The 144,179-nt window shown below is 40.6% G+C and overlaps 3 protein-coding genes, 1 long non-coding RNA gene and 1 other non-coding gene across 11 annotated transcripts in view; 4 read left to right on the plus strand and 1 right to left on the minus strand.

Annotated features, from left to right (window-relative positions):
• dennd2b (DENN domain containing 2B) overlaps nt 1–3,831 on the plus strand; it is a 51,569-nt gene extending 47,738 nt beyond the window's left edge. For all 4 annotated transcript variants that reach the window (XM_058628849.1, XM_058628848.1, XM_058628845.1 and 1 more), the window contains 4 exons: nt 1–100; nt 2,427–2,666; nt 2,817–2,903; nt 3,382–3,831. The exon at nt 1–100 is cut by the window's left edge and continues 12 nt beyond it. In XM_058628849.1, the coding sequence (XP_058484832.1) occupies nt 1–100; nt 2,427–2,666; nt 2,817–2,903; nt 3,382–3,416 (462 nt within the window). In that variant the 3' untranslated portion in view covers nt 3,417–3,831. The remainder of the gene's footprint in view (nt 101–2,426; nt 2,667–2,816; nt 2,904–3,381) is intronic.
• trnae-uuc (transfer RNA glutamic acid (anticodon UUC)) lies at nt 1,429–1,500 on the plus strand. Its single transcript has one exon. It is a non-coding gene; the product is annotated as a tRNA-Glu (tRNA).
• Nucleotides 3,832–27,017: 23,186 nt separating the features above from the next.
• Nucleotides 27,018–43,412, plus strand: trim66 (tripartite motif containing 66). Its single transcript, XM_058629948.1, has 18 exons — nt 27,018–28,727; nt 29,335–29,545; nt 32,004–32,133; nt 32,428–32,544; nt 32,712–32,826; nt 33,096–33,242; nt 33,488–33,605; nt 33,956–34,713; nt 35,808–36,020; nt 36,644–36,648; nt 36,696–36,901; nt 36,999–37,080; nt 37,161–37,341; nt 37,565–38,478; nt 38,557–38,680; nt 38,784–38,858; nt 40,913–41,065; nt 41,156–43,412. The coding sequence occupies exons 1-18, from the start codon at nt 28,719–28,721 to the stop codon at nt 41,390–41,392; spliced, it is 3,795 nt and encodes a 1,264-aa protein (XP_058485931.1). The 5' UTR covers nt 27,018–28,718; the 3' UTR covers nt 41,393–43,412.
• A 2,856-nt stretch (nt 43,413–46,268) lies between these two features.
• LOC131459866 (uncharacterized) lies at nt 46,269–47,793 on the minus strand. Its single transcript, XR_009240293.1, has 3 exons — nt 46,700–47,793; nt 46,500–46,611; nt 46,269–46,407 (listed from the first exon to the last, which is right to left on the minus strand). It is a non-coding gene; the product is annotated as an uncharacterized LOC131459866 (long non-coding RNA).
• Nucleotides 47,794–53,018: 5,225 nt separating this feature from the next.
• stk33 (serine/threonine kinase 33) lies at nt 53,019–70,906 on the plus strand. 4 transcript variants are annotated; one of them, XM_058628639.1, is made up of 16 exons: nt 55,115–55,241; nt 60,339–60,477; nt 61,744–61,860; nt 62,362–62,475; nt 62,868–62,972; nt 63,624–63,762; nt 64,313–64,398; nt 65,025–65,112; nt 66,056–66,131; nt 66,473–66,585; nt 66,666–66,751; nt 66,825–66,897; nt 68,356–68,519; nt 68,942–69,013; nt 69,286–69,427; nt 70,257–70,906. In XM_058628639.1, the coding sequence occupies exons 3-16, from the start codon at nt 61,744–61,746 to the stop codon at nt 70,328–70,330; spliced, it is 1,449 nt and encodes a 482-aa protein (XP_058484622.1). In that variant the 5' UTR covers nt 55,115–55,241; nt 60,339–60,477; the 3' UTR covers nt 70,331–70,906. The 4 variants fall into 4 exon arrangements, with proteins under 4 accessions (XP_058484623.1, XP_058484622.1, XP_058484620.1 ...); XM_058628640.1 differs by lacking the exons at nt 55,115–55,241; nt 60,339–60,477 and adding an exon at nt 53,019–53,132; XM_058628637.1 differs by lacking the exon at nt 60,339–60,477 and having other exon boundaries at nt 55,134–55,241.
• Nucleotides 70,907–144,179: the final 73,273 nt, after the last annotated feature.

Raw genomic sequence — 144,179 nt, forward strand, 5'->3', positions numbered from 1 at the left:
GCCTCGCTGTTGCCGCGGAAACTTCAAGCGGCTCTTGAGCAAGCTCTGGAGCAGAGGAATGACATCATCAATCAGGACTCTGACAGCGAGTCCGATGAAGGTAAAAAAAAAGAAGTGACGAATCAGACAGATGTGGTGGAAGTGACGTCATCAGAACAAGTTTATTCCATGTTCCTGTGAAACTCGCTGGGAAACCAAAGTCTCACGCGCTTCCAACCATGACTCACACAGACGTGTGCGATCATTTTGATAGTAGTGATGACCACAGCGATGATTCAGGGTTTCTGATGATGACAGGTGGGAGTTAAGCTAACGCGTGTGTAATCTACACCACAGACAGTCGGGGGGTGACACAAGCGTTGAAAGGTTCTACAATTATCAGCAGACAAACATGATAACAGTCAAACTCACAACCTTCAAGGTCCAGTCAGGGTTTTAGTGACACCTAATGGTGAGACTGCAGATTGTAACAAACCCCCTCCCCTTTCCCCAAGTGTGTCAGTGAACTACAGTATGTTGGCATTCACATACCACAAAGCATGATGGGTTTTTTTTTCTTTGCTTAGCAAAGCTTTATATGGAAGAGGATTAGGGCCACACAGGAAAAAAAATATTTGAGTTCTGACTTTAAACTCAGAATTCTCAATTAATTCTGACTTTTAACTCAGTATTCTCACTTAATTCTGACTTTAAACTCAGAATTCTGACTTTAAACTCAGAAATCTGACTATATTCTTAGGATTCTGACTTTAAACTCAGAATTCTGACTTAATTCTGACTTTTAACTCAGAATTCTGACTTTAAACTCAGAAATCTTTCTGACTTAATTCTGACTTTAAACTCAGAATTCTGACTTAATTCTGACATTAAACTCAGAATTCTGACTTAATTCTGACGTTAAACTCAGAATTCTGACTTAATTTTTACTTTAAACTCAGAATTCTGACTTAATTTTTACTTTAAACTCATAATTCTGACTTTATTCTCAGAGTTCTGACTTAATTCTGACTTTAAAGTCAGAATTCTGAGTTTAAAGTCAGAATTAATTGAGAATTCTGAGTTTAAAGTCAGAATTAATTGAGAATTCTGAGTTGAAAGTCAGAATTCTGAGAATAAAGTCAGAATTAAGTCAGAATTCTGAGAATAAAGTCAGAATTAAGTCAGAATTCTGAGAATAAAGTCAGAACTGAAATATTTTTTCCTGTGTGGCCCTAATCCTCTTCCGTAGCTTTAAGATGCAACACACATACACACACACGCTCTGGATCGATCGGGCTGCTGAAGAAACACGACGGCTTCTGTAAAACAAGGCCTATGAAAACAGAACTATTGTGTTTAGTGGTCATACTCATACACTGGCACATGTAGCACATGAGTATGGTTTCCCTCATAAATTTTGTGAATTGGACCTATAGGTTAGGGTGTGTCTCCCATATGGTCTAGCGGTTAGGATTCCTGGTTTTCACCCAGGCGGCCCGGGTTCGACTCCCGGTATGGGAAAAGAGTTTTTTTATGAATGTTTATCTCCAAGGAAACAGTCGTAGTGAGTAAATCTGAAGTCCTCACACTGTTTTAGATGAAAGTAAAGATGAAGTCTCGTCTTTAGCCGTGGAGCTCCGATCTCGGTCAGATTTTCCAGCAGCTCTGGTGGATTTACATACCACAGGCACACTGACGACCACATGATTATTATTATTCTTTTTTTTTATCATTTCTTATTTTGTGGTCGGTTTTATTGACGTGGATTTGACCAAGACTTATGAGATATGTCCCCAAATATCCACACAGCGGGCGATGTTTTTGTTGTTGTGAGCATTCGGCCAAACCATGGATTCTACTTCAATATGACTCTCTGATAATGTGCTCTAGTCATTTATGGTTTTATTTCTGGACAAAAGGAAAAACAGATAATTATCAATTAAACAAGAGATGCACCCAATTGAATTCTACTTCTACTAAAGTGTGCATTATTTTAAGCATATATTGCACTTTTCATCACCAATCCCATAGAGAAAATGAGCATTTTCTGCTTTGCACGATCACAGGAGCTGCTGGTTTATTGCTGCCCTGCGTGGTTAGTTTGTGTCACTGTGGTAAATCTTCACAGAGGATTGCAAACATAGACGTCACAAGAAAACACGTGTGAATAATTGACCGATGGAGAGGAAGCAGTAGATTAACAACTCCCTTTGTGCCGTGATGTAAAATTGCTTTGGATTGTGGAGGGAGAAGTTAAAAAAACTTAAGTTTCCAGCTAGAAAAAGGCTGTTAAATGATGGGAAAATGTATTTCCCTGCTGACAACCATGTTATCATTGAGAGAAATGATCCTGTCTCATGTCTCAGTACCTCAAACAACCACACTTCAAACTCATCCCTGTAAATACAGATGTAGGTAATGAGAATACCTCTCCTCTGCGTCTCCAGAGTATAACTCCTTGAACAGCCTGGTGTCCGAGGCCTTCATCCGCTTCTTCCTGGAGACCGTCGGCCATTACTCCCTGTTTATCACTCAGAATGAGCGCGGAGAGCGGATTCTCCAAAGGGAGGCCTTCCGCAAGTCGGTGGCGTCCAAAAGCATCCGCCGTTTCCTCGGCGTCTTCATGGAGTCGCAGATGTTTGCCGGGTTCGTTCAGGATCGAGAGCTGAGGAAAACGCGGGCCAAAGGTAGACGGTTGTTCCACGAGTGTCACGCCTTCTTTCTTCCTCCTTCAAAGTCACTTTATACTTTATTCCTGCTTGCTCTGTAGCAGAAGATGATGTGCTAACACTGACCCCCAGTGGCGGGAAGTTGACATGAACGTGTTTTCTCTGCAGGTCTGTTTGAGCAGAGGGTGGACCAGTATCTGGAGGAGCTGCCAGACACGGAGCAAAGTGGAGTCAACAAGTTCCTGAAAGGCCTCGGTGAGTTCTGCCACGGATGCACAACACTGGGCTGAATGTGCGAGACAATGTATTATGGACTGTAAGCTACAGTTTCCCTGTGTTCACCTTAAATCTCCGTTCAATGTTACATAGAAAACATTACATTTGTGATTCAATATGCAACATTCATGGAAACCTGAAGAGAAAGAGCGGATGTAACATCAACATTAATATTCAAAGTGTGACCTTAAATGTGACCACTACAGCATTTGATTTGTTTTGGCACTTTTTACAAGCGCTCAAAGATGCTTTACATAAATATGAAAGCAATAAAAGCAACAGATTAAACCCCAAAATACAAATATACAACTGTCATTAAAGGTTATTCTGAAGTCGTTTTATCCTCACGTTTTCTTCATTTGTATCTGCTGTATAATAATCTGAATGAAATGTATCTTCTCAGCTCTTGAACGTTTCATTTTCCATGTTTTAATTCACTTGTTTTGACTCCTTTCAGGGAACAAAATGAAGTTTCTCCACAAAAAGAACTGAGGCCAACTCTTCTTCCTCGAGCCTCTGCGTCGTCGCGACGATTCGCAACCTTTGTAAACATGTACATATCATTCTACTGTAAGCTGGCTGCGATGCTCTCCCTTGTATGTTTATAGTATTCTATGAGATAGTGATAGCAGGACGGTACACGGCCGCTGAGCTGTAGAGTAACCACTGTTGTTGTGAGGAGTGTTTTCAGAGTGTATGTTATTGATATGGGCATAGATGTACAGTTCGTATGTATTCGTATGTCTCTCTTTTTTTTTTGTATTTGCATTCATTCACATCAGCCTCTGTTTAAGGAGTGTAAGACCTATTTCGAAAACTGTACATGGCACCAAGACAATGAAGAAAATGATTGTAACTCTTCATAGAGTCTCCTGCAATATTGTATTAAATGTGCTAGTTAAAAATGTCCGCGTGTGCGGTGTTGAATTCACAACGTGGTTTCCACTCATTTCCCAAAATAAACGTGTGATATCTTACCTGTACGTCACATTAACCCAGGAACAGTCCGGATGAACACGTTAATCTCCCTAGAAACAAAGTCCAGCAGCGTATAGATACAATTTTACCTGATGACATTAAACCGTTGGTCTCGCAGCAGCGACCTCACGCCGTTACTAACCTAATTACACGTGAGCACGTCACTCTGGTGGCTGTCACCGACACACTGCTGTTAGCTCTCGAAGACCTCCAGTCTTCGGTGTTAATTCCTGACGCTATATTACTTTTCCTCGCCTTGTGTCCTTTATAGCAATCGAGGGAGACGTTTGATGTAAAATACCTGCGGCTGCACAAGCACAAGCACAACCTGTGGGGGGGGGGGGGGGGGTACTACTAGTAATAATAATAATAATGATGATAATAATAACAATAATGTCTGTGTTGCTACATGAATATTTTTTTCTTTCTTAATTTACTGGATATATTAATGACGTTTTAAAAAAACAAACAAACAATACAATTGCACATAATATCCAGCAGTGATTTATTATTAAATGTAATGAATGTACTCATATACTGAAGTGCTTATATATATATATGTATATATATATATATATATATATATATATATATATATATATATAAATGTATATAACTTTAAAAACTAAAGTACATTTTTACTCAAGTTAAAGTAAAAAAGTACCTTACTGAGAGTACAAGTTACTTAGTTACTTTTTTAAATCAAGAATCAAAACAGGAGACATAAATTGTTTTTAATTAAAGGCAAACCTTTACAAATGAAAGTACTGACAATAAATAAATATAATAAAATTATAATAAAAGGTGTAAACACATAATGAATCTGTCAGAATGGGTCAAAGGTCACAAATTCTTTAACTTTAATTAACCTTAATTAACACCAATTCACTGCCAAAATGTTGTGATTTATTTATTTATTATTCTATTTTATTTTATTTTTTTAGTTTAGAGAACAATAAATCATTTTTACCCAGTAACAGATGTGATTTAAGATTTAAAAATGAGTACACAAAAGAAACTGCTAAATTACAATAACATGCAACACATATAATATGCTATTATTTCAAGGCTAAGATTAACAGTGATAATGATGAAATGCTGCTGGACAAGTATTGATAAACATTTCTAATACATAATTTTACATAAAAGGGGGGATTTTTCACTCTATTTCATTATGATTTGTGATGATTTAATGAAATATTTCAACATATTATTGAAGCGTAGTATAGTATGTGGTTCCGTCATTCCTCTGCACTTGGCAGGGATGATTTATATTCGTGCTACCGCTTTGAGAAACGTCATTAGTGTTGTTTGCATGAGAGCGAGCACAAAATCTCACGATTCACTGCGAGACTTGGTGTCTCCCAAAAATTTTTTTGGCAGGATCAAAGAGCGACATCCGATGGGGAGGACGGACGCTCGTGGATGAACTGATCAAGGTAAAAAATGAACAGAGAGAGAGAAAGAGAGAGATTTTGAAGAGATAAAGTCAGTTTGTTTGTTCAGAGACGTAGAAATCTGCTGCTGCTGCTGCCGCACCTGACAGCACTGACACAGAAGTTAAGTTGCTCGTCACTGTCTCGTTTCCATCATCGGACAGAAATCATCTCACGCGCACGCACACACAAATGTTTACCTGACGCATGTTTGCGTTTATTCTGCGCACAAACTCAGTACGAAGACGCTGCGTTCGCCACATCATCGTCCGCGTGCATGACTTTGCGCCGTGGGCTGCGATCTTGCACTGTTGTGTTGTGGATTGCACCATGATGCCATCATGATAGGGGCGTAATCTCATGCGCACTTTGTAAAAAGCACAGTATCATCATCATCATCATCAACAGCAACATCAGTGTGAATGATGATGATGATGATGATGGAGGTGAAGCTGCAGAAGCAGAGGCAGGAGCTGCGCTGCAGTTCTACTGACATGATTCTAATGAAGACGCGTTAATAAAGTGTTGTTAGTCATTTATCACACAGTCGTGTCACAGTATATCTTTATTTGTCACTGTGAAACAAACAAAGTCAGAATAGATTTGGACTCGGAATCAGAATTCAATGGCAAGGTTTGCATTTGCTTTGGTGTCAAATAAAAAAAAAGTTATGCATAGCCAACTTAAAAGAAAAACTTCAACACTAAAATGCTCATTTTCTCTATAGGATTTGGTGACGAATAGTGAATGGTGTACAAACCGTAATGAGATTAAGTGGCAAAGACAAACAAACACACAAATGACACTAAAGTAATGAGAACCAAAACTAAACCTCTCCTTTTGCAAACACAATGTTAATAATCTCTTTATCCATAAGTAGAAAACCCCAACTTTGAGTAGTTCTTTGTCTCTTTAACCTTGTTTGTGTTTTTTAAACCCGATGACTTTCATTGTCAGGTGTTGGCTTGGGGATGAATAAATAAGGCAGGCATTTTAGAGACATTTTCTTTTTTTAGTAAACCCTTTTTGTAACCTTATATCTGCCTTATTAAAGTTACTTTATGTGTTGTAATTTGGGATTTATGAATAAAACTAAGACATTACCATATAAATGGATGAATCAGGGCGGGATTTAAGAAACACTCATCTAAACGCCACCCACTGATCTGATAGAAATGTGACAAAAAAGCCATAGTATAGTATGTCGTCCAAAATCAGTCAAAAACTTCATAGTATAGTATGTTGTCCAAAATCGGTCAAAAAAATCATAGTATAGTATGTCGTTGAAAATCGGTCAAAAACATCATAGTATAGTATGTCGTCCAAAATCGGTCAAAAACGTCATAGTATAGTATGTCGTCCAAAATGGGTCAAAAAAGTCATAATATAGTATGTCGTCCAAAATTGGTCAAAAAAGTCATAGTATAGTATGTCGTTGAAAATCGGTCAAAAACATCATAGTATAGTATGTCGTATAAAATTGGTCAAAAACGTCATAGTATAGTATGTCGTCCAAAATTGGTCAAAAAAGTCATAGTTAGTATGTTGTCCTAAATCGGTCAAAAAAGTCATAGTATAGTATGTCGTTCTAAATCAGTCAAAAAAGTCATAGTATAGTATGTCGTCCGAAATCAGTCAAAAAGGTCATAGTATAGTATGTCGTCCAAAATCGGTAAAAAACGTAATAGTATAGTATGTCGTCCAAAATCATCAATAAACGTCATAGTATAGTATGTCGTCCTAAATCGGTCAAAAAAGTCATAGTATAGTATGTCGTCCTAAATCAGTCAAAAAAGTCATAGTATAGTTTGTTGTCCAAAATCGGTAAAAAACGTCATAGTATAGTATGTCGTCCAAAATCGGTCAAAAACGTCATAGTATAGTATGTTGTTGAAAATCGGTCAAAAACATCATAGTATAGTATGTCGTCCAAAATTGGTCAAAAAAGTCATAGTATAGTATGTCGTCCAAAATCAGTCAAAAACGTCATAGTATAGTATGTCGTCCAAAATCGGTCAAAAACGTCATAGTATAGTATGTCGTTGAAAATCGGTCAAAAACATCATAGTATAGTATGTCGTATAAAATTGGTCAAAAACGTCATAGTATAGTATGTCGTCCAAAATCGGTATAAAACATCATAGTATAGTATGTCGTCCAAAATCAGTCAAAAAAGTCATACTATAGTATGTCGTCCAAAATCGGTCAAAAAAGTCATAGTATAGTATGTCGTCCAAAATCAGTCAAAAAAGTCATACTATAGTAAGTCATCCAAAATCGGTCAAAAATGTCATAGTATAGTATGTCGTCCAAAAACAGTCAAAAACGTCATAGTATAGTATGTCGTCCAAAATCGGTCAAAAAAGTCATAGTATAGTATGTCGTCCAAAATCAGTCAAAAAAGTCATAGTATTGTATGTCGTCCAAAATCGGTCAAAAAAGTCATAGTATAGTATGTCGTCCAAAATCGGTAAAAAACATCATAGTATAGTATGTCGTCCAAAATCAGTCAAAAAAGTCATAGTATAGTTGGTCGTCCAAAATCAGTCAAAAACGTCATAGTATAGTATATCCTCCAAAATCAGTTAAAAACGTCATAGTATAGTATGTCGTCCAAAATCGGTCAAAAAAGTCAAAGTATAGTATGTCGTCCAAAATCAGTCAGAAAAGTCATAGTATAGTATGATGTCCAAAATCAGTCAAAAACGTCATAGTATAGTATGTCGTCCAAAATCAGTTAAAAACGTCATAGTATAGTATGTCGTCCAATATCGGTCGAAAACGTCATAGTATAGTATGTCGTCCAAAATCGGTCAAAAATGTCATAGTATAGTATGTCGTCCAAAATCGGTCAAAAAAGGCATAGTATAGTATGTCGTCCAAAATCGGTCAAAAACGTCATAGTATAGTATGTCGTCCAAAATCGGTCAAAAAAGTCATAGTATAGTATGTCGTCCAAAATCGGTCCAAAACGTCATATTATAGTATGTCGTCCAAAATCGGTCAAAAAAGTCATAGTATAGTACGTCGTCCAAAATCAGTCAAAAAAGTCATACTATAGTATGTCGTCCAAAATCACCCAAAAAAGTCATAGTATAGTACGTCGTCCAAAATCGGTCAAAAACGTCATAGTATAGTATGTCGTCCAAAATCACCCAAAAAAGTCATAGTATAGTATGTCGTCCTAAATCGGTCAAAAAAGTCATAGTATAGTATGTCGTCCGAAATCAGTCAAAAAGGTCATAGTATAGTATGTCGTCCAAAATCGGTCCAAAACGTCATAGTATAGTATGTAGTCCAAAATCAGTCAAAAAAGTCATAGTATAGTATGTCGTCCTAAATTGATCAAAACAGTCATAGGATATCATGTCTTCCAAAATCTGTCAAAAAAGCCATAGTATAGCATGTCGTCCAAAATCGGTCACAAAAGTCATAGAATAGCATGTCGTCCAAAATCGGTCAAAAAAGTCATAGTATAGTATGTCGTCCAAAATCGGTCAAAAAAGTCATACTATAGTATGTCGTCCAAAATCAGTCAAAAAAGTCATAGTATAGTCTTATGCCGTCCAAAATCAGTCAAAAAAGTCATAGTATAGTCTTATGCCGTCCAAAAAAGTAATATCATAATATGTTCTCCAAAGTGACTCCAACAGACCTCAGAATTGCAGAGGCACTTGATCCAACCAGGGGTTGAACCTGGGTCTTCTGAGTGAAAGGTAAGAGGGTTAACCACTACACCAACCTAGTGAGATCTCCTTGTTGAATGTTGTCCTAAATGACCCAAAAACATCATAGTATAGTTCATCTTCAAAAATCAGTCACAAAAGTCATAGTATAGTATGTCGTCCAAAATCAGTTAAAAACGTCATAGTATAGTATGTCTTCCAATATCGGTCAAAAACGTCATAGTATAGTATGTCGTCCAAAATCGGTCAAAACGTCATAGTATAGTATGTCGTCCAAAATCGGTCAAAAAAGTCATAGTATAGTATGTCGTCCAAAATCAGTCAGAAAAGTCATAGTATAGTATGTCGTCCAAAATCAGTTAAAAACGTCATAGTATAGTATGTCTTCCAATATCGGTCAAAAACGTCATAATATAGTATGTCGTCCAAAATCGGTCAAAAATGTCATAGTATAGTATGTCTTCCAATATCGGTCAAAAACGTCATAGTATAGTATGTCGTCCAAAATCGGTCAAAAATGTCATAGTATAGTATGTCGTCCAAAATCGGTCAAAAAAGTCATACTATAGTATGTCGTCCAAAATCGGTCAAAAACATCATAGTATAGTATGTCGTCCAAAATCGGTCAAAAATGTCATAGTATAGTATGTCGTCCAAAATCGGTCAAAAAAGTCATACTATAGTATGTCGTCCAAAATCGGTCAAAAACATCATAGTATAGTATGTCGTCCAAAATCAGTCAAAAAAGTCATAGTATAGTACGTTGTCCAAAATCAGTCAAAAAAGTCATAGTATAGTATGTCGTCCAAAATCGGTCAAAAAAGGCATAGAATAGTATGTCGTCCAAAATCAGTCAAAAAAGTCATACTATAGTATATCGTCCAAAATAGGTAAAAAACGTCATAGTATAGTATGTCGTCCAAAATCGGTCAAAAAAGTCATAGTATAGTATGTCGTCCAAAATCGGTCCAAAACATCATAGTATAGTATGTCGTCCAAAAACGGTCAAAAAAGTCATAGTATAGTATGTCGTCCAAAATCAGTTAAAAACGTCATAGTATAGTATGTCGTCCAATATCGGTCGAAAACGTCATAGTATAGTATGTCGTCCAAAATCAGTCAGAAAAGTCATAGTATAGTATGATGTCCAAAATCAGTCAAAAACGTCATAGTATAATATGTCGTCCAAAATCAGTTAAAAACGTCATAGTATAGTATGTCGTCCAATATCGGTCGAAAACGTCATAGTATAGTATGTCGTCCAAAATCGGTCAAAAATGTCATAGTATAGTATGTCGTCCAAAATCGGTCAAAAAAGGCATAGTATAGTATGTCGTCCAAAATCGGTCAAAAACGTCATAGTATAGTATGTCGTCCAAAATCGGTCAAAAAAGTCATAGTATAGTATGTCGTCCAAAATCGGTCCAAAACGTCATATTATAGTATGTCGTCCAAAATCGGTCAAAAAAGTCATAGTATAGTACGTCGTCCAAAATCAGTCAAAAAAGTCATACTATAGTATGTCGTCCAAAATCACCCAAAAAAGTCATAGTATAGTATGTCGTCCTAAATCGGTCAAAAAAGTCATAGTATAGTATGTCGTCCGAAATCAGTCAAAAAGGTCATAGTATAGTATGTCGTCCAAAATCGGTCCAAAACGTCATAGTATAGTATGTCGTCCAAAATCGGTCAAAAACGTCATAGTATAGTATGTCGTCCAAAATCAGTCAGAAAAGTCATAGTATAGTATGTTGTCCAAAATCAGTCAAAAACGTCATAGTATAGTATGTCGTCCAAAATCAGTTAAAAACGTCATAGTATAGTATGTCTTCCAATATCGGTCAAAAACGTCATAGTATAGTATGTCGTCCAAAATCGGTCAAAAAAGGCATAGAATAGTATGTCGTCCAAAATCGGTAAAAAACATCATAGTATAGTATGTTGTCCAAAATCAGTCAAAAAAGTCATACTATAGTATATCGTCCAAAATAGGTAAAAAACGTCATAGTATAGTATGTCGTCCAAAATCGGTCAAAAAAGTCATAGTATAGTATGTCGTCCAAAATCGGTCCAAAACATCATAGTATAGTATGTCGTCCAAAATCGGTCAAAAAAGTCATAGTATAGTATGTCGTCCAAAATCAGTTAAAAACGTCATAGTATAGTATGTCGTCCAATATCGGTCGAAAACGTCATAGTATAGTATGTCGTCCAAAATCGGTCAAAAATGTCATAGTATAGTATGTCGTCCAAAATCGGTCAAAAAAGGCATAGTATAGTATGTCGTCCGAAATCAGTCAAAAAGGTCATAGTATAGTATGTCGTCCAAAATCGGTCCAAAACGTCATAGTATAGTATGTAGTCCAAAATCAGTCAAAAAAGTCATAGTGTAGTATGTCGTCCTGAATTGATCAAAACAGTCATAGGATATCATGTCTTCCAAAATCTGTCAAAAAAGCCATAGTATAGCATGTCGTCCAAAATCGGTCACAAAAGTCATAGAATAGCATGTCGTCCAAAATCGGTCACAAAAGTCATAGTATAGTATGTCGTCCAAAATCGGTCAAAAATGTCATAGTATAGTATGTCGTCCAAAATCGGTCAAAACGTCATAGTATAGTATGTCGTCCAAAATCGGTCAAAAAAGTCATAGTATAGTATGTCGTCCAAAATCAGTCAGAAAAGTCATAGTATAGTATGTTGTCCAAAATCAGTCAAAAACGTCATAGTATAGTATGTCGTCCAAAATCGGTCAAAAACGTCATAGTATAGTATGTCGTCCAAAATCAGTCAAAAATGTCATAGTATAGTACGTTGTCCAAAATCAGTCAAAAAAGTCATACTATAGTATGTCGTCCAAAATCGGTAAAAAACGTCATAGTATAGTATGTCGTCCAAAATCGGTCAAAACGTCATAGTATAGTATGTCGTCCAAAATCGGTCAAAAAAGTCATAGTATAGTATGTCGTCCAAAATCGGTCAAAAACGTCATAGTATGTCGTCCAAAATCGGTCAAAAACGTCATAGTATAGTATGTCGTCCAAAATTAGTCAAAAAAGTCATAGTATAATATGTCGTCCAAAATCGGTAAAAAACATCATAGTATAGTATGTCGTCCAAAATCAGTCAAAAAAGTCATACTATAGTATGTCGTCCAAAATCGGTCAAAAAAGTCATAGTATAGTATGTCGTCAAAAATCGGTCAAAAACGTCATAGTATAGTATGTCGTCCAAAATCGGTCCAAAACGTCATAGTATAGTATGTCGTCCAAAATCGGTCAAAAAAGTCATAGTATAGTATGTCGTCCAAAATCACCCAAAAAAGTCATAGTATAGTATGTCGTCCAAAATCAGTCAAAAAAGTCATACTATAGTATGTCGTCCAAAATCGGTCAAAAACGTCATAGTATAGCATGTCGTCCAAAATCGGTCAAAAACGTCATAGTATAGTATGTCGTCCAAAATCAGTCAAAAAAGTCATACTATAGTATGTCGTCCAAAATCGGTCAAAAAAGTCATAGTATAGTATGTCGTCCAAAATCAGTCAAAAAAGTCATACTATAGTATGTCGTCCAAAATTAGTCAAAAAAGTCATAGTATAGTATGTCGTCCAAAATCGGTAAAAAACATCATAGTATAGTATGTCGTCCAAAATCAGTCAAAAAAGTCATACTATAGTATGTCGTCCAAAATCGGTCAAAAAAGTCATAGTATAGTATGTCGTCAAAAATCGGTCAAAAACGTCATAGTATAGTATGTCGTCCAAAATCGGTCCAAAACGTCATAGTATAGTATGTCGTCCAAAATCGGTCAAAAAAGTCATAGTATAGTATGTCGTCCAAAATTAGTCAAAAAAGTCATAGTATAATATGTCGTCCAAAATCGGTAAAAAACATCATAGTATAGTATGTCGTCCAAAATCAGTCAAAAAAGTCATACTATAGTATGTCGTCCAAAATCGGTCAAAAAAGTCATAGTATAGTATGTCGTCAAAAATCGGTCAAAAACGTCATAGTATAGTATGTCGTCCAAAATCGGTCCAAAACGTCATAGTATAGTATGTCGTCCAAAATCGGTCAAAAAAGTCATAGTATAGTATGTCGTCCAAAATCACCCAAAAAAGTCATAGTATAGTATGTCGTCCAAAATCAGTCAAAAAAGTCATACTATAGTATGTCGTCCAAAATTAGTCAAAAAAGTCATAGTATAGTATGTCGTCCAAAATCGGTAAAAACATCATAGTATAGTATGTCGTCCAAAATCAGTCAAAAAAGTCATACTATAGTATGTCGTCCAAAATCGGTCAAAAAAGTCATAGTATAGTATGTCGTCAAAAATCGGTCAAAAACGTCATAGTATAGTATGTCGTCCAAAATCGGTCCAAAACGTCATAGTATAGTATGTCGTCCAAAATCGGTCAAAAAAGTCATAGTATAGTATGTCGTCCAAAATCACCCAAAAAAGTCATAGTATAGTATGTCGTCCAAAATCAGTCAAAAAAGTCATACTATAGTAAGTCGTCCAAAATCGGTCAAAAACGTCATAGTATAGCATGTCGTCCAAAATCGGTCAAAAACGTCATAGTATAGTATGTCGTCCAAAATCAGTCAAAAAAGTCATACTATAGTATGTCGTCCAAAATCGGTCAAAAAAGTCATAGTATAGAATGTCGTCCAAAATCGGTCAAAAAAGTCATAGTATAGTATGTCGTCCAAAATCAGTCAAAAAAGTCATACTATAGTATGTCGTCCAAAATCGGTCAAAAAAGTCATAGTATAGTATGTCGTCCAAAATCGGTCAAAAACGTCATAGTATAGTATGTCGTCCAAAATCAGTCAAAAAAGTCATACTATAGTATGTCGTCCAAAAACAGTCAAAAACGTCATAGTATAGTATGTCCTCCAAAATCAGTTAAAAACGTCATAGTATTGTATGTCGTCCAAAATCGGTCAAAAAAGTCATAGTATAGTATGTCGTCCGAAATCACCCAAAAAAGTCATAGTATAGTATGTCGTCCTAAATCGGTCAAAAAAGTCATAGTATAGTATGTCGTCCGAAATCAGTCAAAAAGGTCATAGTATAGTATGTCGTCCAAAATCGGTCCAAAACGTCATAGTATAGTATGTAGTCCAAAATCAGTCAAAAAAGTCATAGTATAGTATGTCGTCCTAAATTGATCAAAACAGTCATAGGATATCATGTCTTCCAAAATCTGTCAAAAAAGCCATAGTATAGCATGTCGTCCAAAATCGGTCACAAAAGTCATAGAATAGCATGTCGTCCAAAATTGGTCAAAAAAGTCATAGTATAGTATGTCGTCCAAAATCGGTCAAAAAAGTCATAGTATATGTATGTCGTCCGAAATCAGTCAAAAAGGTCATAGTATAGTATGTCGTCCAAAATCGGTCCAAAACGTCATAGTATAGTATGTAGTCCAAAATCAGTCAAAAAAGTCATAGTATAGTATGTCGTCCTAAATTGATCAAAACAGTCATAGGATATCATGTCTTCCAAAATCTGTCAAAAAAGCCATAGTATAGCATGTCGTCCAAAATCGGTCACAAAAGTCATAGAATAGCATGTCGTCCAAAATCGGTCAAAAAAGTCATAGTATAGTATGTCGTCCAAAATCGGTCAAAAAAGTCATACTATAGTATGTCGTCCAAAATCAGTCAAAAAAGTCATAGTATAGTCTTATGCCGTCCAAAATCAGTCAAAAAAGTCATAGTATAGTCTTATGCCGTCCAAAAAAGTAATATCATAATATGTTCTCCAAAGTGACTCCAACAGACCTCAGAATTGCAGAGGCACTTGTTCCAACCAGGGGTTGAACCTGGGTCTTCTGAGTGAAAGGTAAGAGGGTTAACCACTACACCAACCTAGTGAAATCTCCTTGTTGAATGTTGTCCTAAATGACCCAAAAACATCATAGTATAGTTCATCTTCAAAAATCGGTCACAAAAGTCATAGTATAGTATGTCGTCCAAAATCGGTCAAAAACGTCATAGTATAGTATGTCGTCCAAAATCGGTCAAAAACGTCATAGTATGTCGTCCAAAATCGGTCAAAAACGTCATAGTATAGTATGTCGTCCAAAATTAGTCAAAAAAGTCATAGTATAGTATGTCGTCCAAAATCGGTAAAAAACATCATAGTATAGTATGTCGTCCAAAATCAGTCAAAAAAGTCATACTATAGTATGTCGTCCAAAATCGGTAAAAAACATCATAGTATAGTATGTCGTCCAAAATCAGTCAAAAAAGTCATACTATAGTATGTCGTCCAAAATCGGTCAAAAAAGTCATAGTATAGTATGTCCTCAAAAATCGGTCAAAAACGTCATAGTATAGTATGTCGTCCAAAATCGGTCCAAAACGTCATAGTATAGTATGTCGTCCAAAATCGGTCAAAAAAGTCATAGTATAGTATGTCGTCCAAAATCACCCAAAAAAGTCATAGTATAGTATGTCGTCCAAAATCAGTCAAAAAAGTCATACTATAGTATGTCGTCCAAAATCGGTCAAAAACGTCATAGTATAGCATGTCGTCCAAAATCGGTCAAAAACGTCATAGTATAGTATGTCGTCCAAAATCGGTCAAAAAAGTCATACTATAGTATGTCGTCCAAAATCGGTCAAAAAAGTCATAGTATAGTATGTCGTCCAAAATCGGTCAAAAAAGTCATAGTATAGTATGTCGTCCAAAATCAGTCAAAAAAGTCATACTATAGTATGTCGTCCAAAATCGGTCAAAAAAGTCATAGTATAGTATGTCGTCCAAAATCGGTCAAAAACGTCATAGTATAGTATGTCGTCCAAAATCAGTAAAAAACATTATAGTATAGTATGTCGTCCAAAATCGTCAAAAAAGTCATACTATAGTATGTCGTCCAAAATCGGTCAAAAACGTCATAGTATAGTATGTCGTCAAAAATCGGTCAAAAAAGTCATAGTATAGTATGTCGTCCAAAATCACCCAAAAAAGTCAAACTATAGTATGTCGTCCAAAATCAGTCAGAAAAGTCATAGTATAGTATGTTGTCCAAAATCAGTCAGAAAAGTCATAGTATAGTATGTCGTCCAAAATCAGTCAAAAACGTCATAGTATAGTATGTCGTCAAAAATCGGTCAAAAAAGTCATAGTATAGTATGTCGTCCAAAATCAGTCAAAAACGTCATAGTATAGTATGTCGTCAAAAATCGGTCAAAAAAGTCATAGTATAGTATGTCGTCCGAAATCACCCAAAAAAGTCAAACTATAGTATGTCGTCCAAAATCAGTCAGAAAAGTCATAGTATAGTATGTCGTCCAAAATCAGTCAGAAAAGTCATAGTATAGTATGTCGTCCAAAATCAGTCAAAAACGTCATAGTATAGTATGTCGTCCAAAATCAGTCCAAAATGTCATAGTATAGTATGTCGTCCAAAATCAGTCAGAAAAGTCATAGTATAGTATGTCGTCCAAAATCAGTCAGAAAAGTCATAGTATAGTATGTCGTCCAAAATCAGTCAAAAAACGTCATAGTATAGTATGTCGTCCAAAATCGGTCAAAAAAGTCATAGTATAGTATGTCGTCCAAAATCGGTCAAATAAGTCATAGTATAGTATGTCGTCCAAAATCAGTCAAAAAAGTCATACTATAGTATGTCGTCCAAAATCGGTCAAAAAAGTCATAGTATAGTATGTCGTCCAAAATCGGTCAAAAACGTCATAGTATAGTATGTCGTCCAAAATCAGTAAAAAACATTATAGTATAGTATGTCGTCCAAAATCGTCAAAAAAGTCATACTATAGTATGTCGTCCAAAATCGGTCAAAAACGTCATAGTATAGTATGTCGTCAAAAATCGGTCAAAAAAGTCATAGTATAGTATGTCGTCCAAAATCACCCAAAAAAGTCAAACTATAGTATGTCGTCCAAAATCAGTCAGAAAAGTCATAGTATAGTATGTCGTCCAAAATCAGTCAGAAAAGTCATAGTATAGTATGTCGTCCAAAATCAGTCAAAAAAGTCATACTATAGTATGTCGTCCAAAATCGGTCAAAAACGTCATAGTATAGTATGTCGTCAAAAATCGGTCAAAAAAGTCATAGTATAGTATGTCGTCCAAAATCACCCAAAAAAGTCAAACTATAGTATGTCGTCCAAAATCAGTCAAAAAAGTCATACTATAGTATGTCGTCCAAAATCGGTCAAAAAAGTCATAGTATAGTATGTCGTCCAAAATCAGTCAAAAAAGTCATACTATAGTATGTCGTCCAAAATCGGTCAAAAAAGTCATAGTATAGTATGTCGTCCAAAATCGGTCAAAAACGTCATAGTATAGTATGTCGTCCAGAATCAGTAAAAAACATTATAGTATAGTATGTCGTCCAAAATCGTCAAAAAAGTCATACTATAGTATGTCGTCCAAAATCGGTCAAAAACGTCATAGTATAGTATGTCGTCAAAAATCGGTCAAAAAAGTCATAGTATAGTATGTCGTCCAAAATCACCCAAAAAAGTCAAACTATAGTATGTCGTCCAAAATCAGTCAGAAAAGTCATAGTATAGTATGTCGTCCAAAATCAGTCAGAAAAGTCATAGTATAGTATGTCTTCCAAAATCAGTCAAAAACGTCATAGTATAGTATGTCGTCCAAAATCAGTCCAAAATGTCATAGTATAGTATGTCGTCCAAAATCAGTCAGAAAAGTCATAGTATAGTATGTCGTCCAAAATCAGTCAGAAAAGTCATAGTATAGTATGTCGTCCAAAATCAGTCAAAAAACGTCATAGTATAGTATGTCGTCCAATATCGGTCAAAAACGTCATAGTATAGTATGTCGTCCAAAATCGGTCAAAAATGTCATAGTATAGTATGTCGTCCAAAATCGGTCCAAAACGTCACAGTATAGTATGTCGTCCAAAATCGGTCAAAAAAGTCATAGTATAGTATGTCGTCCAAAATCACCCAAAAAAGTCATAGTATAGTATGTCGTCCAAAATCAGTCAAAAAAGTCATAGTATAGTATGTCGTCCAAAATCGGTCAAAAACGTCATAGTATAGTATGTCGTCCAAAATTAGTCAAAAAAGTCATAGTATAGTATGTCGTCCAAAATCGGTCAAAAACTCAAAGTATAGTATGTCGTCAAAAATCGGTCAAAAAAGTCATAGTATAGTATGTCGTCCAAAGTCAACCAAAAAAGTCATAGTATAGTATGTCGTCCAAAATCAGTCAGAAAAGTCATAGTATAGTATGTCGTCCAAAATTGGTAAAAAACATCATAGTATAGTATGTCGTCCAAAATCAGTTAAAAACGTCATAGTATAGCATGTCGTCCAAAATCAGTCAAAAACGTCATAGTATAGTATGTCGTCCAAAATCGGTCCAAAACGTCATAGTATAGTATGTCGTCCAAAATCAGTCAAAAAAGTCATACTATAGTATGTCGTCCAAAATCGGTCAAAAACGTCATAGTATAGCATGTCGTCCAAAATCGGTCAAAAACGTCATAGTATAGTATGTCGTCCAAAATCAGTCAAAAAAGTCATAGTATAGTATGTCGTCCAAAATCGGTCAAAAAAGTCATACTATAGTATGTCGTCCAAAATCGGTCAAAAAAGTCATACTATAGTATGTCGTCCAAAATCGGTCAAAAAAGTCATAGTATAGTATGTCGTCCAAAATCGTCAAAAAAGTCATACTATAGTATGTCGTCCAAAATCGGTCAAAAACGTCATAGTATAGTATGTCGTCAAAAATCGGTCAAAAAAGTCATAGTATAGTATGTCGTCCAAAATCAGTCAGAAAAGTCATAGTATAGTATGTCGTCCAAAATCAGTCAAAAACGTCATAGTATAGTATGTCGTCCAAAATCAGTCCAAAATGTCATAGTATAGTATGTCGTCCAAAATCAGTCAGAAAAGTCATAGTATAGTATGTCGTCCAAAATCAGTCAGAAAAGTCATAGTATAGTATGTCGTCCAAAATCAGTCAAAAAACGTCATAGTATAGTATGTCGTCCAAAATCAGTCAAAAACGTCATAGTATAGTATGTCGTCCAAAATCAGTCAGAAAAGTCATAGTATAGTATGTCGTCCAAAATCAGTCAAAAAAGTCATACTATAGTATGTCGTCCAAAATCGGTCAAAAACGTCATAGTATAGTATGTCGTCAAAAATCGGTCAAAAAAGTCATAGTATAGTATGTCGTCCAAAATCACCCAAAAAAGTCAAACTATAGTATGTCGTCCAAAATCAGTCAAAAAAGTCATACTATAGTATGTCGTCCAAAATCGGTCAAAAAAGTCATAGTATAGTATGTCGTCCAAAATCAGTCAAAAAAGTCATACTATAGTATGTCGTCCAAAATCGGTCAAAAAAGTCATAGTATAGTATGTCGTCCAAAATCGGTCAAAAACGTCATAGTATAGTATGTCGTCCAGAATCAGTAAAAAACATTATAGTATAGTATGTCGTCCAAAATCGTCAAAAAAGTCATACTATAGTATGTCGTCCAAAATCGGTCAAAAACGTCATAGTATAGTATGTCGTCAAAAATCGGTCAAAAAAGTCATAGTATAGTATGTCGTCCAAAATCACCCAAAAAAGTCAAACTATAGTATGTCGTCCAAAATCAGTCAGAAAAGTCATAGTATAGTATGTCGTCCAAAATCAGTCAGAAAAGTCATAGTATAGTATGTCGTCCAAAATCAGTCAAAAACGTCATAGTATAGTATGTCGTCCAAAATCAGTCCAAAATGTCATAGTATAGTATGTCGTCCAAAATCAGTCAGAAAAGTCATAGTATAGTATGTCGTCCAAAATCAGTCAGAAAAGTCATAGTATAGTATGTCGTCCAAAATCAGTCAAAAAACGTCATAGTATAGTATGTCGTCCAATATCGGTCAAAAACGTCATAGTATAGTATGTCGTCCAAAATCGGTCAAAAATGTCATAGTATAGTATGTCGTCCAAAATCGGTCCAAAACGTCACAGTATAGTATGTCGTCCAAAATCGGTCAAAAAAGTCATAGTATAGTATGTCGTCCAAAATCACCCAAAAAAGTCATAGTATAGTATGTCGTCCAAAATCAGTCAAAAAAGTCATAGTATAGTATGTCGTCCAAAATCGGTCAAAAACGTCATAGTATAGTATGTCGTCCAAAATTAGTCAAAAAAGTCATAGTATAGTATGTCGTCCAAAATCGGTCAAAAACTCAAAGTATAGTATGTCGTCAAAAATCGGTCAAAAAAGTCATAGTATAGTATGTCGTCCAAAGTCAACCAAAAAAGTCATAGTATAGTATGTCGTCCAAAATCAGTCAGAAAAGTCATAGTATAGTATGTCGTCCAAAATTGGTAAAAAACATCATAGTATAGTATGTCGTCCAAAATCAGTTAAAAACGTCATAGTATAGCATGTCGTCCAAAATCAGTCAAAAACGTCATAGTATAGTATGTCGTCCAAAATCGGTCCAAAACGTCATAGTATAGTATGTCGTCCAAAATCAGTCAAAAAAGTCATACTATAGTATGTCGTCCAAAATCGGTCAAAAACGTCATAGTATAGCATGTCGTCCAAAATCGGTCAAAAACGTCATAGTATAGTATGTCGTCCAAAATCAGTCAAAAAAGTCATAGTATAGTATGTCGTCCAAAATCGGTCAAAAAAGTCATACTATAGTATGTCGTCCAAAATCGGTCAAAAAAGTCATACTATAGTATGTCGTCCAAAATCGGTCAAAAAAGTCATAGTATAGTATGTCGTCCAAAATCGTCAAAAAAGTCATACTATAGTATGTCGTCCAAAATCGGTCAAAAACGTCATAGTATAGTATGTCGTCAAAAATCGGTCAAAAAAGTCATAGTATAGTATGTCGTCCAAAATCAGTCAGAAAAGTCATAGTATAGTATGTCGTCCAAAATCAGTCAAAAACGTCATAGTATAGTATGTCGTCCAAAATCAGTCCAAAATGTCATAGTATAGTATGTCGTCCAAAATCAGTCAGAAAAGTCATAGTATAGTATGTCGTCCAAAATCAGTCAGAAAAGTCATAGTATAGTATGTCGTCCAAAATCAGTCAAAAAACGTCATAGTATAGTATGTCGTCCAAAATCAGTCAAAAACGTCATAGTATAGTATGTCGTCCAAAATCGGTCAAAAATGTCATAGTATAGTATGTCGTCCAAAATCGGTCCAAAACGTCACAGTATAGTATGTCGTCCAAAATCGGTCAAAAAAGTCATAGTATAGTATGTCGTCCAAAATCACCCAAAAAAGTCAAACTATAGTATGTCGTCCAAAATCAGTCAAAAAAGTCATAGTATAGTATGTCGTCCAAAATCGGTCAAAAACGTCATAGTATGTCGTCCAAAATCGGTCAAAAACGTCATAGTATAGTATGTCGTCCAAAATTAGTCAAAAAAGTCATACTATAGTATGTCGTCCAAAATCGGTCAAAAAAGTCATAGTATAGTATGTCGTCCAAAATCAGTCAAAAAAGTCATACTATAGTATGTCGTCCAAAATCGGTCAAAAACGTCATAGTATAGTATGTCGTCCAAAATCAGTAAAAAACATTATAGTATAGTATGTCCTCCAAAATCGTCAAAAAAGTCATACTATAGTATGTCGTCCAAAATCGGTCAAAAACGTCATAGTATAGTATGTCGTCAAAAATCGGTCAAAAAAGTCATAGTATAGTATGTCGTCCAAAATCACCCAAAAAAGTCAAACTATAGTATGTCGTCCAAAATCAGTCAGAAAAGTCATAGTATAGTATGTCGTCCAAAATCAGTCAGAAAAGTCATAGTATAGTATGTCGTCCAAAATCAGTCAAAAACGTCATAGTATAGTATGTCGTCCAAAATCAGTCCAAAATGTCATAGTATAGTATGTCGTCCAAAATCAGTCAGAAAAGTCATAGTATAGTATGTCGTCCAAAATCAGTCAGAAAAGTCATAGTATAGTATGTCGTCCAAAATCAGTCAAAAAACGTCATAGTATAGTATGTCGTCCAATATCGGTCAAAAACGTCATAGTATAGTATGTCGTCCAAAATCAGTAAAAAACATCATAGTATAGTATGTCGTCCAAAATCGTCAAAAAAGTCATAGTATAGTATGTCGTCCAAAATCACCCAAAAAGTCATAGTATAGTTGGTCGTCCAAAATCAGTCAAAAACGTCATAGTAAAGTATGTCGTCCAAAATCGGTAAAAAACATCATAGTATAGTATGACGTCCAAAATCAGTCAAAAAAGTCATACTATAGTATGTCATCCAAAATCGGTCAAAAAAGTCATAGTATAGTTGGTCGTCCAAAATCAGTCAAAAACGTCATAGTATAGTATGTCCTCCAAAATCAGTTTAAAACGTCATAGTATAGTATGTCGTCCAAAATCGGTCAAAAAAGTCATAGTATAGTATGTCGTCCAAAATCGGTAAAAAACATCATAGTATAGTATGTCGTCCAAAATCAGTCAAAAAAGTCATACTATAGTATGTCGTCCAAAATCGGTCAAAAAAGTCATAGTATAGTATGTCGTCCAAAATCGGTCAAAAAAGTCATAGTATAGTATGTCGTCCAAAATCAGTCAAAAAAGTCATACTATAGTATGTCGTCCAAAATCGGTCAAAAACGTCATAGTATAGTATGTCGTCCAAAAACAGTCAAAAACGTCGTAGTATAGTATGTCGTCCAAAATCGGTCAAAAACGTCATAGTATAGTATGTCGTCCAAAATCACCCAAAAAAATCATAGTATAGTATGTCGTCCAAAATCAGTCAAAAAAATCATAGTATAGTATGTCGTCCAAAATCAGTCAAAAACGTCATAGTATAGTATGTCGTCCAAAATCAGTCAAAAAAGTCATAGTATAGTATGTCGTCCAAAATCAGTCAAAAAAGTCATACTATAGTATGTCGTCCAAAATCGGTAAAAAACATCATAGTATAGTATGTCGTCCAAAATCAGTCAAAAAAGTCATAGTATAGTATGTCGTCCAAAATCAGTCAAAAAAGTCATAGTATAGTATGTCGTCCAAAATCAGTCAAAAAAGTCATACTATAGTATGTCGTCCAAAATCGGTCAAAAACGTCAAAGTATAGTATGTCGTCAAAAATCGGTCAAAAAAGTCATAGTATAGTATGTCGTCCAAAATCACCCAAAAAAGTCATAGTATAGTATGTCGTCCAAAATCAGTCAGAAAAGTCATAGTATAGTATGTCGTCCAAAATTGGTAAAAAACATCATATAGCATGTCGTCCAAAATCAGTTAAAAACGTCATAGTATAGCATGTCATCCAAAATCAGTCAAAAACGTCATAGTATAGTATGTCGTCCAAAATCGGTCCAAAACGTCATAGTATAGTATGTCGTCCAAAATCGGTCCAAAACGTCATAGTATAGCATGTCGTCCAAAATCACCCAAAAAGTCATAGTATAGTTGGTCGTCCAAAATCAGTCAAAAACGTCATAGTATAGTATGTCGTCCAAAATCGGTCAAAAAAGTCATAGTATAGTATGTCGTCCAAAATCGGTAAAAAACATCATAGTATAGTATGTCGTCCAAAATCGGTCCAAAACGTCATAGTGTAGTATGTCGTCCAAAATCGGTCCAAAACGTCATAGTATAGTATGTCGTCCAAAATCAGTCAAAAACGTCATAGTATAGTATGTCCTCCAAAATCAGTTTAAAACGTCATAGTATAGTATGTCGTCCAAAATCGGTCAAAAAAGTCATAGTATAGTATGTCGTCCAAAATCGGTAAAAAACATCATAGTATAGTATGTCGTCCAAAATCAGTCAAAAAAGTCATACTATAGTATGTCGTCCAAAATCGGTCAAAAAAGTCATAGTATAGTATGTCGTCCAAAATCGGTAAAAAACATCATAGTATAGTATGTCGTCAAAATCAGTCAAAAAAGTCATAGTATAGTATGTCGTCCAAAATCAGTCAAAAAAGTCATAGTATAGTATGTCGTCCAAAATCAGTCAAAAAAGTCATACTATAGTATGTTGTCCAAAATCGGTCAAAAACGTCAAAGTATAGTATGTCTTCAAAAATCGGTCAAAAAAGTCATAGTATAGTATGTCGTCCAAAATCACCCAAAAAAGTCATAGTATAGTATGTCGTCCAAAATCAGTCAGAAAAGTCATAGTATAGTATGTCGTCCAAAATTGGTAAAAAACATCATAGTATAGTATGTCGTCCAAAATTGGTAAAAAACATCATAGTATAGTATGTCGTCCAAAATCAGTTAAAAACGTCATAGTATAGCATGTCGTCCAAAATCAGTCAAAAACGTCATAGTATAGTATGTCGTCCAAAATCGGTCCAAAACGTCATAGTATAGTATGTCGTCCAAAATCGGTCCAAAACGTCATAGTATAGCATGTCGTCCAAAATCAGTCAAAAACGTCATAGTATAGTATGTCGTCCAAAATTGGTCCAAAACGTCATAGTATAGTATGTCGTCCAAAATCGGTCCAAAACGTCATAGTATAGTATGTCGTCCAAAATCAGTCAAAAACGTCATAGTATAGTATGTCCTCCAAAATCTGTTTAAAACGTCATAGTATAGTATGTCGTCCAAAATCGGTCAAAAAAGTCATAGTATAGTATGTCGTCCAAAATCGGTAAAAAACATCATAGTATAGTATGTCGTCCAAAATCAGTCAAAAAAGTCATACTATAGTATGTCGTCCAAAATCGGTCAAAAAAGTCATAGTATAGTATGTCGTCCAAAATCGGTCAAAAAAGTCATAGTATAGTATGTCGTCCAAAATCAGTCAAAAAAGTCATAGTATAGTATGTCGTCCAAAATCAGTCAAAAAAGTCATACTATAGTATGTCGTCCAAAATCGGTCAAAAACGTCAAAGTATAGTATGTCGTCAAAAATCGGTCAAAAAAGTCATAGTATAGTATGTCGTCCAAAATCACCCAAAAAAGTCATAGTATAGTATGTCGTCCAAAATCAGTCAGAAAAGTCATAGTATAGCATGTCGTCCAAAATCAGTCAAAAACGTCATAGTATAGTATGTCGTCCAAAATCAGTCAGAAAAGTCATAGTATAGCATGTCGTCCAAAATCAGTCAAAAACGTCATAGTATAGTATGTCGTCCAAAATCAGTTAAAAACGTCATAGTATAGCATGTCGTCCAAAATCAGTCAAAAACGTCATAGTATAGTATGTCGTCCAAAATCGGTCCAAAACGTCATAGTATAGTATGTCGTCCAAAATCGGTCCAAAACGTCATAGTATAGCATGTCGTCCAAAATCAGTCAAAAACGTCATAGTATAGTATGTCGTCCAAAATCGGTCCAAAACGTCATAGTATAGTATGTCGTCCAAAATCGGTCCAAAACGTCATAGTATAGTATGTCGTCCAAAATCGGTCCAAAACGTCATAGTATAGTATGTCGTCCAAAATCGGTCCAAAACGTCATAGTATAGTATGTAGTCCAAAATCAGTCAAAAAAGTCATAGTATAGTATGTCGTCCTAAATTGATCAAAACAGTCATAGGATATCATGTCTTCCAAAATCAGTCAAAAAAGTCATAGTATAGTATGTCGTCCTAAATTGATCAAAACAGTCATAGGATATCATGTCTTCCAAAATCTGTCAAAAAAGCCATAGTATAGCATGTCGTCCAAAATCGGTCACAAAAGTCATAGAATAGCATGTCGTCCAAAATCGGTCAAAAAAGTCATAGTATAGTATGTCGTCCAAAATCGGTCAAAAAAGTCATACTATAGTATGTCGTCCAAAATCAGTCAAAAAAGTCATAGTATAGTCTTATGCCGTCCAAAATCAGTCAAAAAAGTCATAGTATAGTCTTATGCCGTCCAAAAAAGTAATATCATAATATGTTCTCCAAAGTGACTCCAACAGACCTCAGAATTGCAGAGGCACTTGTTCCAACCAGGGGTTGAACCTGGGTCTTCTGAGTGAAAGGTAAGAGGGTTAACCACTACACCAACCTAGTGAAATCTCCTTTTGAATGTTGTCCTAAATGACCCAAAAACATCATAGTATAGTTCATCTTCAAAAATCGGTCACAAAAGTCATAGTATAGTATGTCGTCCAAAATCGGTCAAAAACGTCATAGTATAGTATGTCGTCCAAAATCGGTCAAAAACGTCATAGTATAGTATGTCGTCCAAAATCGGTCAAAAACGTCATAGTATGTCGTCCAAAATCGGTCAAAAACGTCATAGTATAGTATGTCGTCCAAAATTAGTCAAAAAAGTCATAGTATAGTATGTCGTCCAAAATCGGTAAAAAACATCATAGTATAGTATGTCGTCCAAAATCAGTCAAAAAAGTCATACTATAGTATGTCGTCCAAAATCGGTAAAAAACATCATAGTATAGTATGTCGTCCAAAATCAGTCAAAAAAGTCATACTATAGTATGTCGTCCAAAATCAGTCAAAAACGTCATAGTATAGTATGTCGTCCAAAATCAGTTAAAAACGTCATAGTATAGCATGTCGTCCAAAATCAGTCAAAAACGTCATAGTATAGTATGTCGTCCAAAATCGGTCCAAAACGTCATAGTATAGTATGTCGTCCAAAATCGGTCCAAAACGTCATAGTATAGCATGTCGTCCAAAATCAGTCAAAAACGTCATAGTATAGTATGTCGTCCAAAATCGGTCCAAAACGTCATAGTATAGTATGTCGTCCAAAATCGGTCCAAAACGTCATAGTATAGTATGTCGTCCAAAATCGGTCCAAAACGTCATAGTATAGTATGTCGTCCAAAATCAGTCAAAAACGTCATAGTATAGTATGTCGTCCAAAATTTCACCTCATCATAGGATCTGGAGTCACAAGCTCAAGCATACAAGTCTTACTCTTATAACAGAAGCTACTTTTACAGAGCTGCATAAAAACACTTCCTTGGTGTTTTTAAGTTCTGCTTTTGGTGTAAAGCTTGAAAAGTGTGTGAACTTCGTTGTAAGATTAGAACTTATAACCTCAGAGATACCTCAGAGTCATCTTCTGGTGGACTGAGATACAGCATGATATGCTATGACTGGGCTGCCCCAACGAACTTCACCACAGATGGGATTTGAAACCACAATTCCTGGCGTAGGAAGCCAGTTTTAGTCAGTTTAGTCAGTTAAGTGTTAATGAAATATTAATAGACTAATTAACTATTTCTATAATTGATTATTTGGTTTGTGGACAAATGAAGACATTTCAGTGTGGTTTGGGAAACATTGCCTGACATTTTCCGGCCATTTCCTGTCAATAATTAATTAATTAAATAGAAAATAAACGAACGATCTGTCGATTATGATGATAGTTGTGAGGAAAAGATGTATTTGCATTTCGTAAACAGGGCAAGTTAAGATGTCCGTTGTTGTTGGATTTGAAATCTATCTGTTCCCAGTGAAACGTCGTTGTAACTTGGTTAGAGATAATCTTGCTTTTACTGAGGTCTCATCGCCACAGCGTTAAAAGATGCTGCACAGGGGACACTTTCAAGGGACACGTCACTGCACAGGTTTCTATTATTGTGACATCTCTCGAGATGGCATGCCTATCTAGTGCCAGCTTTCCTTAGCAGGGCAGAGCGGCTGCCAGGAGAGGAGAGGAGATTTCAGATAACTGCTGGAGGAAGGAGGGGCTGTGCTGGGAAAAGCAAGTGCGCAGTTGGAAAATGCTACAGAGGCGGGAGGGTGTATGACGACTGACTAATTGTGTTTCAAATTGGGTCTTTGAGTGCACAGTGGGGAATGGGATTGCACTGAGCTCCCCGCTGAAGCACCCAAGGATGAGAAAGTTGTCGGATTTGTAGGTCAGGCTGCAGGGGTTGTCGTTAGGCAGATTCGCTCACAGCTCCACACATCACATCAGTTTGATTGTGATGGTGAGTGTGTGTGTGTGTTTTAAGTGAACAGCACCTCAGTTTTCATTAAACATTAAACATTCTTTCTCTTCTTTTTCTCTGTTTATACTGGAATCTCTTCTGGCCGTGCAGTAAATGTTGTGTTAAAATATTAATTGATTTCACAGTCTAAGACAGAGCTGTAGGAGTATCCTCATCCCATCTGGAGCTCATCAGAGCCTGACCCGGTTTTCGGCTGTGCTACGATAGCGCGTGGCTCCACTGGGACCTGGCCCCACCTCGAGCTGACAAAGAGAAGAAGGCCACAGCCGACCCATCCAACCCCAATCTGACACAACCAGAGCCTTACATCACCTATTCCTGCCTCACACTGCCTGATCCAAAAACCTCAAAGTTGCTTACAGTACAACTCCTCCTTCCTTCCGTCCTTCCTTCCTTATAGTAGGTTATTTAGTCTACCTTCTTCCATTTTGGAAAGGGCTTCCGGGTATATTGTGCCCTACAAAAAAAATAATTATCTTATCTCCCTAATTCCCAATTATTATGCACAGGCTTAAAAAAAAAAGAGGATTAGATCATGTTGCCGTTTTGTTAGCTGCACATGTGGATGTGACGCCCGTCCTCTGCTGCAGTGAGCACGGCCCTGCACATGGATGAAGTGGAGGAGGAAAGAGCACGCCGAGGCTGTCATGTAAGCTGTCTCCTCTGGGGCCACCGCGCGGTGTGCACTGCTTCCTGCTGCCTGAGGTAGAAGCGTCAGTGTTTCTGCTGCTGAGGCGTCAGACTCTCGTCCTCCTCTCTGTCCCCGTGAGAAGGCAGCAGCTCCACTCACGCAGCACTGAAATGGAGAAGGTAAGGTGCTTCATCATTTACTGTGGTTTCCTAGATTTATGTCGCTTCTTTCCTGACACAGCCAGAGACTTTGTGTATCACTCTCTGTGTTGACTGCTGAGCCTGTGACTTTAGGCCTTGTTGGCATGCTTTATGCTGCTCTATTTCCAAACCCTGCAGTAATGTTAGATGTTAGAATTGGTCCTGAGGTGACACTGAGGTGCTGTTCATTGTTTCTAAATTGGCAGCGAGGGTCAACTGCAGAGGCTCAGTTTCCCTCACAGGGATTAAATAAGTAAGACTAAGGTTCACTGTGCTCCATCTCTCTAGACTCAGAAACAAAATCAGACCGAAAAAGAAGTTTCTTTCTTTTATTTTCCTTTAATTATAGTCTAAATGTTTATTTTAACAGATTTTGGTCACTTGTTAATATTCCCCCAAAGAGTAAAGAGAAGTTTCAAATCAGATCATTAAGGTTTAAGTTTTGCCCGTGAGTGAAATTTGAAGTTAATTTTGTTTTTTTAACATTTAACAGCAGTTTGCAGTGTGTATATATCAGTATATACTGAAGTGTTTGCAGCCTCACCTCAGTGTTCTGCATTTTAAACATTGGATTTGTCTGCGTCAGATCTGCTCAGAGTGCGCCGAGCCAACGCTTGCACAGAGTCTGTGTACGCTCTGCAACAAGTGGTTATGTTACCAGTGCACAGACGTGCATCAGCACCAGAGGCCTGCAGCCGCCCCTCCGTACGCAGACCTGCACCAGCAGAGGCCCGGCGCTGCCCCGTGTCCCGAGCAGCACCAGAGAGGCTCCGGTTCGATGCCGCCGACTGGACAAGGCAAGAAAAAAAAGACACTTTTAAGGCCCAGGATGACACGGCCTGCGTCTCTCTGCGTCATCAGATACCTGTTTGGGCTTCTTTGTTTGTTAATTATGTCTCAGTAGGAGCCATCATCATGAATAATGCATGCAAGTGGCGACGGATGATTGCAGTTTCTGGAGATCCCTGTGTTTTATTAGATTCCTTTTTTTGTAACACGTGGCCCAGATCTTGAAAGGCTCACTCAATTTCATTTTTTGCTAATATTAGTGCGCTGCTATTTAAAGAGCCCGGAATGTGTCTGCTGGGGTTCGTTTGGCAGCTTTTATATATAACTTTGTCATATCATAACAAGCCGATCCTTGACATCTTCACTGTGATGTGGGACTGCTGCTGTTTGGGCTTGTTGTGCTCGTGAGAAAAAGGGGTGTAACGGCGCTGACAGTCAGGATGTGGTCAGTCGAATGGGGTTTTGACGATGGGGCCGATGCTCAGCTCGCGACCACAGAGAACGTGTGAAGATGTGCAGAGTGCAGGAGGAGGAGGGGGAGGGGGAGGAGGAGGTTAGCTGAGGTGAGCCGGACAGCACACAACAGCAGAGCTGTGCTCATCGGTGTCAACCAGCAACCAGCTATTGTTAGATCAAAGTTCTGTGAGTCTGTGACCCACTTAAAGATAAAAGTGAGATATTTTTGTGCTTGTGTTTGTGACAGCTCTGAAATATTGTTTTAGGCCAACATTAGATTATATAAATGATTTCTTCTATTCAAATACAATCAGAAAATAGTGCAATTATGTTTGCAGTAGTAGATCAATTAAGAACTATAGGAATCTGGTTCTCTTAAAGGTACAGTTTGTCAGTCAATCAGCATTGTTTCTGTTTTTACATTTTAATCTCTTATTTTTAAGGTTAATATGCCTGTAAGTATTTTGTTAAGGTCATTTTGCTATTGTCTGTTATTAACATGTATACTATTTAACTCTAATTTGTGTTCTTGTTTTTAAGTACACATGTGAATAAGCTACTGGAGGCCTTGATTTCCCCTTTGGGATGAATCAAATATCTTATCCATCTCTATCTATTGTAAAGACATGGTGGTCTTTCATGGCTGACCTGCCTCCTGATATTATATATATATATATATATATATATATATATATATATATATATATATCATATATAATTTATTAATGGGTAATGAAAAATACATTGAAACAATAGCATTTCTAAAAAATATAATGTAATGCAATACAATACAATACAATACAATATAATATAATATAATATAATATAATATAATATAATATAATATAATATAATATAATATAATATAATATAATCATTTGGAACAAAATGGCTCATTTGTACTATTTATTGTTGTTGATTTGGTTTGTTTATCTGTGACACTATCTATTTATTTTGTATCTATATATAATTAAATAACTTTTCTTACTTATTAAATTAAATTAAATTAAATTAAATTAAATTAAATTAAATTAAATTAAATCAAATTAAATCATATCATATATTATATCATATTATATTATGTTATATTATGTTATATTATATTATGTTATGTTATGTTATGTTATGTTATGTTATATTATATTATATTATATTATATTATATTATGTTATATTATACTATATTATATTATATTATGTTATATTATGTTATGTTATGTTATGTTATGTTATGTTATATTATATTATATTATATTATGTTATGTTATGTTATATTATATTATATTATGTTATGTTATGTTATATTATATTATATTATATTATATTATGTTATGTTATGTTATGTTATATTATATTATATTATACTATATTATATTATATTATGTTATGTTATATTATGTTATGTTATGTTATGTTATGTTATGTTATATTATATTATATTATATTATATTATATTATGTTATGTTATGTTATGTTATGTTATATTATATTATATTATATTATATTATATTATATTATATTATGTAAGGTTATATTATATTATATATTAGGGAGGATTATTTTTTTCTTCCACCTGATACAATATCACTGTTTAATGATAATAAATAACAATTGTTTAACTTCAGTAACCAGCTTTTGAAACAATGTCCTGTCAAAATGTAATGTCTGACATTAGTATGTAATCATTTTTGAAAAAATGTTAGTTTTAGTGACAAAAATGCCTAATTTGTAATAATTAGGAAATGACTAAATAATAATTGACCAATACTGTTGTTTAAAAAAAAAAACATACTTTCACTGTACAGTACATATGAACATGAAAATATGATTTGACTTTCAATGATTGTGGTTAAAAACAATCAGGGCCTTGTGGTTGTTTAAATGCACTGCTGACCCTCTCCTCTACCTTGGAACTGCTTATTGAGTGTTGCTATTTCTCCCCTGTCTCTCTCTCTCTCTCTCTGTGTCTCTGTCTCTGTCTCACCCTCCTCCCTCGCTCTGTCTCGCTCAGGCCCAGGGTCGTATCCTTGCTCCCTCCTAATGTGCCACTCTCACAGACAGGAGCCCTTGGAGCTGTTTTGTGAGTCATGTGACCTTCTGTGCTGCAGCAGCTGTCACCTGTCCTCCCACAAAAACCACAGGTTAGTCCTCAGATGCACAGCACAAGGACACTGCAGGGAGGCCCAGTGAAAAACTTCGCTCTTTAACTGCCTTGTCACTTGTTTCATTAGCATACTCTACCCTTGGCCGGCCTCATCTACATTAAGAATGAATATGCTTTTGTTTTGTGTGATGTTGCAGCAGAGTTGCTGCGTCTAAGGTCGTCGGTATGATGTTGTGATCACCGGGAGAAAACACAGTTTAATTCCGGCGTTGTGCACGAGTGGCGGAGTTTTTGTGTCAGGCGCTGTGATCATGTCATGTCATGTGTCCAGAGTGGTGCCGATCGGGAAGGCTCTGCAGGATCAGCAGTGGCTGCTTGAGAGTCTGACGGTGCAGGTGGATGAGAGGAGGTCTGCGGTGGAGAACAATGCGAAAGAGATAGAGGGCAGGTTGGTTCTGAGGCAGCTTCTGCCTCGACTGGTCAAAAATTCAGCAGCATCAAATATAGCACGCTGATGCATAAATTCATGTCTGAAGTGCTGCTTTCTTATTCCCAATTTGAGATTTTTTCTTCCTCTTCTACCACGACTGATCCATTTCTTTTATGTCGCCGCAGACTTCACGGCGTGAAGATCGCTCACAGGAAGGCAGAGAACCAGATTAAAATGGCAAAGATGATTATGATGAACGAGCTTAACAAACGAGCCAACCTATTAATAGAGCAACTGGAGGTAATTACTTTCTCTTTCTTTCTTTCTTTCTCTCTTTCCTTCTTATCATTCAGCCAGCCGCAAAGCCACATGCAATGAATCTAAAGGTGCCATGATGCAATCAGCGCAGCGAGCAGGGAAACGCGGGGCCCTAGTAATATTACACTATCAGAAGAACTGAATCTCCCCGATAAAAGGAGTTATGGATGAGTTTAAGCCACCGCCCGGTCGTGGCGCTCTACCCGTGCCTGTAATTGCACAAAACATTGCAGGTATTTTTATCTTCATAGAAAATCTCCGAGGACTTCCAGCAGCGTCTGGACGACCAGCTGCAGGGGGCGATAGAGACGTGCGGCCAGCTGGACCACGTTCAGAAGTTCATCACCTGGGCTACGACCCACCATCGCAGAGGCCCGGTGCTCTTCAGCAGGGCTCTGGTATGCCGACGGGACACACACACACACACACACAGTCAACCACTTATAAATATGCATTTCTTTCATTTGATAAACTTTATTTATCAAATGAAAGTTATACAAATATATCAATAACACAATTATACAAGCAACAACAACACAGTCGTACAAAAGAGCATCAGGCAAATTTAAGTGAGTGATTTTTCTGGTGTCCTCTGTCTGCATATCGTGCATTAAGTAAATAAATGGTATTATTCTCGCTGCAGATTTCCCTCCAGATGCAGCACCTGCTCGAGCCTCCTCTCCACTCAGACTCTTGGAGTCCGGTCAAGATCAAATTCAACTGGGACGCAAGTTACTGGATGAAGCAGATCTCCACTTTGGGTGAAATGACTCTCACAAAAGCAAAAAGTTCTTTGTTAGAGTATTTTTATAACGTAAATAAATACAGGAACAAGCCACTAATACGATGTTAATGTCGTAGAATGATGTAGAATTCATTTTAGTTCATACGACAAGATTATTCTTTTACTTTTTGTTACAAGAGGAAAAGCTAGACACATGATCTATTCATTATTTATAAATGTAAACGTCAGCTTTTAAATGACGTACTGTATAGATTTTTAGCATTTTTATTACACAGAGAAATCATTACCGTCTATTTAATGATTCCTAATTGTGTATTTAAGCACGACATAAACAGAATGGTGCTCTGACTGTGAGTTCTTCTTCAGGCCAGCTGACTGCTGAAGGAGGGAACTGCACTTTTCCTCCGGCTCTGTCCTGCTCCAGTATCCTGAGGCCTCAGCCCATCACCTGCTCGGCGCTGCCGCCTGTGTTCCACAGACGAGAGCCGGGCTGTGGGTACCAGGCCTGCTGCGAGCCACAGAGGTGCTGCCTGCACGCCGTTTCCTCGCAGCAAGATCTTTCCAGTCTGGACAAAAACCAAGCAGAGGCCGCGCTCTATAACTCCAGCTGTGTTCAGCCTTCTCTCTTCTCTGCACCCCTGCACCAGAGCCAGCAGCTCCAGAGGTGCTGGGAGACAGAGGGCTCCTCACACTGTCCTCCACCTACATCACCCGTCCCATTCAACTGCAGTCGAGGATCTGCGTCCCAGCCACAGGCTCCTGACTCCCACTCCCACTCAAAATCTTATCCTTCCTATCACCACCACCACAGAGAGATTCTTCCAGAGCAAAGTGCAGACTGTGGCAGGCCAGCGCAGTATCAGGGGAAGCTGAGCTGCACAGCTGCTGCAGACAGAGGTGTGGTGGCCGAAGAGAGCTGGGAGGAGAGCTGCACACTGGAGGAGGCCGGTGGTCGCACGGAGCAGGAGGACGAGGACCTGCAGCAGGTCAGGGAGGAGCAGAGTCCAGCCCAGCAGCAGCAGCAGCAGCAGCAGCAGCGCTGTGTCACACCTGCAGCAGAGCTGAGGAAAGAACACCAGACGCCCAGACCTGCACTGACACTGAGTGACCAAAGGCATGGCAGGGTGAGAGCTTGTGCCTTATTCTTAGGTGAAGAAAAAGTGATAAAAACACTTATATGAACAAACTAAAGGAAAGTAAATTCAGTTTCATTAGTTTCAGTAATTAATATCCATAAAAAAAACACCCTAAACTAATTCCAAAGAAAAACTGTTTATTTTAATGCCAGAATGATCACGTCCCACATTTGACAGCCTGCCTGAGAACAGATGGTGCAGCAGTGAACTGCTCCCACACGACGACGGGAAAACAAAGAGCCGCTCCCACAAATAAAGGATGTGGGAATCCAGGAGAGCACTCTTCATCAGAGTCACTCCTCTTGATGCCAGCGGGTTGAGCAGCCACATAATCCCCCCCCCTCATCTCAGGATGCACAATTACAAGCGCAGCGACATATATTATTGTAACATTTTAAAGTCACAGCAGCATAAAACCGCTTGGGTGCAATCACTCGTGGACTTAACCCGTCATTAATGAGTCACTTGGGGAAAAGTAGGAGTTTGAGATAAATTCCTACACCTCTTATTTTTCCCTTTGAATCCTGTACGTGGGTCAGGTAAGTGTTTTAATCGCGTGATCCTGAGGAACACGTGCTCAGTGTCAGCTTGGCCTGAATATTTATGACGGCACCCTGGAAAATTGTACTTGGTGTTCAATTCCGCCTCCATTAGCCGAAGACACAGCTGAGGCGTTTAAAGGAGATTTTCTGGACGCTTGCATTGGTTAGATTCCAATATGAGAGAGAGAGAGTGATGTGCAGCACGGACTTAATCAAAGGGGCCACACTGTACCTCTAAAGATTCATTTACATATGATAATTGGTGCTGCAACCAAACCTCTCATTCTCTGTTTAATACGTGCGGCACATATGCAGCTGTGTGTGTGTGTGGGGGCCAGCGTTGTTTTAAATCAGTCACAGAATGAGCTCTGAGTGATGTTTTTGTTCATGTGTGTGTGTGTCTACACGCCTGTGTGACCACACATCCCACTCCCTGTCTCTCCTTCCATGAACAGGTGCATCTGTGAATGCACTCCAGCTTGAAACCCTAACCCTGATTTGTTACGCGTGTGTGTGTGTGTGTGTGTGTGTGTGTGACAGAGATCCACATCCCTGGAGGTGTCGGTGACAGCACACGACGGTGCGTCTGATGTGCAGAGCAGCAGCAGCAGCAGCAGGCTCAGCCCGAGTTCGGCGTGCGCGAGGAGGAAGAGACGTTCCCAGAGCATCCCGGCAGAACTGGCAGCCGCCTCCGCCAGCCCCTGCACCGAGAGACCCGCAGGATGCAGCCTAGCGGCAGGAGCCGCAAACAAGGTATAATCACACATGTGGAGGAGGTGAGATGTGCACTTTCTGTGTCACGATAAACATTTTTGAACCAGCCAATAAGAGGATTAAAAACTGATTTTGCAAATTGGGGTTTTAGACTTTCTTACAGAGAGAAAACACCTGAAATATTATTTTACACCAGTGAATAAACATTATATCGATATATATTATTATACAGGGTGTCCCCAGGGTTAAAAGTTGATAAATCAATTTTGGGAAAATGAAGGCCCTTAAAAAGTATTAAAATGTCTTAATCGCGATTTCATGAGGTGTTAAATTCGGTTAAATTCGAAATATTTCCGAAATTGCACGAAATAAATTCCAAAATCTTCAGAGTTTGCAGACTCAGGGAGGCTTTTTTGCATGGTTGTGGTCTGTAGAGTTAATTGCAAGCTAAAACTGTTTTGTAACTGAACTATGTGTTGCTGATTACAGTTATTATCCTGTTATAGCAGACGGAGATGCTCAGCTGTCCTGGAATTGCACATTTCTAAATTTCATCAGTGCAAGAACATCACGTCACACCTATTTCTTTAATGTCATATCATCGTATGAAAAAATAAGCACCACGATAGCTTCATGGACCTCGGATTAATTTGTTTTCTCAGTGTCAGTAAAATTGATTTTGCACATCAGTGTTTGTTCACAGAGCTAATGGAGCTCCAGAGGGAGAATCACCAAAACATTGTGGTCACGCTTTACTATGAAGGTGTTTGTGTTTACTATGTTTCGTTGTCAGTTAGTCACTGTCGATCCCAGACAGAGGAGAGCATCTGACGGGGTGCTCTGTGTCGTCAAGGAGACGGCATCCGTCGTGTCCGCCAAAGTCCACAGGTCTCCTCTGCTGTGTTATAAGACAGAGCCAGGTGGGCGGGAAAATACGACTTCACTAAAAAACAAAAGTGAACAAAATTTGAAGCGTTTGGGAACCTCATCTTTCTCCCCCTCCCCCCCCCCCCGCAGATTACTCGTTCACTTATCTAAATGAAGAGATCAATTGCGAGGTCAAGGAGAAGTGCAGGATGTCGAGGAACAGTCACGGCAGGTGAGTTCATCGCAGTCACTTTAAAGATTATGTGCACGCACAGATCAGGATAGTAAGTAACAATAATGTACTTGGAACAGAAACTCTCAGAAGGACTCACTGAGGCCCAGAGTGCCGGTGGTTTGCTTAGAGCGTCTGAAAATCCTCGTCTCGCAGCTTCCCCCGCACGGACGACGACAGAGCGACCCTTTACCTGCCAGCGCGATGGAGAGGAGCGAAACTCTGCCACAGCAGAAAACCTGGCAGGGCGTGAAGCCTCGAGTATGTTTCCTTTCTTTTTAATACTGCAAAATATGTCATCGTGAGCTTAGGAATGAATGGGCAACATTTTCTTCCAAGCAACGTGAATTTCCTGGAATGCACAACTACGATTTAACTTAATCCTCTTAAAACAGCCCGGTGTTATTTCATTACAATAAAAAGTGCTGTCGTCTAGGATTTACAAATGTGACAGTTTTGTTTTTTCTCCTCTCCTTAAACACAGAAGATATCTGGAGGCTCTGAGACCAGGAGGAACCCCCAGTCACTCACGGCGCCGCTGTACGCAGCCGAGCGCCAAACTCAGACTCCATCCACCGCGCTGTCGCCCAACACTGACTTTGACACTCGAGGGAGATTCATCCCCTGTAGAGCAGGAGCCTCCATGGACCCTAAATACGCACCACAGAGTTACTCTGCGCTGGATATAGACTCTGATTCTACTCTTAGGTCGTTCTCAGAGAACACAGCGGTTTCTGGGCCTGATCCAGAACCACGCGTAGACTCAGACTCGTCGCCGGAGTCTGACCCAAATGCAGAGTCCTCATCTGAGGCTGAACTTGAATGTGTGGCTGAGGAGAAATCAGTGGCTGCCGGTGAGATGGGGCTCTGCAGTGAGACTGATATTGCAGGGGATTCGGAGCCAAGTCTGGAATATGAGGAAGACCCGGAATCAGATGCAGAAGTGGGGTCAGAGGATGATCAGGGACTGAACGCTGATGCAGAATCAGGCGATGCTGAATCCGAGTCTGACATTCAGCTCGAGTATGACCCCAGTTTTCCGGCTGAGACTTACTCTGACGTCGCGCCTGATCGGCCTCCGGACTACCAGGGCTCTGTGGAGTCTGAGCTCGACGTGGAATCCGAACCCGACGTGACGACCGACGACCCACAGCCGCTTCGCTCCGACCTGGAAGAGGAATCCCATATTGGACGCAGTCCGAGGCCGCTCCTGATCGCGAACCCTGCACCTCAGAGGGGGACAGAGGACATTCAGGACGACGAGCAGGACAACGCAGAGATGGAGAGCGAAGACTTCTGTGCTGTGTGTCTGATCGGCGGCGACTTGCTGTGCTGTGACCGCTGTCCCAAAGTCTTCCATCTTTCCTGCCATGTCCCGTCTCTGCTGAGCTTCCCCTCGTAAGCAACCCGCTTTGTTTCACTTTTATCTCTCACCTCTGTTTATTTAGCACTAACACTGTTTCCTGTCCTGCTCAGCGGTGACTGGGTGTGCAGCCTGTGCAGAGACGCTCTGCAGCCGGAGGTTGAGTACGACTGTGAGAACGAGAGGACATCTGGAGAAGAGAACCTGGCACGTGGACTGTCTGCATGTGACCAGAGAGTAGGTTGTTTTAAAGCTTCCTTTACTGTAAAGTTATTTATCTTTATTGGTGGTTTGGATGGTTTTGGACTTGTTTTTTCAATGCCTCTTTGACTCTTTGTAGAAATGTGAGCGGCTGACTCTTCTGATCCTCAGTAACATCCTGAGTGCGCCCTTCCATGAGCCCGTCAGTCCACTCGTGAGTCATTACTCTTCTCTTAAAGTTACAAGGAAATCAAACTCATGTCCATGTCTTTTTATTTTGATATTACAGCAGCACGAGTAGAGCTTTAGTCACATTTTGTCTCTCATGCTGCCGCCGCAGAGACGCACACACGTCGACATGCACACAAACACACTGTCAGCAGACACTTCTGTAAAATAAGACGTGTTAAAAAAGCATTTTTGTCCCCGTGAACACAAGTGACGTCTGTGTGATACTTTCATTGTCTACTTCTGTCACATGTGCCACAAACACAGCACATTCTGCTCCTGTTTCAATGGAAAAGAGCATTATCTTTCTTTTCTCAACAGTTTAATTGCGTGATATTTGCAGGACTGACGGATGTGTGGCTTCGTACCAAAGAGTTGTGGTATTTAGTTGAGTATTTAAAGGCATGTTTTATGATTTTCAAGTAAAACACAGCAGAAGCTCCACAACAGCTGAGCAGGAGACTCACACACTGCACACGTATCCATTGTGAAACTGGCCTTAGTTAAACACTCATATTTGTAATAACAGGTCAATTATTTTCAGTCCTACGCACAGAACTGTCACATGCTTTGGTGAAACACTCATAAAAACACCACTTGATAACACTTCTCAAAGTCTCCTTTAACATTTAACATTTTTTGGTCTGTGAGGAACAAAGTTTTAAAAAAAAAGAAAAGAAAATGATGGATTTTGGTGGAGATCCAGATATGGATTTGAAGAAGAATTATTAAACATTGTAAGATGTGGGAGTGAATTCACACTGTGGGAAACGGAGCGTCCTTGTGGAGGTGTGTACTTTCTTGTGAGTTTAAATGGGGGACGAAGGATTCGCTGATTTAGAGTTTACTTCATTTTGGAATGGAATGTTGATAAGTGGAAGATGAATTTGTCACAGTGAGGCACAATAATACAATCCACTGAGCATATGTGTCTGCGCGTTAAAAGGGAAAAGGATTTGATGTGGAATAGGTTTGAAGGAGCTACAGTGGCATTTAGCTTAGCATTACTAGAATAGGGGTCGTATTTTTGAAAAATTGTGCTTCGCAACCTCAGTTTCCCCTGAGTTGAGAAATATCTTCATTCTTTTCTTTGTTACGTGCCCACCAGTGACACTTGGTTAGCTGTTAGCGTAACTGTTAGCAAAGACGGCGGACACTGTTTACATTCTGGGAATGAGGTTCCGTCCCCCAGTGACACTTGGTTAGCTGTTAGCGTAACTGTTAGCAAAGACGGCGGACACTGTTTACATTCTGGGAATGAGGTTCTGTCCCCCAGTGACACTTGGTAAGCTGTTAGCGTAACTGTTAGCAAAGATAGCGGACACTGTTTACATTCTGGGAATGAGGTTCCGTCCCCCAGTGACACTTGGTGAGCTGTTAGCGTAACTGTTAGCAAAGATAGCGGACACTGTTTACATTCTGGGAATGAGGTTCCGTCCCCCAGTGACACTTGGTTAGCTGTTAGCGTAACTGTTAGCAAAGATAGCGGACACCGTTTACATTCTGGGAATGAGGTTCCGTCCCCCAGTGACACTTGGTTAGCTGTTAGCGTAACTGTTAGCAAAGACGGCGGACACTGTTTACATTCTGGGAATGAGGTTCCGTCCCCCAGTGACACTTGGTGCTGTTAGCGTAACTGTTAGCAAAGATAGCGGACACTGTTTACATTCTGGGAATGAGGTTCCGTCCACCCAGTGACACTTGGTTAGCTGTTAGCGTAACTGTTAGCAAAGATAGCGGACACTGTTTACATTCTGGGAATGAGGTTCCGTCCCCCAGTGACACTTGGTTAGCTGTTAGCGTTGTTAGCAAAGACAGTTTTTACATTACCAGAATGTAAACAGTGTCCGCCGTCTTTGCTAACAGTTACGCTAACAGCTAACCAAGTGTCACTGGTGGGCACGTAACAAAGAAAAGAATGAAGATATTTCTCAACTCAAAATTTTTCAAAATATTCTAGTGATACAAAGCTAACTGCAAAGCTAAATGAACAAAGCTCGGTGAAGTATAGTATATGTCACTGCTTTTTCTGTCACGCAGGCTCGACATTATTACCAGATCATCAAGAGGCCGATGGACCTGTCTGTGATCAGAACCAAACTCCAGAAGAGAAGTTCTCGACATTACAGCTCACCCGATCAGTTTGTCGCCGACTTCTATCTCATGTTCCGCAACTGTGCAAAGTTCAATTACGTAAGTTTGAAAAGCGAACATCTTATTCGTGTACAGCGTTCATCTGTAAATGTAACGTAACGTAAACGCTGTCTGTGTCTCCGATCACAGCCGGACTCTGAGGTGGCCCAGGCAGGACGCAGCCTCGTGGCGTTCTTCGCTGCCAGGCTGAAAGACGTCTTCCCGGACAGAGTTTTCCCCGCGGCTGAGGCGGATTCTGACAGCGACGAGTACGACGAAGCCTACAGGGCGGCGGAGAGCGGCTTCCCCTGGCCTGAGCGGAGGGAGCAGAGCCACAGGAAGAGGAAACGGAGAAACTCTCTCAAGTCGAGGAGACATCACTTCTAAGCGGAGGTGAATTGGATGCAGCTACAAACAAAATTCATGCCTGAATGTATTGAAACAATACTTCTTCCTCTTATTCTTCTACTTCTTATTCCACTGTTTTTTTGCCTGTTAACTAGTTCCACACTCGTGAACATAGACAGATAGCTCAGTTAGGGCATTATTCAGTCCATTTAGAACCTAAACTACCAGAACGTAGAAAAATGTGTCTAGTTTCATACACTGGAACTACCAAAGCACAGTGACTTACTGAATATGAACTGTGAACCATCCAGCTTCAATAAAACCTGACCTCTCCAACTCCAATCGTAAAACTGCCGTCTCTCAGGCACTTTTGACTCTTTGAATCTTCACAAAAACCTACATCAGGGTCTTTCAGCAAAGCCTTGTGACAGTCACGGTGAAGAATGTCAGCAATACAAAAACTAAGGTCTTTGCTTTACAATGAGCAGTTCGGAAGGTGCTTCAGTGGTGCTCTCTGTGTGACACATGCAGCTGATTCAGATCAGCAGATTAGACTGCTCACAGGTAAACACACCAACACAGTGACAGCGAATATTCAGCTCATTTAGGACGTCATAGTGTTTAAATCCATCCTTCAGGATGGCTGTATGTGAAAATACGTGTAACACAGTGAGTTAGCGTCTTCCTCTGCAAAAGCGTTGTTCACAGCGCGAGATTTCATTTTTGCGATTACCGCGACAGCCCCTAATGGATGTATTCAGATTTGTGGATATATTTCCTTCTTTCGGTCCCTCGTTTTGCACAAATTTTCTTCTTTCTCAACATTCAGACACTCTGTTAGAAAGTTGAACTTCAACGCAGCGTGCCAGATTGGCTTCAGCTCGGGCAGACGGCAGCAATACCACTGTCATTTCTTCAGAAATTGCCTTTTCTCTCGATGATATCATTGTAGACTTAAACCGATCAGAGGAGCGGAGAATGTTAAAGTTAAGATTATATAATAAAGGAGATATATTTGGAGAAATATCAGTTTGTTGAGTTGCTTCTGCTCAAAACGACGTGGTGTTACGATATCATGTCGCATCATGAACATTGATCATTTGAAATTAGGTTTGACGGCACAGTTTACAATCAGACCTCCTGTCGTTTCTGTATAATGTACAAAGAAGATGTCGTGGTTGGATGTTCATTAATCTCACTTTGCGTCATTGTTACTATTATTAAAAATGGTACTTTATTAAGCACTTTGGAATAAGTAAATTTAGTATTAAATTGTAAAGATGAGTAAGTGCACAGAAGTTTATTTCACAGTATTTGTCACTTTATTTGTGAAATAATTGCAGGTGATCGTCATAGGCCTGATTAACGACTCAACTATGTGTCTTAGTGGCTTTGTTTTGAAAAGCAGCAGTGAATCATGTTTTATTTGGAACGTGAAAGAAGGAACTTATGGAAGACCATTTCAGAAAAAAAAGAGGTAAAAATTAGCCTTGATAATAAAAATATCCTCAAAGTCGAAATTATGAGATAAAAAAGTCATAATTTCGACTTACTTTGAGGATATTTTTATTAACAAGGCTAAGTTTTACCTCTTTTTTTTTTTCCTGCCGGAAACAGGCTTCCATAAGAACTAGTGTTCTGCACAACAGGGCATTTTTTTTTTCTTGTCTGAGGGATCACTGCAATATCTCGTGTTAAAATGTGTGTATACTGTTGTTCTTCTCTATTAAATAAATATCTCAGGCCGAATAAGAGTATAAGGTATTAATTTTATGTATTTAAAAACATTTTTTCATTGTAAAGGAAATCTGTAGTTTTGTAAAAACACACACATTTCTGTTTTTAAATATGCTTTTCTTGTCTCTTGCTGCTTAATCTAGAATTTACTTGGCTTTTTCACACATGCATTTGTTATCCGTGTCTTCTTCAATCAATTCCAAGACTATATACAGTATATAGATGCTGATATTGACATCTGTATTAGGGGAGATTGATACACTTTACTTCTAAATCTGGTTTTAATTCTTTTTTTTTTTTTTTTACTGTAACAGTCACCAGTAAATGCACATGTATTATCAATACAATGTATTTAAGAGAGAAAAAAAGCTTCCTTTACTGTCATTACAGTAGAAGATACAGCAGGTGTTAATGTGTGCCCTGTTTTGGTCAGAGGGGCGTATTTGCTCTATTTTATTTCTGAATAAGGTTTGTGACCTTTCAGTCGATAGACATTACAGGATAATAATAATGAGACACTTGTGTGACCTTTGGGAAGAAATGAAAAGGGCAGAGTGAGTGAACAGAGAGAGAGAAAAGATCTGAGCAGAGAAACCGTGTGTGAAATTAAAGTTTAAAGTTCTCTCTAAAGCCGAGTGTGGAGGAGAGGGGAAGTTGAAATTTGTGTCACGCTGAGGTTATGTTTTGCCGACTATCTGCATAATCCCACTCAAATTACACCATATTTCTGTTTGTTTTCACTGTTTAAATCACCTTTGTTGTGGGATATTCATATGTTAATTGAAAAAGGGTCAACGATATGCACTTTTTCCAGCCACTTAGGGCGGATGACTGTAATAGAACCAGAGCAGACAGAGGGGTATACTATTTCAAACCTCTCTACCTCTGGCCTAAATGAATCAGCTCGTTTGCCCCCTCTGAGCAATGATGCGCCACAGTAATTATAGTAATTATTGTTTTGACTGAACTGCCACAGCGCTGTGTCCAATTATTCCTTATTTACTGTGTTCTAATTCACCCGTTCAGCAGTCAACATTTGATTCATAACAATCATGAAAAACATTGGTTCCTTTTTTTTTTCCAGACTTTCTTCATCTTTCTATACAGTAAATTATTAGTGTCTTTTGTTTAATTGTATGATTTGCTTTGACTAAAATCATCCTGTAGCTGAGAACACACTTTTACCCTGGGATGGATGCTAGAGTTAAACTTTGCAAGATTAAACTACAACGACAGAGTAAAGAATGAGAAGTAGAAATCCGTGTGAAGCTGCTGCTGTGGAGCATCTGTCGTTAAGTTGAGATGATGCACAGTGTTTTCTGCTCCATCTCAACACCGGCGTTTCCTGTGTAGTGGTGTATGGCGTCAGTGCCCCTGCGTGTTCTGCCTACGCTTGACTGGAAAGCGTCCTGCGGCAGATCAGAGAGCACTGAGAGAAAAGCTGTAAAGGGTGAGTGACCACGGTCTTCTGGGAACGAAGCCGAGCCGAGGGATTTGCTTTGATGAGTTAATGAGTGCCATCCTGAGATGAATGAGTGTACAGCAGGGCCTGTCACGATGAAGACCAGTGTGGTATGCAAGTTAATGTCCAACATGCTGGAATGAAAATATGCTCGCATTAACTGCAACTTCATTCTGACTCAATACACATCAGATTTGATGGTTTACGTTCATATTTACACGGGTCCTGTGTCTTCTGAAACATGTGTGAACTCTCTCTTGTTGGCGGATGTCTGATAGGATCAGAAAATCGAATCTGACGAAAAACAACCCTGAAAAATAAAGATAAACAGAAAAAATGAACCCGAGTCACTTCAGTTTGATAATGTGAACATAATCTGAAAAGTCCCTACTCATGCAGGAGCACATGGAGTTAATCCTTGGAACACAGAGCACTTTTCCATTACTAGGTTTAAACGTGCAGTATATAAAAATTCATTTTCACCAACTATATAAACACACCTTAGGAAAAAGTAGTAAAACTGTTTATAAACACATTGAATTTGTGAAATTTGTAAATACAGTCACGGTTCAAAGTTCATTTGGCTCGTTTTTATGAACAAAAAGAAGAAGAAAACCGCTCTATTTTATGACTTCTGCACAATTATCCTATTTAATTATCATTAAAACCCAATTCATTTTGGGGGCAGAAGACATTTGAGAATATCATTTCCAGGTTTGAATCGAAAAAATCGAAAAAAATAATTGACTGGTGAATTGATTAGAAAAAAAAAAAAAAATCAGCCCCCTTTCTCCACAAAAGCATCATCACACAAGCAAAATGTCGGTCACCTCTTCTTCCTGTCGAATTCATGATGCACTGGATGCTGAGACTGGAAGAATCGTCTCCTCGCCCCTCGTCCTTGTCCTAAGCCTGATCTTTACTTTTGGGAAACATCTTGTACATCTGTGCCTCACACTTTGGTGTTTTATTTAACTGCTGAATATTTTCCTGCACTAATGTGTGGAGCGTTATCTGGCTGTGATTCATCACATCACCTACCTGACACTGAGACTGTTAGAAATATTAGCATTGCATGTGTGGCTGCTCATTTTGCTGCTGGTGTTAATGGTAATGCAACACAGTTCAAATAACTATTTGAATAGCACTTTTCAAAACAACTCTACAAAGTGCTTTCCATAGTAGAAAAATAAAACCTTTAAGCATAAAATGGAAAGAATTAGAAGATAAAATGAAACGCCAGATGAAATAAAAGAGTAAAAATACATCTGTAGTTAAAAGAAGGCATTTTAAAGCAAAGTAGTCTAATGATTAGTGGCATATTTTTATGCATTAGCCATATTTAGTGTTAGTGGCTAGAAGTAAGGAAGTTGTGAGATGGGGGCAAGTAGCAGCATCACCATCCACTGTAACGTTCCCTGCTTTAGAGTCCAATTTATTATATTCCCTTTAAAACCTTGTACAAATCCATATAGGGTTTGAGTTTTCTGGTTAAGATCAACCGAACACTTGGAGCAGTGTCAAAAGGTGCCAAGTCTACAGTAAAAGATCAGTGCAATTCGGTTTAAAAGAATTCCACATCTTTAAGTTCAAAGTACTAACTTGTCAAAATAACACTCATCACAGAATCACTGAAAAAAATACAAGTCAACCATAAAGTTAAGAACAAAAGTTTTACTTGATGTAAAGAAGGAAATAAATGTCACATTTGTCATGTGTGGTTGTGGGTCAGTGGGGACGGGGGGGGGTTAAAGTCCATTTAAAAAAATCAAAAAAATCTCAGTGACCATGTCCTGTTGGGCAGAGTGGCGTAGCAGCCATTGAGGCATGTGTACAGTTTGGCAAGGTCCAACATCTAACAAAAAAAAGAAAAGAAATAAGAGTCAGCACACTTTAGTATTAAGTAAATATGGATTAAACATATCAAGAACCATCTGAAGAACATACCTGAAGACATCCCGTGGAAAAGGTCGGTTCATCATGGGCGAGGTCCTCGTCGTAGAAGAGTCGGTTCATCTTGGAGTCCTCTGATCCAGGAATGTGCTGCAGCCTTCAATCTCTTCAAAACAAGGAACAATTTGATAAGTCACAAGACAAAAAAAAAAAAAAAAAGTAGTTAATAAATGACAAATCTTCAGGTAGCTCACCTGGTCAAGTGTGACAGGTCCTCACATCCAGTCCGAGCTCACCGTTGGATGCCCTCCCTAACTTAAACCTGCCTTTCCTGTCCTACACTGACAGTTACAAGCAATCTTCACCAGCCATTTGGGATGATGCTAACCCCAATGTCTTGGTTTGCTGCATGAAAAACTGTAAATCTCACAGTTGCCCAGACAAACGTTCCTTCTGATTCTGTAGCCTCGCCACAAAAAGGTCTTCTGCTAAAACCCTTATTTTGCTAAGCATGAAATCAAATCCACTTTCCCGTCCTCAGATCTCATTTTCTCTCCCTGCAGCCTTTCAACAACCATTGCTGTTGTAACATCTGCAAGAGGCGGCAGTTTCACAATTCAGAGCTTCTCGTGCGTTTAGCAAGACGTGGCACCAGAGTATTGACAAAGCAGACGCCTGAAAATGCTTGACTCCAATTTAAACAAATGCTTCACCATCTACAAAGTGATGTGATTTACACTACAAACCTGTCCATTCCAATCCTTTGTTTCGGAGGAAGATAAAAGCATATCATGACAGGCCGAGTCACAAAATCAGATGGATCCTTGTCTGATTTTGGAAACGGCACAGTCATGGTATGCCACTCAGTCAGGATCCGTGGCCAGATTTCCTCACACAAAGAGAAGAAGGGGAAGGACGAAATGCCTTACCATGTTACGAGTCGACTCAATTTACCTTGTTCTCTGTTGTGTGAAGAAGACCCAGCTCATAAAATCTTGACTGATTTAAAAATTGAGCAATTAAATAACTCAAACATGGATGCTGTTGGGTCATGCAGAGAGCTTGCGATCTTTTGCATGGTTTCCCAAACATTTAGAGGTCAGGTTACTGACCCCAACAATGTTAAATTCAATGACTTTTTGTCCTAAACTGATGAACCATTTGGGTAAATTAGATCAAGCATTTAAAGGTGTTTACATTGTTAGTAGTCCAATGACACTTCTTACCCAAACACATGAAGACGCAGTGAATCAGGATACGGCTACCTTTAGCAGATGCAACAGCAGCAGTGGGTGGTGGAAGTCTGCAGGGAGAAAACAATTGATATGGAGACAAGTTGGAGGAATCATTTAATGCAAAGCTCAATAAGAGTCAAATCGGAGAGAAACTTTAGGGCAAGTCTACAAAAATCAGAGGAGGAACTTCGCCAACACATCTAAGAGATAGAAGTTTCTAATGCAACCAATCGAGACATTGGGCTTAAGCATCTTCCTAAAGACTCTACAAGCTGCCTAAATTGTGAAATTTGAAAGAAAGTCATGGGTAATAACGGACTACAGACACTTGTTTGCTGAAATAGCTAGTGTATGGTGAGTTAACTCTATGCTCTATCAATAAAGCCATAAAGTCCTATCATTTCAACCAGCTGCCAGCTTCGCAAATAAGAGGCAAAAGACCACTTGTGTTTACATGTTTACATGATCACTGTTAACCACAAAGCTCAAGTCAATCCAAGAAAAAATCAAATAACGAATAATAAATGAAAAAGCTGCAGCTGCTCACTCCTGCCACAACAGTCTTTAACATGAAGCCAACTTCTGTCTGAATTCAGCCCACAGAATAAAAGTTTTATTTCAAGTCATCGTATCGAAAGATAAAAAGTTCGAACATTTGGCGCAACTTTCACTTAAATAATCCGAGTTGTCTCTCTGCCAGGTTTGTGTCCTCCTAAAGAAAAGAAACGCGCTCTAATCCTGAAACCTACAATCTCATTTATGAAAGAAACGATGCAGGATAGCCCTGCATCCCTAAGGCGAGTAACGCAGAGTTTTGCAGGGGAAGATAAAAATCCCCTGCTGGGAGGCCTCCCAACATGACGCGCAAAAACACTATGAACACAAAAAGGTTCAACTCCTTTAGAGGGAAATAAACTTGGCAGAGTGAGACAAGTCAGCATGAATATTGAATGTGATTTCACTTAGTGACTACAAAGGCTGATGACAGTGTGCTAAGTTTAAGACTTAAATGGATATCAAAAGTGTGCCAACAAATGCCAGATTTAAAGTATATCATAACATTATCCATGGGCTGAATAACACCTGCAATCTAATGTGACTAAACTTGCATAGAAATCAAAGGTTTAGCTTCATAATCAAATCAGGAACCAGTTGAGAATAAAGGAAGACCTGGTGTAGAACTTTAGACAAGCTACAGTAAACTTTGACGCATTTACTACACGATTCATCAGCTTCCACGTTCGTCAACAGTCCAAGATGCAACTATGATAACTGAGATTCAAGACCACAATTACATTTTTAAATTAAAGCCATTTCAAAATAAGGTACCAGAATTTCCTGGAGAAATCAGACGCCTCAAACTAATCGACTTTAAAATCATCCATTTAAGTTGAGACTAAAAAAGTGACTAAATACAACACACAGGACAGACTGACAGAGACCAGACAGCATGAGAGACAGAGAGACACAGGACAGACCAGAGAGAGAGAGAGAGAGAGAGAGAGAGAGAGAGAGAGAGAGAGAGAGAGAGAGAGAGAGAGAGAGACAGAGACAGAGACAGATGCCATGACGACAGTCTTGGCATGTGTCAGTGTGTAAAGGCCTTTGCACTCAGTAACGCAAAAAATAAATTATTGTAATGCCATTGTGTCGGGCATTGTAAATGTTTAGATGCAAATTAACTTTATAAATTGAGTGGACACGATTTACCCACAAAGACCATGTGGCAAAGGCCTTTAATACTTACCTGAAAGGTAAAAATGTTACCTGTTTTTGAAGGAATTTGAATTTGCTTGTCGTCTAAATGGTGTGCGTCTTGTCAGTCTTTCAGCATAAATTGTGTTCATCTTTCTGGTGCAGTAAAGTCTACTGGAGTGTTAGTCTTGGTCCAAAGGTCAGATCAACGTCAGTCCAAGTCAGTCATCACACACACACACACACACACACACACACACACACACACACACACACACACACACACACACACACACACACACACACACACACACACACACACACACACACACACACACACACACACACACACACACACACACACACACACACAACCAGGAAAACGTAGTAGGAAAAACAGATCAGAAATGATAGACTGGCATAAACACCAAGAACTAGTACAGTCATGACACAGTGGCCATGAAGAATGAAGATTCAGGTCAGAGCAGGTATAGTAATGGCACGGCGGCCAAGCAAGAAAGATAACCTGCACTTACCATTTGAAATTTTACCTGAACTAAAACTAAAACACAATCTAATTAGGATGGACATGCAGGGATGTCGGTGCTCCTCTTGACTGATGCTAGAAGAAAAGTACAGGTTAGTTCACTTACTGTGCATGGACGCGGAAGGCACCCATGTTTGTCTATGTAAAAGGACTATACGCGCAAGGCCACACATACAAGAACACAAGTAGCTCACGAAGGCGCGGGCACAGTTAGCGATCATGGCCTACTTGCATTAAGGGACGTATGGCCATACTAAGGCAATGGCACAGCTGCCATCCAAAGCCAGGTATCTTTAACTTTAACGTTCTAGGGCTAATGGTAGATTAATGGCCACGATGGAAAAGACAAAAACAAAAAAAAAGGCACAGCGGCCAAGAAGTCTAAGCCTTGAGACTCAACGTTACCTTTATTCCTACCATCTAGCTTTAACTGTACATTTAAACCTCATTTAAGATCTGGTCCTCCAACATCACTATATTTTAGTCCAAGTTGATTATTTTTTTTCCTTTTAGAAGTGAGGAACGGCACGAGGAGGGCCAGGACAGATCGACACGGCGGCCGGAAGAGCGATGGCCCGCGGCCTGCGTAACAGTTGAAAAAGAAAAAGTGGTTAAGAGTACAGTGGCAAGAACACGCCTCCATAGAGAGGCGTGTTCTTACCATTGCATGTAAATTCGGTAGTTAGCTGTGGGCAGCCAGACTAGCAAAGTCAGTTGCCGACACCTAAGTAACTTCACGTTCCAAAAAACACAACACACAAGTTTTCTTTTGTTTATTCCCCTACTCTGCAAACCCTAGCACACATGGAGGGCAAGAAGGTAGCCCCCCCCCCCCAGAGAAGAAATAAGAAAATATGGACTCACCCTTTGTAGACGGACCTAAAAAGGAAATGTTAGTGCATTATAACTTATCAAGCATCTAAGCCCTTCAAGACACCAGATCTACTTTAATGTGAACTGCTGAACATAATCATATTCTCACACCATCTTAACTATTCAATCCAGGCATCTGTGTCACACACAACACATTCATTCAGAAAGAGAGAATCTCAAACACTCCATCAGTCACCTCATTCTTTCAAATCACTCGCTCAGCAGTTCCACAAAAATATAACCAACAAGGACCAGATTTACAGACCACTCAATAAAAGTGGTCAGGAACATACAAAACCAACCTGTGGCAGATGCTCCATGTACAACCCTCAGCTATTTGACAGATGGAAAGCAGGAGAATAGAAGGAACGTGGCCATGTTGGACAATCCAGAGAGATGTAGGCACAGCGGCCAAGAAAGAGTGGGGACACAGCGGCCACCCAGAATTAAACCATCACACCTACTATTTGACGACCTTCATGAAGATCAGTCTGTGGGAAAAAACAAACAAAACAATGTTTGAGTCCAGTCTCCAGCCCCGACAATGTTCAAGTTCTATTCTAACAGTGAAACAAAGAAATTAACATCATCACAATTGATGTAGAATAAAGTTGATTAAGATTTAAGGAATGCCTTAGTATAGAAATGTCATTAACACATACAGCCACACTCTTTAAAAGCACAAAAAAACTTATTATACATGTGTGATTAAATTAATATGATATATTGCCATCAGTTAAATAGATTAAATTATCTCTAAAAGGTGTCACTCACCTTTTTTGACAGCCTCAGGATTTTGTATATGGCGGTCCGACCAGGTCTCCGTGAGCAGGAAGCAGGTTGTTCCTTTAAAAGAAAAAAAAGTTTGTATTTTAATGACTACGTTAAAAGTTAAGAATTATAAAAGACATGTATAACCCTGAATCTGTTTTTAAACATTTAACATAAAAAAACAAATAAGTCCTTGCAGTGAAAAACTCAATAGTAATGACTATGAGTGGAACAGTGAGTTAACATAGCACAGCAGCCATTTTAACTTGTTTTGTCTATTTTGATAATGGATTGGTTTGAGTTTGAGTTTTTTTTTGTTTAGTGTGAATATTTCCTCATTTCTTTGCTCTATTTAAGCAATCATTGAAACCAAATACTTTAAGAATATAACTGAATTTAGAAACAGTGAACCACATTTAACATTTTATGGACCAAACAAGAAAATAAATTAACAAAACTTTAATAAAATAAAGAAAAGTTTGGGATCATTTTTGATCTTATATCACCAAATAAGGTATAATGCAGTTCATGGCCGACATTCTATGTTTCCATTATTTAATTTGATTTTTCATTTTTAAATGGGTCTCAAATGTACAATTACTTGTAGCCTGCCATAGTGGAAAAATACTATTCTAAATAAATAAAAACCTATGAACACAAATAACCTGTCTACTTCTGTGAATAAACATTACTCCAATGCCAAACTATTACCTGGACACTGGAGTAAAACACTTTCTGAGTACAAATACCATGATCATTTGTAAAGTAGGAAGGATCTCTTACCCTGTTATGGTCATTTAGTAGAGTTTAATTAATTAAACTGCAGGCTACTAATTTAATTAAACCCTGAACCAACATTCAACCTTTCATATCATTTGGATTTATTATTTGGCTTAATCTGGGATGTTTTACAGTATGAATTAACAAAACACTTGAATGACCACGCAGTCTTTTCTAAACTGTTATTGCTGACATTGCTGTCAGTGCTTGGGAGGTTGTTATGGCGTCAGTTGTCCACCAGATGTCACCGTCACTGAAGCGTTGAATCTTTTTCGACACAATTGTTAGGAAAGCCTCAGAGCTTCATAAGGCTTCATAAGGCTTCACTTGCCCACTTCACCACCACCACCATTAAGAGAACTTGACAAAAGTTACTCACCATTCTGGACGGGCCACCAATCTGGACCAGGTCGAACACGCCATCTTGGAGCGCCTTGCTGCGTTTTTACACAGGAGCTGATGCACGCGACCACCTGTTCGGCGTGTGACGTCACGCCGCGGTAGTTTTCTTTTGTTTTCACTACTTTGTTTTAAAGTTCCCTCCTTCTTTTTTGAGGTTTTAGGGCGGTTGGTGCATTAGCGTCACAAGTTCCCTCCTCCCGGAACAGTTTCAGTAGTTAAGCAGCGACACTTCGTCTTTTTTTTTTTTCGTTCCACGGCTCGTGCGGCGTCTCTTCAAAGTGACATCACGGAACTGTTGGCTGGATGAAGATTAAATAAGAAGAGGAGGAGGAGGTCAACCCCGGTCATCAGCTGACTGAAAAACACCTGCGTGAAGACGAGCAGGTGTGTTGTGTGTCATCAATCAATCAATCAGTCCCCTCTTTAAGCCTTCTTCTTCTTCTTCTTCTTTTCTGAGGTTTTCTGGCGGTTAGTAAACAACGATTTGGTCATTACCGCCACCATGTGGTATGGAGTGTGGATCGAAATGTTGCTCTAACTCAGTGGTTCTCTATTATTTTCTGTCATGCCCCCCCCAGAGGACAGAAATGTTTTCAAGCCCCGAATTGAAATACTATTGATCATTTTTTATTTATTTATCTGTATAACCCCCCCCCCCCCCACACACACACACTTCAACGCCCCACTATTTAAGAAGTACTGATCTAACTGAACTATTACTTAAAAGTAAAAATAATAAAATAAATAATAATTATATATATCTATATATACAGATATACATACTACAAAACACAAAAAACAACAACCTATATATGCATACACATACATACACCTATTCATACACACACACATCCTATATCCTCCCAATAAACTTTGTGGTTTTAAGGAACTGAAGTAATATCGTGTAACACTCACTTACAGTGATCACATCTGTCTGTGTTGTGTTTATTGATGAGAAATAACGTGTTGTTCAATCCTCTATGGCCAAATCTGATCCTTCAGCACTTTCCTTCAGGCCCTTGCAACTTTCCCCCAACTATGATGAGATTTAAAGCGGTCGCAGAGACCTCAGTGAAGTGTGTTGTGTCCTGCGCTACATTAACTGCCCGGGCTTCTCTGAATCCATTTCCTGGCGTGCATGAATAGTCGTGTCATATCATGTAATGGAGAATCTTAAGCACCGTGCAGGCCGCAGACTTTACTGTGGCTCCATGTCCACGGTCAAACTCATTAATAACGTCTTTGGTAAAAGGAGGAAGTCTGCCTGATGGAGGAAATCAGCGGTGACTAAATATTATTATGTTACTCTTTGTCTGGACTCTCCAGGCTTTTTGATTTGGTTAACCAGTGCGGACAAATGTATTCTAAACATTTTACAATGCCAGGTGAATGGGAACAGGAAATGTCAGTGTCCTTCCGAAGGATGGAGAAAAATGACAGCTTCACTTCTTTCACTACAAAGATATTCATTTCAGCCAACAAATAAATAAATATTGTACGGTGTAAAAGGAAGACGTATGTTCAGGTGACCTCTGTTTATCTTTTATTTCATCATCATAACTCACCAGCTATGATTTGTGGTCATTTACTAACAGCACGAGTTAAGATCATGTCATGATTAGTCAGGTTTTTAGCTCATTCGCAGAAAATGTATTCAAAACTGAAAAATATTATCATTTAATTATCATATAAACTGTTGAACAGTTCATGGTTTCTGCTCAAATAGAAGAATTTGCTGGGATTTTCAATTAAAATGACTGTAATTTATTTAAAATACAAAAACATATTAGAGTTATAACTCTATCTTTTTTTCTTTAATATGTTATATCTTTTAAACAGAACCAGTGTATCTCTATCTTTATTTTTAATTGATTTGATTTAGTTATTTTTTGCTTATATATATATATATACATATTAATGTATATATATATATATATATATATAGATAGATAGATAGATAGATATATATATTTATATCTATATAGATATAGATATATATATATCTATATCTATATAGATATAGATATATATCATTAATTTAGCTGTGAAATGTTTTCAAATGTTTAAATATTTGGTAAATAAACATCAATATTTCAATAAAAACACTCGACACTAACACCTCCGGCCACTAGATGGAGCCAAAAACTAATGATTACAGGTTACCGCTGAGCAGCAACTGTTTCCCGTGTGTCTTATAAACTACACTCACACTGAAAAAATAAGTCAAGTTGGTATTTTGGCTAAAGTTCTGCACTAGAAGCGTATATTTGATAAAAAAACGCAAGGTTTTCGTGTTATATCAGGACACACATGAGCCAACAGGGGGCGTGATGTGTCCCTGAACGACGAGAAGCTGTGTCAATCATTAGAGTTTTGTCCTTCTTCGCTTCCCTTACTGCCTCACTCGCTCATTCACTCAGTCACTCGGTGAAAAAGTTTTGTTACAGTGTTACAGCCGCGTCATGCAGCATGAAAACGACCTGTTCTGAGAAGGTGAGAAGCCTTTATTTAACCTCTGTAACACCAGCGTCGTCTCTCTGTTCCACAACGAGAGTTGTTTTTTTTTTGTGTGTGTGAAACAACAAACATTTTATGCCACCGTATGTGCCGTTGCCATGGCAACGCGTTCCGCTGTGAATGGATGTTACCTCAAATTAATGTCGCTCTCTGGGCTTTGTGCGCCCATCTCATGTTTTAATTAGAGCCAGTTAATGTATTGTCGACAACAGAATGTGTTGTTTTACAGTAGCTGCCTCCTCTTTGTGTGTGTGTGTGTGTGTGTGTGTGGGGCAAATTGTCTTTATATTTTTGTCCAATTAAGAACCCACGTGGTTGAGATGATTAAAATGTTAGATTTGTCCAAATTAGATAAATGATGAATGGTTTATAATAGAAGTGTGTGTGTGTGTGTGTTCTGATATGAATGTGCTGACTTCTCTTGTCATTGAAATGAATTTTCTTCTTGTTTCTGCCATGGCCCACACTTTTTTTTCCTCCCCCTTTTTTTTTTTTTTTTAAAGAGATGTTTGCCCTCCCAGCTTTGCAGAGCTGAGCCCAGAGAGGGCAGAGATTAGCTCAAACCAGGATTAAACCAATGAGAAAATTTGAATTTGTTGGCCCTTATCTCATAGCAACATGTGGAGTGCTCAGAGCAAATAACAGAATTTGATCTCTTCTGCTTCCTTTTGGCAAGACATGTTTTCTTGCTCCAGACACTTATCAAACATGACCACTGAAGACGGGGAGGAATTCTTGCAAATGATTTGTTTACAGGGACACTACATGTGTTGCTTGTTTGTGCTTGTGTGTAGGAACAGGAACTCTGAGCACTTCCTCCTTCTCCCTCTCAGCCCCACATAGACCTTCAGCTGTGTGTGTGTGTCATGTGCTTTAATGGCTTAATTAGATTTAGACCACAAGCTTTGATAATCTCTCTGTTTGGGTTCACCTCATAACTTGGTGAAGTAGACTGGCTCTATATTTGCATTCTAAACATGTAATTTCTTGCCTCATCAGGTAATGCAATTCCATGCTTCATTAGGGCCGTGAAGTTTATCATTTGTCATCAAAGCCAAGCTGTCAATAAATGATTAAGTTTCACATGAGGAAAATGTGATATTTGGGCTCGAGCCAAAAGGATACCACTGAACATTTTAATTGCAGTCGGTGAGATTTTTGTTTTAATTTGATTTCCTGTCTGTGTTGTAGCAGCTGGTGGTTTCAGCCAGGGGCACAGACATGAGAGAATCTATGCCATTAAAGAAACACAAACCAATTAAGTGGAACAATTAATAATAATGAATTGTGTACTATTTTGATAATGTGTTGATTATATACTGGTTTCTTCTTCTTCTTCTAACTACACGCCATGCTGCTGTTCTAAATACAACTCATGCAGCTGCATCTTTGAAAAGAAAGACATTTGCAAACAATTTTTTACAGTTAACTGTTGACGTGTTTGACATTTGGTGAACTGAAGTTGAAATTTCAGAAAAAAGTGTCCATGTTTGTTTCCAACAGCATAAGGTGACGTTTTAAAATGCCCCAGAATAGCAGTTGACAGTAGAGGTCGACCATCGTGGGTTTTTCTCTGGCCAATGACGATCTTTCCGTGCAGCCAGTGGCCATCATTAAGGGTATAATACATAATACATGGTTAACAATACCAATAATATCATGATACATATATTGCAAGACAATCATATAGCGATACATCACAACGTCCCTGAAAACTTAAAATTGCAGGATTTCCCCATTTAATTACAACATAGAGAACAAAATGCATAAAGTTTATGTATTGAATGTGGATGGAGCGTCTCTTAATGTAGCTTTATCCACTATTAACCCGCTGTAAACTCGATATTTGCCCTGGCGTATCGCATTGCACGATTCATCGTAACAAATAATAACATAAATAAAAATTTTACTTTGTGTCTGCACTGTGGGCAGACACAAGTAAATATTAAATACATGAAACTAGGACTGCGACTTACGATTATTTTCATAATCGATCAATCTGTTGATTACTTTCTCGATTAATCGAGTAATCGTTTGGTCCATAATATGTCATAAAATGTTGAAAAATATTGATCAGTGTTTCTCAAACCTGGAAATGACGATGTTCTCAAATGTCTTGTTTTGTCCACAAACTGAAAATGATTCAGTTTTAATGATTTCTTAGTTATAATGGAGCAAAGAAACCAGACGATAGTCACATTTAAGAAGCTGAAAAATCACAGAAACTGCTTTAGAAAACACTTAAAGCAAATAATCGATTATTGAAGTAGTTGACGATTTATTTAGTAATCGAGTAATCGTTTCAGGCCTACATGAAACAGATAAGCAAAAAAGTAAACTTTTTCAAATAAACTTTTAGATGAAAAATAAACAAGTGCACAAAATGTGTAAAATGACTTAAAAGAGTAACAGCCAGGTCGATTAGTTAAATAATAACTATTCAGTCTATTTCTAGTCCACATCTAAACAATGTTCAGTGCAGTTAACAATTATACAAACAGTGAAATCTCATATGTAAAAAGCTGAACTAGGAAAATAATTGCTGTTTTATTTTGTTTTGTTTTTTGACAAATGGCAAAGATTAATTACCGTCTGCTTCATTACAGCGTCGCAGAAAACTCACTTCACTGTGCGAGCAGCAGCTCACGCACGCAGACAGGCAGCTTGTTATTCACACCAGTGTCACACAATATAAGGAAAAGTGGCGATTAGAGATGGCTGTCCTTGTAATTTAATTTCAATTTACCTTTTTCATTAACGAACAAATGACTTCAGACGAGTAGATGGCGTGCTGTGCTTTTACTTGCAGGTGCCCTTCATTCAGACCTGATAAATCTGCAGCTGTTTGTCCGGTTCTACAGTTTTATATTGTGATGTAAAGGAAAGTTGAGCGGCTGTTTCGGGTCATATTGACATAAAGGGTAAAGTAAATATACATTATTTTGATTTGATGAAAGACAAGCAGGTTTAAGGGAAGACGTTACACAGGATCAGAGTCATCTTTTGTTCCAAAATGACATTGACTCTTTGTTATTTGACACGATCCTCCAGTCATTTTGTATATTTATTCACTCACTAGTGTGTAAAGGGAAAAAAAAATGTCGCTGTCTGACAGAATGATGGAGAAATGGAGGCAAGTCTGGGCTTGACTTTGACGTGATGAATTGTTGCCTCTAATTACACAACGGCAATGTAAAGGTGGAGCTCAGTCTGTGTCTCCTTGGGGGAGGTTGGTGATAAACGCTCATCTTTCAAACATGTCTGTCTCTGCAGTGATATTATGTTTTGACATTGGTAATTTGAGCTGTCAGCTACAATTTACTCATTATTCCGCCACTTTAATGGATTTACATTTGCTCTTTGGCCAATCGACCATTTTGTGTAGAGAAGACATACTTTAACTTTGATTCAATTAAGTCAATAAGAGGGAGAATATGTTTAGACTTCACTGACACTATAGACACTATAGTGTACAAGCCAGAAAAGGATTGTGTCCTCTAAGAATAGCAGGAACTTCCTGCTTGCCGTGTAAGTAAGTGATCATTTTTGTCAGCAATATTTGAAACATGTAATGTTTTTGGCTCAATGGTAAAGTCTGAGGTGCTGTTCACATCTGTACTGATCTGAGTTACAGGTCATAATTCTTTGGTGCCCAAAACCGATCATGTAAAGGCTTAACTTCTGGTCCTTACTTCAATAAAACTGTATCTCTGTCTGAGTGCACGTTTAAAAACACATCTTTGAATGGAAAAAATAATGAAAACTCACACAGCTATTAGTTTCAGAGACACTGGACTTTGAGCAACTGTATAAAGAGAAGTTCTCGATAAGTTCTGAACATGAAACCAGACATTTTACTGAACAGTTTTAGAGAAATTTCAAGTTAAATGTCACACCTTAGCAATTTCTATATTGAAAGAATTCTCAACTTTGAGATGCAATAAAAACAGGACATCTATGGCTGCTAGCATGCTGACAATTAGACAATTCTTTGGTAAAAGTCTCACATTAGCACTTTTTAAATTGAACAAAAACACATTTCTTTTCCCGAAGTTCTGAATAGACTAATCAAATTGTGATTGAGACATATTTGACATTTTTACTGTACAGTTTTAGAGGAATTTAAAGTTAAATGTCCCATATTAGCACTTAATTTGAAAACATATTCAACCTTGAGATACAATAAAAACATGTTTCCATAAGTTCTGACCAGGACTGATAAAGGTTTGTTCAGGACATGTATAACAACTAGCATACTGGAAGTTAGACAATTCTTCTGTACAGTTTTGGAGAAATTCTGAATTAAAAGTCTCATATTAGCAGTTACAGAAACACACAACATTTCCAGAAGTTCTGAATAACACTAATAAAGTTGTGATTGAGACATCTTTAACTACTAGCTTACTGGAAATCAGACTTTTTTTTTTTACTGTACAGTATTTATTTAAATTTAAAGGTAAACATTCGTAATAAAAACAAAAATGCACATAAGTTCTGACCAGGACTGATAAGGAGGTGTTCAGGACATCTATGACTACTAGCATACTGGAAATTAGACATTTTTTACTGTACATTCTTAGATAAATTCTGAAAATCCTCAACTTTGGGTTACAAAAACACATTTTTTTCCCAGAAGATCTGAAAAAGACTAATAAAGTTATGATTGAGACAACTATGACTACTAGCATACTGGAAATCAGACATTTTTACTGTACAGTTTTAAAGTCCCACACTCAGTTGGTCTGAATTTTATTTTTTATTTTTTTCTGGGTTGATAATATTTCACTTTTTTGCCATTATTGTTCTTAATCTCTGATCCTTATTGTGCTTGATCTCTGCACCTGCATTCACTTCTTGACTAGCTCACACCAGTTCCCTGATTTGCCACGCTCCTATCATGACACGCTTATCTAAGACTATTTAAGAGATATTTAAAATACATAATAATTTTAGCCATCCACTCATCCATACACACTGGACCTTTAAAGATATACAAGACCTGTGTTAGTTAGTGCACCGTTTGAAACTCTAGCCTTTGCCCCTGACCTGACCTTACTGTTTCTTTTGCCTCAGGGATCTTGGGCTAAGTACCGGACACCTTTGTTGAGGCAACACATGACGTGCACCGAAGCTTCTTCCTTCCGTTTACTTCAAGTCCCCAGTGATACACTCATCACATGCCTCCGTGTCCTACAAATGAGCTGTGATTGAGGTGATTGGAATTTCCAGAGGCTGTCACAATCGCTTTGATTGGAAAATAGACAGGAGATAATGGGAGAGACAGGCCTGTTATGAAAGCCCTGTCGGTGCTAAAATAATGCATCAGAGTGGAGAGGTTAAAGACACCGCTTCCTTGTTAATAATTAATTGCTGTGTGTGTGGTGGATCCACTTCATTGCTCCCAGTCATCACTTGATAATTGCTTTACATTTAATTTGGCTTTAGAAACTGTTTTGCAAACTGGGTAAATTGTGCTTTAAGTTAATATAGGCCCAGACAGAGATAGCAGTGTGGTCATAAAGCAGTGATTAAAAAAGTGACAAGTTACTCCGGATGAAGTATAGATTCGGTGTCGTATGAGGAGACCACTTGATTAAACCTTTACAAGCTACGTTAAAGTCAATGTCTTCGCCAGTGGTAAAATAACCTATGATATATTGATATTGTGCGTGTAACATTTTGGGAGTGTTTATTGAGGTTTGCATAAGTATCACTTAAATTAAAAAATGTCTGGTTTTCTTAGCCTCAGGATAAGCCTTTTATGTCTACTTTAGCTAAGAGCCTTGCTTTTGAGGCCGCCATCTTGTGTCAGCATGTTTCTACTCCAGCCTGAATAAACACACTTGTGTCGGGAAGCAACAGCTTACCGCACAAACAAAGAATAACATCCTTTCTGGTATGCAGAGGCCACCGTAGTTCCCTAAAGCACGTGGGAAAGGGAGTGGTGAGTCCTCCATTTGAGGAAAAAATGCAGCTTCACAATTAGATGCCACTAATTCTTACACCCTGTAACCTTTAAAAGTGATATATGTACAACAGTAAATACATTTTCAATCCCAATTGAAAACATTGTAGCTTAGAAACCTGTTCACACAGTGTGCAAACCAGATTCAAAGATGTGCAGCCATCTGCCTCGACCGGTTGGGGTGAAAGGAAAAATGGGGGACAGAGAGGACAAGAGGGAAATGAGGTAGAGACAAAAGGAAGAGGGTCATCTGGTTGAGACATTTTTGAGAGAGGTACTGACGCTTTTTCTTGTACAATATGGTTCCACCCATTGACCTGTCCATTGTCTTGGTCAAATAAAAAAAAATGTGTGGTCAATTAGGATTAAACCTGCAGAATATTGGTAACAATAACGATAACAATCGACCTGAACAATCACTAAGAAATGCAGAGGTTTTTGCTGCATAATTTCATGATGTGATGAGTCATTTTTAGAGCAATCATGACCGTCTTCTTCTTCTTCCACCTCCAGATGACAGAGGCAGATGTCAGTGGATTTGTCATGGACGTGCCGTCCCCGCGGACCGGCAGGTACCCGTTGGAGAGGGACGTGCCTGTAATACGCCTCAAGAATGATGCCGAACTCAGGGTATGGAGGTCATTCATACAAGATTCTACTATAGTCTTGTGCTACAGTCACCAGTGAAGTCCCACATACTCACTGGTGACCTCTAAAAACAAACTGTCTGCACTGAAAGAGGGTCAGACTTGACGTTGCTGCTGTTCAACCCCCCTTCACTGGGAATTTGACTTCTCCCTTTGCCAAATTCGAAGCAGCCAGTGCTCAGCCTTGCATGCACACAGATAATGATCAAGTTAATTAGACCTGAGATTGAACGAACTGCAGCAGCAACTTAATCATTTGTAACTTGATTAGAAATACTATATTCTGCAGCTCCAGGGACGAGAAAACTTTCTGTTATTTCAGAGAGCTTGGAATTAGCATGTACTTGAGTTCAGGTGTTCGGCTAAAGACATTATGTGCTTTTTTTTTAATGATCTAAAACTCAGGAGAACTCCTCCACTGTCTCTGGCTGGTGTAGATCACAAATGTCCTGATGTTTTCTTTCTTTTGTCCCCATCCCTATAGGAAATATATGAATTTGGAAAGAAATTAGGTCAAGGTAGCTTTGGAGTTGTTTATGAGACCACACACATCGAGACACAGACAAACTGGGCCATTAAAAAAGCCTGCAGACCAGCGGTGAGTACATCGGGCAAACCCTGTGGGACGCCTGTTGTTTGTGATGTAAAGGAAAGTTGCACTTGCACCCAAGAGTTTTTATCGTAAAGCGAGAAACAAACGGCCACAATCGTGTCTGAAGAAAACACACAGACTTTCAGACTTAATGTATGTTTGAATTTGTGCGTAAAGCATTATATGCATATCCAATGTTTCGTAAGTTTATTGTTAGGAGGTGCCATTCTGCCAAAGTCTTGGGGTAAATGGACCTTGGAGAGTCTCCACTCATCTTCTGTTGACATAGACGGTTCTCTAGTCTGTACATACAGTAGATCCATGTCGTAATTGAAGTTTCTTATTTTGCCACTGGGAGTCCAATGAGCTTTCTTTCTTTCTTTCTTTTTTCGCTCCAGGCAGGAAGTTCAAAAGTCAAGATGCTGGAGCAGGAGATAAACATTCTCAAACAAGTGACTCACGCTCACATCGTACATCTCAAAGAAGTCTACGCAACACCAAGGGTGAGCATTGCTGTTCTTTAAATTAGAAACTCAAAGTAAGTAACAATTAAGGGCGCTAGTTACCAAACTTACCAAAGTACTTGAGAAAAAAACTCTACTGTCTTGCAAAGCAGACATCTTCGGTTTTCTCTCTCTTTCTCTGTATAGCCCCTTTTCCACTAGCCTCTAGAGGAGTCAAACCCTGCTGCTGTATTTCAGTGACTGTTCTCCGGTCATGGAGGAAGTACTGAACAAATCTTTTTAATGATCTGATTCTAAAGATTCAGTTACACTGAAAACAACTGCTTTACAAGGCACTAGTCACTCGTTTGTGTGTGTCATGTGTAAAACAAAGTCATAGCAGTTTCATGCAGCCGGCCATGTTGAGGAGGTGTGATATTGTAATGGAAACACAACCGTCCCATCCCTTGCCGTGTCATGCCGTGCCGTGCCGTGCCGTGCCGTGCCGTGCCGTGGCGAGCTGGGAACATGTAGTGGAAACACGGCATAAGTGTGTGTGTGTGACTCGGGATGGGCGGTGAAGAAAACTAGGTCATAGAGACTGCAGTGTTTTGGTAATTACGCAGAAGTCCACAAGGGGCGATAGAGGTTCCGCACTGGAGCTTTAAAGCGCACACAAACAGACCGTTTTTTTCCTCTGCTTGTTTCTAGATGATGTATTTGGTTACAGAGCTGTGCACTGGGGGTGATCTGAAGCAGCTGCTGAGGCGGAAAAAGTTCCTCACAGAGGATGAGACGAGACATATCATCCGTGCGCTGGCTGACGCCATCGTCTACCTTCACAAAAGAGGTAATATTAGTCTGGGGTTTGACGTTTTGATGGTATTCAAACACATCTCAGCATCAACAACTGCAGTTTTGTTGCGGCGACGTCGTAAATGTGCACATACATTACCGACAATGGTGTTTACGGGTGTGACAGCGCCCAGGTGTCGCCGTGGCAACGCACAGGAAACCTATAATCAGAAAAGACAAGTTAAACAATGCTCTTGAGCCCGCTGTCCTTCACATGCTTCATATTCGCCCGCAACATTTACACAGGTGGAATTAAAGAGGAAAAAGGAATAATTGCCTGTCGGAAAACACAAAAAGCAACGTAACATTTCGGTTAATGACTAATTTGTAACAAGCTAGGGAGGAATACTGATGAATGGGCAAGGTTTTTCATGGAAAACTCCCCATTGTCTCTGTAGAGAGTGATGTGATGCTAATAAGAAAGCATCGGAGCGATCGTTAAATTAAAAAAAAGTTTGTTTTGGCTACTGCACAAACGTTGTAATATTGGGTGATAAATGTTGTTTTGAAACCCTGTGTCAATGTTTTCTCTTCACATCTCGCAGACATCGTGCACCGAGACCTGAAACTTGAAAACATTCTTGTGAAAAATCCTCCAGATGAAGGCGATAATGACAGGATTAATATCAAGGTGAGCACGAGCCTCACACTGTGTAACTCGACACCTCTGCTTCTTACCCATTACCTGACTATAAGCCTCTGATGGGCAGTTTTTTCCTTATGGCTTTTCCATATTTAGTAAAGGCTTTAAACGCTATCTCATTATGACAGACCCCCCTTTGGTCTTGCTTTATAGTAAACCTTTGCAGAGCTTCAACTGTGTCCTTAAACAAATTACCAGCTGAGCACAGCGTGTGTTGTGCAATGACAACCAGCCAGCTAAAGCAGCCACCTGGTGTGTGAGCTAAAACGAGGCTAGACCAAAACATAAACATTACAGACTGTGTTTTTCTCTTTGTCACACAAACACAAACACAGAAATTGGTACCATGCAACTGCAAAAGCTGCTTTCATTTCACAGTAGTTACTCCTGTGTTCTGGAAGTTTTTGCCTCCTAAATAACGTGTTAAACTTTTGTGAATAAACTCGCACGGCTCTCACAGCTATGTCGCTATTTGTGTAAACCGTCAAGGATGATTGTTTGTTGTTTCCCTCGACAAAAGCACACGCAACGAAGAATATAACACGGATTCTCACAGCACATCTCAATCATGTTTATTTGAATAACCTTGCTCTTGAGTGCTTTCCTATTCCTAGGTGGCCGACTTTGGATTATCGGTGCAGACGGGTGGTGTGGGGATTGAGAACATAATGACAGAGGCCTGTGGAACTCTGATCTATATGGGTACGATGCAACATTGATGATCGCGAAGTTTTGAATAAGTGATGTCCCAGCATGCTTTGCCATCTGCCAATGTATCTTTTTGACTTTACCACGGGGAGTTGCCAAAGTGGGACATTTGAGGTCCTAGACAAAAAGGGTTTTATGGGATAGTTCAGATGTTGTGTGGTTGTATGAGATGTTAACCATTTTTGGGTGGAACACTCGCACTCACCGTTAACATGGCAATAATAAGAACAGCTTTAAAGCTGAAGTTGCATGTCGCAGCTGAATATCCCATGAAAAACAACAATTTATAAAATCAAAACTGATTGTACACTTGTAGAAAAGATAGTATAATCACTTCATTTTCAATTTCTGCCTTTTTCCACAGTAAACAGAGCCATTTAACGAAAACCTGTGTCATGTCAGCTTCTCATCATTATGTGGAAAGTCAGTCTCGATAATGTCCTACAATCTCTAACCCTCTAAATGCAAATGTTTAGTGACAAAACAACATCGCCTCATTTCATGCATGCTTCTGCACTTCTGCACTGAGAGACAGTGAGAGACAGTGAGAGACACTGCACCTTAACATGCTCAACTAGAGGAATTGCATCCTGAAAAGTCGTTGCTGCTCTCAGGTTTTTGATTCACCAAAAGAATCCCACTTCTCCAAATCCTGCACATTTTTGTATTCCTCAGTTATCTCAGTTTTCTGTATCATGCCCATGTATATTTCGGGTGTTCGCTGTAGGCAACTGGACTTCCACGTGTTCATCCAGCCTCTTGGATGAGAGGTGGGACGTCTTCATCTTAACTCAGTCAAGTCCAGTTGCCTTCAGCTAACGTCTGAATATGACTGAGAACCTTCACAGTCGTGTCCATGTATGGTATCATATGTTGAGTGACAGTACAGAAACCAATCACTAAAACATAAATCTGCATGTTTTTTCTTTTATCTCAGCGCCTGAAATGATGAGCGACCGTGGTTATACGCAGTGGTGCGATGCGTGGAGCATAGGAGTCATCATGTACATGCTGTAAGTAGATGGATGTTTATACATAAATTAGAGCCGCAACTCATAATTGATTAATCTGTCGATTATTTTCTCTATTAATCGTTTGGTGTTCAGGATATTAGAAAACCTTAAAAAATATTGATCTGGAAATGATGATGTTCTCAAATGTCTTGTTTTGTCCACAAACCAAAATGATTGACTTTTAATGATTTCTTTGTTATCCAGAGCAAAGAAATGAAGAAAATATTCACATTTAAGAAGCTTAAACAATCGGAAAATCTTGTTTTAATTGTGAAAAAATCTTCGATTATCGTTTCAACACTAACATAAACACTGACAGACTATATTCACGTGTGTTTCAGACTGTGTGGGGAGCCGCCGTTTGTGTCGCAAACAAAGTCCCTCTTACTTGAGGAGATAACGAACAGAGAAGTCACGTTTCCTCAGTCCACGTGGGCCACAGTCAGTGACGCAGGTGACGCTTTTTCTCCACTATCAATTATTTCAATTGTGACTAACAAACTCACCGATTGCTTGGAGTGCTTGTCTCAACAGCCAAGAATCTGTTGACTTGCCTCCTGAAGGTGGACCCCGCCTACCGCATGTCTCCGAACCAGCTCCTCGAAAACCCGTGGATCACAGTAAGGCGCTCGCTCTTCGCGCTGCATTCATAAACTTTAGCCGAGGAGTCACAGGAGGTGCTTTGTTCAACAGGGTGACGCCACTGTACCTGCCGTACCATCCAACGTGCTGATCATGATGCGGAACTACCGGGAAGAGGAGGAAAGTAAGGCAACGATGAAGATTTATCATGTTTTGATCATTTCAGATATGCAAAGTATGTAGGCATATACAGTGTTTTTGTAGCCCATAGTTGCTCTGATATCTTCCTATAATTAGACACATATGGATATAGTTTGAGACATTTAATCACTTATTTTCTCTTCACATGTATATTTGATCTCTTCCATCTTCTATTTTTTTAAAAGCACTATAACACAAACATTGTAGAATAAAAGGGGGGGAAACACGATATTTAAGTTGTTTTCACAAATACTAATAAACAGGAATGTGCAGCACACAAATAAATTAAAATAAAGTAAAGAGAAAAACAGAAGTTCACACAATGAGCAACAGTGTCAGTGGAGTGGAGAGGGAAAAATATGCCAGTGTGACCCACTAATATTTAATAAAGTAAGGTCTACACAGTCGTAGGTTGTAAATGTGTAAATAAACTGAGCAAGAAAAGGAAGGGAATTTGTGTTTGGTGGATTATTTCTTTGTTGTAACAACGCTTCTTGGCAATAAGTCACAGCTTATTCTGCCATTGACTCTTGTTTGGTGTCGTTTATTGGACTGGACTGGTCGTAGCATGTGGGAGAACCATACACAACAGCCTGGCTCCTCCTTGGGTCGTGTGACCATGGGGATGGCATCCCATTCTTCAACCAGCAATTGTGTCGTTGTGGTTGTGTTGGTCACTCTGGCACGGACAGCACGCTGCTGCTCAAGCTGATCCCACAAGTGTTCAGTGGGGTTGAGATCACGACTGCAGGCAGGTCATTGCATCATCTCCACTCCCAAATTCTGGAGGTAAAGCCGCTCTGTGGGGGCAAGTGTTGTCATCTTGGAGGATAGAGTTCGGTCTAGAGCTGCAACTAACGATTATTTTCATAATCGATTCATCTGTTGATTATTATCTCGATGAATCGTTTGGTCCATAAAATGTCAGAAAACCTTAAAAAAATGTTGATCGGTGTTCGTCAAACCTGGAAATGATGATGTTCTCAAATGTCTCGTTTTGTCCACAAACCAAAATGATTCACTTTTTATGATTTCTTTGTTTTTCAGAGCAAAGAAATTAAGAAAATATTCACATATAAGAAGATGAAACAATCGGAAATCTTGTTTTAATCATGAAAAAAGCTTTGAAACGATTAACCGATTATCAAAATAGTTGTCGATTAATTTAGTAATCGTTTAATTGTTTCAGCTCTAGTTCTCATCTTGATGTCGCTCTGCACTGAGGTTACCTCCAATAATGACAGTGAGGGAGATGCAACCCTAGCAGATGCTCAAAACAAGAGTCCATACAAGTTTCTCCTCAACTCTCAACTTTCCTTACAAATGAGCCATTTGCCAAGAAGCATTGTTACAACAAAACAAAAAAATCCAGTTTTTTAAGGCTTTTGGGATCGATAAACCACAGCAGAGGTTATTTAGCATTGATGTTTGTCCTCACTAGGAACACAGATCCTGGAGAACCTGTCTCTCACCTCTTCTGAGGACACTGTGGATCTAAAGCCACTCTGCAGGGCAGCTCCAGCAGAAGCAGACTGCAGGAGTCCCGCTAAGCTCCGCCCGGAGAGAGACAGCAGCTTCTACCCACGCACCACATCCACGGAGCAGGTACTGTGTGTCTGTTTAGCACAACTCCCCTGCCAACGTGTTTTACTGTCCAAGGCTCTCATTTTATATGGCTCCCAATTCATTTAGTGGATGTAATGATGTGATCTCTACTTAACTAGTGCCACAACAGCATTTTTTTAATTAGACTATAAAGTGATATAAAGATTATCACTCCACTATATTGATTTCACAATATCAAGATATAACATAATATTACGGTCACCATACCACCTACTGCATCATATTCAAAGGATTTAAAGAGTATTATCTAACCATTATTAGATTTAGCAAAGGCACTGTAGTTCTAATGAATATTTTGGGTGTATTCTTGAAGGTGAATCCTTATTAATTCCACGTTTTGTCCAGAAAAATCAACCAAAACTGCTTCTCTTTATGGCCGTTGTTGTATCGTGTTATTTCAGACTAAATGCTCTGAACCCTGGAGACCACGTCAACCCACTGCCACACAGGTGTGTTCACCTTTGACCTTTGAGGTTAGATTAATTCTTTGATTTACATGTTTTTTTTATTTCTCATAGCTCTTAAAGTTCTCTATTTTATATGTCTTGAATTAAATTATTCTCAACCAGCCCTGATAGTCTGTACACAACCTTTCTTGTCAAAATACCTCAAAGAGTGTTATATATTCAGTCACCACTAGATGGTGCCAGATTTAGCTAAATACATAAGATGGTCATTTTTACATGGATGTGATGTCAACATGAATTCTGTCATGTAAGACGAGTATGAACCTCTGTGACTGCAGCAGCCCGGTGCCACAGTGAAACACAGCGCGCGGCCCGGTGCAAAGCAGCCGTGCCGGCCTCGGCACAACAAGGACCCCAGTCCAGGACTCAAAAACCAGAAAGCGGCTTCTTACAGCCAGAGACCTTCTACCTCGAGTAAAAGTAGGACGGGGCCCCGCAAAACACAAGTCACCTTTCAGTGCTAATACCCATGCAGAGTTAAACTGAATTGTACAAATCAAATTTAATGAATTCATTGATTGATTGAGAGTTCACTCGAGGTTCACTTTATTTGATAAGCGTGCTATTTAATGTCATTCTGCTTGTTTTTTGAATGTAATTGTGTCATGTTTTGGTGACGGGAATGTAACTACAGTACTGTGAACGTACGAGTACGAGAAAGCGAGTGTCCATAGCCTCTGGAAAACTCTCTGGGAAAATGCCAAGCGGCCAAAACATACACTCGCACTATTTGAGTGGCTTTGCAATCGCAGAGAATGAATGACACAAGGCTTTTACGATGAGTCGCCAGGGAGATTAGAAACACACTTACAACTAGCGTCTTATTAATTGTGTCGTATTATTATTTTTGATTCACTGTGAACCTTCTCCCTACATAGGAAGTAATTGTCACCTAACAATAACCAAATAAGAAAAGGGAATGTGAGTTTATGACTGTGAGAATTGGTTAGTGGACATCAGGGACACCCACACACTCAAAGTAGAGTTAATAAATATTTGTCTGTATGAAGGAATACAGGAATGTGCCAAATATCACAACAGACCTTTTTGCACATTTATATAAAATGAAAATAACAAAAAAACAACGGCTTTACGATGACATGTTAGTAAGAAGGCGGCAGGTGATTATACAGGATATCGCGGAGCGACATGAAAGCAAACAATAGGGATTTTTTTTCTCTCCGCTCTGACCTCTCAATTCCAAAACCACCATATACGCAGTGACTGCATCCTCTCTGTGTCAAAACAGCAAAAGTGTCACACAGGCTGGTTCCGCTCCATGTGAAGGCAGAGGATTGGGACCGGGGGCAGCCGCGGGTCTAATCCCGCACGGAGGCCATTGAAAGCAGTGGGAGCTACTTTGAGGGCACTGCCATTCAAACTGCAGAATAATCCTCCCAGCATAGATACAACATTAAAGTAGCCAAGCATAACACACAGAGGCTGAATTTCAAATTCACCCATTTGCATCTTGAAGTGAACGAGTGCCAACGCGGGAGCCTCGTGTTCAGACACGGGCTCTGTTTTTAGTGTGAATGTGCAGATTTCTGTGCATGTTTTTATACAGATGTGTCATTAGAATGAACACATGACTTATCTTTGATTCAAGCTGTTTGCCAAAAGAGAAAAAAAAACAACCACAAACTGCAACGTTATTGACATGAACTGTTACTACAGACAGCAGATGGAGCTGTAGGAAGTCACTGAATTCATTTCCTGTGCTTAGTCTGACAGGAGAGTGCCACCATTGAAGCTTCCTATACCTTGACGTGTGCACGGAGATGTTTAATTAGAATTGATGGCTTAAGTCGGTCGCCATGCCAAACTGTGATGTCCATGTAATCTGTCGCTAATTATTATGTGGTTAATGTCTTGGTGGATTATTCAAACAAAAATAAATGGTGGAGATAATCATTTTTCTGGAGTTTGTCTTATTCACCATTGACTCGCTGAGGTAACTAAACCTACTTTCCTTTAGATGACCTCAATTAATTTGCATGCAAGTCTGTGCAGATAACCGCATACAGTATATACATGGCCAAGAGATCTCAACATATGGTCCTTATTGTCTTGCTCCAGACTTTTAATTAATTATGGAGGAAACAAGGAAAAAAGCAGAATATAACCTACAGCAGATTACAGGAGCCTCAGGTTGAAGGTAATTTACAGAGCGAAAGACGTCGAGAAAACGTGGAAGAATCCGTTTCCTCATGAATGACGATCGCGGGGTTCAGCTCCTGTTAAAACACTGTCAGTTCCAATTGTTGGAGGGAAAACAGGAGCCTCCAGGTTTACTTTTACTGCTTTGCCAACAAAAATAAAAGAACTGGGAAAGAGGTGGGAGGGGAAAGGATGAGGGGGGGGGGGCTGTGCAGCACGAAAGAGGCCGCTGGATAGGTTAGGGGCGTGAATTTGGGACAAAGCATGGAGGCAAAGGAAATTAGAAAATTCGTCGAGATGGAACAGGGGATGCGCCCCCCCCTTCACCCCCCCGATTCTCCTCCAGCAGTGCTTGTGACAGATGGAAGAAATGGTGGGTGGGTTGACGGGCTGCAGGGATTAAGAACACTGCAGTCCCATTTTGGAGCCTGAAGAGAGCGTCACACGTGCAGAGGTGGGGCGCACAGAGGCACTTGTGGAGAGAGTCGCGGGGCGTGTGAAGCGGGTGCATGCCGGGTAATGTCAAAAGAGGCAAGGATGCTTCCTGTCCCTCAGCTCCCCCTCTGCTCCATTCACCTTTATCCACTGAGGAGCATGGAGGGGGCGGTTAGGAGAAGGGAGGGAGGGTGCATCTCAATAACCTTAATAGAGCTTCTCTTAATTAATCAGCTCATCTGCAGAGACCCGATACCTGCAGCTGAACCCACCACCCCCCCACCCTCCGCCGCGCTCCTCCAACCTTACCCCAAACACAACATCATCACACTGCTGCTGTGACATTGTGGTAATGAGGTAACGCGGCTACAATGTCATGGAAATGTTGCAGAGACGTTATCAGTGGGAGCTCATCACACATGCTGATGTTCCCGATCCCCTTCAGTGTTTGCATTGTGTGTGTGGAGATGCGTGTGCTCATGTGTGCTGCTGCTGCTGCTGCTCCTGCTGCTGCTGCTGCTGCTCCTGCTGCTGCTGCTGCTGCTGCTGCTGCTGCATCACGCCACAACTCCCACACCACCGTCCCCACATAATAACAGATACATATGGCCAAATGGCAGGTTGGAAACCATGATGCCTCTATTTTCACAGAGCGGGGGCAGGGGGGTGGCATCAAGTAAACATTTGAAGCAGATGGCAATTCCAAAAGCAAGCCTCATCAATCTTTGTTGACCCTACCCCCTTTTAAAAAAAAGTGCTCTTATTTGGGATATTTGCAATTAAAAATACACACAGTACAGCTCATTTAAATATCAAATTAATTAGCGAACACACTGGTGTAAATGCCTCTTTTATAAGTCCTTGTTAAAAGTAAAAAGTTCTCCACCACGGTTGGGTGGTGTGTTAATTTACAGTGATATCTAATCCCAAGTTACTTCACATAAAAGGCATTACTATACATATTTTAATGGGGAGGTGGTTGTTTTCATGGCAATTTTCTGCTAGAGTACATTTTTAATTTATTCATATTTAATTTATTGGTCTCTCTATACCCGCTCAGTAAAACTAATCAAGACCTTGTATGGGCCTCTTAAAGCCACATCTCTCCTTGGCAGGCAGACAGGGAGACGCTGCATTAGTATAAGCTCTCCTCTCTTGTGCACACAGTGCTGGATGAAACACCCGGCATTCAGTCAAGCAGGAGGGGAGGACCTCAAAGGAGACTGTTCACTTCTCACAAACAACCTTTTAATCGAGTGGAGGGGGGGAAAAATCTGCACCGCTTTGAATGATTCGAGACATTTTCATTCCAGTGGACGGTGACCACTGTCACCGGGGAAAGACGACAAAACCCCTTCTTTCTTTTACTTCCTGCCAGAAATGAGCAATTACTTGAAACTGCAAATTGGATACAACTAAATTAGCAAATCACAAAGGCTTTTATTAAATGATTTGGTCAATAAAAAAGTAATGCATACACACTACTCTTATCTTTAAGATCTCAACCTTGCTTTAGACTAGGAAGTTGTTAAAGCTGCAGTGTGCAGAATGTAGGAAATACAATATTCAAAATGACAGCATTGATTAAGATCTGGTGTTTTCATTGTCTTCCGCTTCCATGGACTGTACCACACTGAACCAGTGTAACAGGCCAAATGAACCCCTGCTTAAAAGAACTGTGGTAGCAGTGTCTTTCATGGTTGAAGTAATAAAAGTCTATGTGTTGAGTCTTATTTCAAGACTAAAGTTAGTTAGCTTTACATGGCACAGCTGAAACCCAAATAAAATGTTGTTGAACAATTGTATCCGGGGTCAAAGCCTGGGGTATAATGTAGCATAGGCCGCTTTAATCCCGGGTTTATTCTGGGCTGGGGGTATAATATGGCCCTGTTACACCTGGGATTAACTCGTTTGCAATATGCAAATTCACCCCAGATGCCAATAAATCCTACACACTGGTCATTTTTGCAGCCGAATCACATTCACGTTCAGTGCAAAGATGTCCGTTGCTTCAACTTTGCTCGCGTTCCGTCAGAATTCTGGCAGGATTTGAGAAAATGTTCAACTTTCCAGGGACCAGGCGATGAAAACACGCCGTGCAGATATTCCAAAACAGACACCAGCCAATCAAGGCACATGAATGCTAACATTCAGCCCATTTTCTGCATAGTCAGCCATGACGGACACTGCTCTTCAGCATCTAACTGTCCAGTTTTAAAGCGATACCCCCCCCCAATATAATAGTTCAGCCCTACTTCCTGCCCTTAAAACCATTTGCCCTTGAATTGGCTTTACAGGGCTTTGGATGTCATTAAGCAGAGTATGACTGGAGTTCTTATCACCTCACGACACGATGCACTCCAAATATCTATTGATCCATTGACACACCTTGAGGAGGGGGCGTGCTCATCCTTACACATGGAAATGATTGCAATTAATTACCAATCCCCTTTGACAAGGCGGCGGGGGGACAACAGCAGCATTTCTCTGGTGTAATGTGCGCCGTGTGTAATGAGCAGCGGAAAGGTCATTTGACACATTTCTGCCAGAATGAATTCATTTGTTTCAAGCACTTAATTCTGCAGTCACCTCATTGGTGTGCGGCTTGGCAGCGCACTCAGATGGTGCATTACCACAAGTGGAGGCTTCGCTTTCCCCCTTCCCCAACAGCCAGTGCTGACCACAGGTCTGTGGGAATACCCGAAGAGCGGGGAGATAGTGAAATGGAGTGTGGGAGATCAAAATCATTCCTTCTATCATAGGAAAATCACCGGCGTCACCTTCAGCGTAATCGGAGCATTCATTACACTTCAGTCAAAATGCAGGTTGCCATTAGATGGGCAATTTAAAAGTAGGCTCCTGGAAAATGAGAGACCCATGAGGTCACGATACGGGGTCACAGTCAAGTAAATAATGGGAATTGGTCCCACGAGGTTTGGAAAAACCTCAAAGCCTGTGGTCACGCACTGAAAATACAAGTGAGAGGCAGGAATTCAATCATCAGACAGAAAATAAAATGCCCCCCCCCGTGCCCTTTCAGCATCACAATAAGCTCAATTAAAATGGCAGAGTGCAATTTGGTGTCGTACAGTCACTCGAAACCTGATGGATTTGGAAAAGTGCCGCGGAGCTCGCGTGGCAGGTGGAAATGATTTTCTTATGTTAATTTCCAAGCTTCTATTAAACATTTGGAGAAGGAGTCGCACGTCTGTGAGAACGTTTCATTTGTGTTTTCCACCCACGAAGAGGCCAAACCTGCACGTACTGTACTGAAAACGCTAGTTTGGCTGATCATCAAATTCAACAAGTAAGTGCTTTATTGGCATTTCAACAATAACATCCCCTTTTATGTGATATATGATATTTTACATGTAGTATATGTATTCATATTGCCTGTAAACATGTTCCATACATACATCATCTGTTAGACTGTAGTACAAACACACATAACTCATCCCATGACGGTTCATTCTTATGATTGTAAGAATGGACCGTTGTAATTCACATAAGTGCAGAACATGAAGCTCCAGCTGCATATATTTGGGTCACTTAATGTCTATATTGCATCTATGTTTTATCATCTTAACAGTCAATATTGTATTTATTATTATTTACACTCTTAGTTGCTGTAAAACCATACATTCCCTCACTGCGGGACTAATAAAGGACGCCATGAATAGAGATATGCGGAGGTTTGCTTGCCGGTGAAGTTTCAGTGGGGGCGACGCTGCCACCGGCTGCCACTAGAGGCCTCAGTCTGGCTGAAAGTTGAACCACTTTGTTTTTCAAAGCACTGTTTTGCTGCTGCTTATGTTGTTTTGTTCTGTTTTCACATTTCTCTGCAGGGAAACATTTCACGCACACAGAGGGCAGCATATTTTATGTGTTTAGGTCTGAAAAGCAGAGACTTTACTTATATTTCTGAAGGTTATTCTATAAAACTTTGCTCTTAACAACAATAGCCCGTGCACTACTGTATACTGTATGCAGCGTGGAGTGCTTTGCTTACTGGAAAACACGCCTGAAGTCTTCACTGATAACGCAATTTTAAATTCTCTTTGAGAGATTTAAACTCTCTCACAACAAATCTGGGTGTTTATTTCTTTCTGGAATGTCGACTAATGACCGTGTTTTTGCAGGAGAACGCGCCTTTGTGCTAAATATGAACAAACACTGCATGATGAAACGGTTAGGTAATGCTCTCTGGTGGAGCGTATAACATTTAAATATGAACAAAAAACACAGACGCAGTGGACGGACAGACGGACGACACAGCAACATGATGCTATTAAAGTGAGACGACTGCAAACACAAGGAAGTGTCCTGTTGTCTCCACCCGCCCCTACACTGCTGCTGTATACACACAAATGCTCCCTCATAGTACTGACAGACCCCATTTTCAAAGGATGCAACATACAAATAATGTTCAATCGTTTCTGTTTACAAAGACCAAACAGGTAGAATATTAACATCATCAACAACAACAACAACTAAAAGCAACCGTTGCAGATTTAAAGGTACAGTGTGTCAAATTTAGCAGCATTTAGCGGAGAACCTATGAAGCCTTCAATGGACTATTATGCACAGACAAAATATAATCCAGCTCCTTAACTTCCAGTCAGTTGCGCTAAGGGCAAATGTGGACCTGAAATGACCTTACCTTACCTGAAATAGGTGGGCTGGGTTACTGAAAACCAGGAAGTGACATATAGTGCATATAGTTAATTAGCGTCAAAACTCAAAAGATGTTTGGGGCTATGATAAAAACACGGAGCTGACCCTAGTCCTGATAACTAAGGGTGCGTTCACACCAGCCCAATCATACCGAGTCTAGCGGAGACTATAAGGTATGAAAACAACCTATAATGCATACAGTAAGGAAATTGTATTTGAAAAAAGTATAGTAATTATCTTCCATTTTTAAAAGAATTTGATGCAAGTTTTACAAACTGGACCTTTAAGTATAAGGATGTCTAAAAAAACACACTGCCATGTAGACAGGAGCTCGCACCCATCACACGTTTCCTCTCTCCTCTCAGTCCTTTCACCACTCGCGAGGCAGACTGAACTTCTCCGTCTCAGATACTCGACATTATTGTCCATTATCACTCCGTGGTCCATGTGTAAGGTGACAGTGGTGCTCTGATGGAGAGGCGACAGGGGGAAACCTGGAACTGCAATAACATATTATTAGCTTTTTTCACAGCTCCACTGGGCTGGATTTACACTGGATATCCAGAGACCTCTGAGGGCAGCCCACTGCCACAGTGGTGTCCACCTGCACACACACACACACTGTCTGTATTCAGAGACAGGCCTTTTCCAATAAGGCTCAGTGCGTTGTTATTTTTCTCTGCTATTGTAGTGCGGCATGAACTCCTTTTGTTCTGAAAACTGTAAACACCCCCTCTGCCATTGTGATGGTGCATCAACAGACAGACAGACAGACAGACAGACAGTGGCATACACAGACATTTCAGGGGGCAGGGGTGCAAATGAAAAAAGGGCACCCCTTCTAATAATTAATTGAAAATATTACTACTATTACTACTACTAATGATAATAATAATAATAATGATGAAGTTGACCCATGGTGGTGCAATGGCTGGCATTGTTGCCACACAGCAAGAAGGTCACCAGTTCGGATCCCATGTGTGTGCGGGTTCTCTCCGGATACTCAGCCTCCACCCACAGTCCAAAAACATTCCGATTAGGTATATTGGACACTCTAAATCAGGGATGGGCAAACTACGGCCCGCGGGCCACATCCTGCCCGTTGGTCTTTCTAATGTGGCCCGCCAAAGACTGGTGCAGAACTGCCCAAATCAAATCATATCGTAGTTATGAACTGTAATGCCTGGCATTCAACTAGGTGGCGCATTAAGCGCAGTGATACAATGATACTCTGTTATTACTGTAACAGATTCTCTCCAATGTTCTCTCCAATCTCTGAAATTACGTCATGTTGTTGTGGTTGGCACACTTCCGCTGTTCTTGTTCTACACTGATAATAAACGTGTGAGTGGGTAGAGGTGGCTACCTGAAGCGGCTAACTCTACCTGAAGCGGCTAACTCTACCTGAAACGGCTAACTCTAAATGAAGTGGCTGACTCTACCTGAAGCAGCTAACTCTACCTGAAACGGCTAACTCTAAATGAAGTGGCTAACTCTACCTAAAACGGCTAACTCTACCTGAAGCGGCTAACTCTACCTGAAGCGGCTAACTCTACCTGAAGCAGCTAACTCTACCTGAAACGGCTAACTCTAAATGAAGTGGCTAACTCTACCTAAAACGGCTAACTCTACCTGAAGTGGCTGACTCTACCTGAAGCAGCTAACTCTACCTGAAACGGCTAACTCTAAATGAAGTGGCTAACTCTACCTAAAACGGCTAACTCTACCTGAAGCGGCTAACTCTACCTGAAAAGGCTAACTCTACCTGAAGCGGCTAACTCTACCTGAAGCGGCTAACTCTACCTGAAATGGCTAACTCTAAATGAAGTGGCTAACTCTACCTAAAACGGCTAACTCTACCTGAAGTGGCTGACTCTACCTGAAGCAGCTAACTCTACCTGAAACGGCTAACTCTAAATGAAGTGGCTACCTCTACCTAAAACGGCTAACTCTACCTGAAGCGGCTAACTCTACCTGAAGCGGCTAACTCTACCTGAAATGGCTAACTCTACCTGAAGCGGCTAACTCTACCTGAAACGGCTAACTCTACTTAAAACGGCTAACTCTACCTGAAGTGGCTGACTCTAGCAGAAGCAGCTAACTCTACCTGAAACGGTTAACTCTAAATGAAGTGGCTAACTCTACCTAAAACGGCTAACTTTACCTGAAGCATCAATAATCGGGTCTCGTCCCGTTTATTGATACTCTGTTATTCATTTTATAAACAGTTCAGACCCCCCCCCCCCGGGTGATCGGTTACATTACCAATGCCCGGCCCGTCTGTTAAATTTTAAAAGTCAATGTGGCCCCTGAACCGAAAGGTTTGCCCCCCCGCTCTAAATTGACCTTTGGTATGAGTGTTTATGTTGGCCCTACAATGGACTGGCAACCTGTCCAGGGTGTGACCCCCACCTTTCACCCCACCAGCTCCCCACGACCCTCACGTGGAGGATGAGGTGGTAGAAAATAGGTAGCTGGGTGCAGATTGCATTCAAATGTGAGACGGAGCGCTGAGGAATAATGCAGCACATCTGCCGCCGCTCCTCTTTAATACGTGATGCTCTTGTCCTTGGTAATGTTAACAGTCTCCCCTGTGACTGATGCCTCTTGTCCCAGACCTGTTTATAAAACAGTCAGAACTTCGTTAAGGGACAATAACATCAGCCAAGCTCAATTATGGTGACATTTTGCTGACGTGCAGATTGCCTCCCCTCAATCTTTTTTTTATGTAAAATACTGATGTGCCAGTCACATATGGATGGATGAACTTTGGGGGAATCAATGGTATTGACGAATCATAGATCATACAAGTCAACAAGACTGACAAGACGAGGGTGAATTCATGGCATGCGGGAAGTCAGTATTAAATTGTAATCATAATCAGACAAAGTGAGTTATGTATAATCAATAGCACAATTATGATAGTGTGTAGGACTTGTCTTAGCAATACAGACCATAAGTACATTTAAATAAGCTGCACTGTGGACTATAGCATAAGCTCGTGTACATGACATGTCTGTGTCGTGACAGTGGAACGGCTTTAATGGTGACAAACCCACAGCTTATTTAAATGTTGGACACAACGCTAATAAAGATGGCTTTGTTGTAAAATATGTTGGAAGGAGGAGAGAAGATCATCAATTCAGTGAGAAAATGCCATGTGATTGTCCTTTAGTATGGTTTCAAGTATCGGAAAGATTTGACAATGTTTCAATCTTTGTCTGATAATTATGGTCAAAAATAGTAAGATTTAAGTATAAAATGTTGTATTTTAAGTGCAAAATATATTATCAGATTATACTCTTTAATGTTTTATGTTCTGTGTGATGTCAAATATTAATTCCACTTCTGCTCAGTTTATTCTGATGACTTTTTATTTTTAATGACTTTTTTTTTTATGAATTCTTAAGAATTTAAGTGTTTAATTAGGTTTACAAGCCAACTCCAACTTTGCGCTTCCTCCATGTTCACAAAAACTTAAGTCAATTCAAATAAAAGCAAAAGTAGAAATAAAACGATGCCTTCAATGAACAGAATAACAGTGGATTGAATTGCAATATATGATAAATAAACAAAGCAAAAAAACTATAAGACTATAACGGCTTCAGACACATTACAGGCACATGTGTCCCGTCAGGTACGAGGATTTCACCGCCGCTGCAAACAAAAACCTAAGATCTGGAGAATGAAAACAAACAGATTAAACTTGCTTATTCAGACAGAGGGAATCCGTGCTCCGTGTTTGCTCTGTATGTCATAATAAATGAGTGTTGGAGGAATTATTGTTGAGCAGACACAGGCGCGGCGGAGCCAAGGATTGGAAAATGTGAGCTGACATGCTGTAGAGCAGCAAATCAAGAGAATATATCTGGGAGGAGGACAGGTATCTTCGCACACGCCTACATGTGTAATAACTTTCCTACATATGTATGACCTCCTATGGATGTGTTGGTGCAGATATTTATACATCCTGTATACATGCTGTAATCTGTCACATTATCTTTTCTCACATCCGCAGTGTTGTTTTAAGATTATTTTCCACATTGTCTCATTTTTGTCTCTCAAACTTCACACTCTGCAGCTTCTGCGGCGGATGTTTCAACCGTCCGTCCAATAAACTGGCCCAGTGGTTTTCGCGTGCACACCCTCATAAATGCCCGCTTAAATTTGTGTCCTTGATACATTTCAGACAAACTGGCTAAAAACATTAAAGGTGCCATTAAAGTATCGTTACAAAAATGCCTTTAAAAACTGGATTTAATTGAGTTATTAATTAAACTTCTACTGGGTCCCTTTGAACACTATAGCGTCTTAATATTAACATATTGTGTGGTAATTAAATCTGATTGAGGTTTAGGTTTTTATGGCCTTGTTTATGCCTGTGGTAGAATTTAGTTTTCCTGTGCTGTGTGCAAATATCAAAACACTACACATCAGGCGTCTGAATGTCATTTGAGCGTGAGCGATGTGCACACGCTGCATTTACACGTGAACAACTAACCTATAAAATACACAGTATCACCAAAAATCAAAGGAAAATCATGCACAGCACGGTTAAGTTGCATTTCCACTAACACAGTACCAGGTACCAGGTACTTTTTTTAGTACCTACTAGTTTAGCTTTAGTTTAAAAGTTACAAAACAGTCACATCAGTGTCGTATCAGATGCAGTATATGGTAAATGAATAACAAATCACTGAGCTACACTCGTGTTCATATGTGGTATAACCTGAGCTGTCGTGTGCAAAGACAATCCTGCAGGTGAGCAAGAGAGCAGACCGTTTCAACCTCGAGGTTCAACCACCTCAGGGTTCACCCCCTTGTTGTGCAACGTGGTGTTTGAACTGTTCACGATGCCATTTCAAACCAAACGAGAAGTTCCTTTGTTCGACAGCAAGAGCCCGGCAGCTACAGCGAAACCCGTGGCCAGATGGCACTCATTTCTCTCAGGAAGAAAACACAATGAAGTTGTAGGATGTGACACTTCTGCAGTATGACACGGCGCTATTGGCTGGCGTTTCACCGCAACTTCTGCTGCACATTTGCTTTTTAATTTCAGTTTTAGTGTTTAATCACCGTCTACATGTCACTAAGGTACATTCACGGCTTCATATGAACCAGGATAAGAGGATAAAAATATGGTAATTTATTCAGACGCTTTATTCAGCCTTGATTATTTTTTAACAGTTAATTATGGTCAATTTCTCTCTTATTCTATCTCTAACTCTGTGTACAAATGCACAAATAAATCACCATATAACGGTCACTAATGAAATAAACCTGGTTCAAGTCTTGGTTTGGCTTCAGCAGGACCAGAGAACCTTGGTTTACCCACGCCACACCACGATGACGGTCGACCAAAAACAACAACCGACCATGACTCTGCTTTAGTTTTGTACGCTGCACATGCAGCGCCCAAAAACACACGGAAAACACATGCAAGAAGCCAGAGGCGGTGTTTTTTTAAACGAGGAGCTTGCACGCTGCTGTTGCGTCCATCTTTGCTAGGCAACCGAAAACCTGACCTCAGCCTCACTGAATCAATTAACACGGTAAAAAAAAAGAACTTTCCATATTCCTAGTCTGATGCCAATACGGATCAATGCTGGATTTGGTCATACGGACACCAACAACAGCCCACGATGCAGCACACATGATGGACAGTTTGTCCCAAGCTTTATTAAACTATACTAAACGATAACCTTTAAGTTATATAAGACCTCTCTGCATCATGCTTGAGTTTCAGTGACAGACGTACGAGACGATGCACACGTGCACCCACCGTCGCAGACGAGGACGTGATCAAACACACAGACACCAAGACTTTCTGTAAGTCTGAAAAAAAAACAACACATTTTCAGTGAATGTAATCATCAAAACAAGCCCCTCCCCCTCCCCTCTGCCTTGCAAGAGCGACTGCAGCAGCAATAAAAAGCATTACACATGACTCACATGATGTAAGGCTCCTTTTTTTCTAATAAATCCCCCAAAGAGTGAGAGTGCCTGTGTCATCTTCATCAGATGATGGCAGTTTTTTTTTCATCTAAAAAAAAGAAAAGAAAAAAAGGGGTGGGCTTTGAATCACAAACTGTAATTGTTGACCAATGAAAACACACTGAGGCCTCATTTTCCAATGTGCAGATTGGATTACCTCCAGAAACCTGACAGGTGCACACGGATATTCACATATTTCCTTCATTATTTTCACTTAACCGCTGACAGCTGAGAGGCCACTGACTGCTCAGCAGATAACAGATTATTAAAGGAAAAGCCTGTGACCTCTACAACATAAAATGAACGTAATATCACTCAGATAAAGATGTGTAAGGTTGACGACCTGCACCTCAGCACCTCTCCATTAGACACTCTGTTGTCTTTCATTCACTGGCTTTTGTTGATGAACCATAATGAGGTGACTTCCGAGACCCCGGGCCCCGGCCCCGTGCCTTTTAGTGAGGGAGTGCAGATAAAAAAAAAACCCCGCATCCAGGCGGTCGCCATAGGGGGTCAGTACAAATCAGATGCTGGAGCGTTCTTGTGTCTGGCAGCCGACACTTTAAATGTTAATGGATGGGGCGAACAAAGTTGAAGTGGGTCTGAAAATGCTAATTGTCCCTAATTCATGTAAATAGCTTTCTTAATGGAGGAATTAAGCATTTTAAATATGCAATTGGAGGCAATCAGTCCTTTCATTTGGTGGGGTGGCACAGGTGTAGTGGATTGAAATTCATCTTTCACACAGGGCGGCTCATTTGTCATTTGGCTGTGCTCAGGCATGGATGACGGGGGACCGGGAGAGAGAGAGTGTACAGATATCGTGGAGCGAAAACGCGTCGCAGAAACCTATAATTGCGTTCTCGCCGTTGACCGTATCAAGATGGAGCGAAAAGCAATTAACGCAGACACCAATCAATACTGGTAAACACGGCCGGTGCAGAAATATAATTTATTCCCACAAATTAAAGGAGATATATACTTAAAAGTGCATTATGTTTTATATGAAGTGTAAATTGTTATCTACTCTCAACACAGGCCACGTGACAGCAGCAATACGTGGAGGTGGCTTCATGATTTTTGTGGAACACAACAAAGAGGCGAGAGTGGACAGCGCTGACTTATTATTCTGATCATCTCAAACGGACAATAAACCAGGAGGTCATGTATCAGCATGTAATAACACGGCGTAGCAGGAGCACCGGAGACAGAGGGGGAGCTCACACACACCATGTATGGGCTATGAATCAAATGGGCAATGCATTGTCTCAGAAAATGACTTATTAGTCAATATAAAGGGGGGGGGGGGGGGGTACTGTGTCTTTGAGGCGCAAAGAGCCGTGGCTTTTGTGCAGAAGCGGAGGCGGCCCCCGGTTAATGAAGGAGACAAGAAAAACCTTGTTTAAAAGGACAAATCAGATCACAAGATTTCAAAGCCATTAGCTGCTACTCACAGGGAATGATAACAATGATAAAGGATGGTGGGGCCTTTTGATTTTGAAGTAGCAAACGGTGTTGTCTTGGGAAAAAATCTTTTCCTGGAGGAGAATCAAAGAGCAGTTCATTTTCACACTGACCTTCAGGGCTCAAGGCGGCCAGACAAGGGCACAAACAGATTGAGAATTAATTGGTGCAATTAACATTTTGTGATTATAAGGACTTCAGATCAATACCCTATGCAAATAGCCGTATTGATGTGCAGCAGAAACCTTGTTAATTGTGTTTGGCGAACAAACAGGCTCCTGTGTGACTATTCCATAATGGAACAGGAGGCGCAGACAGGTTCAAACTGCTGACCACTTAAGATGCATGAGGACACCCAGCACTTTCACTCTCTTCCATCCCGCCAGTGCAACCCTTCGCCCTCCTCTCAGCTCAAGACTCTTCAGAAAAGTTGCAGAGTTTGATGATCTCGGTTTCTTTTAAGTCGGCTCTTGAGAGAGGCTCTTAAAGGCGGGACGAAGATTCCTCAGTGTCTCTGTGATTACCATGCTTAAGCCACAGCCGATTACAACAAATGGCCGCGGTTTTTAACAGTGAGGACATGTGAGAAATCGTAGAAACACTCTGCCGACAGCCACTGGAATGAAATAGTCTCAGCTTTATTGCCGTGGACGGGATCTTCCATTGCCGTTATTAAAGTGGGGTAAAAATGCACTTTCATTTCAGATAAGTACCAGTAATCCTGTTTGTGGAACGCAGCAGATGAGGTTAAATATAATTTAAGGTGGAACAATATAATCACCGCAAGTGAGATTGAAGTGATGCTATTCTTATCATTATTATTATTGTTATTTTCATTACCGGCGCTGTGGAAAGATGTTAAAGTAGTGGTTGCAGCAGCAGCAGCAAGCAGAAGGTGAGAAAAGATGGGGTGGTGGGGGCGGGTGATGGGGGGGGCAGTCATCCAATAACTATGAGAGCCAGTAAATCCCTGTGCAGCACTGCCTGTCTAACGCTTTCTTCCAGTGACAATTGGCTTGCAGATTGTCGCAGGTCTTACATCCTGTGGCCTTGAAGAAACACACAAAGCTGGCAACATTCAAAAAAACAACAACAACAACAACAACAACAACAACAACCCACGAATCCACTGTTAATTAGCTGAGTCGACTGAAGGAGCGGTTAGTGAAACGGCCGACTGTGGCTGTACTGTTGATGTACAGCGGGCGTACACCTGTGTTTTAGCAGTGCTGTGTCACACGGACCAAAGAATTCAACATAAAAGGTTAAAAAAACAACCGTTGTGCATCCTGCATTCATGACCTCACCAACACCCTCATTTCAACACAACATCTCAGGAGTTATATAATAAAAACTATAACAATTGCCATCCTATTAGCCATTTGTTAGTGCGCTAATTACAGTTAATTCTTTTCAATTTTGGGCTGCGCTCCTTTAGGCATTAGCCTTAAATCTCCCCGGTGATGAAGTTGGTGTATTAAATAGAAAGCACTAGAGGGAGGGAAAGTGGACACGGAATTAAACCATCATAGTTTAACTGTGTTAAACAAACACTGCCACTTATTGGGCTATTTAAAGATGACTTGAAAACTAATAACGTGTAAAATTTGTTTGCGTGAAATGAGAGCCTGTGCAAGGGTGTGTGTTGCGTTCAATAGGAAGTTGGGAGGCAAAATCACAAAATGGGCGAAATAACGCGGTCAGAAAACACATTAAAAAGGTCTTTGGCAAAAAAGGTACGAGGGATAATGACTATAACAGTATATACTGAACAAGACGCAGGCAATAATAATAATAATATTAATAATAATAATGATGCAGGAAACAAAACACTGAGTTAATGCCAAAATAAAAGAGGAAATGGATCATGAATGAACACTTTAAACTCAAAATAGATGTAAATAAAAGTAATAATTAACATAACTAAGTGCTAAGTGAACATGAGCACAAATGGAGGAACCTATAGATCGGATTATATTATAAAAAAAATTATGAAATTATATAAGATTGCCATGGAATACGTATCAATGCTGAATCAATGTGTGTAAATAATACCAAAATAATATGCACTTGCTGCCTTACTAACGTCCTCGTCATCAATATCCAGTGAAACTACAAATACATCAGGATGAAGATCAGTCCACATGTAAACATCAGTGAAACAGGACAGAGAAGCCGAAGCAGAAGCAGAAGAATGATGACGCAGGTGACTGCGGTCGTGACGACACCGATTCCATCTATTATTGCACATGATACCAAATGGATGGTTCCTGCTGCGGAGGAGAGAGAAAACAAGAGAGAAAGCGAACAATCAAAATAAAGGACACATAACGATGACAAGAGAACCGCTCCCCAAACACTGAGACAGAAAATAATGCCAACAGTGACTCATGAGCGTCAGTTTAAATGCTTATCTGTGGTCAGGCTGCTGAGAGCAGGTGAAAAGTATATAATAATATTGCATCTTTAGACGTGCTTCAAAAAAGACCTTGTCGAGATTGATGTCCGTCCTGAAGCGGTGGTGAATAGTGAGGGAACGCTCCTGAAATTAGAATCCACTTCTTTTTTAAACGCACCACCTGTGAAGTGAGGACAACCGAGTGCATGTCATTCCTATAGGTTTCCAAAGACACCGGGAAAGGGAGAGCAGCCAATCTGCGAGGTGTAATGGATATGTCAAGAATTGCTAAATCATAGGTATCTGAGGCCCAAACATAATGTCATTCTGGAGGCAGAAAGGGAAGCAAATGGGAAAGAAAATGGAAGAGACAACAAAGGGTTAAAGTAATGCATTTAAATTTAGCGACCCCAAAAATATTAACTGTTTATTTCTTGTGCACTGTTCTTTTTATGATTACCTACGTGGCATCTCTGTCTGGGTGCATTATGGAAATGAAGTAATGCTACTTTGCTTAACAATAACACACTGACTTTGAATCCTCTTACTTAAGGTTTGATTGCTTCTTGACGGTGGGTTTTTAAATGAATTGTGCTGAGGAGTGATAAAGAGCTTATTGCCAGGAATAAAAGCCCAGAGCAATGAAGAAAAGCTACACGTGGAGTGGCGAGGCGATACAGGCCATTACGGTGAGGGAATGGTGTCCTTGACTGCCAGGACGGCTTAGAATTTTATTTCATCTTGTTTTGCCGGCTGCTGACAATGATGCGTGACTCTGGCACTGCAGGAAGAGGGCAGAGCATGAGAGCCATTTTAGATCTCATTTACATACGGGGGTGTCTCTTGTTGTTTGTGGACGAGCTGAACGCGGGTCGCGGTGTGGTGAGAGTCCCTTCGACCACCTTAAAAGTTTGCTTCGGTCCAAAGTTATCATTCTCCTGGTGTCGCGACCTCTATCGCTCACGTGTGCTGAAAGCCCCCAAACCTCATGTAAATTTGGACAGCGGAAGACCGAGGGACTCTGGGAATTGTTGTTTATCAGCGCAGCGGAAAGAGCGGTGGAGCTCTAATGGCCCTCTGGTGGGTTTAGTATGCAAACTTCCCCCGTGCAGCAGCAGGTTTGAGGCCTCCCTGCAAACTTCCCCCCGTGCAGCAGCAGCAGTTTGAGGCCTCGGTTGTTTAGGGTGGGACCGGTTTGTGTGGAGGTTACCGCTGCTTTTGGTCAAGGTGAGTCGGCGCTCTGCTTGCATACTCAAATAAGGCAGCGAGATCTGCGAGGGAAAGTTCATCTCCTCCGAGTCCGCTCGACCTCCAAAGCTGTAACTTTAAAGTTTACAAGATTAAAGAAAGAAAGAATTGAAATATTGAAATGCCAGTTACTGGTCTTTTGGCAGGACAAAATCTGAATAAGCCATAATTAGACTATTTCATTTGGTGACATGTGCATACATCATACAGCTTCAAGCAGTAACCGTGAGTCCTTGCTGATTTCTCAGAGTTCCAAACCAACTCTTTATCTGGTTATCGAGCACGATGAAGCCCAGTCAGGACTTTTCTTCTCAAGGAGATGGAGCTCTTTTGACATGAGCAGAATATTTTACATGTGTTCGTCTATGCTGCGCTTTGCATGTGTTGAGAACAGAATCAAAAAATAACTCTGCGATTGGCACAAACCCAGACTCTGGAAAAGTGAAAACAATTCTGTTTGGTGAAGGCTGACTGACACAAAAGCTCTGTCAGGATGTTTTAGAAGTTTGTTTTGTCCCAGCTGCTCTTCCATTTGTTGTTGTGGAGCGTATTTTCTACGTATTGTCTTTAATTGGTCTTATTTATTCATCTGTCACAAGATTGTATTGTTCCTGTTGTGTATGTACTGTTGGGTGGCTTCAGTGACAACAATGGTACAGCGACTTTATTCACGATTTAAAATGTGGTTTTCAGTCATGAGGTTTGTATTTGTATTGAGGTGAAACTATGTGTGACGTCGCCAGACTGCCGGCCACCGATTGGTCAGAGTGCCGTCACAGGAAGAGGCGTGAGCAAGACGTCCGACAAGAAGAATCAAGCCGAACAATGCCGAACTGTAGATCAGTTAAAAAGACTTAACGATCCTGAAAACGTGGGTTAATCTGCAACAATTAGCAGGGAAATGTCTAAAATCTCAATATTTAACAGAGGAGTCTGGTGTATTTAGTGACAGCACTCCTGCCGCTGTATTTCAGTTCAGTGACTGTGTCAGATGGAGTCTGTGGAGGAAGTACAGAATAAATCTTTTTTAATTAACTAAGTCTAATGACTCACTGAAAACACATCACTAGTCACTAGTTTACGTATCAAACGACTCCACAGCAGTTTCATGCCATCGAGCTCCGCCCACGTTGATGTAATGGAAACTTTAGTGAAACGATACCAAACCGTGCCGAGTTGTGACATTATAGTCACTTTAAGTTTGTTTTTTCTTAAACTTTTCTTAAATCCTGCATCTGAGGTGCACAGTTTGATTGATGGGACTCTTAAGTGCTGACTATATGCTAATTATTTCCCATGATGCAACATAAAATATTATAAAACTCTTTAAACAATGAGCGAACGAATGCTTTCGTTTAGGCACTTTAAAGATGGATTTGTAGACATTTAACTTTCATCAGCACAGAAACGTGAGGAAAAATTGAAACCCCAAACAAAACTGCCATTTTAATCCAGATTACAGTTATTGTAGAGTAACTGCTGGTTAGAGGGAATAGAAGCTGATTTTTCTTGCTAAAACCGTACATAACCTCAGGGCTTGTGTGTAGAGCGGAGTGGAAAGTTGAGGCATTTCAGATTCCCTCGCACAAAGAAGTTTGGCCGGAGCTTCTCGTCCATTTAAACACAGAAACACTGCGGATCAATTTGTGGGATTAATGGAGACTGCTGAGATGAAGTCGGCGCTGAAGAGGCCCGCGCGACTCCTCCCCTGTTGTGCCCCGCTAAAGTCCTCTTTAGCTCCATTCCCGGCCACAGACTAAGCCCATCCAAACCCCAAATGCAATCACACCATTGGCTGAGTCGGGCCCCCCAGAATCATCATCATCTCCAGCGACACCGGCCTTTAACTGCCGCTCCGCCTCCAGTCTGCAGCCCTCACGGCCCCATCTCTCCCAGAACTTTATTTAATGAGTGAAGTTTTTTTGCGGTGGGTGTTCAGGGGTCTCACACCAAGCCTGGAGCATCAGAGGAGGAGCTTTCATAAACCACGGGGTGAACAAATGGGATTTAACACACAAGAGGCTCTGATGGCCTATTAATTCTGCTCTGGCTGGCGTCCAAAATGAGCCCAGCCTCTCTCCTAATTCATGGCTAATTTCTATCAGAGGTATCGGGAGACTTTTTTCCCCCTTTCTGTGCAGGATGCATCCACATAACTTTAATGGATTCATTCAAGGGCTACAGCACGCCGGCATTGATTAGATTGCCTCTGAGGCCCCGCTGCTGGTTGCTTGACATAGGCAGCAAATGAAATGTGACCTCTGGTAAAAGGCCTGAACCAGCCATCCCCAGTCTAATCCATTAGCTCGGAACCTTTTTCCCAATCCCATTTAATTAATGAAGTGATTTAAAACATTTACCAATCCCTGGAACAGGAGAGTAGTGGGCGTATAAAATCAAGAGAAACATCGAGAGCAACAAGAACGGCAACGGCACAAGAGTTGGGTTTCCGAGTAATTGTTTGCGATGAGATGGAAGATTAATCCAGCCCTGAGTTAAGACAATCCCGCAAAATGTTTCCACTTTTTTCTCACCCACATACGTTCATTTACGCCCCTGAGATGTGACGTGCACACGTTCACATTTTCCATACAAAGGAGCTGCAGCGCGGCCATTTCTCAATGTCACAACAAAGACAAGCGTGCCGATCTCGCCGCGCATATGTTACATTACTTATTTCCCCCCTAATTGAATTCATTTATTTATCTTCAATTAATAATGTATGATGCAACACACAGTGGTATGCAAATTAACAATTTAAATTTAATGAGTTTTTAATGACCAAACAAATAATTAGCCCGAGCCCCGGTGCATGCGGTGTGCCTGTAATTTTGAGAAGGAATGAATTTGAGAGCTTTGTTCAATGTTCAAGCACAGACGGGCTAATTTAGTTACAGGGCGGCTTATGCGGCGGAGGAAGTGTGTGGCACATACAAAGGGATTGGAAAGTCATTACCTCAAGGTCATTAGGACATTTCCAAAAGGCCAGTTGTGGACACATAATGGTAAAGAAATAATGTGAGCCATTATATTCCACACAATCATAGCAAATAGCAAAATAGAGGCACATGCTCGGAATATAAGTCACTCGCTGACAAAGGAGAAAAAGCCACTGTGGATATTCTAAATATTCTAACTATTCCCATTGGTGTGGGGGGGAAAGGCAGAGGGCTACATGCCACTGGAGCCAAATGGCATTTGATAATGGCTTTTTTTCCCCCAGCAAACCCAAAAGACATTGTTAAGATTTACATTTTCAAATATATGCTGACCTTTTTTCCCTCCCTCTGCCTTGTTCGCTTGTCATCAGCACTGTAATTGAATCAATATATTTCCTGATCAGCCCAGAGATTGAATAAGGTCACGGGAAGCCATGTGTGGACATTAAAAATCATTATTCTACTCAAATTGAGCAGAGATGGCATAGACCATTCAGGGTTCAGAATGAAATTATATTAGAGTCTATTACACTTTTTACAATTATAGAGACGTTCCAATATTACAACGGAAATGAAGTCATAATAAAAAGCCCAGGGGTGTATTACAAAGAAATGACCCAACTATTTTTTCCCTCCACTTTTACACTGTTATTGAATTGATGAAGGGAACTTGGTGACATTACATTGGCTGATAAGGAACCGTATTCATGAGAAAGTGAAAAAGACTCCTCGTCTCTTTCACTTTGCTCCATTTTTCTGACTCCAACTTCGCCGCGGAGCTGTTTCTCCCACCTGCGAGACCTCGAGTCAGTAACACCGTGTGCACATTTACATTTCCTCACCGTCACTTTCCGGCATAAGTGGTACTAATGCAGTTGCTTAAGCAGTCGCTGATTTAATTGCCTTTAAGCATACATTCTTTTTAATTATTCATTTATTTTCTGGGATAGGGGATTTTGCTTTATGCACACGTCTGAGCAGCAAAGACGGCTAATTAAATAGCCCAATAGAGTTGAGCAATTGGAAGACAAAGTTTCAATCCTTTTAATCCAATGCCCCAGAAAAAAAAGAAAAAAGAAGTGGAAAATTAAATTAAACCACACTATTAACGGAGTGTTTTCAGTCTAAACTCATGCAAATTATGTCTAACTATCAAATTAGATAAAACTCTCTTTTTAATTGGCTTACTCACTAAAAATGAATAACATTTATCAGCGATCAACTCGGAATTAAATAAAAATGAGAATGACAGTGCTCGGGGCTTTACAATGATTCTTGTCGTCCGCGTTCCAACAGTTTTTACGCGTTTAAAGCTCCGGCTCAGAATGATGTAAAGTGGCGACCTGTGATTTCATCCTGCAGAGGACACGTCTCTCAGCTCTTGTACCTCTGTTTCATTGAAGGTGCGGCGTCTCTGCTCAATTAGGCGTGATGGTCACAAAGTCTGAGGAGCTTTAACGGCCTTAAAAATCTGCCAAACGACAGCGAGCACGAGGGGGGGGAGGGAAAGCCAGTTGTCTGGAAACGACACCCGGCTTCCCACAGCCATCACCATCATCGCTGAATGTAAATAGCCCTTTTATCTGGGGTGGAACAGAGCTGTTTTATATCTACAGCGCCGTGTTTAAACGCCGCATACAAAGGGATGAGCGGTAATGAAGGGACTGTTTGCACCATCTTTTCCACCTCTCCAGGTTTTTTTTTTTTTTTTGGAATATAAAACCTCAGAGTGTAACGTTTATGAAACACATAATGGCAATTTAAATCAGTGGGCGGCTTCAATCTGCAAGGATTAGTGGGCTTGATGTAGTTGAGCACATGAAGGCATACTTGTCGCCTTATTACTGTAAAGGCTTCAGAAGTCCTCCCTGAAGTGACGGGTGAGGGAGGGGGAGCACTCAGCCCTGCCACAGATCTCTGCCGGCAAATTAGGGACCGTATTATCTGTTGAGTATGTTAAAAAGAAGAGAAAAAAAAAAGAGGACACTCGGCCTGTCATATTTTTCAGGTAAATAGGAAAATAACCATTTTTGGATTTCTACTTTAATAACAGTCAGGTGATTAGTGCCTCAGACACGGAGTGATAAGACTGTACACACTCAGTTCTTTTCATTAGAGGTCTGCTTCTTTGACATCTTCTTATCATTTGAAAACATGCAGCAAACTAAAAGCGTCACAAGATCAAAGTAATAAGCCAGGTCATGCAGAGTTGGGACGTTTTCTGTGAGGGTAAATAAAAAGACAGAGTAAGGCAGTCATGCAACACTGCAGAAAAACACCACTAATTATGAACCTAGATCCAGAAGAGATGGAAAGAAAAGAGAAAGTGGTAATGGATGATTTAATCCAGAAGAAGGCAGTAATGCAAGATTATGGATGACAACCAGGACCGGCCTCAGCATATATGGGGCCCTAAGATGAATTTTATATGGGGAGCCCCCTTTCATCACCTCAGAGTAGCCGGAGCTTGACTTTTATGTGTATATACCTATATATATATAGGTATATACACATATATGTATATATATATATGTATATCTATATATATAGATATACATATATATAAAAAAAGGGCATAGATTTGACTCTGCTGATATCTGCTCAATGTTGGCCACATATCGCACAATTACCGGAAACCAGTCCCATGTTCCTCCATATTGTTAAGTCATAGCCACACTATGACCTCACAACTGTTACCAGAGCCATGCAATATTAATTCAGTAATAATCAAAACAGCCTGCCTTAAAATATGGCTGATCATGAAAGACAGAGAACTTAAGTGTGCCACATGAATATCTCCATATATGAATAAATCACTAACCTATACATGGATGAAATAATAATAAAAAACATAATAATTATAATAAAAGTATACGAGGGGTACATCATCAGAGCTGTGGGAGATTTGTGTCATTTACTCGCGACTGACAGAGTTAATGACACCTGGAAATAAACGTGCGGACGACGAGACAGTCGTACATAAATATACATGGGAACTCAAGTTCACTTGAGGTGCTCGCTGTCGTGCTCTGCAGTCTGATCGTCTCCTCTCTCAGCCAAACTGGCTCGCTCGCTCGCTCTGTCACCCCGGTTTGTTGGAGGCCCGATGGTGATGAATGTCTTTTCCTTTTTGTGAAGTTCCCTGTACTGCTACAGCACACCAGGCAGAATGAAAAACAGATTAAAGAGGCAGGAAAGCGACACAGAGAGGATGTTTGGCTGTTGGCTATTGAGTTATCAGCCCTTTTCACACCTAATGAAACAACTTTCAGCACTGCAGCTTATTAAATATCCCCCAGTCACTGGGCAGAGCTGCAGAGTTGCCAGGCCCAAGAGTGCTACATTAGATTTTAATTAAAAACAAACAAATTACTCAGAGCTCCATGCATCCAGGAAATTTAACTCCATCCAAACAGGATCCAACTTTGAATCGTTCCTGTATGAATGGGGAGGGGAATTAACATTAAAAAGACTTCTTCTATAGGTCAAACAAACATGTAAAAAATCAACACATAAGAGCAGCTACAGTCATCAAAGGTCGATGTATTATTTGATAATCAATCTAATCTCTCTAACCTTCACTGTGGACAATTTTCCCTCACAGTGATTATAAAGATCAAACTGAAATGAGGTCAATAATTACTCCAGCACTCTTTGTTCTTGCAGGGTTTTGAGCAGAATTTAATTTAAAAGTTAAATATGCCCTATTTGGTGTCAATTCCTCCGCGAGATTGTCATCTTTGTGTCTCTCTTTGAAAACGAGAAGTGTCGAAGCATCATGTCGCGAGGATTCAGCTTATGAACAAGTGTATCCAACAGGATGTGGACAGAGGGGAGAGGACATCTGTCCCAGGCAACTAGACCAATGTGGACTAGTTTCTCTCCAGGCCTTTTCCTCCCAATGTCACTGCCTCACTCCCCCAGGATCCCCGCTGTCCTCTAGCTGTACACACAGCAAGCTTGTTCGTTTCATTTGGATCTGACCCCTATACTTACCTTGCTTCCGAGTGGGCTTCATTAAATGTCTTTCTTTGCTCTCTCGTGGCTTTCTCTCTCACTCACTAAGTGGGAGAATGGCAACAAAAGGAAATCCTCCAATGCACAATTCTCAGCGGAGAGGGCGACCCCAACTTTAGGGAGAAAAGGAACCCGAGGATAATAGCAAATGAATCCAAGGACTGTGTTAACGGGCAGACAAACAGCACACACACAGAGCTCTGAATGACCCACATGTATATTAATACTCAGCAGTTTTTTTAATCAAAGTGGGGGGGCGGGGGGGGGGGGTGGATATATGAATATTCATCCTCATTTATATTTCAAGGCACTTCCATTCCTGCGGGGGCTTTGGACGGTCCTGACCAGTTTCCATCCCCATTACGGAAATGACAGCTCTCACTCTCAGGGCGCCGACAGAGGTCTGCCCAATGCACAGGAGGTCCTGCGAGGAGGGAGCCTGTGCCTGTTCCCAGCTGTCCACAAACACTCATTAACAGAGGGAAATATCCAACGGAATCTCTGTGAGAATTTTTAATCACACAAAGGCCCTGCTAATTAGGCAGCTGATGGGGCATGGAGAGCACAAGGACGAATTCTTTAAACAAAGGACTAGAAACTTTAGGAGCCTTAATTACTCGGGCAAAGAGTTCATTCCAGAATGGCAGAGCACATCATTCCACTAATGAGACCAAGTGGCAGCACATATTAGTGAGAAATAATGTGGAAAGTTCAATTATATTGTGCTTTTGGAGCCTTTTTCCCCCTCTTTCTCTCCCTGCTACTCGTGTACACGTACGAGACAAAGCTGGGGCCAGTGCAGGAAAGAGTGCAGGGGCGGAGGATGTGTAATCACTGGCACCGGGACTGCGTTCTTCACGTGTATCTTGGCAGGCTTGATCATCTTAATTGCCCATTAGAATGTTCTCCTGTTTGAAAATGAATATCATTATGGCGCCCAGTTCTGGCCTCTGCTGGAGAAAGACTTGCTGCAATTTCACCATTCAATACCGCATGTGCCTTGAATTCCAAACACACAATTGGCGACCAATTTGCAGCCACCAAACCATTCTAAATGCTATGAATTAAAAGAGCAAGGGTGGAGATAATTACCAGGAGGTAAGATTAACTCTTTTTTTATTCTTGCTACATGGAAGAATATTCTTAGAAAACATGGTCTGTGTGGCCGCGTGGTCGTTGCCTCAGAGTCACCACATGAACCAAGTCTGCAGGGACAAAGGAAAAGAGAGGTATGCAAAGGAAAGGGAAGGAAAGAGGCAGTAATGCAACATTATGGTTATAATAATAATGTGCACTTATTGCACTGCTAATGCTGACATGTCAAAAACACAGTGAAACATGTTTTTTTTAGTGGATTTGATTCCATTCTTCACCATAAAAGCCAAAATCCTATTAAAACTTTTAAGCCTTCTTCCAAAGTGGAGTACGGATGAGGAAACAATGTCACGATGACTTCTATTTTAACTAATAACATTAGCCACAATCTTTTGACTTTGTACTACACGGTGCGAGGGTAAATAATTGTGAATGACAATCAAATAATGTGCATGTGAAAGGGTAATGTATGCACATTCTCACCTGTGTAAAAGATTGCATTAAAAAATCCTAATGCCCACATCAGGAGGTGCCTACATACCAATTACAGCAAGCAGGAAGTAAATTTCCCGTGAAATAAAACAGCTAATGGGAAAAGGAGGGAGGCAAGCAGCATTCCTTATTGCCCACTAAGCTGGAAAAAGGAGAGGAGGCGGGCAGAGCCGAGTGTCCACAACTGGCCTGGTTTCAACCGCAGTGGAGCCAAAATGCATATTTTAAAGCCAAATATCTTTTTCTTTTAGGGTGATGTCACTTCCCCACAAACCATGCTACTATGGCGCCTTCTTTTTCAATTTAAAATGACTTAGATTTAGATGCTGCACGTTACAGAAGAAATATCTAGTTTCTTCTTCATTGACATGATGTTAAAAAATGTTCCTTATGTACTATTGTGATGAAATGCAGGTGTGACTGCATGGAAACAATAACCCAGACGCCACAGCCTCAACAGTTGACCTGAAACATTCAGTCAAAACTGAAACTGTTTGTTGTCTAGGCCTATGATGTCATTTCTTATATGTTATTTATCTTATTTATCTCTGTTGTACAGCACTTTGTTTCAGCTGTTGTTGTTGTTTTTTTAAAAGTGCTTTATAAATAAAGTTGGATTGGATTGGAATCGTGCGCCAGACACATATTAGAATAGAATAGAATAGAATAGAATAGATCCACTCGTACAACAGAAGAACCGGACCACATGGCACTGTAATCCACAAGCCTTAGTTACATGGAGCATCACATCCAGTTACAGCTCACTATTTTGGTTTACTGGCCTTTTTTTAGTGTAGACTCAAAAATATGTTGGACTGAGCACAAAACAAACAAAGACGGCACATGAAATAAGCCTATTTTGAGGCGGGTTTTAAACTTACAATTACTGTAATACATCGTCAACCTTTGACCGTCCCTGAAAAACACTCAAACAAGTAACATTTCATCAACTTGACATTGACTCTGACATGTGACATTGGTGCAGTGGCTCTTTAAACAGCATCTCTTGAGACTGTTTTCTAACTACTTTTTTTTTTTGCAGAGCCAAATAACTGTATGTGTATTAAATGCACATGAGGAGCGCTCTCTGTAGAGCTCCATTATGAAAGACATTGAAAATCAAGAGGATGTTGACGGTGTGTTGACTCTCCTTACCGCCTGCAAACGAACCCACAGAGAATATCTGACCACAGAGGACCCACCAGTGAGGGAACCTATTGATTTTTTCCCCCCTCTCCATGTTTTCTCCGCTAGAGTTGTTTTGTTTCTCTTTGCCCATCGCCCCTGTTTTATTTACAGGCAGCGGGATCAATAGACACTTCCTCAACGGCTTGTTTCCACATTTATGAAAAATACATCTTCCAGCCTTTTAAGCACACGGGCACATCTACATCATCTCTCCAGTGGTTCAAATAATTTGAGCTCAAGTGATTGACAAGTGTAATTGTGCAAGAAGGTGACTGTATAACGAGATTAAACGCGGCAGCGTCTAACTTTTAATATGTATGTTTGTTGGAGCACTTTCCTGAGCTGTCATGAACTTGGAAAACACCTCGTGGAAATCGGCCTTTGCAGCTGTCAGAAACTAGTAAAATGTGCGGTGAAGAAACTGGGGAGTTTTTCAAAGGGTTTTTGTTAGATTGTCTGAACCAGTGTATGTGACAGATCAATATGTTGTTGTTTAGGAAAGTCTTGGCAGTTGTAATTGTAAAAGCAGAGAAACCGGGTTGAGGCCATTCGTCAGAATCTACTAACAGTTGGTGTTGGTTTTTCACGCCTCGCTACAATATTGTTGCTCGGCTATTAGCGGCAGAAGTCTTTCGTCTCCCATGTAAAGTAACAAGCTGTTTTAGCACATGCACAAAACGGCCATACAAATTCTGACCCGGAATTATTGGATATTAAAAGTCCAGTGTGTAAGAATGGTGATAACTGCAAAGTGCAACAAAGGATTCCTCAGAAAAACTATGGTGGTCTAAGGATCTTAAGACTCTCTCACTTCCCCTCATCTTCTCTGTTGGTCCATGCGTCGGCTTCATGTGAGCAGAGCTGTTCTTCCTTTGCTTGTGATGTTTTGTCCATTTGGGCCACTGTATAAACAAGGTGGCACACGACGGCATACTCTGTAACGTAAGGGCCTTGTTTTAAAGCTGCACTGTGTAACTTCAGAAGATTGTTGTTGTTGTTGTTGATGTTATTTCTCTGCCTCTGTTTGATATTTGTGAACATTATGTATTCTGCAAGTCCCCACGGCACGGCACGGCACGGCACGGCATGGCACAGCACGGCTATTTTGCTTTTCCATTAGCATTAGTACCTGGTAAAAAGACTTAAAAAGACTTAAAAATCCTGAAAACCTGCATTTATCTCCAACATTTAGCAAAGGAAATGTCTAAAATCTCAATATTCTGGTGTATTTAGCCTGCGATTGCGAGCGAGGAGCTGCATCACAACCTCTTTCAGTCCAGTGACTGTGTCATGGAGGAAGTACTGAACAAATCTCTTTTTAATGATCTGATTCTAAGTCTCAGATCATGGAAAATAACTGCTTTACAAGTCACTACTCATTCGTTTGTGTGTGTGTCGTGTGAAACAAAGTTGACCCCGCCCACCTTGAGGAGGGAGACACGAGGTGTGTATCACCTCAAACTGCTGAGCGGTCGCGTTTCTTGAGCAGCAGAAGTCACTTTACTCGCGCAATGTTGCTGTTGCCTCCGTCTGTCTCGACATAAAACAAACCCCTTCCTGTGTGCAGGGTGACAATGTCGCCAGGTGACATGGAATGTAAAGATTGTGTGTAGTAAAAACATGGCAATGCAAGATGGCTTTTTCCATAAAGCAAGACCCATTCTAAGACGACAAAAGGTATTTTATAGCAATTATAAACTTAAATGATTGAGTAATGTATGCTAATAATCTCCACACGGCAACAACACAGCAACCACAAGAGCAAGTTAGTTTTTCTGTGACCTAAAGGTCAACAGGAAATGGATTCAATATACACTAGCTAATAGAGAGATATAGCACCACCTCACACATACGCGGCCAAAAAATACATTTTGTGTACTCGGATTGCCTGTCTTAGTCGGACTACGGCCTTAGCTCGATTAAACCTGACAAATCCTCCATTGTAACAGCAAACCTGACTTATGGGAGATGGAACTCAGGTCTTACACCTGAAACACCCACCGTGATTAATGCGACTAAATGCAAGCCCTTCCTGAGCCAGTGACCCTCTTTAAAGTGGCAGTGCTGCACTTAGACTGTGAAAACAAGCCTCGGATCATCATATTTAACATCACTGTAGACAGACGTGGATACACTCCATGGTCATTTTTGACTCTATAAAATGGCCTTTATTGCATTAAGAGGTGGGTTGTTAGCAGAAAGAAGCTTGCATACTATCGACGCCACTTTTATTGTTTAATTTGAATTGCTGAGAGCATTATACTGCAAAGTGGGTACATTTATACAGACACATAAACTGGTGGACAGTGGATTTAGTGCACCATAGTGTAAATAAGTAGTGATAACAAGGGCGGCTATTGAATTAAATTCAGGCTTTTGTAGAATTTTATTTCAGGGAATAAATTGGTATTGATATTTTTATTTTACAGGGAAAAAAAAAAAACACACATTGAGATTAAAAATGTCTTTTTCAAGCGTGTTCTGCACAAGACAAGCAGCAGTACATGCCGACATGAAAACCCATATATTATATACGTAATTAAAGGTCCAGTTTGTAGGTATTTGTGACATCTAATGGTGAGATTTACCTGAGATAATATTGTTTTTTTGTTAATTCTGGTTTGTTTTGGGCTGTCGCTGAAACAAGATGGTGACCTCCAAAAACCAAGGCCCTTGTCAAAAGTACACATAAAAGGCTTACAAGGCTACACAACTAAAACTATTTTATTTTGAAAGGATTACACACATTCATTATATTATTCAATTTTAATTTCAAGTGTTATACACTGGATGTTTATATATAAAAAAAATCTCTTTATGTGTGTGTGTGGGGGGGGGGGGATGAATAGTATGAGCACACATGAAGGTTAGTTTATGAGGAATTGTTGTGAAAACTATTTATCTCTAAGTCTCAAAAGTCCTTGGAGAAAATGTGTTTGATTGTATGGACTGGCCCTCCTCGCCCTCCTCCTCCTCCTCCTCCTCCTCCTCCCTCAGCTCCTGTTGACTGGCAGGCGATCCCTGCCCCTTTGCACAATGCTTACACACTCATTTTGGTGCAGAGGGTGCTGCACATTGAATTAAAAGAGTTCTGATTGATAAGGTAGTTGAAGGCAAATCTGCTCCCACTAATTGTCTTTCAAACGCCCTCATTAATCAAAGCAAAGCCGGCCTCGGTGACGTGCGCTCCTGTCAGCTGCTCGGCTACAGGCTCTCCTCTGGCCACTCACCTCCCAGCGTGACGCCTGCTTCCCTTTTGTCAGCCGCTGCTGTCCGAGGGCCGCGGGAGCACAGGCCATCCGTCCGTCCGCGGCACACCTGCCTTCTGCCAGACAGGATCTGACCGCCCCCTGCCACTAGGACGGCCCCGGAGACCAATTTAGCAGCCACTTAATGATTCATGACTTCAAGTGGTGGAAATGAGGGCAGCATATGATAACAGGAATAAACACATTTAATTAGCTCCTCATATACATTATTTATTTATTTACCTGCACTCTGATTAATTTATATATTTTGTGTTTGTGTTGCAGGGACTTTTTTGGTATTCACAGCATCTGGCGGAGAGCCTTTGTTGTTCGGTTGAGAGAGCACCTTCTCCCTTTTTTTTGGGGAAGTGGGGAGGTGGGGGGGGCGTCTAGTGGTGCGCCTCCTCCTTTATCTGGGGACCTTTTGCTTGGGTGCAGTGGGGCAGGCGCCAGCAGGGATTTCACAAGCCCCCCCATATTGAAATGAAACGAAATGGTGGGGAGGATTAGACTTTAAAATATACAGTTCCCTGTAGTCTAAGTAGCCTTGTTTGTGAATTTCCTGACAGGTAGTTACTCCCCCAGTTTTCTTTGAGCACGGGGCATACATTTTCATGGAGACACTAATCAAAGCTACAGCACAGCCACAGTCGGCCCAATCAAAGCCTCGTACCTGGCTCTCTTCCATAAGGCCCCCGCGACTGCCGATGACAACTCTTACCCGAGCATCTGCCATCGCCTCCGTCACAGATCGACTTCCGTCACTCTCCCTCTCCACAGCTCTCTCCCTCTCGCAGACACCAGCGCAGACAGCTATGAGCTCTCACTCAAACTTCGCGTGTCTGGGAGTTGAGGGAACTCGTTCCTCTGCGACTTTTGCGATTCACCAAATCATGATGAAGAAATGTTGCGTAATTGTCATTTTTACGCTGATTAAAGGGAGGAGGAGGAGGAGGAGGAGGTACAGTACATAAAACATAAAAACCAAAGGCAGAAATGACTTTAGACACTCGTATTCTCTTAATTAGCTGTTTATAATTGTGAGCATGGCAGAAGATAGAAGAATAGAAACAGAATGTGGGAGCGACTGGTAGTTCTACCTCTTGCTCCGTGAGAGCAGTGGTAGTGGGATGAGGATGATGAGCTGAGGAGGTGAGACAGGTCTACATCCAGATACTCCCACTGCCCGCTCTCCTCTTGTACTCTTTCTCAACTCTACGCCCCCCCCCCCCCCCCATAATCCACCAGACCTCCAGACGGCCTCCTCTCACAATGACATGGCTATCAAACCCAATTGCTGTGGCTCAGACCCAAGGCAGTGCATTAAACCCCAAAGCGTAGGATTGCTCCTCGAGAGTCAAGTGGTTGTGTCCTCCCTGTCGTTCGCCTGGCCGCTGCATCGCTGTCGACATGAGAGCCCTCACACAGGCCGGGGTCGACCCACTCACACATTCACACTGACATCATACACACAACAAGGGAATCAGCCTTTCATTGGACTAACTCATGTAAGTACAGTAGTGTGTTTTTATTAATACTGGCAACGCCAAAAGGAAAGAAAATAAACTATTGTCTATAGAAAACTGACTTTTTATAACCAATACTGATATAATCGGATACATGTCCATCCATGTATAAAAACGCTCTAACTGCATAACAAACATTTTATTCCTATCAAGAAGAAATAAGCAGCTGACTCAGTTCAACGCTCAATTGCTGCTGTTTAATTAACATTTGTACAGTCTGTGGATATAGTGAAGCATTAATGTGATATTCGGGGATTTGGGCTCATATTTGGATTTTAAATTTACATTTTTCTAAAATATGATAATGACTGTTTCTATAGGACTGAGACAGAATCAGCACATACTGTAGCTACTTTTGATCTAATGTTTTGGACTCATTGCATAATATAAGTGAAATTACAGACTTGCAGACTTAAGGATTCTTACTTTTTACCAAAAAAAACATGTTAAAATGGGTTTTTATGAACTAGAGATTGATTATTACGTGTTCTGTTCGACATTTTTACTTGATTTGAGTGGTTTTCTTGAATCTTTTTAAGACTTTAGTCATAAAGAAAACTTTGACGGTGACAGACGATCAAGGGCTTCATGCAAAATGAGGAAACAAATAAAGTTGATCATGAAACATGCAGCAGAGACTGAAAATGACTGATTCAACTTACTGTCCTTTAGACGACAGATATTCAAATGTCTTTTGAAACAACACATTTTCACGGGTCCTTGTTGCGTACTGTGGACCCACAACTGTCACCAAACATTGCCGGGTAGTATCATCCCTGTTGCTTTCATACATGGTTGAGTGGAAGGGGAAAAATAATGGGAATGAAAGAGCAAATATCTGTTCCTATTTATCAGAGTGTGTGTGTGTGTTCCTGTGTCGACGTATACACATGTGCATGAGCATTGCATGAGTGTGCGCCTCAGTGGCGGTGTGCAAGATGGAGTGCAGTGTCGGAGTTTGGGCAGAAGGTGAATAACTACAGTGCTTACAGTGTAATCATGGTTCCTGTCAGCCTTGCTGCAGGAGAGGAGGGCGCGCCCAGCAGACTGAGCTCCTCGGTGATGAAGTACAGGCACCGAGGAGCGCTCTACACCTGGATATTTATTAACACAGGCCTGACAGTAATGAGGCCTGAACAGGTGGGCTGGGACACACACATCAGAGTGAGGAGCATCCAGCAGGAGGCGGCGGGGAAGACGGCGAAGACGAGCTGTGGAAGTTCACCCTGCAGAAATGCAGCTGAGGCTGCACACCCACTCACACCAACATACACATCTGACTCCAAACGGCAATAAAAAAAGAACTCCATTACTTATTAAAACATATTAAAGCACACAGATGAATTAAAAAACCAACAACTTTCTGCATTGCTCAGGTGCAGAGGAAGGTGACACTTGTCTGTAAGCAAACATGCTCCTGCAGCAGCACTGCATGTTGCCTGGCAGCTAGTTAGCAGGTGACAAGTGTTGTGTTTGCAATGCTCACGCGCACGTATCACAACAAGGACAAGTGACAGAAGTTAGCCTTTGGACCAGCGCGTCTTGTTTACGTCGCCGGCGTCAGTAATGGCATCTAGACAGAGATTCTCGAGAAAGTGGAGCCACTATATTATACGGCGTAGTCCAGTGTTGGCAAATTTTTTTTTTTTTTAAATGGAAAAACTAATGCGACCAAATCACAATTTATATTGTGACAAAAGCAAATTTTTTGATAAAGACTTAATTTCCAATATTCAACAATTCGGCCCTCGAGGGGAAAACGTTTGGGCTCCTCTGCTATTGACGATAGTTCGCTGCTAAAATATGACCTAATGTAAAAGAATAAAACTTAACAGGTTAACACCTGATCAACATGAAAGCAAAAAAAAGAACGAGGAAACATTGAAAATAGTGTGAAAGCGCTAATAACGAGCCTTGGACATGATCCAGAGGTTGACGTTAAGAGAAAGTTACACAAATGAAAAAAAGAAAAAGTCTCTCTCTCTCTCTCTCTCTCCCTCTCTCTCTCCATTCAGCGTGCACCGCAGTTAGACTTGCAGAAATGTCAAGACTGGGAAAGCTGGACAAATCACCAACGGTGAAGAACATTCTCCAGACCTCATTAGTGTTAAGGACAGGCTAGTTAGGTTAAGGGTAAGGGAGTTGGGTAAGCATAAAGGCCGGGGCATGAAGTGATTACAACTGTGTGATTTGGCGTGTTTGTGTGTCTGCATTCGCCTTGAGCTGCCTCTCTGTACTCCGGTTGTCTTATTAAGACCCTGAGTGAGGCTAATCAGTGCTGTCATCTGACGCTGAACAGATGCACTGAACAAAGGAGAGGAGGAGATCACTGCAGGCCCAAGGTGCATCTGCGGGGGAGGAGAGAGCTGTGCTGCCTGAGCTGATGCTAGCTGATGGCACTCCCTGTCAAGTACCCCCTCTCAGAGACTAATGGGTGGAGAAAAGGTAGAGGCTGACTACGTCCAACATTTCATGTCAAATCCGCCTTAATAATTCGTCATTGCCAGCTGTGACTGACACAAACTCGGGGTGAGACGGTTTCTCTTGCCCACCCAAAATGGCACACGGGGAAATTCACTTAACTAACGCAGTCGACTGTGGCTCCAGTCTGCAGAACTGTGCCTAATTTGAATTTTCAGTGTGTGTGTGAATAAAAAGCAAAAGCCGAGCTTTACACAGGGGACATGATTTTGAAAATGATTAGGCGAAAGGGACGGTTGATGGTGCCACATGAGCACACCCTTATTCTTGGCTGTTATGTCTCTCTTTCACGATCACTTCTGTCCTCCTGCTCCCGAGCCCCCTCAAACATCCTCCGTCTCTCTCTTTCCCTCTACGCGAACCATGGATAGAGAATAAGGGCCTCAAACAGGACTGCAGACAGACTTTCAAACCAGAGCAGTGACTATTAACTCAATAGTCGGTCTCCTCGGTCTCCTCGGTCTTCCTGCTGAGTCTGCTGGGAGCTGGCGCTGATTTCCTATGCAGACGCTCCTAACAGATGACCTTGGTCTTATCAGGACAGGTCCAGATTCCAGCAGAAGCAGCAAGACATAATATTACTATTAAATTTGTTGTTTATATGTCGGCGTGTTGGAAATTTAGCCTCCTTAAACCAGACGGTGGAGTCAGAGTAATAGGAAATCAGCGATCTCTGCCATCTAATCAGCCACAACAAGATGAGTTTCATTTCAAAACGTGTGATACAGAGCTGTGGGTTCATCTGCAAAGATGCATATCTACCGTGATGGACCATAAGCTACTCTTTTAAGTGTACGGTCTTAAAGAAAGTAACGCATGTGCACCCCGCGTGGATGTTAATGAATAATACTCCTCATGTCCCGCTTTAGGCATCACTTACAAAGGAGCACCGGGTTCCATTTTTAGTCATCCAATCACACCAGACACATAAGCGCACAGTAGTCCTGCATTAGCAGATCCCCCACATTGCTGTGCAGCGAGGAACGATCTCAAATCTGAAGAGAACAAGGCCGAACCCTTTAAAGATCCAGCGTCTGCAGCTAATCTGGTAAACGCCCATAAATGCCCCGCATGGAAGGAATTAGTAGCCACAGAAGAGTGCAGCGAGGCCTTAAGCCCGTGATATACCTCGGAGATTAATTAGCTTCCAACTTTAGATATAATACAATCGGAGGTTTTCTTCAGAAATGACCACGTCTTCAACTCCATTAGACAGTTTTGTGCTGTAAGAGAGAGAGAGAGAGAGAGGGAGAGAGAGAGAGAGAGAGGGAGAGAGAGAGAGAGAGAGAGGCACTGTCTTCCATAATGCATGTTGGCCTCATCCGTACTCTGACAGCACTTAAGAAACCTGCAGCCATTTGAGTGACAAAGATCTCATCTATTTTTCAGTCTTGACTCTCACTGTGTGCAGGTAGATCTTATGTGTGTGTGTGCACAGGTGTCTGTGTGTGTGTGTGTGTTTGTGTCGACGGGGACAATTAGAAATATGTTGTTGTACAGCAGCCTTGGATTCACTCACAATTATCTCAACCGGGCTCAAGCTGGAGTGTCTTTGTGAGTGAGTCACACTTTTAATGAGTTCTTTTCATGCAGTCCTCTGCAGCCTTGTTTGCTGGAGCTGGAGATTCACGATTCTTTTTTTCTCTCTCTCTTACGGATCTGAGCGTTCCATGAATATGTGCAGGTTAATGTCAGCGCTTGTAGAAAAGTGAGGGATACGCACCAACGTGGGCCGGTCAGACCTCCATCTCTCTCTGTGACAGAGAACCTGCAGATTCAGGTTCATTGTTCTTGCTGAAATATTTGTGTGTTTTTTGCATTTTCCTTTAAGCGTCGTTTGACGGTGCGAGATAATCATTAACGCAGGTTGAGACCAAACTTTTAAGCTTCTTCAGGTCGGTCATCTCCATTAATTGGCGACATCCGACGAAGGCTTTTAGACACAAGAGCGGAGCGACGATGCATTAGGAGGCAGATGTGCCCTCTCATGGTTACCACTTGTATTGATTTCTATGGCCTTTTAATTTAAGGCACTTTTACTAAATGCTCAGACAAGGCCGGGTGACTATTAAGCCATTAATTCTGCAATCATATTCAAATAAAAAAAAAAAGCACAAGGCCACAGTTCCTCAAATCAACTTCTATTCCCTCGTAATTAAAGAAAAAAGAAAGAAAGAAAAGAAATAATCGGATATAAAGTTAAATGGCTTCGAACTCATTTGCGAGCACTTTAAATAAAATCAGACAAATCTGAATGAAGGACAATTAATACCTCAGAGGCTCCGACTGGCAAAGCAGGTGCACGCAGCTTGTCGCCGAGCGCGTGACCTCGCCGAGCGGCCTTGAAAACGGCAGGTGACCATTTTTGCCGCTTGATAACTTGTGAAGCGGCTGTTTTCAGGTGTCAGGCTGCACGTCGGCGGCACGAGTGCAAGGTAACTCGGGCTGAAGGCACCTGGTGTCGAGCTCATTAACCTTGGGCGAGAGAAACGTCACTATGGGGCGGAGGATGCGCTCGACTCTGGGTCACATCCTGAAGTGGCGCTCCTTGTAAAAGCTGAACTCTCACTAACTGACCCAGCTTGGATGGCATTTCATGTATCAAAGGCCTCTTCCTGGAAGTGGGAATCATGTGTGGAGATTAAAATATTCAGGTTGCTATGAGCTATGAGCTCGCTATGTGGCTCCTGATTAAAGTGAGTGAATGTCATTATGCCATTACCCCGTCCTCTCAGCATATCTCCTTGTATTATGCTCCTCATACAGTCATCTACAATCCTGACCTGTTCAAATAAAGCCTTCGTCTCAGAGTGATGAGTAAACACATACACGACGTCTATCTTGCCTATTAATCTGGGCACCCAACTGTGAGGCGGGCTCTGCTACCGTATCTCCTCCGGTCCACGTCGTAGTCCGTGTTTGGATTTCATGGAGGACGGGGGGGGGGGGGGGGGGGGGGATCACTTCAGATCGGAACAGAGCGTCTCTGTGGATCATTTGAAGCTGAACTTTGGGACGACGTTTCCTCATGCAGATCAGGACTGTAACTTTGGCGCTCAACAAATAGTTATTCTCCGTACAGCGATATCGAGTCCTGCAGAGATGCAGCTCATCTCCACATGCATCACAAAACTGTATCACATCATATGTAGGAATATAAAACAACTGGAATAACTAAAAATACACAAAATGAAAGAATAGAAAGTGTGTACGTATTTTTTTCTTCTTAGTCTTCACTCCGATCCTTTAAAAACGTCTACTTTTATAATATTATACAGTGAAATATTCATTTATTTTTGTTGATAATCCCATAAAACAATATATAAATACTTTTTTTCAGGTATAAATGTATACAACATAATTATATTTAGTGCTAGTTTCCTCTTCCTGCGCGATCTACAACCAAAACTGTCAATTTGTTCTTTGCAAATGTTTAAATTACAGACCGATGGTATATAACAACACATTACAGCGTCATTTATGATATATATTATATATGCAAATTACTTTAAATTGCCTTAAAACTGGAGAAAAGAAAAATCTATATTAAAAATAGAGCCTATTCTGATTCATAATCCGAAACGATCCACGACCCGAAACATTGATTTCGGACTGAGATCAATGTCAGCAACATATTTCAGTATTACAGTTCATTACCATGTGCAATAACTCTCAATTTATAATTTATAAATAACAATTTATCTAGATTACATCATCTCTTTCGACACTTTATTTTATATTTCACTTGATGTTCTTGCATTCGATCTTAAATTGTTATTTTTGTACTTTTTTGCAATTTTGGAGCAACCTGCAACAAGAGTTTCCCTCGGGATTAATAAAGTTCTATTTTATTTAATCTTATTTTATACAGAACTGTGTAACAGAACCAACAGAACTGACAGAACTATAGAAGTATAGCTGTGACATGCTGTTAACCTATGACTCACTGGTGCTTCATGAATCATCATTTTAATGTGCCCTAATCTCAACTCCTCATCTGAACGAACCCATTTTAAAAGTGGGAAGTGATTAAGATTAGGAATGGAAATGTAACCTTTTGGTATCTCTAAAACTATCCCCATACAAAAAAAGAAGAAGAAGACACCTGATTGTGCTTCTTGGCACAAACATGTCGAAGTGAAAAGTGAATTCAATGGCCAGTATATTGTACATGGATGTTCTGTTGATATAATCTGACTCGCGTTACAAAAGACAAACAACAAAGAAACCCTTGAAAGACTGAGATCAGTAACTCTGCAGGTGAATATTCCATTGACGTTTCATCCGCAGTGGTATTAAGGTGCGCCGCGACACTGGCCATGCGAGTAGTGGACTGGTTGAGGCGTGAAATTCATTGTCAAATTCTTTCTTTCACTTTAGAGGGAAAATGCCAGTTGTGGGAGAAACTCTAATCACTGGCATGAATAATGCAAGATTATAACTTAATATTAAATGCCTCCAAATCTGACAAAGGATATTTCACCACTCGGTTATATTGAAATCCATCGTGTCATTTCGATCCATAGTAGTGTGTAGGTTTATTAATGGGACATCGCAGAAGTCCTATTACTCTTTTGAATCCCAGTGTGAAATGCTTAAATTGCAAATAGGCGGCGCACGGAACGTCCACGAGACCCGTTAATGAAGGGCTCTGATTAGCATTTGTTAAAACTCAGTGAAGTTCTTGCATGCGAAAGGTCAGACTGCTGTTCTGACACGGGGAGATGAAAACGTTCTACTTTTGGGGGTGGGGGGGGGAATGTCACGATTTGAATTAAGATTGTCAGATTGGCTGTAAGCTCGTATCACAGCGCAGCCGTCTTGTATGACCTTTTCAAGGAATTGTCATTTTCCACCCCTGTGATGCCACCGTGGCTCAGCGGGGGAGCGGGGGCCCTCTTCTCTCGCCATGTAATTTGTCCGGGGTGTTACCATTCACACTGCACGACTCCCAGCCTCTCGCTCAGATGCCTCGGAATCTACAGACCAGCAGGCTGCGACTGCAGAATAACAAGAATACGGCTGCTCAGGTTCTACTCCATGCTCTGTGTGAGGCAGGAAAGGCCTCGGCGGCGCGCGGCTGTCGGCCCGGGCGTCACACCGGCGCGCCGGCGCTGAAGCAACCACTGGTCTGAAGCAATTATGATTGCAGTTAACGATATTAACTACACTCGCTATGACAATTGCACTCAAGAGCGGCCAAGCGATAAAGCCAGCTGGTGGAAGTTGTTGTGCACTTTGCACTAAACTATTTTTGGACTCAAAGATGAGTTCGTAACAGACAAACAGTGGTGCAAAAAAGGGGTTGTTTTTCCCTCTAAAACCAAAATATGACACTTCATGTTAATCAAATTGGAATTACTTCACTCTTTAGTCTAGATGTCAGTTTTGGTTATTTTGATTAATTGCAAGTGAATATTTAACCATTAAAGTGCCATAGAGACGTAATGGGGTGTGGTATTATTAGATTGATTCCCTGTGTTATAGAGAGACCTTGGGTCAAAACTGAGTTTTGTATGTGTATGTGTGTGTGTGTGTGTGTCGACAGGGACAAAACAGACTTTGGTCCCTTCACAAAAGCCTCACTTCATAAAATTCAAGCCTGCTTAAGTCTTCGATACCTTAAACATGTGTTCGACACCTTTTCACACCATTAGACCCACTTTTCGTCCAAGTGGAAGGGGATTGAGCTTGTAACTGGAGGGTTGCCTGGTTCGAATTCTGGGACAGGTCAAGGGCTGAGGAGTCCCTGAGCAAGATACTCAACTCCCACTGCTCCTGCCCAGGGATGTGTGTTTGCTACTGGCGTGTAATAAGGATATGTATATATGTATATGTATATATATATATATATATATATATATATATATATATATATATATATATTCATCCAACGTCAAAGTTAACCTGAACTATTCCTTTAATAACGTTGTTTCCAATGTACTCACATGATGCGTATTCCTCAACAAGCTAACCCATATGCAAATGATCATCGTAAAGGGCCTGGCCTCACACACACATACACACATAACAGAGTAAGGTGGACAATTATGATACGATTCATTAATCTAGTCAAGTTTGAAATAATACACAAGGGAAACACGATACAGCACTTTGCCTTAAAACCTATAACTTGACTCGTGTATTAATAACGCCAAAAATCTTTACAGCGTCTAAACATTTAACTACTGCGACATGACTTTTGAAGTTTACACCGACAATGAAGATCATGCAGCAAAGCAGCACTATAACTGAGGTAGCGCCGTTGCCTTTTCACAGCTAATTGGTCACTCTGCACTCATCATCTGGCGATCAGCGGTGATTGGCTGATGGTAAGCTGCGACTGGTCATTGGAGTGTCACTCGCCTGTGTTCCTATAATTAAAATCTGTCATCCAGAACCACCTCTCCCGTTGCCAGTAAAGGCTTTTTGTCAGATGGCAGAGCTCAGATAAACTGTCCTGCAGCTATTTCTCTGATGAAAGAATAACACGTTTTCAGAGGAAAGTTTAGAGAAACAAACCCTGAGAAATGCCTGGAGTTGGACTTAAAGGTCCGCTGTGTATCATTTAGCAGGGTTTATTGGCAGACATTGAATTGAATAAGTATAAGTATTTGTATAATAATATATAACTTTAAAATAGCAATTGTTTTGTGTTCATAACCTCAGCAGGCCTTTTACATGAACTTTAGGCAAGGTTCTTGCTTTTTGGACGGCGATATTTTGTGTGGTTTTTGTTTTGAAAAGGAAGCTTACTGACAAGAGAATGGCCGGCCTACATAAACCTAACAAACTGAAGAAGCAGGAGGAAGCAGCACAGTACGGAAGAGGATTAGGGCCATACAGGAAAAACATATCTAAGTTCTGAATTTAAACTCAGAATTCTGACTTTATTCTTAGAATTCTGAGTTAAACTCAGAATTCTGACTTTATTCTCAGAATTCTGACTTTATTCTTAGAATTCTGACTTTAAACTCAGAATTCTGACTTTATTCTTAGAATTCTGACTTTATTCTTAGAATTCGGATTTAAACTCAGAATTCTGACTTTATTCTTAAAATTCTGACTTTATTCTTAGAATTCTGACTTCAAACTCAGAATTCTGACTTTATTCTCAGAATTCTGACTTTATTCTTAGAATTCTGACTTTATTCTTAGAATTCTGACTTTAAACACAGAATTTCTGACTTTATTCTCAGAATTCTGACTTTAAACTCAGAATTCTGACTTTAAACTCATAATTTTGACTTTAAACTCAGAATTTCTGACTTTATTCTCAGAATTCTGACTTTAAACTCATAATTCAGACTTTATTCTCAGAATCCTGACTTTAAACTCAGAATTTCTGACTTTATTCTCAGAATTCTGACTTTATTCTTAGAATGTTTTACTTTATTCTAAGAATTTCTAACTGTAAACTCAGAAATCTCATTTTAAACTCAGAATTTCAGACTTTATTCTCAGAATTCTGACTTTAAACTCATAATTTTGACTTTAAACTCAGAATTTCTGACTTTATTCTCAGAATTTCTGACTTTATTCTCAGAATTCTGACTTTAAACTCAGAATGTTTTACTTTATTCTCAGAATTTCTAACTGTAAACTCAGAATTCTAATTTTAAACTCGGAATTTCTGACTTTATTCTTAGAATTCTGACTTTATTCTTAGAATTCTGACTTTAAACACAGAATTTCTGACTTTATTCTCAGAATTCTGACTTTAAACTCAGAATTCTGACTTTAAACTCAGAATTTTGACTTTAAACTCAGAATTTCTGACTTTATTCTCAGAATTCTGACTTTAAACTCATAATTCAGACTTTATTCTCAGAATCCTGACTTTAAACTCAGAATTTCTGACTTTATTCTCAGAATTCTGACTTTATTCTTAGAATGTTTTACTTTATTCTAAGAATTTCTAACTGTAAACTCAGAAATCTCATTTTAAACTCAGAATTTCAGACTTTATTCTCAGAATTCTGACTTTAAACTCATAATTTTGACTTTAAACTCAGAATTTCTGACTTTATTCTCAGAATTTCTGACTTTATTCTCAGAATTCTGACTTTAAACTCAGAATGTTTTACTTTATTCTCAGAATTTCTAACTGTAAACTCAGAATTCTAATTTTAAACTCGGAATTTCTGACTTTATTCTCAGAATTCTGACTTTAAACTAGAATAAAGTCAGAACTCATATATTTTTTTCCTGTGTGGCCCTAATCGTCTTCCGTAGCAGAGTGCAGGATTAAAGAGTGTTGTGAAAGAGCGTTTACATCCTTTCTGGAAGGGCCGAGCAGAGGAGTGCTCTCTTTGTTGCAATCTGCACTCTCGCCATTAGATGTCAATAATACTTACACATTGGACGTTTAATATATGGAGTACATAAACACAGTGCGTATTAATAAACAAATATAGCAGCTTAAGTGCAACAGCGACTGAAAGCCAAAACCAGAACGACTGTAGATAATGTCCACAGAGGGAAGAGGAGACAAGGGATACTTGATATTTTTAATGATGTACATTTGTTCAGGGCTTTAACTACTGGAGGGCACTCTACTGTTGAGTTTCTACCAGGCTGGCCTTCAGGAACATGGATGACAGAAATCTCTGGAAATTAATTAGAGACAAATCCCTTCTCGCTGCTGAAGTGTGGCATTTAAGGCATTGTCCTTGGTGCTCGTATAACACCACCTTTCAGTGTCGACCCTCTCCTTCCACCAACGGGATAATGCAGCCTAATCCACATTAGCAATCACTCCAGTCCCTGTTGTGTAGTGGCAGTCCTTCCTAATTGCTTAGCATTATTAGGTACTTTACTTGTAAATTTGAAGGGAGGAACATCATTCTACTGCATCCAAGCAGCAAATGATCCAATTTGCTTAATTTCCGAGGAAGAGCACCACCAGTGTGCTTTCCCTTAGTGCTGCCCCCATTGTTTGCAGAGAGGAATGGCAGAGAAATGCTATGAATCAGGAGAGCATGAGATAGTAGTTTTGTGCAAGGATTGAATCTGAGGAATGAGCAACAAACAGCTAGACTTTCATCAAACGCACAAGTCAATGTACAGAATGGACAAATTGATGATTTGTTGGTGAAGATTCTCACCCTAACCCACATTTTTCCTCTTTTCTCCTTCGTCTGCAAACACCGAGACGCAGCACGGCCTTCGCTTTCTCTCAACCCCCGTGAAGCTCTTTCTAAAAGTTTCACAGTCTCCGTCTTGGCGTCGCTCACTTTTAAAGAGATTTGCTTATGAGTTGTTGACTGCTCGTCTCCTCCTGCATTAGGGGGCATATGCAGCACAACACTCTCTCTCTCTCTGCCTGTCAGTCAGCCACCTGGATGGCCATCATCCCTGGACTGCATGTGCAAGGAGGGAGGGAAAGGGACATGGCCCAAGGCACGCTACTACACACCAAGGAGGGAATTGGGCAGAAGTGACAGCCTTTCTTTTATGTATCATATCATATTTACCAATCATCTGCATTTCATTTATGTGAGACAGAGTGTCAGGTCTTGTGGCCTAGTTAGGTTGAGGGTGAGGGGATGAAACCGTCCAGACCAAAGAGGAGAGGTGTTCCATAAAGCAAATGAGGAAACAAATGCAACTTGATATCCCAGCATGCCCTTTTGTTGTTGTTATTACTGCGGTTGCTCTTGTCAATAATGGCGATGGCGATTGTTTCAGTGCTCTCTTTTGTTGTCTCTTTGTCGTCGAGCGCAAACAAGGCTTGTTGGCAGACGAGCTGCTGCAGCAGGGGAGGAGACACGTTTCTCACACTGAGGCTTTTACGTTACGTTATTTTCACCCCCATTTGCTGTTAATTTCAAACTTACAATGAAATCTCCAGATTAACAGTTCGCCTGCTTTCAACAATGCAGTAAACGGCGCTAATCCAGAGTTTGTTTCTGCCTTTAAGACTTGTAAGGTCTTGTAATCTTGAGCATCAGGTGTGTTTAAAGGTAGAGTAAGCAGCATATTAAAAAAAAAACAAAGTAATCCTTCACAATAAGTGTGTGGTGGTGTTTTCGGTCTTTGGGTTCCAGATATTTTTTGTTGATATTTTAGACATTTCTTTGCTAAATGTTGGAGATTAACGCATGTTTTCAGGATTTTGAAGTATTTTTGTTTGGTCAGTGTCCGACAGTCTGTTGACATCACATTTTAGGATCATCTCAGCTCAGCTCGGCTCAGCTTGGAACCTCGTCAGAGCAGGTACTAAAAAAACGCCAGGTTCTATCCCTAATGGAAAAGCAACAAAAACTAGTATAGTCAATTCAAGCCGTGCTAGAACTGTATAATGGAAAAGCGCCAAAACTGACCTTGGAGGTCTATAGTGCTGAGTTGACTTTTGAATCATATCTGGCGCCGGCTAAAACCGCGTCTGGGTCTGAGTCCGCGTGAGCGACCTAATCTGCCTAACATGCAGTTCCAGAGATAGTTCCACAGTGTGCACACACACAGTCAGTGTGTGCCAGGTGTTAGTAACTTTATTATCTGAGGTTATTCTGTGGTTGTGGTAGTGAGCGACGGGAGGAGGGGCCAACTTTGTGTTTACAAACATCGGGCCCACAAGCCCTGCATGCTCAGCCTTTAAATTCTATCAAACACGAGACATCGGCAGCGACGGCGCCGTTGACTTTGCATTATTTATGCGTTTTCTAAACTCTTTCATGACATTTTGCAGAGTATTTACCACACAAGCCCCGCCTCCATTGATCACATCGGTAAGTGAACGACGTTGTGCAGTCCACCCCGGATTCTGAGAACTTTTCCAGGGAGAAAATCCTTCTGGACTGAGAATAATTTATGTTCTCTGATATTTCCCCATCAACACGCACAAGAAACAGTTTTCCCTGCTTAGATATTGCATAGTTAATGCGAATAGTTTTACACGTTGACACAAACGCACCTCGTCCTGTGTATTTCGGCGCGTTAGAAGTGCACAGATTAGCAATTAGGCCCCCTTTTCAGTCTTTGTTGGCACCACTGTCAGTTTTCCATAGAGACAGAAGCACTTGGAGACAAACATTTAAAAGCCCTTCATGTAAAAACAGTAGGAGTGGTCTGTCTGAAGAAAGTCTAAATACAGAGATGAATAAATAAATACAATAAAAATGTGGGCACTGTTCTCAATTTGCAGCTTGGATACAGCCTTGTCAAATGGCACTTAAAAGCGAGGGAGCTGGTCTTGGGGGAGGTTGAGATGTTTATTCTAATGGATGCCATAATGAATGCTTACGGACTGAGGCCTTGGCTTCGATAGGGGGCTCTGTGCCAGCACGGTTTTAAAGCAGAGCAGTCGCAGCAGCCCTGGGCACTTGGCACGCCGAGTTCCCCACAATCTCCCGGGCGCACACGAATGGCAGCAAGGACCTGGAGATAACCACCCGTGAAATCTCTCATCACAGGCCTTTGATTACTTGTCCACTATTTACTGTTTTTTAAACCCTGAACTTCAAACACAATTCCAGTGACATCTCCGTCCTCAAAGGGCCGTGTTTATTGAAGACGCCTGTCCACAAATTGTCCCCACGTTGTGTTGTTTCTCACTTGAAAGTATTTGGAAGCAGAAACTTGTCATAGAGCATCACCAACTATGTTCATTTTTACATAGCTTCGTAGAGATATTCAAATATTTACCTAAGCTTTGAATGGGAGCAGCTTTTTGTAGATTTTATTATAAATGTGTGTCTGTTTTTCCAGATTAAACAGAGTCTATGGCGTGTACAATGTGGGTTTCTGTGTGTGTGTGTGTGTGTGTGTGCCTGCTGGGGGTGAAAACTGAAGCGCTTTATTAAAATGATGAGAGCAAGTTCAATTTGAATCACGCAGTGCCTGTCAGTAGCTTCTCGAATTGCAGGGCTGATGAAATTGCTCTTGCGGTTATTTAAAAGCAGTTGTAATCCATCTGAAAATGCTGCGATATAATCCATTTAATTTCTTATTCCTTGCAGCAATAACACTGAGTAACAAAAATCTATCAAAGCAATGTAGCCCGGTGATTTAGTAATTATCTTTATTCTACATTACTGCAATTCAGCCAGGATTAATTGGAGTCTTATCTGAACAGAGCGGCAGGTCACTTACCTCAATAACACCACAATGTGTTTTTATCTTAATTATCTACCTCCACAAACTCAATTGTGACCCACCGCTGCAGGAATTGATTATTTTCCGATGCATAAAATCGGCCGCTTACACCGACAAGCACATTGGCAGCACAAAGGAGCATAGAAATGGCAAAACAATAACAAAGGCTCCAGTGCTGACTGCTGCAGTTACTGCATCACCACCGCATCAGATAAAGATAAAAGCAAGAGGATGTGTCATGGCGGTTACTGTCATGTCGTGATTCCTGTTTGGGAAGATCGCACCAAACATCCAGTATTGATCGGCTGCATAAGTTGGGTTAATGTATGAGCAATGCTCCGTGTTTTCCCTAATGGGAAACCTGTCTGTGGGCGGTGCACTGGCAATAAGACCTGACAGTCACATAACTCAGCCTGTCTTCTAAGACCACTCTCTTTTTCCTCCACCTGGGCCATCTGACATCTGATATTAATGAAATCACCGGCACTTTGGGAAGAGGAAGCTGAGAGAGAGAGGGAGGGAGAATGAAGGAGAGAACCAGAGAATGCTATAAAAGCTATAGCGGGTGAGGGAGAGGTAATTAGAGCTTTATTCACCATGAAGGCACCTAAGTGGTTTTGTTTCTGTCATTGTCTACATGTGTAGAGTACAGATTATTATATTAAAGTGGGCTTTTTTTTTAATGTTTTGTCTTATTTCAGTTGCTTACATTACTGTTAACTGTTTGCTTGATTCACACAACACAACATTCCACCCAACAATCCACTCTCTGACAAGTCACGGCTAATCATACCTGATAATCTGCAGTTAAAGATTTAAAGACACAGCGTCCCAATGCATCGTGGACCCTCAGCTGAAGCCGCCGAGTACAACGTTGGTTCATCACGGAGGAGACAAAAAGAGAACGTGTTAAAAAAACCAGATCACAGACCGCAGTGCTGTAATAAAAAGCTCAGCAGTCTACATGGAGACATAAAAAGGAGCTCATTTAAACCTGCATGGCTTCACCCAGTTATTCCCCGCCTCACTTCTCATAGGTTTTTAGTCAAAGTTACATCAGATAATGTGTGTCCACAATTTTTCTACCAGGCATTTGTGGCCTAAAAATGGCCATAAACGTGTTTTTGGGGTCACAGTAGCCTTGTCGTTTTTGGGTCATCCATTTATTTGGTTTATCCTTGATTTGAAATTCTCTTAGATGGGACACATGACGATAGACCGTCTGAAACAACAGCACATAAATGTACAGTACAGTGTGTGTGTGTGTGTGTGTGTGTGTGTGTACAGACAAAAGCACTGGTCTGTTTGTTGCTTCCCTGCTGGTAAAGGAAACACATAGACTGTCCTTGCTAAGATTAATTGATTCCTTCACACGTGGATTCAGTTCGGAGAACCATAGAAATTGGTTGTTTTGACAGTGGCGTGACACACACACACACACGCACACACACAAAGGTTTGCCCAGCTATCCTTCTGAGGACACTGCATTGACTTCCATTCATCTGGACAGCCTAAACTACCCTTAACCTTAAGCCTAACCACAATTCACCAAATCACTACCTGAGCACCAAAAACAAGGTTCCGTTCCCTTATTAGGGACTTGATACCGATACCACAACCTTACAGATACTGATAATAGTTCAATATCGTCGTTTTTACCACCATAAAGCAACAATAAGATAACACTGATGCTGCTTTTTAGTTTACATTTTTCCAGTTCAACATATGTGATATTGATTATGTGATATTTAGGGTTTTTGGATCATATTGGATTTTATATTTTTGTTTTTCTCATATCTGATCCAGTTATCCGACTTAAGTTCACTCACTCACTCACTCACTCACTCACTCACTCACTCACTCACTCATTAGCCGTATTATTGCTGCAAATTCATCGGGGGCCATAAAAACCACATCTTGTAAAAACAACTTAAGCCATTACCCGGGCTCTTTAAGTCACACCTCAGTAATGGCTGCGGAGTCTTCGCAGAGAACATTTTTTTTCTTCCTACAGCGAGAAATAAATACATCAGAGGCACGCAGGTAGAGAGAAAAATCATTATTTCTGATTTGAATTTACCTTGCCTGTAGATATGAGCGAATTGATGCTGCAGTAGCAGAACACGCACAACAGGCCAAAATAGAAACATGTAAACCCTCGGCTGTGGTGGGACTTCATGATGGTATTCTCATGTATTTTGATCATACCCTCTGCACCCCTGGAAAGCCTCTCACATGTTCCGCAGCATAAGTGCTCGTGTCTAATACCCTCAGAGGACGTTTTGGTCCGTCTCTATGAGTCTAATTTACGGATATCTGCATGAATTGGGAGGGCCTCAGGCCAACCATCACATGTCTTTTTAAGGGGAGGGTGTAGTGTTAGTAGGCCCTTTCGGGACAGGAGCAGCATTTCAGATAAGATCGGCGGTGGGATGTGGTGAGCCGGGCCGTTTGTTCTCGTTGGCCATCTCTCATGTTGCACCACTGATTGGGAGGAAAGCTAAAATTGCTTTCACCGGGGCTCACTCCAGCAGTAGGCGATGATAACTAACAATGCCCCCGGGACCTAGTTAAAGCTGCATCACACGCGCTGGGAAACCACTTTAATGTGGCAGCATTAGGAAGCTGTCAGTCGGGTTTGGTGGAGAAAACAGATTCCGAGTCGTCGGCGAATTTGGAAAACACCGGTTATCGTCGACTTCAAAAAATGCACATCATCAAGCGGACATTTTTAATTTCGCCTCGCCCGGCTTATACCTTAAAGAAGGAAAAGGCGCGGATAATTACCACGTTTCCTCTCTCCTCCCAAACTCTCGGCTGCCTCACTCAGTCGTGGGGATGGTGGATCTCTTGTCATGCAGAATATTCTTTTTTTTATCTCGAGTTATTATTTAAGGTACTGTTCGGCGCATGTTTTTTTCACCACTTACATTATTGACCCATATGTGCAATTTCTCTAAGTGCTACTTAAAATTAGAGCTCCTTATAGCTGCTACTAATTACACTAAAGCTTTCCTTGTCAACTTCAAAGCAGAAAAACAATATAAATCGCCTTCATTCTGAAGCTTGATATGATGAAGCCGTTTCCAAAACACCACTTTCATTAAACGGAATGTTACAGATATTTGGAGATGTATACAGTACAGTATATACGTCCAGGATGGCTCCAGCATTGACACGAGGTTCATGGTTCACATGTCATGTGGACATTGAATGTTCTCCCTTTGTCTCAGTGGGTTTCTGCAGTTAATCCTCCGACTGTACCGACCATTAAAAGACACCGGGATTGTGGTTTGGTTAATTAGAAACTATAAATTGTTCGCCGAGATTGGCTCCACTTCCCTCCCTTATACCACTAATACTTTTGTGAAGTGTGAAAAGGCCGAAGTGTCGGACCAGCGAAACTTATTTCACAGCTGATTAAATGCAGCAAAGACAGAAAATTGAGAAAATTAAAGAAAACCAAGGACCTACTTTGACCAATGTTGCCATTAACGGCGTAGATTTATCCTGACCTTCATATGCATTCTCTTAATTTGTCGTGATATTGCTTCCTATTTTTTCAACGTGTGGTTTGAACTCATTTTCTTTCGTTTATTTAAAAAAAAAGCTAATTCCAATGAACAATGAATTATACAATAACCAGTTATCCATCATCTTTGTTTCTATTACTGAATATTTAACATCAGCCTTAATATCATTAGTCTATCTTAGTATCTCTGAGGTTTGTTTTTACAGTACACCAGTCTGTCTCCATGTAAAGTGGTGAAAAACCTGTTTTTTTTGTTTTTTTTGGCCTGTCGCAGTAAATCAGTCATTATAAATCTTTGTAATCATCTGAAATGAAATAAAAACAATTCATAATAGGAAAGAGGAAAACTATAATTCTGACTAAAAGTGTTTGTGTCTCATAATTGCACAGCAATTTTGAAAAATAAGGTATAACACGTGTCCACTCCAAATTCCCTTAAGTCATAAATCATTGAACAAAAGGCACCCTGTATTTGCATGACGTCCTCTCCTCCATTTGGCAACGCGGTGTTGTTGTGAGTGACCAAGAGATGGTCTTGTCCATTTTATACATCCTGTCAAATATAGATTTGAATCAATAGCACTCTGAAGAGGCTCGTTAAACTTAAATCAGCTTGGAAGTGGTGCATGCCTGCCTCACAGCTGCTGTCATTAACCAGCGCCGTGCAGATTATTGGAGAAACGTCTTTGTGGGAGCGGATTCGCCGGTTTACCTGAGGACTGGCCGGTTGGAACCAACAGCAGCGAGGTACACAACAGCACATGCGAAACTTCACTAAAGATCTATATTTTGAGTGTCAAACATGAGACCATTTAGACTTTTAAACTTTTCTGTTTTTCTCCTTTAGTGAGCCAGTGAGTTGTTTTTAATTGTTCATAAAAAAGCGTTTTTTCCAACTCTTCCTGTTGCTGTGGTTTACAGATCGTCTCTCTCTGGCCCAATACTCTAATACCTACCTAATTTTGCAGGTTTGTGTCGACCGTTATCCGATCCAAGCGAAATCATGAAAGAAGAAAGAGAAATCCCTCAAACGCAAGAGTGAATATTACAGCACTTTCTGCTCTTTGCATGGAAAGTACTTGCGTGAAAGACAGTGAGTTTCAATTGAACGCAAAATAAATTTAGCTTAGATGAGTGAGCCACTATGGTGTATGATTTGCATACAAACAAGGTGCAACATTTGGCGTATAGATAAAAGCTAAGTTCAAGTGTGTGCGATGGAAATAGCTTTAGCAAATCATGTTTTTGTCATATTTTGCTTTTAGAAAATCACGTGACCTCAACGTCACACCAGCTTGTGTACTTCACTGTACTGCAAAAAGTGCGAAAAAGGACAATTACAGCATGTTTCCACCAGCTGTACTCTCATCGCCTCGGCACGGCACGGCACGGTTAAGTTGCATTTCCACCAGCATAGTACCTGGTACCAGTGCCTGATCGCTGAGTGTGTGACGTCGCCAGACTGCCGGCCACTGATTGGTCAGAGTGCCGTCACAGGAAGAGACGTCCGACACAGAAATCAAGCCGAACTGTAGATCTGTTAAAAAGACTTAAGTCATTCGTCACTCATTTGCGTGTAACGCGTTTAAAACGAAGTCACCGCCCGTTTCACGTAGCCGTGCAGTGATGACTCCGCCCACGTTGAGTTGGTACTTTTTTTGCAGGGTGGAGACGCAACCTAAACCGTGCCGTGCCGAGGCGGAAAAGGGCCAGTACACGGTCTTATCCTTCCTGCGGGGCGACCCCAGACTTTAAATTTTGCACACCCAAATCTGACTAAAACAATTCACTGTCAAATTACCGCCTGCTAAAAATGATACATGGACTTCAAAAAGTTTGCAATGACTGGCAGAAAACAAATAAGTTTGGAGTTAATAAGCTAACACACATAGTATAAAAGGAACATAATAGAATTAGCCTTTAAAGCAGCTTGGTTTACAATTACAGTTTGGTGTCTCCAGTTTCCGACCGAGTGAATAAATCAAAAACGCTGAGAGGAAGTGACTGCTGCACTTTTACTGTCGAGTCGGCTGCACGGCCGTGCCGTGCATTGTGGGAAAGGAAGGGTTAACTGCGGCGGCAACAATAATGAGAGTGCAGTGAGACGTGTGAACTAATTAGTCAGTCTGCTCTCTAATATTTACCCAGTTAATTATTTGTGAGCATTACTCTTGTCTTCCCCTCAGATGGCTGCCTGTGTTGTTTTTTTCCACATCATTTGTCACTGTCCACCTCTTGTGTGTTCTCATCCCTGCTTTCTGTCGCCCACCCCCCTCGTCCTCCACTCCCCCCCCCCCCCGCCCGTCTTTACCTCTGTTTGCTGTGGCAGGAGAGTGGCATTTTGGTGAACTCATGCCAGTGTATGTGTTACACCCCTGTCCTCGTGGTTGTGTGAGGTCAGCCATGATTGCTTATTCATCTGTCTGTTTGTCTAATGTTCGTAGGAAGGAAGACGTGAAAATGGCTGCTAACTTTCCAGGGGGGGGGGCACACCATGGAAAGGTCAGGGTGGGGACAGACAGGTCCAAAACCAGCTGTGAGCAACACAACCCTGAAGTCATGGGATGAAGACGAGTGATGTCATTCCTGACCAAAGTAAATCATCCGTAGATTCTTCTCGGGAATTAGAGAAATTGAGAAAAACACCACGGATAATGGCAAGACTTTAGGAACAGTACACTTCTTACATTTTGCAAGAAATGTATTGTATTGTGTCATAAAATGATCATTATTGTGTGATCAGTAATTAAGGAAACTAAGATTGAAACAGCCGCACAGAGATGGTACAGCCAGTTTCAATTTAAATTTCCATTCAGGGGGCCAAGCTGTTTATATATTGGTTTGGTGTTTTCTCCTGTTGCACCCCCCCGTCCCCCCCACCTCCTCTCTCCCCACCCACCCAGTAACACAGCTCATAGCACATCAACATCCAGCCTGCAAGCAGAGTGAGTCAAACGCAAGCAAGCTGTCTCCTCTCATCATGTGATAATTCTCTGCCGCTGTTTTCTCGGCGGACACACACACACACACACACACACACACAAAATTCACCAAATACGTTTGATGTTTGTGAAAATAAAACAGACGATGTGACAGTCGGGGTGTGTGTCGATGCAGCGGCGTAACACCAGGGGTTCCGGTGTTTTGACATGGAAGTGCAGTACCGGTTTTAAACTCTAAACCGGCATATTTAGCATACACAGCCCGTGTAAATTGATCAGAGTGCTCGTCCTCTTTCTAACTCAGTGTCTTTACATGAAAACTCAAATGCTGATGCACCTGTGAAAGTGAATGGCGTCTGTCATCTGCAGTCGTGGGGGACAGTGACACCGGAAATCTGCAAAAGGGAGAATTCCTTTACCCCCGACAGCCCTGAGTTTGTACTTAGGCACAGAAAACTAAACTGAAAGAGAGAGAAATGTACAGATATGAATGTACTACAGTACAAAAATGTGGTTCAGTTGACTCGAGGACTCGCCGTAAGATTGCCAGACAAGCAGCGGTCACCGCAGGTGGGCAGATGTTATTAACTCTGGACAAAGCCAGACCGGCTGCTTCCTCCGCTTCCAGTCTTCCAGCGACTGGCTGCTCGCTGCAGCTTTAAATGTAAGATGTCGACGCGAGAGGGCTATCAATCTTCTCATCGGACTCTCCGCAACAAAGCGAATCAAGCTGATATTTCTCAAAAGAAAGTTGGACTATTTCTCTGTGACGACAGCGGATGCAGGAAAAGGAAAAAGAACGAATCTTTTTGTGTAGTGCAGTATGTGAAGGAGGATTGGAAGCAAGCGAGTGGGGGGTGGTCTTGGTTTGTTGAAAGCAAGTCAAAACAGTAATTATTTCATTACGGTGTGACAGCAGTAATATTACAATAGTGCAGTTTGCAGTGTGCTTATCTGTGGAACAAATGAGCTCTCCCCCAGGAGCGTCGACTGCAACACTAAGCCCCAGGTAGGGTTTGCATTGCTCCCTCTCTTTCTTTCCCTCCAACACACACACACACACACACACACACTTTCCTTTGCCCTTCTCAGCTCCCTTTTTAATAGTCTCATTCATAGCACATGCAATTATTTTAAAAATAAATTTAGCACAGATAAGAAAAAAATTGGGCCTCTTGGGTGACGCAAATGACTTCCTTGTTTTTATTAGAAGACAAGGTGTTTATTAGGGGCCTTGTTGGCTTATTGCAGGAGGTTTCTGAGTTTGAGTAATTGTCCAATTAGGTGTAATTTCAGGATTGGTGCTAACCCAGGCGATTGTGCTGTAAGAGGAAGACTACCATCGGGACACACATTAATGAATCCCACTGAGACCTGTCTACCTTTAAGAAAGAGAGACTGTGTCTGCTTCTGTTTCGCCTTCCCAAATCTTTTTAACGAGGCATTATAACTGGGATTTACAATTGAGTCACAGCGCTGCTTCTCCCTCCCCCCACTTCATTGTTCCTTATTCTTTACCGTCTGTGCACCGGGTTATAAAAATAATTTATCATTCATGTTATTTCACTTCTTTGAGCAATCGCCTCTTATTCAAACAGAAAGGTTACCTTAATTGTTATGTAGCTCAGCTATTTATGCCCTGGCATAAAAATGCATGTTTGCCGCATCATGGAAAGGTCACTCATTACAACCCAAATAACTTTTTTCTCTCTGTCGATGTGGGATCCTCAAAGTGTTTGCGGGCTACTTCACAACGGGAGATGGAGCCAGATTTTTCAAAAAAGGGCTCCAGAGGTTCCGGGCAGTTTCATGCACTTAAAGGAAATACAGGATAAAACAGTCATTTTAAATATAAAGCTACTGCAGGGACTGAAAACATGGGGGGAAATGTTCTGGGTCTTAAAAAAAACACGGACATGTTTTTACTTCATATTGGACGGAGCCGAGCTACTTGTGTTTCCTGTGTTAATGCGAAACTAAGCCAACCAGCTGCTTCATCTCTCGTTGCAAAGTCAGCGCATACGGCAGCGACTTCCTCACTTAACTCAAGACGCAGAGAAAATCGAGCACATATGTGTGCTTCTCAAACAACGACTCTCCAACCCACTCCGCCCTATAATCCACGAGGTTTAATCTCCCCTTCAAAGACAGTTTTGTAGAAAGAGAGAAACAAATACAGAAAGATGCGTAACAAGAGAGAAGACAGAGGGGGGGAAAGGGAAGACATATTATTGAAATATTAATAACAGTGAGAGCTGTGATGTTTAAACTCTCGGACAACATCGTCCAGCATGTGTTTACAGGCCTGTAAACACAAGCACACGTGGCTCATGAGAGGTACGGTATGCGATACATGGCCCACGATACCAATAATATCGCGATACGACGATTCTGTGATAATCAATATATTGCACGACAATCGTACAGCGATACGTCGCGATATCTGTCTGACTGGAGAAAACACAAACGTCCGTACGTGGATGGAGTAACTTCTGCAAGGAGGCATCAAGTCGCGACGCCCAGCGAGTGAAACCGGCAGGAAGTTTAGAGCTCCTTCATTTGCTAATTAAAATAACGATATTTGCGTATAGATTATTATATTGCACGAGGAAGGCTGATGATATATCACCAAATCGATATTTTGACCCACCCCTACTCTCTACTCCTTTGCGGTATCCATAGACATAGGCTGTACCAACATTTTCTGACCACATGCTCCACATGGCTTTCACTTTCCACACTTGCCAGGCCAGTTGGTGGCGCACTCCTGTTTTGGTCGCCGTAGAAGACGACAACGAAGAAGAGGACGAGCTTTTGAAGAACGCCAAATGAAGTCAGTGGACTTGGAAGAGAGTGTAAGATCGAGTATGCGTGCGTGGTGCTCCAAACTGACACGGGCCGTAGGGGTGGGCGGTTCGATCCAAATATCGAAGTGAAAGTTATTTCCGGCATTAATTAATGTTGTTTTTCAAGTGTAATTGATGATGATGATGTTACAGAGATGAAATTTAGCAGAGAGATTAAACTATTATCATATATTCAGTCAGTTGAAATAAATCTTAATTGTTTTACTGGAACTCAAAAATATACACTTAAGATTTCCAGCCTCTCTCAAATCCGTTTGTGTATCTGTTGAAGGAAGATTAGTATTCCTATTTAGGCTACAGACAGGTTATAGATTTAATTATGTTAATTCTTTTTGTAAAAACCTAGGCAAAAGTACAAAATCATTCAATGATCAGGCATTTTCAAGTAAAAAGTATCGGTATCGGCAACGGCAATACTGGCCCTGTAATTACTTGGTATCGGATTGATACCAACATTTGCAGTATCGCCTACCCCTAACTAGCATTTAAGTATAAATGGAACCTCAGCCGAACGCAAGAGGCTTTAAGAAGTGGCCTAAAGCTCCATTAGGACACAGTGGGTGGGGATAATAGAAGAGTCCTCAGTAGCATCAGATGTTACCTCACATCACGCAGGTACACTGGAGATAAAGCACGAAGTTGCTCATATGAATGCTAGCAGCATTAGCAGAAATGTAATTGGAGGTTCACATGTGGTTTGGGTTCATGTCAAGGTTGCTTTACACCCAGCTGCCCACTGCCGCCGTCTCCGCCGTGTCTCCGCTTCATCCCTTCTCACATTAGAGTCTCTCACACTCTCCGACGCAACCACCGACACCACCGACATCAAATCCTCACAGCGGCGGCCCACTGCTCATCTTCACACTAAACCTTGTCCGTCTTTCAGGTTTATGTCTCAACACTCCCTCAGAAATAAGCCATTTCAGAGAGATTCCCGAGCAGCCAGCGCCACGGCGTATAACCGCAGCCGTCACCGGCTTCCTCCCTGATGCGGCCTGACATCTCAAAAGGCTGCGGGATTCAAAACAAAATCAGGTTTCCTGATCCAGCGAGAAACTGAGCTATTGGGAAGGTGCTTTTGCTAAGACTCTTTGTGACATGATGATTGGAAGTCAGGCTAAAAACTCCCTATGAATATGGATGTCACTGTTTATGCCTCAAGGAGAGGAAAAAAAAAAAAACCCAAAACAAGCACATACTTGACTGGTAAATATTTGTGAAAAATCTTGGGAATGCTTTTGGCAAGGTAAGCTATATATCTGTTTTGTTAGTGATAGATTATTTCTTTCCAGTGTGTGGGCTTGGACTGTCAGTTCAGACTATCTTAAAAAGGATTATCTGATGCACCTAGGTCTGATTTCAATTTGAATAGGTGGGAATTTATTTTGCGGTGCTCAATATCACAAACAAATAAGTCCCCTATAATCCAATTCCACCCCCACCAGAAAAAAAAAGAATCTCATTATACTGTCCTGCTTTATGCCGGCGTGTTCCCCTCACTAACAATCCGCCGAATTCAACATCACAGTCTTTACACACACACACACACACACACACACACACACACACACACACACACACACACACACACAGAGCGCTTAAATGGATAGAAATGTAAGTGAATGACAGGTGATATTTTTCTAATTTCATAAGACTCCGGTAAAGAAATTCATCTGCAGACATTAATTCATTTTGAAATACCTGCACTCCATGTCTTATTTACTGCCCCTGCAATACTGAATTCACAGTGATTGAATGTGGTGGTATGAAATTAGATTGCATTGTGTGTCTCTGGCTAATAATTCCTGATGGAATAGTTCCTCACTCGGCTTGACAAGATGCACCCGCAGAGAAATATGGAGGCAGAGAGGGAAAGCTAAGGTTGCTTAGGTTCATTCAGAAGCCTGAGAAGCACAATGAATCAAGCTTTACTAAACCAAGGGAGTGGTGAGGATCTGTGTAATTCGCTGTGAGAAGTGTTCTCCGAGGAGACATGTGGTGCTTCTGGCCCCAGGAAGATGCCGTGCCCTCTTCTGTGAGTGCAATGTGATGTGATGATAAGATGAGGTGTCCTGTTTAAGAGCTTGATTAATGACAGAGGATGAGATGGCCTCTCAGCACAGCAGCGACTGTTGGGCTTTACTGAAGCACACTCGTGTGCAGGCAGGGGAGAGTGCTCGCGGCGCTCCACTTCATCGCAGCCCAAACCTTAAATTACCAACACCACACTCGCCACAGCTCATCTTTACTTAAGGCATAATGGCAAAGATCCCGATCAATTTTCACAAGTCCATCGGAGCAGGCTCCTTCATTATGTCTGAAAACCATTCACACTGATTGATCCACGATGAGTGCACGGTATTGATAAATAATTAAAAAGCTCTCAGTTTAATTTGGGGGTAAGTAGAGGATGAACAGTGTGGGGCGGGGGGGGGGGGGTCTGGGGCAGGCCAGTGGGCTCTTAGCTTGTGTAATGAAGCCTGGCCCCCTGCTGTGGCACGCCCCGCCTCAGCTCCCTGTCTGCCTCCCCACTTTGTCCCAGTGGACGCACAACCAGCTGGATTCGTCTGCCATATTTGCAGCAATCAATGCAATCCGGCTTGAAAGAAAATCAATAAATGGTGTCCACTTATGCCTCAGAGTGCGAGAGAAGATCCTCTGCTCGAGCAAAGTAGCAAAACAGACACTTCGAATTTCACGAAAATGTTCTGAGAAGTGGCCTTGTGGTGTCGGGGGGCGTTCCGCGTTCTTATTTCTTCATATTCCTCACGCTTTCAGAATGCAACAACATAGTTTCTCTATAAATATTGTTTCACGGGACAACAGAGCAGGAACACAGCTGACAACTATTACTGGAGAGCAGGACGAACGATTTGTGGAAAATATCAAATTGCAATTTTTCTGACGGACACTGAAGTTGTGAATTTGTTCTGCGATAAGTTCAATATTCACTGTTTAATGGATTTAAATGTGATGGAGCATTACCATGTGTCACCATAAAAACAGTCATTAGTCCATATGCTATTGCGAGGATGACGGACCTGTCAGAAGGAGAAGAATGAAATTGCACACTTTGCAATTTGTTAATTGCATTGTTTTTAAACTGAAATTCATTGTTCAGCGCCATTGTCAGTGATTAAAAAACACTTTTTGAATGGATACAATCTGCATTCACTACCGCATCAAATTACTGTGTAATAGATGTGTGGGGGGGGGGTTCAACTTCTGGTGACTTAGGTCTACTAGTAACAACACTACTGCTCTTCATTGGCTCCCAGTTCATTTTTAAAATTGATAATAAGCTTCTAAATATAACTTTCAAAGCCCTTTGTGGTTCTGCCTCTAAATATATCCCTGACATCTCCTAACCATATGAGCCTGGTCATCACTTGGACCTCCTCTCTCTGGAATAACCTGCCTGGGAAGATTAGCAAACTCCCCCATCTTCTTTTTAATCACTTTTGGCCATTTTTGGAGAAGCAGCACTGCAAGGCTATGTTAGGTGCATGGAGTGTCGACTGTGTTGACAAGAAACAGGTTGGTAAAACACCAGAGGAACATGTGGACACTGTTATGTTTGGAGCGAGAGAGAGAGTGAGAGCTTGGCTACAAGAAGGTGTTGTCCTACACTCTGGGGTTCATCAGCTCACGGGGGTTTTTAATGTTCAGCCCACGGAATCATCCACCTCCAGCTATTGCCACCTGGCTAAACCAGTTAACACCGCAGGCTGGAGGTCACGGCTCAGTGACCCTGGTGCAAGACAGCAGCTCCTAGAGGTGTGATATGAAGCCTCTGGCGGTGTCGGTCCCAAAACCTCACCCACCACGGAATATCACTACATGCCAATCATGGACATCGCACCTCAGCTGAGGAGCACGGTGACTGTAAAAGTGCAACAAAGCAAGGTCAGCTGTGAGGCAGACAGGTGGACACACACACGGGCAGAAAACACAGAGCAACAGGCGGAACAGAACTAAACCAGAGCATTGAGTACGTGTCCATGCATCTGCAACACGCCCCTGTTTCAGCTTCTTATTATTAGGCTTAATATTAGGATTAGCTGGTGGTTTTTCGGCAGCTATTCCAAATATTATGGCTATAAACGAACTTTAAAATATTAAATTCTCTGAGCTCTTGATTTAGTGCAATTTTAGTTCATGTTTACATGTGTTTTAAAGGTGACATTGAATGCTTGTATCGCACATATATGTTAGTTATGGAGGTCTACTTACATATATTAACTTGTTTTCATGGTTAAAAACCTCCTAGTCGCTGCAAACGAGCTGATCAAAATATCTCCTCGCTGACGCTCTGGTCAGCCGCGTTGTTTCAGACCAAAACCACACCCCCAGAACGTGGACTGTGTTGTGATTGGCCAGCCAACGAGAGCTTTCCCACTGTCCTGTGATTGGCCAGGTACCTGGAAGTGACGTAATAGATAGGCCAGCTCTCAGATACACAGCTCCCCCTCTGGCACGGTGGATGCTCTGCATCTCAGCAGCTACAACGAGAGTAGTTTTTCCTCTTCTGCGGTTGAATGTACGCAACCGGATGTGCCCGGACTAGTGCCGGCACCAGGAGGCGCTACGGTGGCGAGAGGAGTGGTGAGGTATACTGATGACATCATCAGCATACGGAAGTGCCGATCCGCTTCGCAGAGCCCAGGAAAACCATAAAACCTTATTTTCTCAGCAGTGGCTGAACTGTTTGTTCTGAAACTTTAGGGTTTCATAAACGAGGTAATGACACAGATACACACACAAACGCAGCGTTAATCCGGTCTATGTCGCCTTTAAAAGACCAGTTTTAGTCCTAGTTGTCATTCACTGCCTCTCCGTAACCAAAAACGGTGGAGAAGAGCAAACGATGCTGCGTCACACTTTTTAGTGCTGATATCCGTCTAATTGATGACTTTGTGCCACATCAATCCATTATGCATAATTTAACATGGATCAAGTCCCACATTAACATAATCACCCATTGGATATTCTGCATAGTGTGACACGCCAGTGAGAAGCAGAACCCCAGCCTGAGAAGGAGTGACAGGGGAGATGCACCCTGAATGAGTTGGCAAACGCACCCATACTTTCCTTCAAACACACACACAAACACACACAAAGCCAGAGAAGGCTGGGACGGGGCTGATGTTAAGATGTCAGATCTTTATTTGCTCGAAGCCAATAGTGGGAGTCCGGTCTGAACATTTTGTGTTTGAATAAACACACGTTTGTCACACGCACACAAACACAATACACACGCCGCGAACAGCTTGGAGAGTGAGGGGTGCAGAGCCGCCTGCTTAGACGCCGCCGTTCGCAGTCACTAAGCAGCTTTAGTGTCTCCTACCACTGTCCTGATTTAAAATTCATAAATGCTAATCCTTCATAATTTACAGTTTAAAAAGCAGCCCTGCTCACAGGCCCTGTGGCCACAGCACTGTCAGAGTAATTATACCAAGGAGCTAGGAATGGACGACTACCAGAGACTTCCAACAGTCAAGAAATCTCCCTCACTGGCACCAAACCCAATTACTCCAAATACCTAATCGTCAGATTATCGAGTCATTCTCCAGTTCAATCTGGACAAAGGTGCCAATTGGGTGTTATGCTTTAGACAGGTGAGTAAATAGCAGAAAAGCTGCGACATGCCTGTTTCTTAATGAGCGGCCCATGCCAAGTCATTTTATTAGCCATTTCATTTCATTTGTGGCCCCAGCAATTTGCCTTTTACAAGGTGACCGGGTCTTTTCTCTTCCTCTGGTGTTGCAGGGGTGATTTGCTGCCCTCACTGATTGTGTAAATGTGTGTGCCTATGCTTGTGTGTGTGGGTATACATGTGTTTTTGTTATTTCAGGTACAAACAGTGACCTCGTAAAGGCCCTGGTTTACTGCGCTGCGAAGTGCCGGCACATATCGCAGACCCTGGTATAGCGTCCTGTAGTATCTGACTTCACCATCAGGTGGCGGTGCAAGTCTGGACGCATTTCCACCAAAGAAGAAGAGAATGATTGCCAGAGGGTTGCCAGGTTGAGGCTCGAATGACTATCCTTAGCAGGACTACTTCTTCTATCGCACCCAATGCCCTCTTTGCACACTTCCAAAATCTGGTGGTCATGCGCACGGTGTGCAGTGGGTCTGTGTGCGCTGTGCGCGGACCCATGGCCTTAAGGACCAGTAGTCTTCATGGGGGCCAAAGCCTAGTCCGTAGAGCACCCAACGCCCTCTTTGCCTGCATTTCCAAAATCTGGGCTGCATGTGTAACCTGTGCATTGTATGTTGATGACACAATTCGATGTATACCAGGGCCTTAAGGACTGGTAGTCTTCATGGGGACCAAAGCCTAGTTCTTATTAGATAGATGTAAGATTTGAGGTTAAGGACTTTAAGGGCAACAAGTATACACAGTGTCTAAACAAGAATAGCTGTGCAAACCTGTGTGTGCACTTGTATTCTTCACCACTTGAGGATCCTTTCTGTTATAAACACTGACCTTGTCAGAGGCAGTAGCCCTCATGGAGACCAAAACTGCTCCTAATGAGGTGAAAGGAGGAGAAACTGGTTCAGTTCGGACCAAACATTTGAATTGTGGTCAGGTTAGAGTTAGAGTTAGACCATTCGATGTTTATGGTTACGGTTCGGGTTAATCCTTTGTCTAGGATGTACAAATGAATGGAAGTCAATGCAGAGCCCAGCTGCACAAACCTGTGTGTGCGTGTGTGTGTGTGTGCGTGTGTGTGTGTGTGTGCGTCATTGATAAATGGATGCCTCTAACTGGGAAGGTGCCAGTTTCTAAACCAAATTATTTGTCCTTGCAGGGAAAACACATTAGTTTAGAGGCAGATTATATGTTATTCTTTCATCTAAGGTCACTAATAGAAAGCCATTATCAAAATGGTCTGATTTCGCTGTAATGGTGCACAATAACACCACTAAACCAATGAAGGTCCAGTGAAAGGCCCCTGCTTTACAAGTAGAAGCTCTCAGTGCTAAATGGCTCGCCATCCTTTTAAATGCATAATTTAGTAGCTATCTCAAATATTGATTCATCTCTTGTCCTGATGCACTATGTGGTCGTGAAAAGAAGTATAGACACATGTAAGAGAACGGGATGTTTAGTCACTTGTGATTATTTAACAGCCAAGTGGATGACATTGTTTTCGTCGGTGTCGGCGCGATCCAGCCTTTTGTCTTTACAAGATAGATACGGATGGCGGCTCGAATAAAAACTGTTTAGTTTATTAAGGCATCAACGCAAGAAGAGAAAGAGGATTCTCAGCGTTTCAATTCAGATGTGTGTTGATGGCTTTTTTTGTGGTTCAACTTCGGATCAGACATTAAAAAAAAGGAAAGAACACATACTTTAAAAGCTAATATTTCTCTGGCTTAGACGGCCCACAAGCCCAGATGACGCCTGAGCGCTATATCACAGCAACACTCATCTTTAAGTGAAAGATATCAAGGTTCTATTAGATTCCATTAGGACGACTGCACTGGACATCGTGTCACAAATCCCGAGCCTTAAAGTTCCTCTGTCTTGTCTCTGTAACCATAAGCCACGAGGGATGACTCGCTCATCACTCAGATGTCGCTTTCATTTCTTTATGTGCCGTATATCTGCAGAGGACCACTGATATACTGACGCCTGCGTGTGTGACTTAAAGCCTTGTTTTAGTCACAAACGCATAAAAGTCAAAGTTCAACGCAAGTGCGATTGAAAATGATGTAAAAAGGATTTGACAGCGTTGCTGTGCTCTTTCTTTTTACGTTAGAATAAATTATTGCCATTTGTCACCAACCATTAGCAACTTGTGGCAACTTCACATACAAACAGACAAATAAGCCCATGTTGGGGTGAATATTGGTCAACAAAACACAGGGTGTTGACAGTGGAGGATGTTGTTTGGTTCCCGACTGAAACCCATTGTTTCATGAGACCATGAATTTTTCATAAACACGTTTTCTTGGAAGCACGGCACGTCCTCTGTCTTTAACAAGTGACTTATTTTGTACCAAAAAAACGAGTTAGAGCTAGATTTGCTACTTAAATTCAAGCCAAACTATAATTATGCTGTTCCATAAGCATGAGAATGGCTTCATTATTGCAGCCATGATGATTACAGGCCTTGGTCTGGTACTTTCAACCAACAGCAGCACAGCAGAATATCCTTTAGGCAAATATACAATAATAAACAAGCATCTAAGATAAATTAAGCAAAGGCTATGGGAAGCCTTGATATCTATTTTGTTTTTCCTATTCATTTATACAAAACCTTCCTTTGTATTAATTCTAAAATTAACACAAAAAATGTATTCTAAAATTAATTACATTTAAAATTGCCATTAATTAGTCAAATCTTTCAATGTAAATGAAGTGATGTTTTACATTTTTATCCAGAAAATGCATTTTATGGTTAAAAATTATCTGTATACATGAATGCACATCTTTTTTTGTGTTGTAAATATAATGTAAAAATATATATAGAAAAATATAGAGCATTCTATAACAGAGGAAGGCCTATCATCATGAACAATTAAAAACAAACAAGCCCCAGTAAGTCCCTAAACTACTAAGCCCATGGCCAAGAGGAAAGAAATTGGGCTTGTAACCGGAAGGTCGTTGGGCGGGCCCATGAGCAAGGCACCCAATCCCCCATTGCTCCCCGGGTGCAGGTAAGTGCTGCCCACTGCTCCTGCACCCGGCTTGTGTTCAATACTGGTGTGTAGTAAAGATGGGTTTAATGCAGAGGACACTTATTGGTGTGTGTGCAAATACCACCAATCCAATAGGGTTTAGTTGACCAAAGCATTTTATATGAGCATTTTATATAGTTTTAGATTGGTGCATATCAACAAACAAACACAGATCCATGTCACATGTCACTTTAAGGCTCATATCAGCAAATATTGACACCTAACTAACACAGTGTATCCACTGGGCTTTAGATCTGTTGCATGCACTTGGTTTGGAGACAGAATATTTGACACAGACCAGAAACACCGTTGTTATTATGCGCGCAGACACACAATAGGCTCAAACAGCACTAACGCTTTTTACCACCTACACAAGAATAATATCAAACAGTACAGTTGAGTGCTCAAAACAAAGCCCAGACTCAGACTTTACAAGAGGCTTCCGCCTGTCGTGCACTCGCGCGGCGAAGAATTATGAAGATAGAAGCCGCTGTTGCAAACTGAAAGGCCCCCAGTTTGCTCGTTTATGAGAACAGGATGTGAGATTTTTGGTCACAGCTGCAAGTCTGGATTCACAGCGACAAACTATTACTCGGGCCAGAGTGAGTGTGGACATCCTTAGTTACATTAGTGGAGTTGAAGTGTTGTCTTGTCACTGTGCTGGATGAACTATATAGCAAGTAAGTAGCCGGGTTACTCACTGTATATATGGTACATACACAGTGGTGTGCGCAAATGAACTGTAGGGTCACAAATGAGCAGCAGCCAGCAGGTTGAATCCATGTCAGTGAGCATCAGCCTCACATGAAGTGTGTCCCTGTACACAGGCTGCCTATAGTCTCTCAGTATCAGGTGTTTTGTGCAGAGTGACCAGTGTCAGGTAACAATCTAATGATGTTGGGCCTCTTCTGTTTCCATTGTGCTTTGCTGTGTCTGCTGCTCTTTACGACACTCCTCAGCCAGCTGATGCAAAGGAATCTTGTCCTGCGTCTCTAACTCTGTTAGCTTTGGTCTCAAGTGGTAATCATGAGTGACATCACCCTTAAGAATATAAACTCCTGTTTTGGAGCCTCCAAAATCGTGACGTATAGCCAACACCATGTTGACGTTTTGTAACTGTATGTTTGTCAAGTATTTTGCTAACATTTTACTTAAGTACAAGTAAAAGTACTGCTCTAAAAATGTTCCAAAATTAAAAAAGTAACTTGTTTAAAATGTACTCTGAGTAAAAGTTACTTTGTTACTTTTTAACAAGGGTTTTTCTCATGTCACGCAAAAAGGACAAGGGACACAAATGTAACATGAATTGTTTTTCCTGTCCTCGTCACTCACCTGTCCCAGTGGTTCACCTGTCCTCGTCACTCATCTGTCCTCTTCACTCACCTGTCTTCGTCACTCATCTGTCCTTGTCACTCATCTGTCCCACGTCATTCACCTGTCCTCGTCACTCATGTGTCCTCTTTACTCACCTGTGCTCGTCACTCACTTGTTCTCGACAGTCACCTGTCCTCGTCACTCATCTGTCCTCTTCACTCACCTGTCCTCATTGTTCACGTGTCCTTGTCATTCACCTGTCCTCGTCATTCACCTGTCCTCGCCACTCATCTGTCCTCGTCATTCACCTGTCCTCGTCACTCATCTGTCCTCGTCATTCACCTGTCCTCAACACTCACCTGTCCTCGTCGTTCACCTGTCCTCGTCATTCACCTGTCCTCATCATTCACCTGTCCTCATCGTTCACCTGTCCTCATCATTCCAGTGTGTGATTTATTATTATTTATTTATCTTACTCAAAAACGGATGTGATTTCAAACATAGTGAAGTACAGTAAAAAAAACATATTTAAGTAAAAGTAAAATTACACATTTTAAAAATTACTTTAAAAAGTAAAAATACACAACAAATCTACTCAATTACAGTAACGCGAGTAAATGTAATTCATTAGCCTACTTTCCACCTCTGGTCATCTGCATCACCTGCAACCGGGCTCATACTGGATTAAACCGATTACGTGATATTTATGGTTATGGATCACGTTGCATTTAAGTCGCTGTCACTTTGACCCATATCAAACCTATACTTATACTTAATAACGTACGACTCATCCGCAGTTTGTTTGGTTGAGAAAGGCAGCACTGATCCAGTTTGCCATCATTGCAGTTACACTTTAGCTTACAATGATGAGCTCACTTCATGAAACGGACCTGAGGTCTATTACTATCACTGTGTAAATAAGCAGCATCGAAATGACAGCACCCTCGTACATCTCCTCCAGAACACATCATGGCTTCTAATGTGTCAGATTTGTGGCGCCGCAATTTCACGACCAAATAGCTTGTAGGAGTGATAAGAGTTTCATTATTGCACAAACAAATCAAAGACACTGAGGAGCATCATTCATACAAAAAAAATTCAATATTTCACATGTTTTAATTTAGGTGTTCAACAAAGCGACGGAGAGACGGAAGACAGAGCGAGAAATAATGGAAAAGGTGGGAATAAGTGCACAAAGGAGGTGGCTTTTCAAAGGATATTGCTTTTAGTCATTTTAGTTGTGTGTGCAATTTTGAAAACTAAAATTTAATCTAAACAAACGACGCAAGGAGAAAAGACCTGCCCAAGGCTCTGTCCCACACTTCAGCTGAATGTGGTGTATTAGTCGTTTTTAGCTTTGCCTCGTTTCCATCAAGTTTCAGAAGGTTAACGTTTTGTTTGCAATCTGTCGATTCTGGTCAATTTAACAGACGCATATTTTATCGATGGAAAAACACTTATTGTACATTACACACCTTTGTTGCCGTTACGGTGACTGGCCCCTATGTATGACATCCACAACATTTCCACAGCTGCTGTGTCATTCAGTGAACGATGCCAAGGCCAAAACATCTAAATCTCTTTATTTTCTCTCTGCTTTTTTTCAAACTCATCATTCAGCCTTGTGCACACAGAGGGAACAAAGCGTCAAGACTCACCAAAGAGTAAGCAAGTTCAACCGAGAGTGAGGAAGGTTGCATCTGTATGATGATTCGAATCATATCAGAGTGTCAGAGGTAAAACAGAGGGTAAATAGATTTTGAATAAATATCTAATTGTGATTATTTTCAGGAAATGGTCATTTTTACATCATCGTTATTCTAATTTTCATTCAAAAAAATTTATTTAAAATACTCATTGTGTGATATTTGTGCAGCTCTGTGAGAAACAAAGATGTTCCCTTCAGTCTGATGTGTATGAGGCGAGACAATAATTCATCTAAAATTATATTCTGACACATTTTGGCACAATAACACATATTGCGCCTCCTGCGATTTGAAAATTGCAGTAGGTCATATTGCGATTTCGGTTAAATTTCGATTAATTGTTGCACCTGTACTTTACTACACCTGGGTTTCCATCATGGTACAGTTGGGTTTGGAACAGCAAAGTCCTTGGTCAGGCTTGCGTTTCGACTGAGAAGCGTGTAATGGTTCGGGCTGGATATTTTTGGTACTATTCCACATGAAAATGCAGAAAAATACTATGGAAACCTTTTACTGGTCTCTTAAGCAGAGATTGTGACCATAGTTTAGAACAGGGGTCTCAAACTCAAATGACCTGTGGGCCACTGAGTGTCTCTTCTCAACTTTTTTTGGGAAAAGCAACAGTCATGGTGGACTATATGAGCACAAAATGATATATCAATATGAAGTATTGATTCCTTTTTTATATGTACTCCATTGCCTTGTGTGAGCTTTTCTGTCTTTTACTTATTCTGTCTTTAATCCATTATTCTGTACATCACTTTGGTCCACTGTAAATGGACCAAATAAAGTTGGATTGGATCATTTCAAAATAAAAGCGCTTGCTTTAATATGAAACAACATTTTACAATTAAAAAAAAAAACATATTTATGATGCAAATTTAATCAACTAATTAAAAACAAAACATACATAAATTACTTTTTACAACTTGATATTGTTTGGAGGGCCACATGAAATCAATTGGAGGGCCACATGTGGCCCCCGGGCCGCCACTTTGAGACCACTGGTTTGGAACATAAATAAAGTGGTATTTCAATATTTAATAGTTTTCTCTTTTCAGTATGTTTTTAGGCATATTCAGACTCAAAGAGAGATGGTGTATTCTCATGTATTCTCGTTCCAATTTATAATTACTTCTTATTATTTAAAGGTTTTTATACTGGAATAATTACACCATTAACCGAGGCAGTAACGGCAACACTGCGAGTCTGCATGTTCACTGCTTAAGACACAGTGCACATGCAGCAGTATATTATACAGTTCCTTCCTTTGATCTAGTTAGTCTCCTAGGCATTGGTAATAGACCCATCACAATTGGGGGAGAAAAAATGGGAAATTGCAACACATTTCAATAAAAGTAATTGGTCCTCACGCGACAAAAACAGCCGCACATTTGCTGTCACCATGTATACGGATACGAATGTAATTACCTTCTCTGTGAAGCCCGTCTCCCTCTCTCCCTCCTGTGCTCTTGTATGATTATGTTTTCCTGTCTGTGTTATCTGTGCGAGGAGGGTGCTGCTGCGCTGATTAACAAATAACTGTGTGATGAGGCCAACAAAGTCCAGTTTGTGGCAAACTAGACTCTGTGTATTTGGACGGGAAGCCGAGGCCTTCTGGGAATAGAAAAACCGCTTATCAAGTAATGTCATTTTTTTTTTTTACAGCCAGAGGGCCTGATTTTGCTGTTATATTATACATTTAAGCCACATTTCCACTGCAATATGGTTTAACTCTACACCTCCACTCTCACATCATTTCAACATTAGGATTAACCACCGCGGGTGGATGTGTAGCAGGCTATTCAGAACGGCACAGTTTGACTCTTATAACGTAATTAGTCCATCTCTAGGAGGGTCTCTCTATCTTTACCTGCAGAATGTGCCGGGGTAAAGTGCAGTCACTTTGATGATAAAAGGGATAAAAAGGCAGCAATAAGGTGGAATGTTGAGCGGTGCGAGGCTGATGTGAGCCAGCCAGCAGAGGTCTAATTGGATGAAGGAACCCTGTTGCATGAGGCGTTCTTCCCTGAGAGTGCACAGACATTATGAAAACCTCCCACGCTGCTTTCAGTTGATTCAATTAATTTATTTTAGTGTTAAACTGATTGAAATATTGCCTCGTTTCCAATAAAGTGAAGACATGGCTTCAGGTCTCCGGCGCGAGGGAGTCAATCACTGACGCAGTTTTGCTCGCGTCCTCGTCCTGATCCCAAACAGAGAGTGCAGAAAACACCGTATGCGTGCGTCTCCATGGCGGCCGAGCCCAGGCTCAGCTGCGAGTGATCCCGCTCGGCGTTACCCTTCATCTCTTCCATGTTTGGTGCGCTGCCTTTTTGTTTTGACCGAGCCCTTTAACTGATCGCCATGCCTCGCCGTGGCCGAGGAGAAAACACTGGCTCACACAACAGGCAGAGGATCAGAGGAGGTGGGAGAGTGAATAATGTGTCAGGTGCTCCGGATGAATTAAAGTGCAGAGCAGGGCTGTGGAAATACCTCTGTGTGAGGCCCTAATCAGCTGCAAACAAGGGAGGGATGGGGGGGGGGGAGGCAAAGCTTTCGTTCCTGTAACTAATCATTTGCGGTTTCCCAATGCAGTCAGCCAACGCCAAAGGCAGAGACTAATAAACTGGGAGGCTGTGTAGATTTATAAATGATTAATTAAGGGGCCTCCCACGGGTACTACAGCAGCTATAAGCAAAAATATTAATTAGTTGAGATGAGACTTAAACTAACAGGAACGCATTCCAGCCATGTTGGAAAGCACAGGGTGGGGGAGTCACGGCTGACAAAGAGGGCCCTCTGCAAGGTGAGAGTTGAAGGGGCCGTGTTGGATTTGGCCGGTGGATAATGAAGAGTTACGCAGAGTGTCAAACACACGAGTCCTTAGTACTGAGTCGTAAGGAGAGATGACTGAGTGACTTAGAGGGTGAGGATTGGGTCTGAAATGAGTTCTTGACTGCCTCAAGTATCTCTGAACACCCCCCACACAGACACACACAGACACGCAGCTACATTACCAGCTCTGGTTGCCTCTCTCTCTTCATGCCTGCCCATCTGGGAGGTCTCTAAAGCCTCCCTCCTCTGCTACTTTTCATGAATGTCAAGATGCCGAGTTTAAATTCCTGTATATTAAACGGGAAGCGTTGAGTTTATTGTGAATCGAGTGAAAGAAGTGGGAAATTTCATGGCTCTCAGTGTCACAACGGGGTCCCCGCTCCTTCCTACAATCCACTGGGGAAGTGGCAGCTGATTTCCCCCCGAATCGTCACCCAGGAACATGTTGTGAGACATGACCCGTCCAACAGAGCCACTCCTCTGAGTTTGGTTTCCTGGTCCTGAAGCTGCGTCTGTTCTGATGTTTGAGCTCTTTTAGCCTCTCATCATCGCAACCGGCGAGAGAAAAATGATCCCCACTTCCTGCTTCGACAACAAAAAGATGTAACTGACAAATTAGTGGCAAGGGGGGGGGGAAATCCAATACATATTTATTTCCTGATTTCCACAAACCCAACATTAGTTTCTGTCAGAAATCCAATATCGTACTATTTGAAATCACATATCAAGTCAGTGACATATGGCCCCCTCCAGTCTGCAATCTGAAGAATAATGTGGCTTGCCCGTGCTTACTTACACATAGTACTCACCATAGGAGAAACTAATGAAAAACAGCATGGGACGGTAATACCTCCACAAATGACACTTTTCCACCCCCCCACCCCCCATTCTTTCAGAAATTGTGAAAATAAAAACACTGCAATAAAAATGAAACCAATACAGTACGAGACAGCCAGGGTGGAATACAATTACAGAAATATGAATTCATTTGTAAAGGTCATGAGTCCCTTTCATAGGCCTCGGTGATGAGAGCAAAAACCACTGCAAGCACAAGCTGTGCCAACTCATATATTATCACAGTTAGTAAAAAAAAAAAAAATGGATCAGACCTGTAAGACAAATAATCAAAGCTACACTTTATAATCAGGACTTTACAGGATGAGCTTCTACAGCTTCTGGATGAGATTAACAATCACCTGGATCCACCGTGGATGAATGAAAATATAATCCATCCAAAGAAAGGTGGAGGCAGGACTACTTCAGCACCCCCCCCAACATGTCAATCTTTACTCCAGTTTCAGGTTAAGGAGAACGAGCCTCAACTGTTTCCATGTTTTCAGCCCAGAATCTCATGAAAAGACTCGGAAAAGGAAAAATTAGGGCCAAGTAGACACTTGAAGAAAGGGGCAGACGTTCCTGTAAGCCGTCATAAATGACTCGCTGGAGGGCCGAGCGCTGGCGGCGGCGGCGGCGCGGTGCTTCAGAAGTCAATGTTCCCAGTATCTACAGTCAAGGGTGAATACATGTTTTTAGATTTCATAAATAAATATTTCATTTAACTGTCAATGGCAGAGATTCCCTTTCATGTCACTCTGGTTTCTGGACGGCTCAGTGTTACATGTGCAGGGAAATCGAGGCGACTACAGGCTACCAGCAGGAGTGTAGACAGAAAAGGCTTCGAAAACGAATGAAAGGCATGAAGCAGAAAATACTGATGTGATTGCAGAGGCTGTCCGGGCTGAAGTGGAGTGACATTTGACAACAATTAGTGTGGTGCTTTGAGCTGTGACAGGCAGGACTATAGACAACACAAAGCAAACTCTGGCCCTCGACTTCACACGAGGCCGCCGCCGCCGCTGCATCACAGAACCAGAGCAGACAGGAATGATAGTGTGAGGCAACGGCGAGCGTGAGCGTCGACAACATTCACACGCGTGACACTTAAGAGTTCTAAACTTTCATGACAGAACGACACGCTGAACAAAGCTGTAACGAAACAACATCGTTGGCTCATGCCGTTTGGAAATGTGACCAAAGAAGGTTAAATAAAGGATTTGTATTCGGCACAGTGGTTTATAATTAGTCATTACAACGGTAAAAAATGTGTGAATATGTAAATACATGAAGGTCAGGTGATGCTTTTTTAAAAAAAACATCATCATCCATCTGTGAAATCCAAATTTTCAAAATGAGAGTCAAGATAATGACACACTGGAACAAGTGTCTCCTGTAAAACTGTTCTATTATCACAAGGTTGTGTTGTCTATAATGTAACCATATGCTACAGCATCCAAGATATTATTTTAGATATTATTTAAGATCTATATTTTGTTGAGTAGTGAACTAACGTGAGACAAAACTTTTCCAACACTCTTATCTTGAGGCTCACTGGGGCCAATCCCAGCTGATGAACTAGAGTGAGATGCGGGGTAAACCCTGGACAGGTCAGCAGTCCATTTCAGGGGCCACATAGAGACAATTTAGTGTGTCCAATTTGCCTAATCCCCAAATCTGCATTCAAAAAATGAACGCAGTTATTTGTTTACTCCCGGTGGCGACTGACTTTTAACCTTTGGTCACGTGTGCAGGTAAACCGAGACATCCTGGTTACAGGGCAGGACGGTATTTAGGCGTAAAGTTTCATTTTTAAAAAGTTACCCGATGGCTCGTTTTGGACGTGACGTCTAATTTTATTGATTTATTCAACCTGCACTTGGTTCTGTTATTATTTCTATTTCCAGAATATAAGAAAGATGCCTTTTTTTGGCGCCAAATGTGTGAGAAACTGTTTTTCTCTGAATTTAAATATAATGTTTGTGTTGATTCTGCATTCTACACATGATTTATATAAATAAATATCTGTTATAAGCGTTTATTTTCGCAATTAATCGCGATTACTTACAGAAAATCATGCAATTAGTTAGTTGTTGACAGCAAATATATAGATAATAAATAATAAACATGAATTACCAAAAGAAAGTACAATAAGACTATAAAAAAAGTTAAAAAATAGAATGTATAATGTACATTATAGACAGTTTCCAAAATATATAAGGTATAATGTAATTATAAACAACATGGGAAATGATATTGGTATATACTTATGTAAATTTGCAGTATAATATGTATAATATATATTAAAAAAGGTTACTGTTTTGACTAGTTTGTTACACTGTCTTAGGATGTAATTAGGAGGAAATGAAATATCACTATACGAGTTCTGGGACGAGTGTTATTTGTGAGTTATAAGCTATAAGGGATGCTGCGACTCCTTCTGCATTCAGAAATACACACTGCAATGTAACTGCTTGTGTCACGAGTAAACTGCAGGTAGAGGCAATGACTCCGGGTGCTAAAAACTAATTTAGGCAATAATTGAAATGTAGCATTCAATTGCCCTTGCAAATAACCACCAGCCATTACGTGAACACATTCTCTCCCCTTTCACTAACAACTGAGGAACCAAACCTCAGACACACAAACACAGCATGGACACACACACAGACACACACAGATGTAAGGTGGGAGAGACCTTTGAAGGTCTTACAATAGCACATTTATCCACAAAATTAAAAATGGTGATTGATCCGTGGAATATTAACGGTCAACAGTGTTTTTCATTAAGTTGGGAAGGGGAGCGAGGGGAGGCATTCTGGCAGGAGAAAGAGAGCAAAAGCTTTATTTAATGCAAATCCTCGACTGTAAAATGGCCCAAGAGAAATGTAAATACAAGACTCCAATAACGCGACAGCACACTAATCATATTTACAAACTATATTAAATCTGCTCATTGTGTTTGCCTTGCCGAGGATTGGCTACCATGTAAT

The sequence above is a fragment of the Solea solea genome, chromosome 5 (assembly GCF_958295425.1).
Source record: "Solea solea chromosome 5, fSolSol10.1, whole genome shotgun sequence".
Lineage (NCBI taxonomy): Eukaryota > Metazoa > Chordata > Actinopteri > Pleuronectiformes > Soleidae > Solea > Solea solea.

What these genes read in the sequence shown, in the direction of transcription:
- trim66 (XM_058629948.1), top strand. An exon ending in GTGTTATAAGACAGAGCCAG is followed by an intron (nt 36,902 to 36,998) that starts GTGGGCGGGAAA and finishes CCCCCCCCGCAG; the next exon opens with ATTACTCGTTCACTTATCTA. An exon ending in ATGAGCCCGTCAGTCCACTC is followed by an intron (nt 38,859 to 40,912) that starts GTGAGTCATTAC and finishes TCTGTCACGCAG; the next exon opens with GCTCGACATTATTACCAGAT.
- stk33 (XM_058628637.1), top strand. Translation starts at nt 55,218, where the DNA reads ATGAAAACGACCTGTTCTGAGAAG. An exon ending in TGGAACTCTGATCTATATGG is followed by an intron (nt 65,113 to 66,055) that starts GTACGATGCAAC and finishes CTTTTATCTCAG; the next exon opens with CGCCTGAAATGATGAGCGAC. An exon ending in CTACCGGGAAGAGGAGGAAA is followed by an intron (nt 66,898 to 68,355) that starts GTAAGGCAACGA and finishes TGTCCTCACTAG; the next exon opens with GAACACAGATCCTGGAGAAC.